At 44.3% G+C, this 140941-nt stretch overlaps 10 protein-coding genes across 29 annotated transcripts in view; 7 read left to right on the plus strand and 3 right to left on the minus strand.

The window, feature by feature from the left end:
* The first annotated feature begins 754 nt into the window (after positions 1 to 754).
* On the plus strand, positions 755 to 7638 carry LOC143526834 (protein FAM3C). 11 transcript variants are annotated; one of them, XM_077021530.1, is made up of 10 exons: positions 755 to 849; positions 962 to 1026; positions 1128 to 1166; positions 1524 to 1566; positions 6099 to 6219; positions 6339 to 6397; positions 6571 to 6621; positions 6766 to 6850; positions 6970 to 7096; positions 7213 to 7638. In XM_077021530.1, exons 2-10 carry the CDS (start codon positions 1015 to 1017, stop codon positions 7339 to 7341), a joined length of 666 nt encoding a protein of 221 aa, XP_076877645.1. In that variant the 5' UTR covers positions 755 to 849; positions 962 to 1014; the 3' UTR covers positions 7342 to 7638. The 11 variants fall into 11 exon arrangements, with proteins under 11 accessions (XP_076877645.1, XP_076877640.1, XP_076877646.1 ...); XM_077021525.1 differs by having other exon boundaries at positions 1462 to 1566; positions 7213 to 7637; XM_077021531.1 differs by having other exon boundaries at positions 756 to 806; positions 936 to 1026.
* Positions 7639 to 7880: 242 nt separating this feature from the next.
* LOC143526835 (E3 ubiquitin-protein ligase Hakai) lies at positions 7881 to 12076 on the plus strand. 2 transcript variants are annotated; one of them, XM_077021534.1, is made up of 6 exons: positions 7881 to 7988; positions 8862 to 9029; positions 9254 to 9354; positions 9468 to 9551; positions 9781 to 9854; positions 10096 to 12076. In XM_077021534.1, the coding sequence occupies exons 1-6, from the start codon at positions 7976 to 7978 to the stop codon at positions 11114 to 11116; spliced, it is 1461 nt and encodes a 486-aa protein (XP_076877649.1). In that variant the 5' UTR covers positions 7881 to 7975; the 3' UTR covers positions 11117 to 12076. The 2 variants fall into 2 exon arrangements, with proteins under 2 accessions (XP_076877649.1, XP_076877650.1); XM_077021535.1 differs by having other exon boundaries at positions 10111 to 12076.
* A 453-nt stretch (positions 12077 to 12529) lies between these two features.
* celsr1b (cadherin EGF LAG seven-pass G-type receptor 1b) lies at positions 12530 to 55853 on the plus strand. Of its 2 annotated transcripts, none has more exons than XM_077021536.1 (35): positions 12530 to 16190; positions 24405 to 25043; positions 26525 to 26747; positions 27637 to 27752; positions 29330 to 29418; positions 34559 to 34716; positions 35742 to 35902; positions 35990 to 36115; positions 37390 to 37556; positions 40351 to 40536; positions 40820 to 40933; positions 41184 to 41358; positions 41655 to 41796; positions 42824 to 42944; positions 43995 to 44178; positions 44594 to 44695; positions 44823 to 44917; positions 45023 to 45235; positions 45438 to 45621; positions 45780 to 45923; positions 47694 to 47910; positions 48235 to 48402; positions 48620 to 48746; positions 48957 to 49157; positions 49348 to 49522; positions 49806 to 49918; positions 50058 to 50137; positions 50490 to 50616; positions 50852 to 50977; positions 51136 to 51272; positions 52747 to 52844; positions 53034 to 53177; positions 53357 to 53569; positions 53920 to 54172; positions 54323 to 55853. In XM_077021536.1, the coding sequence occupies exons 1-35, from the start codon at positions 12686 to 12688 to the stop codon at positions 54345 to 54347; spliced, it is 9048 nt and encodes a 3015-aa protein (XP_076877651.1). In that variant the 5' UTR covers positions 12530 to 12685; the 3' UTR covers positions 54348 to 55853. The 2 variants fall into 2 exon arrangements, with proteins under 2 accessions (XP_076877651.1, XP_076877652.1); XM_077021537.1 differs by having other exon boundaries at positions 40378 to 40536.
* Positions 55854 to 57800: 1947 nt separating this feature from the next.
* On the plus strand, positions 57801 to 80118 carry gramd4b (GRAM domain containing 4b). Of its 4 annotated transcripts, none has more exons than XM_077021538.1 (20): positions 57801 to 58127; positions 62588 to 62795; positions 65025 to 65145; positions 69359 to 69479; positions 69581 to 69639; positions 71043 to 71178; positions 72126 to 72151; positions 72322 to 72413; positions 73176 to 73267; positions 73433 to 73481; positions 73656 to 73727; positions 73831 to 73874; positions 74183 to 74292; positions 74477 to 74631; positions 74935 to 74952; positions 76757 to 76907; positions 77069 to 77162; positions 77268 to 77358; positions 77446 to 77514; positions 77639 to 80118. In XM_077021538.1, the coding sequence occupies exons 1-20, from the start codon at positions 58099 to 58101 to the stop codon at positions 77753 to 77755; spliced, it is 1854 nt and encodes a 617-aa protein (XP_076877653.1). In that variant the 5' UTR covers positions 57801 to 58098; the 3' UTR covers positions 77756 to 80118. The 4 variants fall into 4 exon arrangements, with proteins under 4 accessions (XP_076877653.1, XP_076877654.1, XP_076877655.1 ...); XM_077021540.1 differs by lacking the exon at positions 57801 to 58127 and adding an exon at positions 61444 to 61564; XM_077021539.1 differs by lacking the exon at positions 74935 to 74952 and having other exon boundaries at positions 57802 to 58127.
* Positions 80119 to 90021: 9903 nt separating this feature from the next.
* Positions 90022 to 92796, plus strand: LOC143526839 (shaker-related potassium channel tsha2-like). The gene has a single exon (XM_077021542.1). It carries the CDS (start codon positions 90484 to 90486, stop codon positions 91891 to 91893), a length of 1410 nt encoding a protein of 469 aa, XP_076877657.1. The 5' UTR covers positions 90022 to 90483; the 3' UTR covers positions 91894 to 92796.
* Positions 92797 to 97970: 5174 nt separating this feature from the next.
* On the plus strand, positions 97971 to 105138 carry LOC143526840 (potassium voltage-gated channel subfamily A member 1-like). The gene is made up of 2 exons (XM_077021543.1): positions 97971 to 98599; positions 99059 to 105138. Exon 2 carries the CDS (start codon positions 99261 to 99263, stop codon positions 100737 to 100739), a length of 1479 nt encoding a protein of 492 aa, XP_076877658.1. The 5' UTR covers positions 97971 to 98599; positions 99059 to 99260; the 3' UTR covers positions 100740 to 105138.
* A 7709-nt stretch (positions 105139 to 112847) lies between these two features.
* tmem178ba (transmembrane protein 178Ba) lies at positions 112848 to 116082 on the plus strand. Its single transcript, XM_077021545.1, has 4 exons — positions 112848 to 114165; positions 114775 to 114891; positions 115104 to 115241; positions 115385 to 116082. The coding sequence occupies exons 1-4, from the start codon at positions 113727 to 113729 to the stop codon at positions 115633 to 115635; spliced, it is 945 nt and encodes a 314-aa protein (XP_076877660.1). The 5' UTR covers positions 112848 to 113726; the 3' UTR covers positions 115636 to 116082.
* A 61-nt stretch (positions 116083 to 116143) lies between these two features.
* On the minus strand, positions 116144 to 130527 carry cnot4a (CCR4-NOT transcription complex, subunit 4a). Its single transcript, XM_077021544.1, has 13 exons — positions 130286 to 130527; positions 128374 to 128590; positions 127816 to 128013; positions 122922 to 123008; positions 122702 to 122803; positions 122467 to 122592; positions 122111 to 122235; positions 121730 to 121939; positions 121549 to 121606; positions 121156 to 121411; positions 120248 to 120685; positions 118073 to 118306; positions 116144 to 117643 (listed from the first exon to the last, which is right to left on the minus strand). Exons 2-13 carry the CDS (start codon positions 128545 to 128547, stop codon positions 117324 to 117326), a joined length of 2328 nt encoding a protein of 775 aa, XP_076877659.1. The 5' UTR covers positions 128548 to 128590; positions 130286 to 130527; the 3' UTR covers positions 116144 to 117323.
* Positions 130528 to 130930: 403 nt separating this feature from the next.
* On the minus strand, positions 130931 to 138433 carry LOC143527632 (uncharacterized). Its single transcript, XM_077022941.1, has 18 exons — positions 138297 to 138433; positions 137573 to 137901; positions 136976 to 137150; positions 136752 to 136863; positions 136482 to 136588; positions 136219 to 136345; positions 135902 to 136022; positions 135488 to 135573; positions 135184 to 135326; positions 134928 to 134987; positions 134688 to 134751; positions 134469 to 134563; positions 134151 to 134279; positions 133854 to 133968; positions 133555 to 133692; positions 132265 to 132431; positions 131977 to 132059; positions 130931 to 131833 (listed from the first exon to the last, which is right to left on the minus strand). Exons 2-18 carry the CDS (start codon positions 137746 to 137748, stop codon positions 131635 to 131637), a joined length of 2097 nt encoding a protein of 698 aa, XP_076879056.1. The 5' UTR covers positions 137749 to 137901; positions 138297 to 138433; the 3' UTR covers positions 130931 to 131634.
* A 586-nt stretch (positions 138434 to 139019) lies between these two features.
* Positions 139020 to 140941, minus strand: part of LOC143526844 (interleukin-17 receptor A) — a 4121-nt gene continuing 2199 nt past the window's right edge. For 3 of the 5 annotated variants that reach the window (XM_077021551.1, XM_077021548.1, XM_077021546.1), the window contains 3 exons: positions 140805 to 140874; positions 140558 to 140671; positions 139021 to 140361 (listed from right to left, as the gene is read on the minus strand). In XM_077021551.1, the coding sequence (XP_076877666.1) occupies positions 139472 to 140361; positions 140558 to 140671; positions 140805 to 140874 (1074 nt within the window). In that variant the 3' untranslated portion in view covers positions 139021 to 139471. Of the gene's footprint in view, positions 140362 to 140557; positions 140672 to 140804; positions 140875 to 140941 lie in introns of all 5 variants that reach the window. The other 2 variants (XM_077021550.1, XM_077021549.1) reach the window with 2 other exon arrangements.

Raw genomic sequence — 140941 nt, forward strand, 5'->3', positions numbered from 1 at the left:
ATGCTGGTTATTAACAAATGCATAAAAATGTTAAATCTATCACACAGTGAATACTGAACTGAGGTAACTGAGGTAGATACTTGACTCAAACCATTCAGTCCTAAGGAGAATGTTGAGAAAAGATATTTATGGAACACTGGTGGATTGTGCAGTTCATAGTAACTCATACAGAAACAGATTTTATACCTGAGTCATGTTATATGACTGCTCTGTGCCATCACTTTCCTCTTCAGGTGTGTTTGAACAAATTGATTAAAAGACAAAAAGTGTAATAAAAAAAAACTAAGATCATCATAAATGATAGATAGTGAGAGTTTTGTGTGATTCCCCCTCTACCATTTAATAGTTTGTGTAACAATACTTTTGGGAAACCTACACTGTGGAGAGAAAATTATGTAAGCAATATCATAAATGGGACTTCGGGCTGTATGGTCTGTATCCTCCCCCAATGGTGAAAACTAGTGCTTGCAGTTAGAGGCTCTTATATTGCTAACCCACTGCATTTTATTGGACACAAGACCTTTAGCCATTCTATACAACTTGTAAGGTACCAGCAAGCCTTCACCCACAAGTGCACAAATTCACTGTTGCTGATACTCAGCTATGAGATCCAGCTGAGCTGCATGCTAATGATTGAGAATGCTAACACAGTTTACAGAGCTTCACATATGGAAGAAAGTCCGACATGGTTACACACGGAATGGGCGGGATAAGAATTTGATCATGTTGTCTAACAAGTCGTGTGTGTGTGGGTGGAAGAAACCAGTTTATTTGCAGAGTTTGACCATCAAAAGGAGGACTACAAGGTTTTGCAGATGACATACTTTTAAAGAGTTACCAAAAATTGAAGTAATAACAAAATAGAATTGAGAAATATCTTGTTTGATTCAATTATTTTGATTTTTTTGTGTGTCGTTGGCATCTTTTTTTCTCAGAGTCTGTGGGTAATCTGATTCCACAGAATCAGCCAGGAAGAGGAGAAGAGAAGAGAATCTGAAGAGAAGAACATGATCTATGTACGCACAGGTTGGTTACTCAGATTCACACACTTTTTGTCACTTTATGTTGTGGTATATTTAATTTCATTGGTAAGATTTGCAGATTTATGTTGAAGCTTTTATTTTCAGTGGGGCCCCTTATGGCACATAAGAAACAGAGAAAAAACAGTAAGTTCTCATTAGCCCACATTAACAGGTTGTGTCCTTATGATCCTTCTTTAGGGAACCTATGCCAATAAAGATGTTCCGCATACTAGAAAAAACTATTACTGTATATGTAACTAAACAGTATCAGAGTGTGTAATGTTATGCAATATTCCTGCAATATGTTATGCAAGTATAATTTATTCACATCATTATCATCGTCATTATTATTATTCAGTTGCTATAGTATTAAATATTAATTCTACTACTAGTTACTAATAGTATTGCATGTAATACATATATTCTACTGTTTTCCCAGGAATATTGAAATCATTTGTTATGGTATCTGCCTTCTTATTATTAATAACTCTAATTTTCAAGATCATAAAAATAAATCCAGGATTTGAAGGAGACAATGTAATAGGTGAGTATTAAGAATGTGGCATATATAAATTCATCATCATCTTCTTCTTCTTTCGGCAATTCCCATTTAGGGGTCACCACAGCAGATCAAACTCCTCCATCTGGCCCTGTCCTGAGTGTCCTCCACTAACACACCAGCCACTCTCATAGCCTCTACCACTGCATCCATAAACCTCCTCTTAGCTCTACCTCTCCTCCTCTTGCCTGGAAGTTCCATCCTCAAGACCATCCTACCAATATACCTCTCCTCCCTCCTCTGTACATATCCAAACCATCTCAATCTCGCTTCTCTAACTTTATCTCCAAAATATGCCACATGTGCTGATCCTCTAATAAACTCATTTCTGATCCTATCCTTCCTCGTTACTCCAAATGAGAATCTCAACATCTTCATCTCAGACACCTCCATCTCCCTCACCTGCCTCTTCGTCAGTGCCACTGTCTCCAGTCCATACAACATAGCAGATCTCACTACTGTCCTATAGATCTTTCCTTTCATTCTACCGACACCCTTCTATCACAGATCACCCCATCCAAAAAACCCTGCCTGCACTCTCTTCTTTACCTCTCTTTCATTTCCTCCATTACTCTGTACCCTCAACCCTAAGTAGGTAAACTTGTCAAACTTCACCAAATCAACTCCTTGTAACTGGACCTGTCCACCGTCTGCCCTCTCATTCACACACATGTACTCTGTTTTACTCCTGCTCACTTTCATTCCCCTGCTCTCCAAAGCATATCTCCATCTTTCCAAGCTCACCTCCACCTGCTCCTTACTCTCACTACAGATCACAATGTCATCAGCAAATATCATAGTCCAAGGGGACTCCTGCCTAACCTCGGCCGTCAGTCTGTCCATAACAATTGCGAACAGGAAGGGACTCAGGGCTGATCCCTGATGTAGTCCTAGCCCCAATTTAAACCCGTCTGTCATTCCTACCGCACATCTCACTGCTGTCACATTGTTCTCATACATATCCTGCACCACCCTAACATACTCTTATGCTACTCCTGACTTCCTCATACAATACCACAGCTCCTGTCTCGGTACTCTATCATAAGCTTTCTCTAAGTCAACAAACACACAATGTAACTCCTTCTGTCTTTCCCTATACTTCTTCATTAACACTCTCGAAGCAAACAGAGCATCTGTGGTGCACTTAGCTGGCATGAAACCATACTGCTGCTCACAGATCTCTACCTCTCCTCTAAGCCTAGCTTCCACTACTCTTTCCTGGATTTTCAGGCTGTGACTGATCAACTTTATTCCCCTGTAATTAATACAGCTCTGAATGTCGCGCTTATTCATGAAAATCGGCACCATTATGCTTCATCTCCACTCCTATTAAATAACCCAGTCAAAAACTCCACTGCTGTCTCTCCCAAACATTTCCATGCCTCCACTGGAATATCATCTGGTCCAACTGCCTTACCATACTTCATTCTCCGAATTGCAGCCCTTACTTCCTCCTTGCTCACCTGGGGCACTTCCTGATTCACAACCTCTACCTCTTCTAACCTACTTTCCCTTTCATTATCTTGATTAATCAGTTCCTCAAAATACTCCTTCCACCTTCCCAAGACACTCTCCTCACCAGACAACACATTTCCATCTTTATCCTTTATCATTCTAACCTGCTGCACATCCTGCCCATCACGGTTTCTCTGTCAGGCCAATCTGTACAGATCCTTTTGCCCTTCCTTAGTGGCCAACTTCTCATACAGCTTGCTATATGCCTTCTCTTTAGGTTCTGCCACTGCTCTCTTTGCCTTACGACACATCTCCTTGTACCTCTGTCTACTTTCTTCATCTTGCTGAAAATCCCAATTCTTTTTAGCCAACTGCTTTCCTCTCAACCACTTTCCTTTCTTGAACTTCCTCATTTCACCATCACGGCTCCTTGTCTATCTTCCTCTGTCCTGAGGTCACACCAAGTACCTTCCTAGCCACATCACTCACTGCATTTGAAGTCTCATCCCAGGTATCCAGAACACCACCATCATTACCCATGACCTGCCTCACCTCATCCCTGAATTTTACACCACAGTCCTCATCCTTTAACTTCCACCACTTGATCTTAGGTTCCGCTCTCACTCTCTTCCTCTTCTTCACCTCCAAAACCATCCTGCATATCACCATCCTATGCTGTTTAGCTACACTCTCCCCTGGTAACACCTTGCAATCACTAACCTCTTTCAGGTTTCGTCTCCTACAGAGGATATAGTCGACCTGTGTGCATCTTCTCCCACTCTTATATGTTACCCTGTTCTCTTCCTTTTTCTTAAAGTAAGTGTTAACTACACTTTTAGCAAAATCTACCACCATTTATCCTTCCGTATTCCTTTCTTTAACACCATATCTACCCAACACCTCCTCATCACCACTGTTCTCTCCACCAACATGTCCATTTAAATCTGCTCCAATGACCACTCTCTCTTCTTTAGGAACCTGCAAAACAACTTCATCTAACTCTCTCCAGAATTCTTCTTTCTCCTCCCCATCACAACTTACCTGAGGAGCATAAGCACTGATGACATTCATCATCACCCCATCAATCTCTAACTTTACACAGATCACCCTGTCACTTACTCTCTTTACCTCCACTACACTCTTACTAAACTCATCCTTCAGGATTATCCCTACTCCATTTCTCTTCCTGTCTACACCATGATAGAAGAGTTTGAAGCCACCACCAATGCTCCTGGCCTTGCTCCCCTTCCACTTGTATATCTATCTTACACACAGTATATCTATCTTCCTTCTCTCCATCACATCAGCTAGCTCTCTCCTTCAGAGGTGTATAATCCAGGTTCAGAAAGTAAAGTCCTCACCAGGATTTTGCTCAGGCTTCCTGGATTGTGTTGATTCCACTAATTCTACCTGGATTACACTAATTAGAAAATCTAGCAAGCTTGAGCAAAATCCTGGTGAAGACTTTTACTTTCTGAACCTGGATTATACACCTCTGCTCTCCCTTTACCTGTCAGAGAGCCCACATTCAATGTACCAATTCTAACCTCCACCTTCCTGCTCTGCCACCTCTCATTCAGCTTCAGAACCGTCTTCGCCCCTCTCCTCCTCCTCCTTGTCCCAACAGTAGTCCAATTTCCGCTCTTGCTCTTCCTCTGGCTCTTTCTCTCTTCTCTTGCTCTTCCTCTTCTTCTCGTTTCTTCTTCCTTGCACCGTGAGACAACCTGCACCCGTCAGTATTTCTGTTTCCATTAGGTATTATCATTGTTACTTTAATCTAGTATGGTTATGTTATTGTTTTATATTTTGTTGAATATCGAATAAATCTGGTTAGTGATGTAGCCACAGTCTTCCTTGGTTATTGCTATGGTGGAGAAGATGAGCTCATTATTAATATCAGGTAAAAGTAAACAATGCTAACACCAATTCCCTCTAAAGTATCTATAAAGTATTATCTGCAGCGCATGTTTATGATAAACCTCTAACAAAGCAGGCTATCGTTTATATCAAGGAACTTTATAAAGTTGGTTAGGTATATTCTGTAACATGCACTGAGCTATTTGAGAAGTGAGTTATTTTAGATTCTTACCAACTATAACTTATAGTCTTATTACAGTTTGAAGAAATCCATTCTTATCAAACATTCTTATGTTATGTTTATTCTTCACTACTTCATGTTTTTTAGCACACGACAAAAACAAATATGGAAATACTAAACAAATGACAAATTTAAACCAAATCAGTATTTGATGTGACCACTCTTTGCCTTCAAAATAGCATCAGTTCTTCTACTTGCAAGGAGGCTGTTGCAAACTTCTTGGAGAACAGATCTTCTGTGGATGTAGGCTTGCTCAAATACTTCTGTCTAAATGTTGAGATCAGGGTTTTTTGGGGAGTATATCAACTCTTCCAGGACTTCATCTACCTCTTTACATTGAAGATAGTACTTCACGACATTGACTGTATGTTTGGGGTTATTATCATGCTGCAGAATAAATAAATATTTCTCAGCATTGAGGACATCATTAATCCTGACCAAGTCCCCAACTCCATTTGCTAAAATGTAGCCCATAAACCTGCAAGGAACCTCCATCGTGTTTCAATGTTGCCTGCAGATGTGCATTATTCTCCTGCCCTCCAGCCCTGGTGCAAATAAACCGCGTTTTGCTACAGCCAAATATTTCACATTTTGTCTCATCACTCCAGAGTACATGCAGCCATTTTTCTGCTCCCCAGTTCCCATGTTTTTAGTATAGTAGAGTATAGTATAGTACAGTTTTCCTTGCTTACAAATGAAAGGTATGGCATTTTGGCCACAACTCATCCATGAAGACCACTTCATGATTTGATGTTGATTTGATTTTATCTGCTGCACTTTTCCTTAGCCAGCCATTGCAGCTTGTAATCATTATCACCTGTTTGTTATAATTGGTTAACCATCAGACTATAATCCTACACTATATGCGACATTTCTCTTTGCAGGATTTATTCCTAACAATAGTTTGTACAGAAAAACAGCAAAAAATTTCCTCTGCTCTAAATACTACATTTAATGTCATTAGCTTCCAGTGTCCATGCTCTCTGTGGGCTCCCAGATCCATGCCCTATGGATCATTTGGCCTTTAAGATTTCCAGTGGAGCAACAGACCTAATAGGCCCAAAAATTTGTACTGATGGAAAAATGTAAGTTTTTCTTTTTATAGAAAGAAATAATTTACATTGCATTATTACATTAATATGCTATTTTAAGTAACATTGACATTAATTACATGTCATACTATTTACAATACATTTTCTTTCAGGATAATAGATGGAATGAACAAAAATGGGGGACAAGGAATTAACATTGCTGTTGTTAATGGTAACTAGCGTACATTTAATTTAAGTTTAAAATTCTTAATGTAAACAGATTATAAATATTCTGCATTTTGTGCTGATAAATCTATTCAGTCTGCATTGTCCAGACTGATATACTGAGTAATATACTGCACAACATTCTGGATTTTTAGTTTGTTTGCTCATTCATATTTTTAGGACAAACTGGAGAACTTATCAGTACAGCTACCTTTGACATGTGGAATGGTGGTATATAACTCAGCATCCAGGATGTTTTCATATAAAGTCATATTTCTATCAATTCCATCTAAGTGCATCATTATTACACCTGTTATTTACGTTTTCTTTTCAGTTTAAAAATGCTTCACTGATATGTTTATCCTTATATCATAGAGGTAGAGCCACTAATAGAATTTCTGAAGACAATTAAAGATGGCTCATTTGTGCTAATGGCATCCTCTGACGATCCAGCAACAAGGTCTAGTATAAGAGTCTAAGGCTACAGTATGCCTGTTTGGAGCTGCCTGGGGTGCGTTGTCAATAGAGTACAACTTACTCTCAATGTGCTGCTAATACAACAGAGATGTTTTGTCACAGACTTAATGACGAGGCAAGGACACGGATCGGTGAGCTTGGCAGTTCATACATATCAGTTCTGGGGTTCAGAGATAACTGGGTCTTTGTGGGAGGAAAAGGAATCAAGAGCATGAAGCCTTTGGAACAGGTAAATTAAAGTCATTCCTGCATTGCAGCACATGCCCTTTATGCCATGACATGCTCGATACTTGTGAACAGAAGGTTCAAGAATTTCTAATCCATTGCCTATCATTTTTCTTTCAGCATATAAGGAATGACAAGGCACTTAACAAATATGATAACTGGCCAGAAATGCTCGAAATGCAGGGCTGCATACCCTACAGCAAAGAGCCTGGCCTGGAACTAATTACTAACACTTTTTGGCTGAAGTAGTCCATTCTCTCACGATCAGCAGCAGACTTGTTAAACTTCAACATGGTAGTCTGAGGGATATTAAAAGTACTGATGTAATGTATTTGCCATTTTTAATATTCTGTAGCACAATTTGGTATTTATTTATGCTATATGTTAATTAGAAATATTTGTTGTTATTTTTCTTTACTCTAGAAATATATACTTTTTTAAATAACAAGAAAGTGAAAAGATTTTAAAATCTTATTTTTGCTTGTTAACAACTTCTGTAACAAATTACACAATTTAAATAAATATTTCATCAAGAAATTAAATTATACCTGTTTAATATTAAAACCATTACTAAAGCCATTAAGTCCCCTGTCTTTAATTAATTGTAAGTAAGTATTGGGTTAAATAAAGTCTCGGGAACTTCAGTAATAATCAGATTAAACGAAGCGAAATGAAATTATATGTCTTTAGCATATATCGCATTATCATAAACTCGAGGTAAAAGTAAAAAAAATAATAAACTAAACCAATTTAGGATGTCTGCCTAACACATATGCCTAGAAGGTATGCTTAACATCATGCACAACGCTGGTAGTAAAATGATGACAAATGCCCCGCCCACCTAGGATGAGAGACAGGGACCCAGAATGCAAAGCGTGAAGTCATGGACCAAAATGGTAAGCAACAAGCAAGCTAATAAATCAAGCTGCCTTTAAAAGGTTGTTTGTTTCAAATTGTCCCGATATCCCCGTTTAATTTGCACCTGATGTCTGAAGCATCCAGAATGCTACATTCACTTTGTAGTTTTTGACGCCCAGCAATTTTTATCTTAAGTACCGAATGCTGGCTAGCCAGCTAGCCGTTGTATCTCAGTAGCGACGCGCGCGCCATTCGCGCGTGCAGGTCATCGGGAGGCTATGTAGTTAGCATAGTTAGCACAGCTAACGTTAGCTAACGAGGATGTGTTATTGACGAATACTTCTTAATACCTGCTCAGAAAACACTGTGACACACATGGTTGTCTTGTCAGTTATTTGCAAAGCCCTGAATAATATCTGTTGTTTTTAGTCCAGTGGTTTGCCTGCACCCAGATGGATAACCAGCCAGATATTCTACCTAGTTTGATGGCTAACTAGTTAGCAGTATAGCAACAGATCTGTAAAGGACAAGACACCAGCTGGTTAGCGCAGCTTCTGCCATCGTTCAGTGGCAGTGACATGTTGTAGTTAACCATTATAACAATATTATCTTGTTGATTTCCAAGTGAAATATTACTATTTGGGTTCCAAGTTAATATGTAGGAAACATTATTCAAGTGTTTAACTGTGAGAAGAGCACACACTCGATTTGGGCGTTTCTTATTTTTATTTTTTCATTCTTTGTTAATCAATATTCAGCTCAGGCTTTAACATTTAATGTGCAAAAAAAGCCAGTTAATTCTTCACATGGGGTAATTGTGTTTTTCATTTCCTGTCCTGATCAGAATTATGCAGTTAGCTCTATTAGTGACCCAGAACCGTGTTGCCCGTGTGATGCATGTGTGTGTACAGTGGACAATGATCTTCAGGGAACCGATAGCTCAGGGACTCTTGGAGGTCCTGATGTTCGCCGGAGGATTCCCATCAAGTTACTGTCCAAACAGCCTGTGAGAAGCAAGCCCATTGTCCGGGCGCAGCGACCCACTCCCCGACTGCCCTCCAATGGTCAAAGTGATGAAGGTAGACATTATGTACATACATGAACGTAAAGTAGTACAGAATCATTGCCTGCCTATTATTCTTGAGATACTCCTGTTACTATAGCATGTCCACATGTCTGATCACAAGTTGGTTTCAGTAAGATATTTAATTATCTATAAGCATTTCATTCAGACTTTAGCTTTTTCTGTAAATGTGTCATGAGATTTCAGCATCTAAAGTATTTGGACTTCTGTGACTTCTAGAGCCTTTCATCTGCAAGAAAGAGGAGAGGTTTGAGTGCAAATCTGGAGATGCCTATGGAAGCCAGAGGAGGTTTCCCCATCCTTTATTTTGGGACTACAAGGTACTTGTTGGTCCTGGGAATGCCATGATTATCTTCTTACTGCAACAGCATACTGACCTCTCTGTTCATCATTTAGGCTTTTTTTTGTAACTGAATCATTTCTATTTTCACAGCTGAACTTGGTTGGAGAGAGGGATGAAACTCCGGTTCATTTCTGTGACAAATGCGGCCTGCCCATAAAGATATATGGACGAATGGTAAAAATGTTTTGTTTGTTTCAAGACTGTACTGTGTATTAACACCAGTTGCTGTTTTTTTCTTTAATGATTTGCATTTAGTTTTCTCATCTCATTTATCTTTTAAGTGTAAAAATAACTGGATTTGTATAACTGTACTTTTTTTCTCATATCATTTAAAAATTAATCTTCTCAGCTTCAATGAGTTCTGCTGATTTTAAATATTGGTACCTCTGTTATGTTTAAACAGATTCCCTGCAAGCATGTATTTTGCTACGACTGTGCTGTGCTTTATGAGAAGAAAAGTGACAAGATGTGTCCAGGGTAAGTCTTTTCCTGGAGCTAATTCAAATAACTGCTGTGTTTAAACCAACATGCTGCTATTTATGTATATAGTGAACTATTGTTGCTCTCCTACATCGTTCTTTTATTGTAAAAACAAAAATAGATTTTCATTGTTTTACATTGCTAATTTAATGTGTAGATATTTAGCCATAAAATATTAGTGTTAAGAACTGCATGATTGTGTATCATTTCCACTTCCTGTACTAAATTCTAAGTTCAGTTTCTCCCTGTACAGCTGCACAGACGCGGTCCAGCGCATCGAGCAGTGTCAGCGTGGCTCTCTCTTCATGTGCAGCATCGTGCAGGGCTGCAAGCGCACCTACCTCTCTCAGCGGGACCTGCAGGCCCACATCAACCACCGCCACATGAGGTCGGGGAAGCCCGGAGGCCCGCGGCCCGAGCCTGTCCACCCGGCACCGACTCCCACCCCGAACTCCGACCCACCAGACCGCTTCCGCTTGCCGCCGCCGCCTCACCTGCCCAAGGCCCACTCGCTGATCCCTCCCCCACTGCAGGCTCACGAGCCCTATGGCCAGCCGCCCCCTGCCTCGCCTTCCGCCACTGACCTGGGGCCTTCGTCTCGAGCCCTCCCGCCGGAGACGTTCCGCATAGCCACCGTCACCACGCGCAAGCACAGTAACCTCATCACTGTGCCCATCCAGGATGACTCTGGGAGCAGCGGCCCGTCTCCACGTGAGGCTCTCCCACAGACTCCCCCCGGGCCACCTCCACACCACCACCCCGGGGACTACCCAGGCCAGTCTGTGGTGTCCCATCCTCACCACATCATGCCCCCACCTCAGCAGCAGCATTACGGGCCTCCCCCGCCTCCACCTCCCCCTCTTAGCCACCCCATGCAGCACCCCCCCCAGGCCTCCGCCGCTCCCCACATGGTCTACAACCAAGCGCCTCCAATGTCCACTGCGCCCCCTCCTATCACCCCTCCACCTGGACACATCATTAACCAACTGCCCCCGTTCATGAACCACCCTCTGCCTGGTCCTCTCCCTCAACACGGGGGTCCACCAGTTAGCGGACCACCACCTCATCACTATAACCCTAACTCCATGCCACAGGACCAGGGCACCCTCAGCCCACCCTTTACTCAGCCTGGGGGTTTGAGCCCAGGCATGTGGCCTGCTCCACGAGGCCCTCATCCCCCTCGCATGCAGGGACCTCCACCCCAAGGTCAGATGCCCCACCACCCAGAACAGGCCCGGTATAGACCATACTACCAATAACACTTGGCTTGTGTCCGTTTAAGACAGTTTGAAATGACAATATCACTGATAATTGAACTCGTGTCAGTTCACAGGTTGAGCTGTGTGTATGTGTGCCTGTAATGACATGATTCACATGTTAGTGTTTTGTAAGCTTATTGGGTATTTTGTCTTATAACAGATAAGGAATAAATGTGTAATTCTAAGTTTGAAAGACAAGAAAGAATGGTGCACTGCAGTCATATTTTAGCTTGAATGGTTTTCTTAACACATAACATTTTAAACATTTAAAGAAATATCTTGTACCTATTGACTGCAATAAATGACACTTCCAACAGATAAATGTCCATGTTTACCACTGTGTTGTATTGTTCTTTTTCACCAGTTAAGTCGCCTTTTTGCTCGGTTGTGACACTCATCCGTTTTTTAGCTTCTTTTAATTACCACATGAAGGAGTAAAATGTACTTGTCTAAATTTGTAAGCATTTACTCTTCTTCAGGACCAAAATATTGAGACATTTTAAATAATGGATCTATGATTGATGTGAAGAGTGTGAATGTAGTTGAATATGTTACTATACCCTACCAGATGTTAAATCACATCTTCAGACTGTGTATTAGGCCACATTAACGCTCATTTTAATTACCATGCTGATGAGAGATTTGTTAATTAGCTAGTGAGTTCATTCAGACGTATGAAGGTGTGAAGAATCGATTGGTTTGGCCTGGCTTGAGGAGAGATGTGTTGTGTTCTTACACTGGTGCTGGTTTTCTTTGTCCACAGGGGGGTGCTGCTCGCAATATATTCATTCCACTATCTCGCACACAAACTTCATACGTACATTTTGGACTACAACATTGTAATTAATTTGTATGCTATTTATGCTCTTTATCTGTATGAAATGTATTTATCTGGGAAAGTGAATGGAACTGAGTACTAACACTACCAAAACAATTTGACTACACAATAAAAAGGAATGTTAAAAAAGTATTTTCGTAAAACTTTCTTTTCAAATATACGCTCTTATTTTAGACAACGGTAATGATCTTTCCTTGAAAATAAAGTGGAAAGAAAGGAGTTGTAGAGATGTTGCCCCTTTAAGGCAGGGCCCACTCGTCTACCAGTAGACTAATTAATACAATAAAAACTAACCATATGCTTAGAAACGAATTGTTTTGCATAGACATATATCTCGGTAATGACATTAGAAACCTAATTTGCAAGCAAAAAATACAGGCGTGCTCGCAGACGTGGTAATGTGAATGCTTATGCACTTTTAAAATTTTATTTTACATTTCATATAAACTAACCTGGACAGTAAACGCGCCAGGCTGCGGCTTGCGCTGACTTCATCCTCGCACGCGCGCCGCTCCATGCAAATGACTGAAAGGAGGCGGAGCCATTTTACCCATTAAAACTTATCAGAGCAGGAGTGCGGCTGTGCACCCTCCGGCGTCCAGTTATAAGGACAAGCATGGTGAAACCCATGGACTTTTGGAATACACATGGATTTTAACCGTTCACACATTTAGGCTTTTGCACAGTTTGGATACTTTTGGGCACCGTTTCTGGCTGAGATGTTATGAGCCATGGATTTACTAGTGAAATGGATTTGGTTTGGAATACTTTTTCGCCTACCAATGTATGGATGCCTCGATTTACACTTTTCGGAAACACTTCAGCCTGGAGCAACGCTAGTAAATATTTCTCTTGGACCAGGATGGCACTACAAAGTTGACAGAAGACTTACACCAAAATCAATCAGACACTACATCAAGATTGAGAGAAGTGATGGAGTAGTATATCTCGCTCGTAAAGTGGACTGTTCACGTTTAATGAGACACCCATTACCACTGTCTTTACGAGTTTCATCATCATTATCTGAAAACTTTGTACTGATTCATTTCAATGCGTTCGTACATGGCCAGAACTGCTTTATCAAATACAAAAGAAAGAATCTAAAGCACAAACTAGACGCATTAATTTATCTCCATTCTGGATACGGGGCGTGCCTAACCTCGAGTATGTTACCTATAAGCATATATGAACATTTACCAGTGTTTACACGCGAATCGCAAATGCTCCGATCGACTTGCAAGGAGATCGATCAGAGAGAAGAAGACAAATCAGCCTCACACACTGAACAATGTTTGCCCCGAGATGCACATTTACTCTGCACGGTACCCAGTTCTCGACACGGCGTAATATTTCTGCAAGTTAACTTGCAGTTTAGTCTAAAAGCCAGTCAGGGTTTGTCAGTGAAGAGTGAACGGTGGTTGCGAGACCCGTGGGTTAAACGTAAAAAAAGAAACGTGAATTCACCTCCACAGTTTCAGCTGCCCAATTACCAGGTGTCCGTACCTGAGAACGAGCCGCCGGCCACCCGGGTCATCACGCTCAAAGCCTCCGACCCAGACCACGGTGATGCGGGGAAGGTGGAGTATGACATGGACGCTATTTTTGACAGCAGGTCTAACGATTATTTTCAAATAAATCCTGAGACCGGTGGAATTACAACTCTGCAGGGTTTAGACAGGGAAACTAAAGACACGCACATCTTCAAAGTTATGGCCACTGACAAAGGGACCCCAAAGAGGTCTGCAACAGCGTATCTCACAATCACGGTCAGTGACAGGAATGACCACAGGCCAGTGTTTGAACAAACCGAATATAGAGTTAGTATTCGAGAAAATGTGGAGGAAGGTTTTGAAGTGATGACAATTCGGGCTATTGACGGAGATGCGCCATCAAATGCCAACATGATCTACAGGATTGTGAATGAAGGCGAAGTCAATTCGGGATTCGAAATTGATCCACGGAACGGCTTGGTTAAAATCAGAATTTGCCCAGACAGAGAAGTTCAGTCTCAGTACCAACTGTTAGTGGAGGCTAATGACCAAGGAAAAGAGCCTGGTCCACTAAGTGCTACGGCGACTGTGCACATAACTGTGGAGGATGAGAATGACAACTACCCTCAGTTCAGTGAGAAAAGATATGTCGTCCAGGTTCTTGAGAATATAGCCGTCAACTCAAAAGTAGCTCAGGTGAAGGCCACAGACAAAGATGCCGGCAATAACGCCAAAGTACATTACAGCATCATAAGTGGGAACGTGAAAGGCCAGTTCTACATTCACAGCCCCACAGGTGTCATTGATGTCATCAGCCCTCTGGACTATGAGATGATCAGGGAGTATAATTTGCGTGTTAAAGCGCAAGATGGCGGTAGGCCGCCCCTCATTAACAACACGGGTATGGTCACGGTGCAGGTGGTCGACGTGAACGATAATGCCCCTATGTTTGTCAGCACTCCTTTTCAAGCCTCAGTGCTGGAGAACGTCCCTGTCGGTCACTCAGTGATTCACGTTCAAGCCATTGATGCTGATTCAGGGGACAATGCTCACCTGGAGTACAGCCTGACGGACCTGTCACCCGGCTTTCCCTTTGTCATCAACAACAGCACAGGCTGGATTACAGTCAGCAGAGAGCTGGACAGAGAGACCACAGAGTTTTACACTTTTGGCATCGAGGTGGTGGACCACGGGGTTCCTGTGATGTCTTCCTCAGCAAGTGTGGGCGTGACTGTGTTGGATGTGAATGACAACGCCCCCGCGTTCACACACACAAACTACAACCTAAAGATAAACGAGGACGCGGCCGTGGGAGTCGGCGTGCTCACGGTCACGGCCGTTGATAGGGATGCCCACAGTGTGGTAGCCTATCAGATATCCAGCGGCAACACGCGCAATCGTTTCGCCATCACCAGCCAGAGCGGTGGTGGGCTCATCACTCTAGCCTTACCTCTGGACTACAAACAGGAGCGGCAGTACGTCCTCACGGTGACGGCCTCCGACGGCATGCGCTTTGACACGGCGCAGGTGGTCATCAACGTCACAGACACCAATACCCACCGGCCTGTGTTTCAGAGTGCCAACTACCAGGTGTCGCTGAGCGAAGAAAGGCCTGTAGGGTCAACTGTAGTGGTGATCAGTGCAACGGACGAGGACACCGGCGAGAACGCCCGCATTACTTACATAATGGAGGATAACGTCCCGCAGTTCAGGATCAACCCTGACACGGGTGCCATCACCACTCAGATACAGATCGACTATGAAGACCAAGCCTCTTACACACTGGCCATCATTGCGCGGGACAACGGCGTCCCACAGAAGTCCGATACGACTTATGTGGAGATCATAGTCCTCGACGCCAATGACAATGCACCCCAGTTTGTGAGAGACATCTACCGAGGCACTGTGGTTGAAGACGCACCTGTGTACATGAGCGTACTTCAGGTTGCTGCATCAGACAGAGATTCAGGGTCCAATGGCAGAGTGAGTTATACATTTCAGGGAGGTGATGATGGTGAGGGTGATTTCTTTATTGAGGCTAACTCCGGGATAATCAGAACAGCCAGGAAGCTGGATAGGGAGAATGTGGCCACGTACAATCTCAAGGCTTTTGCGGTGGACAAAGGAGTTCCCCCTCTTAAAGCAGCAGTGGATGTTCAAGTGACTGTGCTAGACATTAATGACAACGCCCCTGTGTTTGAGAAGGATGAATTGTTTATCTACGTGAAGGAGAACAGTGCTGTGGGCTCCACGCTGGCTCGCGTGAGTGCCACAGATCCTGATGAGGGAACCAATGCCCAGATCTTGTACCAGATTGTGGAGGGTAATGTTCCTGAGGTCTTCCAATTGGACATCTTCAGTGGGGATCTGATTGCTCTCACTGACCTGGACTATGAGGCTAAAATGGAGTATGTGATTGTAGTCCAGGCCACGTCTGCCCCGCTGGTCAGTAGGGCCACTGTACACGTTCGCCTTGTGGATGTGAACGACAACCATCCAGTTTTGCAGGATTTTGAGATCATTTTTAACAACTACGTGACTAACAAGTCCAACAGTTTCCCTCTGGACGTCATTGGGAAGGTGCCGGCCCGTGATCCAGATGTGTCCGATAAGCTTGTCTACTCTTTTGTGGAGGGCAACGAACTCCATTTGCTGATTCTGAACCAAGACACAGGAGAGCTGAAGCTTAGCCAAGATCTGGACACCAACAGACCGCTGGAAGCCACCATGCGAGTCACTGTGACAGGTAGGACTCTTAAGCCTTCTGGAGTTGCCATATACAATTTATGAGAGAGTATTACTTTATAAAGTAATAGAGAATTGCTTTAATGTTTTAAATCCAGTATGAATTCAGTTATATATCAATCCTTCTGCTACACATCCTGTTTTTGGCTAAATTCAGGTCAATTTCAGTTGGTTGGTGATGTTTAATGCCAGCTGAGATGAGTCAGTGCTTGTGAGTTTAACCTGCTGTGATTAGCAGAAATAGAAGAAACTTCTTGTTGTTGTATTCACTTTCATTGCTTCCTAGTTGCCTTTTTATGATGTATTTAACCTGTGATTCACAAATTAAGATACCAAAAATAAAATTACTTTTCTTCTGTACATGATTAGATTTATGACTTTAGATGCATACGATCATTTGCAGGAAAATGCAGTTGTGTACAATTTTTGTTGTGCTTAAACATCAGCAAAAGATCAGATAAGCATACGGATGGAATTTATGCCAGAATGTATCTTTTCATCTGTCTGATAAAGGGATATGTGCCAGCCTCTTCATGTCCTTTCTCATTTAATATTTTTTCCAGCATTACCCCCTCTTGTCTTACTCAAAAAAATTATTACCAAGCCCAAGTGAATGTGTCCATGGTAACAATTAGCATGCTTTGGTAGCGTCATTTATTGCAGCTTTTTGGCCTTCCGTGTGCAGATTTATGATTGACTGCAACGTAATTAAACCACAGTGAGAGTTGTGGTCATACTGAGCCTTATTTCAGCATTGACTGACTGAAATAATTTTCGTGTTTCGTGCTTTCACAAACCCCACTTCCACACATACTGTCCCTGGGCTGGTTAGAACTGCTGACTGGAGCTTTAATCACATTCTTGAGTATTTGTTTGAAGCTATGAGGCTGTGTTGACCATATGCCAATGCTGGTAAATGCTGCTCTGTGATGATCAGGAATTGTTTCTGATCATTAGTACAGACAGGTCTCGTGTGTAGGGCCCACTATGGCCACATGGTTCCCATTGTGAGCTGCGGCCTGTGTCTTTGGATCTGTGTGAATGTGTCGTGGACCGGCTGCCACCTTTTATGTGATTTGAGGAAATTGGCCAAAGCATGCGCCACTACTTAGCACAGACAAACATGCCTTTTGCTATTTATGCAGTCCAGTGTTGTGAGGAGAGAGGACACAGACTGAGTAGCTTCCAGTCCTGAGGTTAATATTCTACTCCTGTCACTTACATTTGACCATAAGTGTTCTTAACCAACCACTTACACTAGACCACAAGTGTCCCACACCTAGAACACTTACACTAGACCACGAGTGTCCCACACCTAGAACACTTACACTAGACCACGAGTGTCCCACACCTAGAACACTTACACTAGACCACGAGTGTCCCACACCTAGAACACTTACACTAGACCACGAGTGTCCCACACCTAGAACACAGTTGTGTTGATTGTAATATCATGAACCAATTAGTTTAATATGCACATTTGAACAAATTAAATTTAAGTACTAAATTAATTGTAGCAGTGTCCATTTCTACTGTTAATGGCTTCAGTTAATTTAAAGTCAAGGAGTTTGATTGTGAAGTCATGAACTGAACCTAGCGCGTTAAGGCAGTAACTCTCCTGATAGCTGCACATAGCATTAACACTGCTATATTAAATACTATATTTGAGTACTGTGGCAGCTGCTTGCCTTTTACAGCGAATCAAAAGTGACATTAGAAAAAAGGAGGATGTCTCCTTATCATAAATGGGCACTTGTTTCACATTCTCTCTGAGTATGCGTTTCAGCCCTCGCTGTTCTGACCCGTGAGCTGGCAGAACCAGAGCGGTTCCAGTGCACATGTAGGTCACCTCTCTGTTCCCGGCTGCACGCTACAGCACGGGGCGCCACATCGCTGCGTAGTGTGTACTATAAAATCTAAAGTGTAATAAAGTAAAATGGTTAATATGCAGAGTGGAACGTGTCTTCGGGATGGTGTTTGATGGTTGCTTGGTGATGGTGTCCCTCTTTCTCAAGAACTGAAAACACGCGGTGGACATTGTCATGGTAATCCTCCTGCCCACATCCATGGACGTTCTCGGACCAGTCGGCCGTTGCCATCCGGGCCTTCGTTTTTGTTCGCCTGTAGCTGCGAGGGCCTCGGCTGAAGTGTTCCCATGCAGAGAAAGGGTGCTGAGGAGAGAGAGGTGAGAGAGGGTGGTGCTGGTTCCAGTCAGTGCAGATGGGCCGCTGGTCTGATCTCACACCTAGTGATCTCACACCTGGTGCATCTCTAGAGTGGTGATCCCTAAACCTGTGCAGTGAGCCCAGAAGTCCTTTAACATTAAAGATATTAAGGACTGTGAATGCATTTTCTTAGTTTTAATCTCCGGCACACACACACACACACACACACACACACACACACACACACACACACACACACACACACACACAGTGCACTTAGTGACCCCATGCAAAGAGTGCTTCTGGTAACTTAACTGGTGATGATTTCACTCTCTGTCTCTTCCACTCAGGGCTGTAAACTGCACGTACCAGTAGAGGGGGAGTGACTGCATGAGGCTTATCTTGAATGCTGCATTTTTGGGCTGTATATCTGACTGAACATCTGTGCTTCATTTTTCTGCTGAGGTTTGTGTTTTGTTGGAGATGGCTCACCTTTTACTGTTGCTAGCCTTTTCATTTCTGGTGGCCTATTGATGTATTTATTTTGTGTGGTGGTCAGGTTTTAACTACTCATTTATTTGCTTGCTGATGTAAAGCACGTGTCTTAAGACATGTGTGCATTTATTTTCCTTATCATAGTTTTTTAAAAGTCTAATATTTTACACTGAATTATTTGGTCCTGGTTTGTTGTCTTTTGCTGTCAGTTACTTTAAGGACTGAAAGATCCTGTAGCAGTCAAACCCTTCGTCAGCATCAGGCCAGTTTAACCCCCTGTTGGATGCCAGTAGGTGCCAGACTTCAGTTTAGTAAGCCGTTCCTCCGCTGGGCTGCTGGGTAATGGACCCAGAGCATCCCCCTTGGTTCGCTCTGTGGTTGTCCCTCTGTCATCTGAAGGCAGCTTGACGAGGAGAATTTGAGAAGTTCTGGCTCCTGTTTGGTGTTGGCATGGTGACCGAGTATTGTGAAGCTCTCAGGCATTCTGTGGGGGGGGGTGCGGGGGGGTTTTGAGCACGGGCCTCTTTTGTGAAGAGGGATGAGAAGGGAGGGGGGTTGAGATGGAGGCAAAAGGGGGTTTCTTACACAGGGACGGGGGGAGCCATTGTCCCCATGCAGATTTCTGTCACGGAAGACAAAGCTGTTTGTGTGTTGAGAACTTGAAGGAAGAGGAGGGCTGAATGGCGCGAGTGTTTGTATCTCCTTGCTGTCTGCGTGGGCAGATCTGGAGTTGGGCACTGATCAGGTGACCATCCTCCTTCTACCAGACAGCCTTTACCTATACGTGCACATTTGGTCATAGGATGCATACACACACTGCGTGGAAAACACACCATTTTCCTTCCATGTGTGCGTGTGTGTGTGTGCGTGCGTGCATGCGTGTGTGTAAGATTAGCCCAAGGCTGAACCCATGGTTGCCACCGATCTGTCAGAACTTGGCTTAAATGCCATCTAACCATTGTTCTATGGCTATTCTTAATTTCTTTCATTAAATAAAACGTGTTGCCATTGTGGAGAGGGTCTTTGGAGGGTCTCTTTACGGCCTGCACCACTACACAGGCCAACGGGCTTCTGTTCTCCACATTCCACTTCTAGAACATCAACCTGAAGGAACCAAAGGATGAATACTACATTACTTTAATGCTGAGGGTGTTTTCTGTCATTTTAATTCCACAGAGAAGCACATCAGACACCAGCGCTGCATGTTCAGATGAATGCTAAGAAATGCATTTAGTTTGACCTGATCCTCCAGCCAGTATTAGTTCCCATGCAGTCCACAGACTAAATCTTGAATAAAGTACTAATAGAGCCTCCAACCTAAAGTTTTTCAAGTTTTTACAATTGATACTCAAAACAGTCACCTGGAAAACATGGCAAGGAATTTAATCATTTTTCAGCAATAGGCTAATTGACTAAATCAGCTAAATTAGATCTAGCAATTTCAGAAATTTGTTACAAACATAAATACTGCTTCCTTCCCATTACCGTAGCCTTGGAATGATGGTGGTTTTACAGCAGGACAAGTCCCCCAGAGGACTGATCCTGCTCTAGTTCCTCACAGGACGAGCTGAGGACCACAGTCAGGTCTGCCACTGCTGCCGTTAACAAGATCTATGAGCAGTTCATGAGGTCTGTGTGGAGTGAGGTCCGTGTGGAGTGGTGTGGCCACTGTTATGAGGTGCCTCTGCTGGAGGAGCTCTTGTTTAAAATATTTATTTGAGTGAGTTTGAACATATTCCACAAAAGCCATGTCAAGAAAAAAAATGAAGCTTTAATGCACCTGAAAAATGTATGTGACCCATGTGTGGACACAAGAGAGAGGACCAAGAGAAACATGACTGATGTGAGTCCGCCCAACAGAACTTGGAGAATTAGCTCACATGAGAGAGGACTTCATGGCAGAGTTCTGATATAGCTAACAAGATGATACAGGAGTATTTACAGAAAACTCTTTAAACTGTTTGTACCCATTTATAGACGCTTTGTGCCGAATGGTCAGATCACAGCCAGTATTTGATCAATCCAAAAGTTCCTTTCATCATACGTTTGGCATGCAGTGAGGGAGCTGGTTCTGTCTCCGGTCTCTGCCAATCTAAGCAGGTCCATCCTCTTTTAAACTGACTGAGTTTCCGAGGTTTGTTTTGAGCCCCCCGCGCTGCATTGCTCGCTGACGGCCCCAACTCCTCTAACCTCGCTGTATTGTGAAGGCCAACTGGACCACAGCCACACATGTTTATGTCCACTCTCAACCGTGGTGTCCTGACTGCTGGCACAGGACAGGGACATGTGTCCTGGCATTAGTTAGCTGGTCTTGGCTTGTCATATAACTTCTCATCAGGTCTTGGCATCTGTAGATTTTGTTTCTTGATGGTGTAGATCACTCTTAGGCATTTATCTAAGAGTCAATTAAATATGAATTAGTGTATATACTGAGGTGTGTGTGTGTGTGTGTGTGTGTGTGTGTGTGTGTGTGTGTGTGTGTGTGTGTGTGTGTGTGTGTGTGTGTGTGTGTGTGTGTGTTCACAGCATTTGTCAGTTGTCAGGTTGTCTCATTTCCTTAAGTTCAGTCCATTTTTTTCCTACATGAATATATAGATGTTCACCCACCAATGAGTCCCAGTTGCCCAGGGAAACGCAGGCGTGTTTTGAAGCACTGTTGGTCATGTCTATTTACAGGCTACTGTTTTGATTCTCGCTTTGTCCTTTTTGCGGTTCTGCGTCGTCTTGGGAGCCAGTGCTGAAAGATTCTGTTCTGTGTGACTGACTGACACCCACTGGGAATGCACAGAATAGCCCACTGAGTCAGCCCGCTGTATATGTTGTGATGATGTGATGAGTGTGTTTCACAGTGGCCGGAGTGAGTGTGTTCTGTGTGCTCCTGATGAGGTGTGCCGTGTGTGTGCACCAGTGTGATGAAGATCAGAGGTGTGTGACTGAGCAGTGTGAAAGGAGGAAAGGAACAACCATGGAGATGAAGTTCCAATATAAGCAGATCTTTCACTTCCAGATCGAAATCCATCCTTGGGTAGTTTGGGATATCGCTGTCGTCGTACGAGTCCCATAGGACTTTGATGTTCTAAAGGCACTTGAAGCTGACATCAGAGTGAAAGGACAGTCTCACAGCTGTGTAGAGGGGGGGGAGTCATCATGTTCATGTAGTGCTAATGCACTTCTACAGTCTTTCTCCTCTGGGTATTTAATGTATTATACAGTTAGCAGACATATGTCTGCCAAGTTACTCAGTGTTGTGTTATGTCTGACTGGATTTCTGTTCACTTTCACTGATGGGGGGGGGGGGGGGGGGGGGGTGTTACCACTTGATGTACAGCAAAATGACTACAGAATTTATAAGGCAGAGGGGTGGACTGTAATGTGCAGCTCATTACTCAGAAAACGTGCTGCATCAAAGCTACTGTGCACTTACTTTACCACTAAAGTAGTGCAGGACTACTTTAGCTGATGCAACTGTATATCATTTACTGTGCACCACTAAAGTAGTGCAGGACTACTTTAGCTGATGCAACTGTATATCATTTACTGTAAGTTGGAAGGAAATGTGTGGTTCATGGCATTTCAAACGCCTTTTAAGTGTCATTTCTAATTGTTTTAAATCAACATTCATATAGTGTGATAGGTTTTTGAGGTTTCTGTAGAAAAAATAACTTCAACAAAAAGTTAAAAATGTTTCAACTTTGATTCATATTTGCAGTTTTCAGGATCTTTTAGGTTTGGTTTTAGATTTGGTATATTGTGGTTGAGCTTTTTTGTCTTACTACTTACTTACTACTTACTTTTGTCTTTTTTTGTGTGTGTGTGTGTGTGTGTGTGTGTGTGTGTGTGTGTGTGTGTGTGTGTGTGTGTGTGTGTGTGTGTGTGTGTGAAAAGCACACCTGCGTTATGTCTGTGCCTGCATGTCTGAGCTGACGCTATGTAAAGACAGCCTAACAGAGTGGAAACGAGTCTCCACATTGTCCTGCAATTATAACTCACTCCATTGAGATGATAGAGGGGCCCTTTACACAGGGATGAACTGAAGGCTTGAGAATACACTAAAGCTGAACAATGCCTGAACCAGAACAGACAATAGAGAGCAGCCATCATGGTGTGGTAAGCAGATGTAGCATACAGCGTCTTACACTCTCCTGTCTTGCCAGGCACACTCAAGAGGTGCTTAAGGCCTGCTGTCCAGTAGCTCAGAGAAAGCTGTTTTTTGTCTTTTTTCATTCTCGGCTAGGAGCAACTTTAAGCAGATTTAATAATGCATCCGTTAATGCATCTGAAACCTGTTGTGATGGCTGCATCGCTGGGAGTGCAGATGATTACAGCAGATGCATTTCAGTAAATGCCGAATCCAAACTCAACAAGAATGCTGTGCACGTCTTCCCGTGTCTGTTATGTCATCATGTGATTTTTTTTTTTTTTTTGTTAAATATATTTATTTATGTTAAATACATTTATTTAACAAATAATCAAATAAATAAATAATATATATATTTTTAATGAATAAAACATTTTTTGTTAAATATATACATTTTACTATTTATTTATTTGATTTAAGAATGAATTTAAAATTTTTCTTTTTAACAATGAATCATACTTGAACTAAAAAGTCTAGCATTGCTTATTAAAGCCTCAAAAACGTGACAGTGTTATGTAAATAAGAGTAAGTAAAGGGGCCTCTAGGGTTTTAGTTCAGTGTTGGTGCTGCTGGTATTTGTGTGAGGTATTCCTTTAACGCTCGATGAACAACACGCCATGCATAGAGAGGGCACTCCTCTTTGTGCTCATGTGCTCTTTGAAGGCCTTTGTGTGAGAACTTTAGTGGATATTCCACGCTTGCAAGAAAGCAGGAGGTAGGAGGAGAGACATCAATGCTGCCAGTTTACCAGATATATGGACAAATGTGTCAAATGCTACTGATGCTCTGCTACGTATTCTGCACAGGCGTTCCAGTCTGCGGACACTGTATTTAAAACACTCGCAGTCTTACACTGGTGGCTCACTGGTTGCTTTGTTAGATACACCTGTCTTAAAGGTGCACAGGTTCAGAGGGTTAGCGTTACTCATTGGCCACGCTCACCTGCAGTGATCTGCTCTCTGATTAGGTTCTGTTCACATGACCGCTGTGATGTGGGTAATGGCCCATGGCATTGCATGGTTGTAGGTGCAGGTTGTGTATTTGAAATCTTTTTTTATCCTACTGGTGATTATGAATACTGCAGGTCTGTGCTGGTGTCGTGCATGAGAATATCCAGTGGTGCTGGAGTTTTTAAATGTGTCCGTGTCACTGCTGGGTTCAGAGTTCAGAGTTCAGAGGTCATCCTCTGATGGTCATTCATAAAGAGCTTTAGGATGGCTCATAAATAGTGCATGGCAGCACATCAGCAACTCTATCCTCTCTTTGTTTTGAGTATCTCTGTGTTAAATGGGTGAGGAGTGTCCCTGCATGTAATAATTTAGATTATAACAACACAGATTATGTGTTGGAAGGCAGTGTGTCCTGTTTCTCTCGGGATGTCCTGGATGACCCGCGTGACTCTTTGCTGTGTCCTCAGACGGTCTCCACCAGGTCTCTGCGCTCTGCACGCTGCGTGCCACCATCATCACGGACGAGATGCTGAGCAACAGCGTGACGGTCCGTCTGGAGAACGTGTCCCAGAAGAGCTTCCTCTCTCCGCTGCTGGGCCTGTTCGTCCAGGGCGTGGCCAGCGTGCTCTCCACCAGCCGCGAAGGCGTCTTCGTCTTCAACGTGCAGAACGACACCGACGTGCCGGGCGGCGTGCTCAACGTGACCTTCTCCGCCCTGCTGCCTGGGGGCGCGCCCGGCCGCTTCTTCCCCACGGAGGAGCTCCAGGAGCAGCTGTACCTGAAACGCACCCTGCTGACGCTCGTCACCGCCCAGCGCGTGCTGCCCTTCGACGACAACGTCTGCCTGCGCGAGCCCTGCCAGAACTACATGAAGTGCGTGGCGGCGCTCCGCTTCGACAGCTCGGCGCCCTTCGTGGCCTCCGACGCCGTGCTGTTCCGGCCCATCCGGCCCGTCAACGGGCTGCGATGCCGCTGCCCGACGGGCTTCACGGGAGACTACTGCGAGACGGAGATCGACCTGTGCTACTCTGCGCCGTGCAGAAACAACGGGAGGTGCCACAGTCGCGAGGGAGGGTACACCTGCGAGTGTCCGCAGGGTTTTACAGGTGAGGGTGTGTGGGGGTTTGTGGGAGATTGTGGGGATTTGTGGGGGTTCATTGCTTTCCCTTTTCCTTCCAGGACTTCTTATCTGACCTGTCATGTTTTCTCCTGTGGAGCGTGCAGGTGTATACGAGTCTAACATTCCAGCTGGGTGGAGGATTATTACAGGCTTACATTGGCAGTAGCTGATCGTTTAACAAATTGTTTGTAACTCCTCGGCTCGTCTTTATTAGGTCTGATACTACAGGAATGTGAACCTTGTGGGCCTTTGAAATGTAATGTTAACACAGAACTGCTTGACATGAGGAACGGGCAGGTGTACCATCAACATATCGTTCCTTCTCTGGATCCTTCACCCACATTGACAGCTTCTTTCTCCATGGATTCAGATTTCTATCCTACTGTAAAGAACAGTGAATCCGTGCCTCACTCGAGCCCTCCGGTAGTCAGTGGTCATAACCAGAGGTGCTGACAGTCGCCTCTGTAGTTCATGCGTTGGCTTTCTCTCATTACGTTGTAATATATCCCTGTAATTCCTCTGGAAGGAGGGATTACCTCGCAGGCATTTGGCTCATTACACCCCTGGAAGCTGCCGTGTGCTGTCCCAAAACGCACAGCGGCTCGGGGGGCCGAGACCTCGTCAGCATAATGGCAGGGAAACAATAGGCAGCAGCTGAGCTGGTGCTGCGTGTGAAATGCAGGATCACGAGTCCTGTGAGTGTGCACTAGTGCACCCAGCGTTTACCCCCAGACCCGGCCCAACCTCAGCCCGCATCTTACTGGGGTTTAAGATGGAGACTCCTGTTATTTACTATTATGGCACCCAATATCTCTATCTGGAAATGCGCATGCTACACACACATTTGTACGTTCTTGGGAAGCGAGCGAATTGGATTCAGTTGTGGTGCGTCACAGCACTTGCTAATCCTGAACGTAGATATTCTGTCATCCGGCGCCATCTCCAGATTGATCAGGTGTGCCTCTAAGGCAGAACTATACACTGATGTCAGGCAGCATGCAGTCAACAAACCCTAAAGGAATCCACATGGATGCACTGACCTGGGGGAGAACAAAAAGCCTTCCGCCGTGTCCTCTCCGCCGGCAGCGTCCCCCATTAGCAAGCTGTCATCACTTCTTCAGACGTCCCTGCTTCCAGAATGGAGCTGTGGAGGCCTGGCAGGTGTTCTACAGACCACCACTGGCCTCCCTTTGTCCCAGTGCCTTTGGGCTGTGGGCACTGATGGGATGAATCAGCAAAGGTCGCTGAGCGACGTGTCCTAGGTGTCATGTCTGTACGTGCCAAGGGAGGAACGATGTAGAATTGTCTTCAGTAGAAAGCTGGTCGACTCTCATTGGTTTGGTTTTCTTACAAAAGCACTTTTATTACAAAACAGTTTGTTTTCAGTTCTTTATTTTCAGGGCATTTATGCAAGGGTGTCGTATAAACAAAATGATTACCTGATGATATCCTGCCTCTTGCGTCCAGGGGAGCACTGCGAGGTGAACTCTCGCACGGGCCGGTGCGTGCCTGGCGTGTGCAGGAACGGTGGCCGCTGCGTGGACCTGCTGGTGGGGGGGTTCGTGTGCCAGTGTCCAGAGGGGGCGCTAGAGAAGCCCTACTGCCAGATGACCACACGCAGCTTCCCTGGCAAGGCCTTCGTCACCTTCAGGGGCCTGAGGCAGAGGTTCCACTTCACCATGTCCTTCATGTGAGTACCATAGGCCTGTCGTCTGGGATTTTCCTCGCGGGTCTGTCCATCCGGCGAGATGTTGTCCTTTACACCCACCCCCACAAAAAAAGTAACTTGATACACTGGATCATTTGCTATGAGGGACAATGAGCACCTGGGAAATATTGTCATATAAAAAAAAAACCTGATTGCTGTTATCAGAGACCCGTCAGCAAATAGTTTTGCTTTGCAGGATTTTTTAAAACATAACATCCTCCAACGTCTCTTTAAACATGACCTCAAAAGACTTTTAACAAATCAAGTATGCAAGATTACAGCAATTAGCCAAACGATTCCGACAGTGCCAACAATTCCTTCACCTTCACACACGGCGTGTGGAATTTACAGTCGCGATGTCGACGATGAAAACAAAGGCACGCAAAACTTTGCACGTTCCCATCGCACATCTCCACGGCAATCTGCAAACAGGAAGTAGCGCAGTGGGGATCTTTTGTTCCTGCTTCCCGTGCCTGTGCCCTGGTGCCATGTGCTACCTGACACGCTCCCTCTCTCCCTCCCGCGTGTCCCAATGCTGCCTTCACTGCCCCGACACACGCACTCCCACACCTGCCACTCACTTTCCCCCGGGTGCTTCACCATCTCCTGCCTCGGCCTTGCTGTGATTGGTGGGCTTTGTTCTGCACACGTTAAACGATGCGGTCATCATCCCGCAGGCCCGTCCTATTTATCCATAAATCACGCAGAATCCTGTCGTTGGTGGCCCTGGACCTTTGTTTTGCTTTTTCTCTCTCTTCCATCAGTAAAAGTGTTTTTAGAATTACAGTATGTGTAGTGTGGTGAAATATTTGATCAGCATTAGCTTTATTAATGAAAATGATGTCAATATTTAATTTCTTTCTTGTTTTAGGTTTGCCACCAGAGAGAGGAATGCACTGTTACTCTATAATGGCAGGTTTAATGAAAGGCACGACTTTATTGCTGTGGAGATTGTGGAGGAGCAGATCCAACTCACGTTCTCTGCTGGTGAGGGATTAAAGTGTGTGTGTGTGTGTGTGTGTGTGTGTGTGTGTGTGTGTGTGTGTGTGTGTGTGTGTGTGTGTGTGTGTGTGTGTGTGTGCGTGCGCGAGAGCGTGTGTGCGCGTGTGCGCGTGTGCGCGTGTGCGTGTGTGTGTGCGTGCGCGTGCGCGAGAGCGTGTGTGTGTGCCATAGGTATCTCTCTGTATCACCACAGTGAAAACTCACTCCAGAGCTGTGTATTTATGAAAGGAAGTACAATTTGAATTGAAAGCTAATTAACATGTAACAATTGAGTTAATCGGTAAACGTGGTGACGACTGGGGCTTTTGTTTACTACAGAAAACATCAGGGGGTAGAGGGGGGGGGGGGGGGGGGGGGGGGGGGGGGGGGGGGGGGGGGGAGAGGAGGAGTCTTTTCCCCTCAGTTCTTTGAGTGACTTGGCTCAACGTGTGTGTGTGTGTGTGTGTGGGGGGGGGGGGCATGCACCAAAGGAAGCAGCTGGTGAGAGCTGTGAAGCGTGTCCTATTCTACCTGTGCCTGTTTTCCTAACCCCGTCCCTCCATCCTCCTGGGCCACCACAGCGCTGTTTCATGTTCAGCTTGTTTCCAAAGGAAATAGAGCAGCAGGATCTGCCACTACACTGACCGTGAGGCCGAGTGACGTCCACATGTCTTTCACTGGTAGTGGTCAGCAGTGGACACTAGTGGACAGCAAAGACATTGAAAGGCATTTCCTCCAAAAACAATATTGCACTGTCTGGGAATGAAGGAATTTCAACAACAATGTAATTCTGGTAAATGATGAACCCAGTAGAATCAGAGGTCAAGCCTCAACACCGCCAATCATTGCACAGGAACAGTAAGTACAACAGAGAAGATCTTCCCAGAGACATTACAGCGTCTGGGTGAAGCCCGAGTTCTCCTCTTGGGAGGTCCACGACTTTCATTATCTCCTCTATAATGATTCCCTTTGTGCATCCACTGAACTGGAAGAGTGCCATCAGGATAGCAGAACTCCTTGTGAGTTCTGTCGTGAGCTGCTGAACTGTTTTATTAGTTTGGCATGCAGTGTGCTGTATCTTGAGATGCATTGTCAGATCAAGTATTCTGATAATGCTTTATTATGCTTAATTTCAGAGATGTGACATGGTATCAGGAAAATAATATGACATTAACGGAACTGAACATACCTAAACTATAGAAATAGAACTATAAATATGGACTAGATAACAGATGATAACTAAATGGGCCGCCCAATGGAGGATGAGTTCCCTATTGAGTCTTGGTCCTCCCGTGTCCCATTTGGGGAGTTTTTCTTTGCCACTTTCACCCCTGGCTTGCTCATTAGGGATCTGGACTCATGCGTTTGTAAAAAGCGCTATATAAATAAAATTGACTTGACTTGACTAAACCTCAACAGTATGCGTCAGATGTATTTAGTCAGATGTATTTAGTCAGATGTAGTCATCGTTAAATATAGTTTCTACCATGTTCTACAGTGTTTCTCAGGCTGCTAGCAGAGCCAGGCTTGTGTTCTGTCCTTCTACAACCACAGCAATGCACGCTGCCTCCTCTTCCCCGCAGGCGAGAGCAAGACCACGGTGGCCCCGTTCCTCGCCGGTGGGGTCAGTGACGGCCAGTGGCACACCGTGCACCTTCACTACTACAACAAGGTAAAGGGCCCCGTCATGACAGCGTTCCTGCCGCTCCACACCAACACTTTTGAAACAGTTTCAGCAATTATCCATTGGGCACAGCGTTTTACTGGCTGGTACTTGCATAATCAGTCATTAACGTCATTAATCTCTCAGCAGAGAAATAATTATTTTTTGTTTGCCATTGGCCTGTAGCATGTGCTATCTTTGAATATGAAAGTTTGCAGCCTTTAATGGGAACCCCTCAGAAGATCCAGCTTGGCTTTCTGTTGCTTTGATCCTGCTCGGTCTTAAGACCCTCCTATAACACATCTAGGACAAGAATGGATTGCACTATGTCAAGAAACCACATGTAATACATAAGGTATCGTGTTTCATAGCTGTAAGCAAGTGGAAAGTCTTGTTACACCAAGGTGTTGTTTTACCTTTTGTGAAGTGTTTTTTTTTTTTTTTTTTTTTTTTTACACATTCCATTCAAACTGTGGAAATTTTACTTTATTATAGTAGTAAATTTTATTTATTGTATTAAATGGCATTTTACGTTATTATAGTTATATTTTCTCATTCAACTCCAGGCTCTTTTATTGTATTATCACAATACAGTTTAAAAGACTGAAGAAGCATCTTTAGCATCTCCGCTAAGGGCTGAGAACCATGTGCAGATGCAGAATGGTTATTTAAGGCTGGCTTTTGTCCAATCAATCCAAGGCTATGAAAGTAAAACTGGCCTATTGAGGGTCCGTCATCTGTCACATATAATCAGAAGCAGAGACCTTTACAGCCAAAGAGCTCTACTGACATATACGGTGCCCAGGGCATACTGCCTGTTTTGGAAGCTTAGTGGTGATTATAGGCAGTTCTGTGTCAGAGGTCAGTGAAGAGGTCAGTAGAGAACCAGCTTTTTCCCAGATTCATTTGTCAATAGAGCAGATAATCAGACATGGAGAAATGCATTTCTGATTAAACCGCCTCTCACTGAAAGTTCTCTCACTGAAGGAATTATGAAAGGAAGTCTCCTGCTGGATGACTTTGTCGTACCGTGGGTTTATATTTTTGAAGTCAGTCTTTTAACTGGACTGGCTAACAGAGGTTCACCTGTGTTCTGGACTCGGGCGACGGGACTATACTGTGTCAGTGCACAAACGTGTTATCGGACTGACGGTGTCAGAGTTATCCTAATCATCCGGTCGGTACTTCCTGCTCTGAGCAGCTGTGATGTGGACAGAGTGCTAACTGGTCATTAGATGCTATGTCGTGTGAAATTGATTTTGATGGATTCGTGCTGGCAGCGTTTCGTTTCACTTGGAATGTCCAACGACAGCCAATAAAAAACAGCAGGCCAGGTGGTTGTGCAGCCCAGGTGGTTGTAATGTACATGCCAAGCTGTAAATGAAAACCCATCCAAAAACAAATGGTTTGATTCTGGCAGTGTTGCCCCGTGTGCGTGTGTGTGTGTTCTAGTGCTTGTAACCCCTCAGTCTTGCGGCCTGCATTTAGACTGAACTCCACCCATGATGGAGACAATGTTGAGCCCCTGCTGAGTTAATCCAGCCTACAATGAGGTGCTTGGCGTGCTTGGAACAGCCATATGGCACTAATGTCTTCTGTCACACCTACACGTATATACACATGCAGCACTGTTGTTCACCAAATGCTCGTGTATCCACTACCATCTCCATGTTTAATTCACCAAACTGTCCATTATGAGAATATAACTGTACCAAGTGGTAAAAATTCGGTGCTGTGGGAATATTTTTTAAAATTCCGATCTGGAAATTCCAGGCTGGGGACATGGGGCTCATATTCTGGCTCTGTTCCCTGCTGTGACCTTTGACCTGCTTATTTTATTCTTTCCCATATTCTGTTATTCTGGGCTGTTACTTTGTCTGTAGTCTCCACTTTCACCTTTGCTAGTATTTTAAGTACAATTTTGAATGTTTGCATTTATGTTTTTCACACACAACCTGGCTCATCCGTCACTGATTAACAAACCAAATTATGGCCATTAAGTTTCGAACTAAAGACTTTCAGCGGTTTCTACTCTACCTCTTGATCATTAGTGTCTTATGATTTGCATTCTGAAGTGTTGATCTGCTTTTGATTTAGTGTTGTGCTTTCACATATTTCATATGACAGTAATGGCTGTTAATAGCATGGAGTGTGTGTGAAGGTTGATTTAGTTGGGGTTCTTCCGGTGTGTGTGTGTGTGTGTGTGTGTGTGTGTGTGTGTGTCAGGACTGCTCTCATTAATGGCTTTCCTTTAGACTGGCGAGGTGGGCCACTCAGGGATACCCCCCTCCCCCCTTGCTGTGCTATCTGGTGATTTTAGTCAGCAAGAAAGATATATAGAGAAAAATGGCTGTTTGCTGCCTCTGGGGACAGATTCAAGAAGTTCCAGACCTATTATTCTTATAAGAGCAGCCGCATGAGGAATGCTTTTAGAGGAACTGTCCTTGAGGAAGAACATCCCAATGTTGTCTAATAAAGACCTCTGTGCCAAAAGAAACAAATATGCCATATCTCATGAACAAAATGCTGCAAGATTTTTGCATGACGGAATATATCCTTTGTGAGATTTATATCTACATGTACCAGCAATGTATGGTTTTTATCAGTTTCAAAGACTCTTTTACTTCCTAAGACGTGATCGATGGCCTTGTCACAGCCCCTACACTTTCTCCATGATCTGGTGTCCTCTGACCAGCTGCTGTGCTTCTGGAAGTTATTTACGCACAACACTTCATACCTTTTCACTTGAGACTTTAGATTTACTTTGGAGAGTCATAGGTATGCACTAAAAACTTGTAGAAGTACTAAGAGTGTTAACAGCCCCCAAACAGAACAGGAGGTCTTCATTAAAGAATGTGAATAGACTGCTTTGCTGCTTGTGTGTGTGTGTGTGTGTGCTGCTGGAAACATCTGCAGTATGTCAAAACTGCCTTTGTGGAGTCAACACAGTTAGTGTATTTGGGGTGATGTCTGTGGTTATACTGGGCAGTTTGCATAATTCATGTGGTGTTTCAGCTAAACCAGCACTTTTCTCAATATGGATTTGATGTTTGTGTTCGGTGCTGTGTGTGCAGAAGCACTTATGCCTTGCAGTGTGGGTGAGTGTGTGTGTTTGAGGTGGGGGTGAGTGTGAGGGGTGGTATGATCATCAGATTCTCGTACATCATTGCCGAGACATATCCTGCTCATGTGCTGAACCGCTGTCCCCGATATATACTCCGATATGACCAACAGCTCCATTCAGCAAGACGAGGAAAGCTGGTCACCTAGAGAGAGCTCCTCTTCTGCATTAAATCATCCATGGGACGGTTTACACCAAGGGGAAGTTATGAGTACTTTCAGGAACCCCACTTGCCTGTCTGAGTGGCCGAGGGCCGAGTCTCCTCTACTCTGCAGGCCGGGGTCTAATTCATACTCGGCAGTATTCATACTGAGCCATATTCATACGCAGCTGTATTTCTACTCAGCCTCACTCTGACTGCCGGTGAGTGTTCTCAGGAGTGCGGCTGGCCGTGTTCTCCGGGAGGGCAGGAAGCTAGAGACCCCTTCCTACTCTAATAAAAATAAAATAAAAACACAGTACAGCCGTCCAACTGTGCAGCTCTCTGCCGAATCATGTGACGTGTCGAGGCGCTCGGCATTGACCTCTGAGCTACTGAGAGGTGTCGCAGTGGAAAAGATGTGGTGATGTGTGGAAGTGTTGCCGTCTCGGTCCACGAGGGAGCTGCAGCAGGTTAGTGGGGATGTGCAGGAGCGTGTGTGCCACTCATCTGGTCTTTGGTGTCGTATTTAGTTTTGGAACCTTTACTGGTTCTTTTGCCCTAGTTTATCGTGTGGTGTGAAGTAGAGACGTGGTGACTGGGGAGTCGTTACTGGTATTGGGGAGTATTACTGGTACTGTATCTTGCTCACAACATTTTGAAGGTTCCAGTCAGAGTTTGTACTGCCATGTTTTTGATGTAGTCCAGCATGGTGTTGCGTTCTTCCTCTGACACGACAGCAGAGGACTAGAACATCGGTATTACGTATTTCTATCTGAACTGCAACAGCAGTGTTCGTTAGAACACAGGCTGTACCCTCGGGCTCTGGCTTGTGCGGTCTGATAGTAGTCAGCTGTTGAGCTGTTTGGGTCTGAGTGTGTGTAGCCTTGTCATGACTGTCAGGTAAAGACATCACCACTGTAGTGAACACTGCCTGTCCTCGCCACGGTTCCTCCAGCTGACTCGGGGCCCGTCCTTCTGGACACTAAGCTCTGGATGAATTGTGGTTCATAACATCGACGGTTATTTAAAAACAGCCCACGTAACTGATGAATTGGTGATCAGTCTGGAGTCCTTTCAGGCCCTCTGAGATGCTGTGAACTGAGCTGCTGGAACGTCTGAATGAATCTGCCCAGCCTGGTTCCTCTTGGCCAACATTACGTCCCCTGGTATTCCATCCAGCACAGTTCAAAGGTCACATGGCATGCATGACGAGAATGGAAAAACAAATAAAAAGTCAATGCAGTGAATAAAGGTTAAAGGAGCACGTGTCCTAAGTTCAGGGTGTGGGAGGGTGTTGCCAGACCGGGGTGTAGGACCTCTACTGCGTTGTGGAAACCACTTGGGTCTCCAGGGAGGTTGGACATGGAGTGATGCTTTTTCTTTCTTTCTCCTCCCTCTCATTCGCAGTCTCTCACTCACACACTCTCTCACTCATTCACTGAATCAGTCTCCCCCCCCCCTCTCTCTCTCTCTCTCTCTCTCTCTCTCTCTCTCTCTCCCTCCCTCCCTCTTTCCCACTTCTGTTTTCTTGTCACCGCTGTTTCTCAGACTTAATCCAGTTAGGTGGTGAATTACAGAGTGCAGGGCTCCATAGAGTGGTAAACTGACACCTCCTGCTGTGTCTGAGAGATTAGACACAAACGCATCTCTCCACGTTATCTCCACGGAAACAACAGCAACAAAAAACAACAATAAACAAAGCTGTTTTCTTACAGAGGGGTCATCTCATGTTCATTTTTCCATGTCTCCTGTGGGGTTTTTTTGGTCAGTATTTTGATCATTTTGATTTCATCTGGTTTTTCAAAAGATGCTGAAAAATACACCGTAGTCACATAAACTCAAAAAACATTGTTGACAATGTCCTTGTGTCCATTATGTCCCCCTAGCCCAACATCGGACAGTTCGGCCTCCCTCATGGGCCTTCAGAAGAGAAGGTGGCTGTGGTCTCCGTAGACGACTGTGACGTTGCCATGGCAGTACGTTTTGGTGGTCAGGTTGGGAACTACACCTGTGCCGCCCAGGGCACCCAGAAGGGCCAGAAGAAGTGAGTGAGAGCCATGGGTCACGTTCCCTGCTGGGTCACGTGGGTCACGTTCCTCCCTGTTGTAACTAACGGCTGTGGGCTTCACACAATGTCTCGTTTCACCCGGAGCTCGTATTGGTCTCACGACTCACATATGCATGAAGATGTAATCCAGGACATCTCTCTTCTTCTTCTCTCTCTCTTCTCATCTCTCTGTGTCTTTCACTCTTTCTGTCTCTCCAATTTGCATTTGGATATACACACTAACTTTTAATTTGCACAAATGTATACAAACACACTCACTATGTTTCCCTGAGCCCAGAGGTCTGATGCTGGGCCCGAACAAGACGAGCGTAATCGGGGCGGGGTGGGGCGGGTTGGGGCGGGTGAGCTCGCTAGGGCACGCTAACTGCAGGCTGGTGTTAAGTAGCTCATCATTACAGGAGATTACAGTGCATTCTCCTGCGCCCTGTTCACCCACGTCCCTCTCTGCCTCTGCTTGAACCTCTAAAAAGCCATGCTGCCTTTGTCAAACAAACCACGTACTCTACAAGCTCCTTTAGCCTGGGATATTTTTTGGTTTTCCTCAACTGGTTCCTCAACTGTTTCTGCTTAAGCTCTTGAGTTCATCTGATGAGGCACGTTCAGAAAGCTGCTCTAATTCCATAGCAGGTAGTTAGCGTGCTAAGTCTAGTTAAGTCTGTTGTACTGCAGCTAATTTAGATTAGCTCATTTTGGCTGTTATGTTGGACCACTGGACAGTGTGCTAGATTTAAATAGTTCCTAATAAAATCTAGAAAAGCGTTAAAAAGAAACAAATAATAAGGTCTCTTTAACCCTTATAATTTTATGAAGAAGATACAACTAAAGTGGCCTGTCAGTATAACCTGTTTGGCCCATACCAATTGAGAAGCTTTATAAATGCCTGCAGGTCTCATCAATGCGCGTTGCAGCCCAGCTACAAGGAGGCTGTAGTCTGAAGGTAATTTGTGAAGATGTAGCTGGAGGCTACATGTGTGTCTCACGTATGTGTGATGTATGTGCAGGTCTCTGGACCTCACTGGGCCTCTGCTCCTGGGTGGTGTCCCGGACCTCCCCGATTTCCCCATACGGAACCGCAACTTCGTGGGCTGCATGCAGAACCTCACCATTGACGGCGCAGCCATCGACATGGCCGCTTCCATCGCCAACAACGGCACCGGCGCAGGTGAGGGGCAGCACACGCCCTGCTGTTTCCACCCTCGGTGACCACCGGGCGGGTCAGTCATGAGCAAACCTGTCTGCCCTCCTCCAGGATGTCCCGCGAAAAGGGATTTCTGCAGCGGGGTTGTGTGTCACAACGGAGGGCTGTGCGTGAACAACTGGAGCACGTACTCCTGTAAATGCCCGCTGGGCTATGGAGGGAAAAACTGTGAACATGGTAGGATAACCCTTGCCTCTCCTCCAAAGGTGCACACACACACACACACACACACACACACACACACACACTTTTTTGGACTGACTTTTTTCTTTTCTTTTCTACATTCTTCACACTAAGCAGATTCTCAGTCTCAGTCAGAGACTCAGTCAGGTTTTACCCTGGACTATTGTTGTGTTAGACTGGCAATGTCTGTTCTGGTTGGCTCCAAAAAAGTGTCTAGAAGTCAGTTTGATTACATATATGATTTATAGCATTGTATTGTATACAGATTTAGCACTAACTCTTTCTTTTCTATTTTTTCCTAGCAGTATCTCAGTTCAAGGTTATTTTTGGATTCTAACCTATTTGTACTGGCTGATACTTTTCAGGCGCTTTTATAGGTTGCTCTGCCAAATTCCATAAATGTAAATTATAGAGTGGTTCTTAAAGGATGGCTGATAGGCTTTAGGATTCCTTATTCATTGCAGGTTCCAGCATATGTTGGTATTTCATAGAAGAAGTCTTGCTCAGGGTTTTAGAAAAGTGTTTGGGGGCAGGTTGGGCTATCGTAGGTGGCTCTGGCTCTGTAGCGATGTGCTGTATGTGGTGGAATGTTCAATTTGAAGTTCACTTTAAGGAAGACGGCGTCAGGGGATTAGCGCTCTCAGAGAGCTTAGTTTGACATATTCCCTGAGGATCCAATCAATGCCTGATGTGGCCTGTTCTTTAAAGTGTGGTGTGGTCTGTTTTATTCAGTGTAAAGTATCTTTACAAACAGCATGCAGAGTGTCTCAGCCTTCAAGCGAAAGTTAACAGTCCAAGCACTCGATAACGTAGCTAGCCATCAGCACAGAGTGAATCTCCACGATCTCCAGCATTACCCAGTTCGCATTGGCAGATCCACGGAGGGGAAGTGTGTGTGTGTGTGTGTGTGTGTGTGTGTGTGTGTGTGTGTGTGTGTGTGTGTGCTGGGAGACGTCTCCACTCCTTCACAACCCTGTTGTTCCAGCCTGTCTGGCCCAGACATGCTGATGTGAAATATTTCACCCCAAGCTAGCAGTGTGTACGAACGTGACTCGGTCCTCGTTAGGAAACACCGTGCAAACGGTCCCGATTATTTCCCATGTTGCAGCATTCCAGAAAAACACGTCACAACATCAAAAGCCTTCTTATCTAGTGCACGTTTAGAACGAGGAAAATGACTTGACGGGTGTGTTTGGGATCAGTGTTATTGAAGTGCAGTGATATTCTTGTAGGTGTGTGCATTGTGTTGGCTGTTTTCCTCTCTGCAGTGATGCCTTCACCGCTGCACTTTGATGGCCATGCGATGGTTTCCTGGAGTGACCCCGACATCACCATAGCGATCCCGTGGTACGTGGGCCTGATGTTCCGTACCCGCAAGACCGGCGGCGTGCTGCTGCAAGCTGGAGCCGGGGAGCAGTCCAGATTCAACCTGCTGGTGAGAGCGCTACACCCACACCAGCGCTACACCCACACTACCCACACCAGCGCTACACCCACACTACACCCACACTACCCACACCAGCGCTACACCCACACTACACCCACACTACCCACACCAGCACTACACCCACACTACCCACACCAGCGCTACACCCACACTACACCCACACTACCCACACCAGCGCTACACCCACACTACACCCACACTACCCACACCAGCGCTACACCCACACTACACCCACACTACCCACACCAGCGCTACACCCACACTACACCCACACCACCCACACCAGCGCTACACCCACACCACCCACACCAGCGCTACACCCACACCACCCACACCAGCGCTACACCCACACCACCCACACCAGTGCTATACCCACACTACCTACACCAGCGCTACACCCACACCACCCACACCAGCGCTACACCCACACCAGCGCTACACCCACACTACACCCACACTACCCACACCAGCGCTACACCCACACTACCCACACCAGCGCTACACCCACACTACCCACACCAGCACTACACCCACACTACCCACACCAGCGCTACACCCACACTACCCACACCAGCGCTACACCCACACTACACCCACACCACCCACACCAGCGCTACACCCACACCACCCACACCAGCGCTACACCCACACCACCCACACCAGCGCTACACCCACACCACCCACACCAGCGCTATACCCACACTACCTACACCAGCGCTACACCCACACCACCCACACCAGCGCTACACCCACACCAGCGCTACACCCACACCAGCGCTACACCCACACCAGCGCTACACCCACACTACCCACACCAGCGCTACACCCACACTACACCCACACTACCCACACCAGCGCTACACCCACACTACACCCACACTACCCACACCAGCACTACACCCACACTACACCCACACTACCCACACCAGCGCTACACCCACACCAGCGCTACACCCACACTACACCCACACTACCCACACCAGCGCTACACCCACACTACCCACACCAGCACTACACCCACACTACCCACACCAGCGCTACACCCACACTACCCACACCAGCGCTACACCCACACTACACCCACACTACCCACACCAGCGCTACACCCACACTACACCCACACCACCCACACCAGCGCTACACCCACACCACCCACACCAGCGCTACACCCACACCACCCACACCAGCGCTACACCCACACCACCCACACCAGCGCTACACCCACACCAGCGCTACACCCACACCAGCGCTACACCCACACTACCTACACCAGCGCTACACCCACACCACCCACACCAGCGCTACACCCACACCAGCGCTACACCCACACCAGCGCTACACCCACACCAGCGCTACACCCACGCTACCCACACCAGCGCTACACCCACACTACACCCACACTACCCACACCAGCGCTACACCCACACTACACCCACACTACCCACACCAGCACTACACCCACACTACACCCACACTACCCACACCAGCGCTACACCCACACTACACCCACACTACACACACCAGCGCTACACCCACACTACACCCACACTACACACACCAGCGCTACACCCACACTACACCCACACCACCCACACCAGCGCTACACCCACACCACCCACACCAGCGCTACACCCACACCACCCACACCAGCGCTACACCCACACTACACCCACACTACCCACACCAGCGCTACACCCACACTACACCCACACTACCCACACCAGCACTACACCCACACTACCCACACCAGCGCTACACCCACACTACACCCACACTACCCACACCAGCGCTACACCCACACTACACCCACACCACCCACACCAGCGCTACACCCACACTACACCCACACTACCCACACCAGCGCTACACCCACACTACACCCACACCACCCACACCAGCGCTACACCCACACCACCCACACCAGCGCTACACCCACACCACCCACACCAGCGCTATACCCACACTACCTACACCAGCGCTACACCCACACCACCCACACCAGCGCTACACCCACACCAGCGCTACACCCACACCAGCGCTACACCCACACCAGCGCTACACCCACACTACCCACACCAGCGCTACACCCACACTACACCCACACTACCCACACCAGCGCTACACCCACACTACACCCACACTACCCACACCAGCACTACACCCACACTACCCACACCAGCGCTACACCCACACTACACCCACACTACCCACACCAGCGCTACACCCACACTACCCACACCAGCGCTACACCCACACTACACCCACACTACACACACCAGCGCTACACCCACACTACACCCACACCACCCACACCAGCGCTACACCCACACCACCCACACCAGCGCTACACCCACACCACCCACACCAGCGCTACACCCACACTACACCCACACTACCCACACCAGCGCTACACCCACACTACACCCACACTACCCACACCAGCGCTACAACCACAGCGCTACACCCACACTGCCCACACCAACACTACACCCACACCGCTACACCCACACCGCCCACACCAACACTACACCCACACCACCCACACCAGCGCTACACCCACACCAACACTATACCCACACCACCCACACCAGCGCTATACCCACACCACCCACACCAGCGCTATACCCACACCACCCACACCAGCGCTACACCCACACCAGCGCTACACCCACACCAGCACTACACAATATAAAAATATTATAATATATTAAAAACTTATATAATAATGTGTTTCAAACAGGTATATAAGGGGGAAAAGTGTAAAAGAATCTATCTGTCACAGGTGAGCAACAGGCACCTGTGTTTCCAGGTGTTCCTTGGGGCACAGCGGGTGGCGCGGCTGGAGTTCCCACAGGTGCGGGTCAACGATGGTGAGTGGCACCACGTCCTGGTGGAGCTGAAGAGCGGTAAAGATGGGAAGGACATCAAGTACATGGCCCTGGTGTCTCTGGACTACGGCGTCTTCCAGGTGGGCGCTAACATCGCCGTCCTCAACGTCCTAGTTTTAAGAAACCTGTCGTATTAATCTGCCTTTTAAACTCAGTTGATATAAGTGTGCAAATGACTGAGAGCCATCGAACGATGTTGGAAACGGAACAGTGTACGAGAACATGTGATCTTTCAGGCTCTTCTCCAAGTGCCACTAGGGTTGCACCTATAGCTGCGTGTGGTGCTCTTCCTGATCTGATGTGTACATGTGGTGCTGCTGGTTCTGTGTTTGGCCCGGGTGCTGGTTCTGCGCGGCGGTGCAGGGGACAGTGGAGATCGGGAATGAGCTTCCAGGCTGCAGGCTGAGGACTCTGTCTGTTGGAGGACTGGCAAAGAAGAACGGCACCGTGCTCAATGGCTTTGATGGCTGCATGCAGGTGAGTGTGTGTGTGTGTTACTAACACACATGCAGGTGCACAAGCACAGCCATTTACTCAAAAGTAGCATAAATTAGTTGATGAAGAACAGGTTCTGTCTTGAATCAAAGTTTAACAGCACTCTCACACACAAGCATTCACACATGTGTAGTTAACACAGATTCCAAGACATGTGTTTTATTTTATAGAAGCATCATTCAGACACATACAAACACACACACCCCCCCCTCACTACGCTGTCGTTGCGTAGGGCGTGCGGATGGGAGAGACCTCCACCAACACGGTCAACGTGAACATGCGTCAGGCCACGAGAGTGCGCGTGAGGGACGGCTGTGACGTGGCCAGCATGTGCGTGTCCAACGTGTGTCCCCCCCACAGCCGCTGCAGGGACAGCTGGTCCTCTCGCTCCTGCGTGTGCGAGCCAGGTGAGGACAGGCTGGGGCTTTACGTCCGGAGCGCCAGATCCAGCAGAAAGTCCTGCGGGCGTTTCCACTTTCCCTAATTTTCTTAATTGGCTACTATTAAACCCTGGGAGGAAGTTGGAAAAATGAAAGAAAAACGCTGAATTCTTGTCAAAGGAGCCTGTCTGTATATCATGTTGCATTCTAAAATAAAAAGCCTGTGTGTGTGGGTGCGGACAGGTGCGGAGGGCGTGGGTGAATGTAGTCATGTGTGAAATGTACTAAAAGCCTCCCTGGTTTTTCCGCCCACTGTGGGTCAGGTTACTTTGGGAGTGGCTGCGTGGACGCGTGTCTGCTCAACCCGTGCGAGCACGCCTCCACTTGCGTGCGCAAGCCCACCACCGAGCACGGCTACACCTGCCAGTGTGCACACGGCCACTACGGACGCTACTGCGAGCACAGGTACGAGCACAGTCACTTCTCCTCGGCAGTGGGTCCTCCGTGCCCTGCTGTGCCTCCACAATCTGTCCAGTGTCTGACAAAATGATACGCCGGTAAACGGCAAGAAACCTGAGCTCGATCACAGTGAATTTGCTTACATGACCCTCAGGCGTTATACATTAAAGAGGTAATTGGTTTGAAATTGCTTTTTCATTTCAGTGTTGCACTGTGGTTATCCATTAAAAACAACAACATTCCAGTATTCTTTCTCATCTGATGGTTAAAAGGGTTGGACCTCAGGTTCTAGATGGTAATAAACATGTGTGTGCCACACTACACTGGTAGCAGAGCAGCTCTGTGAGCCAATTGTACAGTAGAGAGTTTTAGAGAGTAGCCGACGCTCATTACAGTAGGTTTTATGTTTTAGATTAGTCTGTGCTGTGTTTGTGGTTTTGTAATATTTTTTATGGAGTCTTTCAGTACAGCAGGTTTCATCCTGAATTTTTTCTAAACTGGAATTATTAACTGAGCATCATACGACTGAACAAAGTCCAGGATTATCCAGGATTAGCCTCATATTTTAGAGTAGACTTTGTAATACTTTAGGTATTTTTTGAAAGATAAATTTAAGTATGTATTAATAATCTGTTACAAAGTCCACATTAAACTGTAGTACTTCTGTGTTGCACTTTAGTTTATAGCTTTGTTTCATATAGCACATCAATTCCCTTGTACTTACTAATGCTATGGATATATAGTATGGCTTTGATTGCTGGGAAGCTTTTGATGTCTCAGGTAAAGTGCAGGATGCATTTCTGCTGAGCTGAGTGTGGTGTTTAGTCTGGAATTAGGATTCGAGTATGAAAAGACAGCAGCAATCCTGCCTCTCTTTGAAGGATGAGGAACACTTGTCTCCATTTGGGGGGTTAACATATTTGTTTGATGTTGTTTTTTCCAAAGTTATTATGCCTTTTGTGTCTATCTTTCTCTCAACACACTCTCTGTGTCTCTGTCTCTCTCACACACACACACACACACACACACACAGAGGAGACCAGCCATGTGCTCGGGGATGGTGGGGCTACCCAAACTGTGGCCCGTGCAACTGTGACGTCAACAAAGGCTTCAGGAGGGAGTGTAACCAGAGCACCGGTGTGTGCAGCTGCAAGGTACCACCTCACAACACACCAGCACGTCCTCAGGCTGCTGCCTAGTGTCTGCGCTGCAATAAATCAGTCATGGATCCTCACGTGTGCTCAGAAATGAGCTGATGGATTTGGACTGCTTACAGCTGCTGTACACTTGGAACAGTGTCGAATCTCTCGCAAAAGATCTTGTCGCCCTGAATCTAACATGCGTTTACTGTGAATTTAACATGGGTATATTAGGAGACCAGTGATGGCTTAGTTACCTTGAAAAAGTAATACGATTACTGATTATTCCTTTAAGAAGTAACTTAGTTACGTTACATATTAATTGATTTTAAAAGTAATTACGTTAGATTACAAGTTACTTTAGTAGTTACATTCAGCAGCAAAATTAGTTTTTCCAATACTCACTTTATTGGAAGTGTAGTTTTAACAGTAACAATGTATCTCCTGACATTTAAATAATGTATCTCCTGACATTACGTTTGTGTTGCTGCGCGGTATTATTTGTAAATATATTTGTTAACGTAATACAAGCGAACTATTCAGTCAGACAACTATTTGTTGTGAAATGAAATACTATTACAATTTCAAGAATTTTTAAGTAAGCTACGTTAGCCAAAATTCCAGCACTTTTCAAACCTGGAACACAAAGCAACATTAAAATTCGTCAGGTAAATGTTCATTCCCCTGTTTTTTTTACACTACCACATATCGTTACGGAGAACACTGCACAGAATGACGTGAACGCGCTCGCACTCTCACAGGTTCGCGTGCAGCGTGCGGAGTCGAGTGCTACGGTCAGACGCAAAAGTAGAACTGAGCCAAGAAGAAAGCAAAAATATATTTTTACTAAGGAAAAAAAATATAGTAATGCATAGTTACTTGGATAAGTAACTTTAATCTGATTACTAGACTGATTACTAACACGTTACTGACATCACTGTAGGAGACACAGTAAATATGAAAATGTTATTTGACAACTGCTTCAAAGCCACAAGTGCTTTACAAAGTGTCACTATACACACAAGATGCCTTTACCCGTTAATACCTTTTATCTTCCTGTTTCAGGATAATTACTATCGCCCGGCCGAGAGCGACACCTGTTACCCCTGCGAGTGTTTCCATCTTGGAGCTCACTCACGGACCTGTGACCCCCTGACGGGTCAGTGCCCTTGTAAGATGGGCGTGGTTGGACGCCAGTGTAACCGGTGTGACAACCCCTTCGCAGAGGTGACCACCACCGGCTGTGTAGGTAGGTGACCTGTCAAGTCACCAACACTCTGAAGACAGGCCAGGCTAATCTTCATTCTGGTTCACTATGGTTTCTAACACAGCACATCACAAAGAGCAGAGAACCATAGAAGATCATAGTTTGATTTGATTTGTTATGGATCTGTGTTATATTTTAGTTATAGTTCTGCCCAACCCGCTTCACATGACACCAACAGCGAATCCTTTCAGCAGGTGTACTTGTACTAAAAACTTAAAGCTCTGATGTCAGTAATTATATCCAGTTGTGTAATGGTGTCGGCGAACTACTATGAGCAGGTGGGCTTTGTTATTTTTTAGTAAGGTTAGGTGGTTAAGAACTGCCGTTAGTGACACTAAGTGACGTTAGCTCATCTTTGTCTCTCTTTCTCTGCCCTGTATCTCTTCAATTCTCACAGTGGTTTATGAGGGCTGCCCTAAGTCCTTTGAAGCAGGCATCTGGTGGCCTAGGACTACGTTTGGTGGCCCTGCAGCCATGGACTGTCCCAAAGGATCTACTGGTCAGTTTCATACATGCAACACATTTCACGCCACTTTGGGTTTGAGGCTTTGGATGGACCGTCTTTAGACGCCCGTGCAGGGTTTGAGCCTGTTTGTCCTCTCCCCCTGCGTGTTGTGGTGGTGCAGGCACGGCCGTTCGCCACTGCAGCGAGGAGCAGGGCTGGCTGCCCCCCGAGCTCCTCAACTGCACCTCCCTCAGCTTCGCCAGGCTCAGGAAGGAGGTGAGCTGCTCGGCACGCCCTCGCCGTCCCAGTCCGTGCTCCGAGCTCGCCCTCACCCTGTTTTTTTTTTTTTTTTTTTATGTGAACGGTGCATCGGCGGACCAGAACGAGGAGCTCCGCGCTAACTCCTCCAGGCTGGACGGGGGCCAGGCCCGGGAGCTGGTGGCCTGGCTGGGTGCCGTGGCCAGCGAGCCCGCGGGGAGCGTGTACAGCAGCGACGTGCGCACGGCCTACGAGCTGATGAGCAGCATCCTGCAGCACGAGAGCCTGCAGCAGGGCTTCGACCTGGCCGCCACCCACGACTCCAGCTTCAACCAGGTACCGCCCACATGCCGCCCAGGACAAGTTTAGTTTAGTAAATACACACATGGCCGCAGAGGAGCAGAATTAAGGACTTTCTTTAATAATGAAACAAGGACTCGCTATATTGATTTGTCCAGGGACATATCTGGCGTTCATGGCCGCCGTGGGGCTGTGTGGCTAGAGTGTCTGATGACTCTGCGTTTGGTGGGATTTGTAGGACTTGGTGAAGGCGGCCAGCGCGGTGCTGGACCCGGTGAAGGAGCAACACTGGGATCTCATCCAGCGCTCGGGTGGAAACACTGCGGAGCTTCTACGGCATTTCGAGGACTACGCAAACACCTTGGCAAGGAACATGAGGAAGACCTACCTTAAGCCCTTCACCATCATTTCTGACAACATGCGTGAGTGACTTGACCACCTTCAAGACCTCACCACTTGTCCAGTCTTTTCATAACCTTATCTGACCACTCCCTTTTTTGACCTTATACTGGTTTGTCCAAAACAATGACCATATTTTATGTACATTAGATTTAATGCTGTCTTTGCTTTTGTGGGTTAGTTGTTTCTGCAGACATGCTGGACTCATCCACTTCAGAGCTGACCGAGCTCCCTCGCTTTAATGAGATTAAGGAGGTCTATTCCAAAGAGCTGGAGTCCTCTGTGTTCTTCCCAGACTTATTAATGAAGCCACCAGTTAGCAGAGGTAGACACCAAACCCTCTCATTTTTACCCACATTTAGACTTTTAGAGAAAATGAATCTCTTGAGTAATGTTACATGCCTGTAGTATACAGTTGTGATCAAATTTATTCAACCCCCACTGAAATAAAGTGTTTTGGCCAGTTTGACATTGATTTTGATCATTTCAGTCATCTTATTTACAATTATATCAAAGAGGCACTTATAAATTAGACAAACATAACATAATATTTATGATGGAATAACCACAAATGTCTTTACTGTGCTCACATCATTATCAGTTTTATTCAACCCCCTAGTGACATTATTTTTTAGTACTTAGTACAACATCCTTTTCCAGTTATGACAGCTTTCAAGCGTGAAGCATAGCTTGACACAAGTGTCTTGCAGCGACCTATGGGTATCTTAGCCCATTCTTCATGGGCAAAAGCCTCCAGTTCAGTCACATTCTTAGGCTTGCGCACTGCAACTGCCTTCTTTAGGTCCCACCAGAGGTTCTCAATTGGATTTAAGTCTGGTGATTGCGATGGCCACTCTAGAATGTTCCAGCCTTTCATGTTCAACCATGCTCTAGTGGACTTGGATGTGTGCTTCGGATCATTGTCCTGTTGGAAGGTCCAACGTCTCCCAAGCCGCAGGTTTGTGACTGACTCCATCACATTTTCCTCCAAGATCTCCTGGTACTGAAGGGAATTCATGGTACCCTGCACACGTTGAAGCTTTCCTGTACCATTAGAAGCAAAACAGCCCCAAAGCATAATTGACCCCCCGCCATGCTTCACAGTAGGCAAGGTGTTCTTTTGTTCATAAGCCTGGTTCTTCCTTCTCCAAACATAGCGCTGGTCCATTGTCCCAAACAGTTCTAATTTAGTTTCATCTGACCACAGTACACTGTTCCAAAACCTTTGTGGCTTGTCCACATGACTTTTGGCATACTGCAGTCGACTTTTCTTGTTCTTTGGAGTCAGCAAGGGGGTGCGTCTGGGCGTTCTGGCATGGAGGTCTTCGTTATGCAGTGCGCGCCTTATTGTCTGAGCTGAAACTTCAGTGCCCACATCTGACAGGTCTTTTTTCAGTTCCTTAGCAGTCACGCGGGGATTTTTCTCCACATTACGCTTCAGGTAGCGCACAGCAGTCGCGGTCAGGATCTTCTTTCTGCCACGACCAGGTAATGTTTCCACTGTGCCCTTTAACTTGAACTTGCGAATGATGCTTCCGATAGTGTCTCTTGGAATATTTAACAACTTCGCAATCTTTTTATATCCATTGCCATTCTTGTGAAGAGCAATAACCTCTTCTCTTGTCTTCTGGGACCATTCTCTTGCCTTCACCATGCTTGGAAACACACCAGTAGATGTCTAGAAGGAGCTGAGTATCACAGTCCTTTTAAATCTGCCTAATTGGTGCTTATCATGCTTGATTGCTGCTCGTTGACATCCACAGATGTTTTCAATACCTGATGGAAAACACTGGAATGAACCTCTGTTCTTAGGAGTGGTAGTCGTAAAGGGGTTGAATAATTGTGTCAATGAAGAAATCACAAAAAGGCCATTTAATACTTTATGACAAAAAAAATTGATGCTATCTTAGTTGCATTTAGTTCTTTAACAAGTCCTTGTAAGATTTCATTATGAACACAATTACAAATGTGCACTGAATTCCATAAAACCCTTCGCAGCATTGGGGGTTGAATAAATTTGATCACAACTGTATATTCATACACACCAGAAACGCTCATCACAGTACTTAGGAAAACAACTCCCTGATGTTTGCAGACATCATTACTGCGGAGGACCCTTTAAAGAGTGATGCCACGCCTTACCCAGGGGCTGATGGGACATATTCTCCTCCTCTTGTTGGCCCTGCATCATCTGCTAAGAAAAGACGCCACACAGAGCTGGGTGACCCTCCATCTGTTGCCATGGTGATCATCTACAGGTCCCTAGGCCAGCTCCTGCCTGAGACGTATGACCCAGACCGGCGTAGTCTCAGGTGACGGGTTCCTCCGTAGAGCTGCAGACGGCTCCTTCTACAGAATAAAGTCACTGCAATGTTTTTGTTCCACTAAAACTGTTAAGCAAATATTAGCATCTTATGCATATTCTGACACGGTGAAATTCAGCACTGCAAGTTGGCCTGTGTTTCGGATGTTGTTTGCTTAGATATTTATAAATTCATGGAGTTTTGACTGTGTTTGAGCACGGCTGTGTTGACCACTGTGTGGTCAAGCCCTTTGAACGGCGCGGCAGCGTGATCGCACTGCAGGCAAGTGTGGGCCGATGTGAACGTGTCGTGCTGTTTATGTGCCACCAGCAGACTGCCCGCACGGCCGGTCATCAACAGCCCTGTGGTGACCGTGGTGGTCCACAGAGAGCGCGAGGCACCTGCTCTGCTGATGCAAAGCCCCATCACGCTGCTCTTCAGGCTGCTGGAGACGCAGGAGAGGACCAAACCTGTGTGCGTCTACTGGAACCACTCCATCTCGTACGTGGCACACTGCCATATCTCACACTCGCTCTCTCTGTGTTTGTTTTCTTTTTTTTATGCTCTAAGGGCATTAAAAGAGAGGCCTGGATATTTGTTTGTGTGTGTGTGTGTGTGTGTGTGTGTGTGTGTGTGTGTGTGTGTGTGTGTGTGTGTGTGTGTGTGTGTGTGTGTGTGTGTGTACTACATGCTCATGTTGCCCTCTGGACTGGTGCAGGGCGGGTGGCTCGGGCGGATGGTCTGCTAGAGGCTGTGAGCTTGTGTTCAGGAACTCCACCCACATCAGCTGTCAGTGTTACCACATGACCAGCTTCGCCGTTCTGATGGACATCTCCAAACGAGAGGTGCAGGCGGCTTCCATCTCGCACTTCCCAGTTCTCTTGGCTAACACACCTGGCACATGTACTGTTGGTGTACCTTTATACTGTTGTGTACAGTATATTTGACATTGTTCTGACAATTACATTAGTTTTGTAGTGGACAGTTTGTGTGTGGTAGGTAAATCTTGAGATTCTTTTTCTGCATTGGGTTAATGGAAGCCTTGTGTTTGCTAGCATGGGGATGTTCTTCCTCTGAAAGCGGTCACCTACTCCACGGTGTCCACCTCCCTGGTGGCCCTCCTCATCACCTTCCTCCTCCTGGCCATTCTGCGTAAGCTGCGCTCTAACCTACACAGCATCCACAAGAACCTCGTGGCTGCCATCTTCCTTTCCGAGCTCATCTTCCTCGCTGGCATCAATCAGACTGACAATCCGGTGAGCGGCCAATCAGAAGCCATTGAGTAACAAGCGATTCCTTCGATTGGTTGAAGCATAAATGTAAGATGCATGTTGCCTGATGATGTATGTACCACTACTACACAAGATCGAGTGGTTTGGGCTGGTTTGGACTGGTTTGGACTGGTTTGGACCAGGCGCTTATGAAGGTGGAATGTTGTGTCCCCAGTTTGCATGTACAGTGGTGGCCATTCTTCTACACTACTCCTACATGTGTACGTTCACCTGGATGTTTGTGGAGGGACTTCACATTTACCGCATGTTGACTGAGATGCGCAATATCAACCAAGGCCACATGAGGTTCTACTACGCCATTGGCTGGGGCGTTCCTGCCGTCATCACAGGTGAGAGATCCATCAACATCACTGTAGCCACAGAAGCTGATCTGATGTTAATGTGTTGAGCAAACACAATCCACAGATGATTAACACACCAATAATATTTATCTCTCTCTCGTTACGCAACTCCTGGTTCTCTTTATCTATGTCTCTCCCTCTCTGCCCCCCCTCCACTCTCTTTATCTCCTCTCTTCCCCCCCCCCCCCCCCCCCCCGCCCCAATCTCTCTCTCCCTGCTGTTCTCTCTCTCTCTCTCCCTGCTGTCCTCTCTCTCTCTCTGTCTCTCTCAGGCCTGGCTGTTGGGCTGGATCCTCAGGGTTATGGCAACCCAGATTTCTGCTGGCTTTCTGTTCATGACACCCTCATCTGGAGCATCACAGGGCCCATCTCCTTTGTAGTGCTGGTAAGTGTGTGTGTGTGTGTGTGTGTGTGTGTGTGTGTGTGTGTGTGTGTGTGTGTGTGTGTGGTCTTGTTTATCTGTCACTTTTGCCACTGTTTTATTTTTCAGAGTGTGGCTGGTAATTGATGTTCTTGTTTTACAGATAAACATTGTTATATTTATGCTGGCAGCAAAGGCCTCCTGTGTAAGGGGACAGCGAGCACTTGAGAAGTCAGGAGCAATGTAAGTTCTCAGGAGCAAAGCAACATCTCGGGAGCAAAGTCAATTCTGTAAGACTAGAAATGTTAGGTTGAATCCTGGCCTGGTCCACATATGCAATACTCACCTGGGCCGTCTCAGGGTTGTCCTGCACAAATTATACATAGTAAGATCAACTTCATTATGTTCAATCAATCCAAATTGCAGGAATCAAATTTATAATGGAATTATGGTGGAAATTCCTTGATTTATGTCTAAGTAGATTTACTGACCTGGTGCCAATGTCCATGGATGTCCATGACTGTAATGTATTTATTGAAATCTACATAGATATTTTTATTGTTTGTAAAATATGTTTTCATTGCATTCCTTCCAGCTCTGCACTGCGTGTGTCCTTCCTGCTTCTGCTGATCATCAGCGCCACCTGGCTGTTGGGCCTGATGGCTGTCAACAGTGATGTACTTACATTCCACTACCTGTTCGCCATCCTCACCTGCCTGCAGGTTATATGCACCACAACCTCTCTCTCCTTTGATAAAACACTTCACACATACGCAAACCATTCTGACGTGGCACTGGACCTCAAAAGCAATAATGTTAATCTTATTCTGACATGCACATTAATGTTTCTCTAAAGGCTCGATTGGGAATTGCATCCTTGGGTATAGATATAGGCTTATTAGCATAGTGTAAATAAATGTACGGTGTGCTTAAATGGTTATGATCTCATTCCTTCAGGGCATCTGCATCTTCTTCCTCCACTGTGTCCTCAACAAAGACGTGCGGATCGGCCTCCAAAGTGCCTTCGCTGGGTCCAAAGTGCCGGCGGAGGAGTCCAGCACCACCCGCATCACTCTGCTCACTGTGAGTGGGGTTTCCAGCAGCACACACCCGCACTGGGGCACCCTGTTCACATATGGGTCCCAAGTGCTACTGCCGTGACCACCACAAAATCTTTAGTACTGCCAGTACTGTTTCCACAGGTGTTATTGGGACTGAACTCTGATGTGATGTGTGTCCAGCGCTCTCTCAACGGCAACATGTCCGTAGAGGATGGCTGTCTGTACCGCACGCCGTTCGGAGAGTCCACGGTGTCGTTGGAGAACTCTGCCCGATCAGGAAAAAGCCACAGGAGCAGCTGCTTGGCCTACACATTCAGGTAGAAGCTGTTTCCCAGCTGCTTCCCGTCTGTCTCTGCATCCGTCTCTCTGTTCATGGCCGTGGTTGTGTCTGTCTCTCTGTCCATGGCCCTGGTTGTGTCTGTCTCTCTGTCCATGGCCCTGGTTGTCTCTCTGTCCATGGCCGTGGTTGTGTCTCTCTCTCTCTCTCTCTCTCTCTCTCTCTCTCTCTCTCTCTCTCTCTCTCTCTCTCTCTCTCTCTCTCTCTCTCTCTCTCTCTCTCTCTCTCTCTCTCTCTCTCTCTCTCTCTCTCTCTCTCTCTCTCTCTCTCTCTCTCTCTCTCTCTCTCTCTCTCTCTCTCTCTCTCTCTCTCTCTCTCTCTCTCTCTCTCTCTCTCTCTCTGTGTGTGTGCTTCTTTCATCATGTGTTGCCAGTAACTGGATGGGAAAGTGTAATTTTAAAAGCATCCTGAATCTGATTAGAATTGCAGGCCATACTGGAGAATGTAATTTAACATCACTGTTTCAGACAGTCATTTTATTTATATGGAAGTGTAATAAAGTGTCATCTTTATTCCCATGATAGTGTTCCAGGTAAATTCTAGATGAAGGTTTTGTAGATTGTCGTGGGTCTCTCTGTAAGAAAAGTTATGAGCTCTGAGACAGTCAGTCAGTGAAAGCAACACACACACACAGAATGGTTACCAAAATCACTCTAGTTTATTACTCATGCTGCCAGTCCTTGTATACAGTGAGGGCTGGTTGATCATGTGTTACATTTACAGTCAAGGCCCCTTGACCCAAAAGTTGACGTCAAGCTTCCTCATTTGCTCACACGCTATGTTTAAAAATACTCTCTGAGAAAGTAGAGTTTCAGCACATCCTTGTTATTTTCTATAACAAGATCTGAGAATATTTGTGTGTTAAAGCCACACGGGGGCAGCCTCTTGTGCTGGGTGTAGGAGCTAATCTCACTGGTCCTTCCAGCCTCCACTCCTTTCTGTCCACACGAGAAGCCCCTCCCACTCTGGCCTCTGTGACACACCCCTCATTTTCGTGGTGTAATACCATTAAACTCGAGGAGATATGACCATAACTCCAAAAGAATGCGCTGCCACTGAAACGTCTGCAGGCAGCTGTGGTACTGCTAGCTGCCTCGGAACTGCTGGATCAGAAGTTGAGGAGTTCTTCATCTAATTTGAAAATGGAAATAAGTTTTATACCCGTTGTGGCTTAATTGAACTAAAATAACTGGTTTTTGCTTGTTCTTATGATACCATTTCTGAATCAGATTTTTAATAAACATCTTGGCGATTTATGACGCAGTACCACATACAAAACAACAGCAAGAATCTACAAAATCTTAATTCTATCTAAAGGGCGGTACCCGTTGTATTTGTTGTATTGATTTACTGTCTGGTGTGTTTGTCATTGATGTCTACATATTTTTACAGAATTCTAGAACACTTGGATGATGTTTCTGGAATGTTCCACTGATGTTTGTTGTGCTCTTCAGGGAGGATCAGAAGCGTGGTGCGCCACCAAGTGGCAGAAAAGAGCGATGCAACGAGGTTGACTCCTCTTCGTTCTTCAAAAAGAGCAAGAGACGAGAAGGTATGGAAAGACTCATCACCACTTCATGTCTTCATTGGTGTGTTTGACCACCTGTCCACTTGGGCAGACGTGTCCAACACTGTGAAGCCTGTCTGCACGTCTCTCCCTTGGGTCCACATAATGGTGAAAATAGCGTTACCTGTTGACACCATGTGTGTTTATGGGTCTGAATTTGGCTGTGTTGTTCAGACTCTGATTCGGACAGTGAGCTCTCGGTGGATGAGCACAGCAGCTCATATGCGTCCTCGCAATCATCTGACAGTGAGGAAGAGGAGAAGAGGAAGAGGCCAAAGTTCAACAATGAGAGATGTCCCAGCCACAGCACTCCAAAAGGTACTACAGGGTCTCCAGCGTCCATCACTTGTGTGTGTGTTTGTGTGTGTGTGTGTGTGCGCACGCTCTTTTTCAAACGCAGAACCTGCAGATTGACTTTTACATTCCCAAGAGATGCACCTGGTTAATATTCAACACAAATTTATGAGATGTAATTACTGATTTCTGTGCTGTTTCAGTTGATGCTGTGCCCAATCACGTGAAGCCTTACTGGCGGGTGGAGCCCTCCGTGGCCAGTGAGGGCAAGGGTGATGGTGGCCTGGAAAAGCTGAGGGTGGAGGCTAAAGGCAGTGTGGAGCTCCAGGAGCCCAAAAGGCCAGGTGCTAATGGCGAGATCCCCCAGAGTGAAGGACCGCCCAGCCTGCCAGGAAGCAGCCAGATGCCCAGGAGAGGTCAGACACACAGCATCACACCTGTAGCTGTTCATCATTTCAGATATTTAAATATAGTTGGTTAAAATAATATAGCAAAAGGGAGGGTAAGCACGTTTAGAGATCTATTATACCTCCCTGTGGCATTATCCCAGAATAATACATCAGATATATCAGTGGTGATTTAACAATGTACTTGACTGCCATGCTAAAACAGGATTATTTATTGAAAATGATTTAAGAAGTAAAAAAAAATCAAAGATACAAATCTCCTCTTCTTCTTTGTGACTTTTTGTCAACTGAGGGTGTTTCTTCTTTAATCCTTTGTTCTATGTCCTCCCTCATGCTTGGGTTCCCCTCCACTTCTTCAGGTATTTTAAAGAACAAAATCACCCACCCTCCTCCACTGACTGACAAAAACCTGAAGAACCATCTGTCAGAGAAAACGTGTGACTACCCCCACAGCGTCCTGCGTAAGACTCCCCCAGCAGGCTCGAGTGAAGGCAGCGTGGGTAATGGAGTCATTATGGAAGACCCGGCTCTCAGTCTCTGCCCACCTCTGAACGGGGTTACAGCGGAGCTGAGCAGAAGTGGTGTCCATGCAGCTGACCACACAGACTCCGAGTGAGTACAGCCAGCACTTTCATGCTGCTGCCACTTTTGAGCTACGAGTTCACTTTGAATTTGAGTGTTTTACATTTGAAATGTGTCTGAGTATTCAATGTGTGCTGTACTTAACCCGACTGATCCTGTGCTAATCTCCTATCTTTTTAGTGGAAGCAATGAAACCTCAGTCTGAAGGAGCTCTGTGGTTAGACAGCAAGTGTGTGATGTCAGATCTTCAGCCGTTGCGGGCCTAGCTGTTTTTTGGGGAGGATATTCATTCACTGGCTATATAACACTATGCTCCTATGGAGAACGGAAAATAATTGGACCTTCCAGCACTGCAAAGATGGAAGAATACCTAGACCATTAAACGAAGGGGAACTACATTACCCAAAATGCACAGGAACAGGCCGGATGGAGAGATGGATGCCTTACAGTCAGCTTAATGTGGTGGTGTCCTTTCCAGTTACTTTACCCCAGTGGATTTTTTTTAATTGCCGATGGCCTATTCACCATTATTGTTGTATAGCTAACTGGGAGGTGATACACACCCACTCTACCCTTGGAAAACCTTTGCCTCAAAGACCTCATCGGTCTGAAAACAATGACCTGCTAAGTGATATGTACAATAGCTTCTTTGTATTTTAGCTGTTAATAAGACTTTGTAAAAATCAGTTGTAATTAGTCCTTGTAACAAACTACCAATAATGAATGTTTACTTTTGTTCTGTTTTTTTACCAGTGCATTTTAATTGTATTATTTTGATTGCTTATTGTTGTATGTTCATTTGTATAGGTGATTCCAGTGTTCAGAGTTACAGTGTAATGAAGGAGCTTTTCAGTAAAGTATCAGCTAAATTATGCCATGATGTTTTAAAAAGCAGTATGACAAACATTTTCTTATGTGTAATGCCATTTTCATTCTACCTTGCAACCTTTTTATAGTTAAAACCAGACAGTGTTTAACAGCTGAATGTGTAAAAAAATGCCTTAATTTCTCGTCAGCCATGTGCTGATCAGGATTAATGCTCTTGTTCCACATGTGCTGTGTAGTCCTTGGTTTTTGACTCCTTTTTAAATAAGGTTGACCGGGTTCAACCAAACAAAGTGCTTAGTAACGGATCTTCTCCCAATTAATGACTCAGGGACCATTTTATTGGCTTGGTTTTTGGTTTTGTAGATATTTAATATGACTAGACCATAATGATGGTATAAGATCTCAGATCTACAACCTGAGTGTTCTCTTTACTGATTTTGAATGCAAATTCATGCACATGACTTGAATTCAAATGTCTGTGGTAGACATTTGGTAATCAGTAATGGTTGCTGTTATAATAAGTTTTCTATCCAGTTCTAGGCCAAATTCTTTCATTTCCATCCTCATTCTGAACAACATCATGGGAAGATAATCAAATCCAACAGTATTTGTTCTCTTGCTACTCAGTATGAGTTAAAGCTGGGAGAATAATGAACAAACGATTTAAATAGGAAGGGAATGCATGTAATCAGAATCTATGTCCTCTTTAAATGTGAAAATGAGGACTTGGAATTGGAAACCCAGTTTCCCATGTAAATAGTCATACTTCTCACCTCCAGTTGGTTGTGAACAGTTGGACACTGGATATGCGTATAAAGATAATGAATTTGTTGGCACTGAATTAAGAAATCGTGGACTATAAATAAATGGAACTCTTGCTTTATTTTTTATTTTTTATAAACGCTTGTTTCTGTTTTGTTTTTCGTCATATTCCTAATCATGTTGCTTTGGAAATGTGTTGAACTCAATGCGGTTACCGGGTCTTAATCATAGCCTGCACTTAAAGTAACAGGGTTGTTTTTTTTTTATTAATATTTTTAGTTAGTTTATTTGATAACAGACTTCCTCAACTTTGTTGTGATTTTGGTGGTGGAAGCTCGAAGTATCTGTATTTTTAAAAATCAAATAACATAATCGGCCATAATACTTGAGAGGCCAAATGTCGATCTATTAATTAACATTTCAGATTCGCTGTTACAGAACATTCGTACGCCACCTAGCGGCAGCGTTGCCTGTTGTGTTGTACTGCAGCTTTGAACCAGCTGATGGTAAAACGCAAAGGTTTGTCTGGCTGGATTGATAAACATAACTTCTTGTATATGGGTTTTAGTTTAGCTGTTGTGCAACATGCCAATTCACACTGAATCTCAGAATGAATGTTAGTCTGTTGTAAAGATTTCAAAATTACTTTTCATTATCGCATTCCTGCCAGTCAGGTCTCATAACTCGAACCATCATTAAACAATAAAATTGTTTAATGAGTTGTGTCTGAGCCAGAAAACGACATAGACACTTGTCAAGTATAGCCATTGTTTTGTACTGAGTCTAGCATACCACATAACGTCAGCTCTGCACCTCTGAACTACTGACCGCAAACTGACTTCATATAGCTCTGTTCAGCTATATGTCCTTGTTTCTCTCTTTCAAGGGTTACTAGACAAGATAAGTCTCCTTGAAGCTCAGATTTTTGCTGGTTGCACAAACTCTTTAAAATGAATTTCTTCCTGGGTGTAAATATTTTCATCAAAAAAATCAGAAAATTTGTCAAGAAGCTGATGACACTGGTTAGAAAGGCATGTAAAGCTATGGATATTTTCTCTTAACAAATGTTAGTTATTCCCTCTCAGAAATACAATAATTATATAATTATAATATAATTATAATAATTACTAGTAAATATAAAATATCCCAGTAAAAGAGACTGTTGCATATCTTGCTGTTAAACTTTGTAAAGAAGAATATTTTTGTGGCTACATGAACTTTGATCCCATTACATTTTGCACTAAAATGAAATGTAGCACATGGTTGCAAAGGGTTTTTCCCATGGGTGGGGATTGTTATCCAAATCTGAAGTGCATTTGGCTGAACAGCTGGTGTGTCTCGGGCTTTTACCAAAGAATGTTGCCAAAAACATGGATATACTAAAAAATAATGTAGAAATACAGGCCCCATTTTTATTGAAAGACAACAGACAAACTTTGTCATTTTCAATTGCCAGATTACATAATAATTTTAGGGTCAATATCTGACATGAGTTTGTCATAAAAACTACACCCTGTATGATAACATAAATCATAGCACAATATCCAAGCACTTGTTTCTGTAGCACTGATATTGTTAAGACATGTACCAGTAAAAAGGTTCATTAAATTAACTAAGAATACCCTTAAAATTCCGTGAGGATCTCAATGTCTCGATGTTGTATTATGAATAAAACCAAAGAAGTCATTTTAAAGATTATTAAATTACTTTGGAGAGGTTCAGGCTGAACATAGACTATAGCTCTTCAATGTGTAATACAGAAGCGTATACAGAATATAGAAATAATACAGAAATTACAGAGCAGCTTTTTAATGAATGTCCCATTGTATCTGTGTCATAGCACAATGTGATGTAATTCCCATTTTCATAAGAGCCTTTCATAATTATATTGATTGTGTAAGGTTTTCCATAAATAAAAAATCTAAAGATGCTATATTTGTTAATGTAGGAATGTGTATCAGGAATAAAAAAGGCCTGAATCTCTTCAACTCACTTCTGTAAAGCGGCGTCACATTCATTCGGGTCCGTGCGACAACAGCGCATAATGGTTCCTCTTGTCACGGTGGTTCCTTTAAGACCGTCTTGCTGTCATTGACGAAATTTCCTGGTGTGTGAAGCCAGCGTCTCTGAAAATTAACGGCGGATTGAAACAGATCATCATAGGGCGGTATTTGGTTGGCAATCAACCGTATCTTTGGGAAAGATCTTTCGGTGGGAAAATAAAAACTTGCTGGTTTAGCCAGTTGCATTTTATATGCAGTGTATCTGTACGGGCTGGAGGGAGGCAGGTCTTCTGAAGATTCCCTTGCGAACCCATAGCAGGTTGTGAAAAGGAGCAAAACTCGGATATTTGGTTGCTCTTGTTAATGAAACTTTGTTACGAATTACGTGCAAGGTGAGTAGCTAAGAAACTTTGTATTTCTCCAAACTAGATCTTATATCGGGTCTGAAGTGTGCGATACCTATAAAGGTCTATAGTTATACTGTTTGAGCCTCTACAGTAGCTATTTTTTAGACTCTAAAATGCCTAAATCTATACCCATGTTGCATTATGTTTGCATCGTTATCTCCATTGCTTCAGCATACTGTCTCGTCTTTGCGTTGTTTCTCTATTGACAGTACTGTGGTGTCAATTTCAGTTTCACAATAGCTGCAGCCAACGCTATTAGATTAAGGATAGGTTACGTGTGCCATATGAAAAGATTACAATAAGCACATTAGGTTTATTAATAATGAGGAGGACAGATAAAAAAACGGAATGACTGAGCACTTCTCTAGTTTGTCATTTCGAGCTGGACAACTGAAATTCCGTTATCCTGATTCTAAAACAGACTGGCCATCTACACAAAGGGCATTAGGTTGGGTGTACGATGACAGTGCATATGGGGAATACCACTGGGGGTCAAGGCCCCACTTATTACCACACTGTTTCAGTTTTGTCGATTAGATCGTTAACTAATCTGAACTTGAATTGACTTGATGGCAACACCAACTGTAGCCCAGCATTGACAGAACAAAGGCGCGTGCGTTGACGCGCCGCCTTCTTTGCTACGTAAACAGCTTGTTTATGTTTGTGTGTTTATTTGCTACAATAGCATCTGGTCAAGGTTTGATAAGTTGGTCTATTTGCTCCCAAGGACACGCCGCCATCAGTGGATCGGCCACAGTAAACAAAATGATGCTGTATATCGTGTCCAGCCGTTTATTGACATTATTTGTCCACTCCGCTGAGAGCCATTAGGTATGGATCCAGAAACGTGAGTCAAGATGGTTTTACAGAACACCGCCCATTCCCTTCATAAGACACCCGATGAACATTAGTATTGAAAGACGAAACACGCGTCAGTTTAGTACGTAAATATTAATCTGCTCCGTCCTAATTATCGTTATTTAAAATTTTCTTAAAGTATAAAAATCTGAAGAAAATTCTAGTTGTGTAAATGCAGTTTACTGTATGTTGTATATATATATATTCAGAATTATAGTGAAGTAATCAAAGTACATATATGCTAATTCTAACCATAACCGGAAATAATGAATGAACATTGCCACACGCACGTGCGCACGCACGCGCGCGGGCACACTCACACACATACACACATGCACGCACGCACACGCACACACACATACACACACAGAATGAGGAAGGTTAACAACATTGTCCCAGTAGTATTGAGTCACTTGGGAATGTGACTCCTAAGTTGAAGTAGCCTCACCAGATCCCACTAATTACATCTGTCTCAGTCCAGAGTCAGGAAGAAGGTTCTAGACACAGGACTGATACCGTGTCCTCACATTACCAGCTCTTCTGGTAGATATGGCCACCCACTAGAAGAGTGAAATATTTAGTGTTTGATATCACACTTCCACATGATATATACTGTATGTATATATATATATATATATATATATATATATATATATATATATATATATATATATATATATATATATATATATATATATATATATATGGGAACAATCCACTAATCTGATGACTGAATTTGTTAATGAGAGACACAATGTGTAATGTGCTAATGATACAATAGTAGGCTGCGGGTTTTAGCTTTTCAGATTTTCATTTAATACACGATGTAGATCCTTTAAAATCTTCTGTATTAGCGATGGAATCCAAAACCAATGAGTAACTCAGTCATCTCAATTACAAGCGTAATGTTTTGGAGATACTGTGGAACTGTGCTCTTCTGTTAGGTCAAGACACTCATGGGTTACTGAGGGGCATTCATCAATAAACCATGGAAATTTGACACCCTGGTAATTTCCACTATGCAAATGGTTCACTCACCTGAGTAAATGACAGCATGTTTCCATGGTTTCTGCATGAAATACTCACCTTTGCTAAATACAGCTGTAACTGCTGAATTTCATCAAGAGTGGAACTCTTGTGGGTACTCATGGTTTTTCGTTTTTGTGATTCTAAGCTTCAGAGGTTTTGACAGTCATAGTATAGGGTGGAAAGCTCCACCCTGAGGCTTCTGGGATCTGTCTTGTCTAAATGGCACAGAGAAACTGACCTGTTCCTAAGCCTTTGAGCTACATTCATCCACACAAGGATGCCGAACGAGCTCCTATCCATCATGAACAATGCGTCACATCCTCGACATGCTACCACCATTAATTAGAGGAGCTCTTTCAGCTCCAGAGTGATGGGGATGCACTGTGCCAAGGAGTGATGCAAGATCATTCCTACTCACTGCTATTAGCCTCTATAAGAAGTGGCCTTACTTGCTGGGCCTTAAGGTCAGAACTGCGCTGACCACTGGCTGCTGGTCTGAGTGCTTTATAGGGTCAGTACTGTGTAGCAGTGCTCCTTATTTTCCAAACACTATGCACTACAGTACTTTTGAGTTTTTATATAAATATAAAAAACTGCACACTGTGTTTATACTCCAACAATGCCTCAACTGTTATTGTGCACTATATTGAGAAACCCTGCTGCTCATTTATAACCACCACTTTATTGGACATGTTTTCTTGCATTGTTCAAGTGAATTGGAAATTAGTGTCTTTTATTATTTTTAATCTTTTCAGTTTATTGCTGGATATTTAATATACATTGGTCATGTTTACAGATCTATGTTGGCTATCTTTTATTCTGGAAGTCACTTTTATTTAGACAGGTCACAAGCTTCGGAAAAGCACAATCTTCTTTTTAAAGCCCCTTATCTCCTTTGTTTGACTTTAGGGAAGATAAGTTTGTTGGGATTTATACAGGTTGTTTGAAAACTGACATGTTTTGATCACTGAAAAAGCAGAAATTATCTCTTTTTAAATCCCTATGTCAGTTCCATATTGTATGCTGGTAAATCCAGAGATGTGTTTTTGTTGCACAAGTAAAACTCATTAAAGCAGTCAGTTCTGTGGTAATTATGGGCTAGCGTGTTCCATTATTAAGATGTTATTCCCCAAAGTAAACATAGGAAGTCACTAAATATACATGCTTCATTTGGTTATGATATGAAGATTACGATTTAACCAGTATATATTTAATATATATATTGACCTTCACGAAAGCCTGGTCCGTTTTATACTCGCTTTCAACTTTAGCGTTTGTTTTTCTGGCTGTCCTTCTCTGTGTCTTTCCTTCTATCGTTTTCTCCGCTTATCTGTTCCGGAAGCGCGTCTATTACCGAACCCCGGGCTGTGCCCTGTCCCCGCGCTGCCTCCTCGTTCGCGGATTAGAAGAGCTGAACTGCCGTGACGATGTGTGGCGCCGCGGCGAGGACGCACGAGCCGTGGCGGAGCGCTGCTCGCGCGAGGGCACTCCCCTACGCACGTGCCCAGTGCTCCTTTGTCTGCTGAGCCGCCGAGGTGAATATCGCGTCGGCGTGGCCGTGGCATTCTCTGTGGGAGTTCAGCAGTATGCGTGCAGTCACGATTACGCAACCCCGTCTGGGTTATCGCAAGCCGTGCTGGAACGTGATGCACGTGAGGTTTGGATTTGTGCTGCAACATGTCACCAGAGATTGAAAAAATGTAACCTTGGAAAATTCTAGAAAATGTACAAATATCATAACCTCTGAAAGACATATACCAATGTGTAGGTATTGGTACCCGCATATAAATGTACAGCTACTTGGAGGTCTCAAGGCCTGATAACTAATGTACAGTAGTTGCACATTAACAAACTGCTTGGATTGTTCCTACAAAAAAGCAGCAGGTAATTTGGAGTGAATCCTAACTCTCATGTAATCAGCCTTTGGGTACACAGGCCATACTGTTTATCCCATCAGTGAGTGTCCATGGGGTCCCTGTGTGCTCAGGGGCCCAAGGGCCCTGGAGAAACTTGCATTTACATACTCTATAGAACAAGAAGACTCTTCTGTTTCGCCTTCTCTCAGTTGTTCTTTTGTTTTCTCGTGTTCACACAACTTGTCCCAGTAACCGAGTCAGGCCTTTTCAGTTCACAGATCTCAGAACTCTGGGCTGAAGAAATTCTCCCAGGAGAGGCTGGCTGTACACTGTGAATCTTGCCAATGGAAGATGTCTTTGTCACACTCCATTAATGGAGTCTCTTGTTCACCCTGGATTGGGTTTCTGTTTTTATATGTTGTTATTCATTGGTGTGCTTTTATCTGACATATCATTTGTCCAACGGTGGGTTAAAGTATGATAAGAAAACCCACTGAGTAAACATGTTTGCCAAGGGAATTGTATTGCAAGGTCGTTACATTTGCACTGGATACTGAGGCTACATCCAAGCTGTTTGTCTCTTAAGAAAAGCCCTGTTCTGTTAACCCCTTCACTGTTCTAGGCAGCTATACATTCACTCCTCATTCTTCATTCCATTACCATTCCTGCTCATTACCGCTGTGCTCTGTGTTTGCCCTGTAGGGTTGCCGTCCAGCATGCTAGGATAAAGGCACGGGATTGTGTCTTGAAGATGTTAAAGCGGCTGGACAAGATACGGTTCCGCGGGCAGAAGCGTGATGAGTTCCTGGACCTCGCCGAGTCGCCCAACGCCTCGGACAGCGAATGCAACGACGAGCTGCTGACCAAGCCCCGCCCCTCGATCAAAGATGCGGAAGAGCTGCGAGACCCCGTAAGCGTTCTCTCTGGTGGAGCGCCGAGGGCTCAGGTCTTCTGCGTTTAAAAATGCTCATTCAGCACTATAGCTGGCAAACCACGGGTTTGTGCAGTAAGTTCTGACTCAGCGTAATATTGAATTGGCCCTGTAATAATCACATCTTCATGCAAATTGAATGGTAGAATAATATTTTTGTGCTGTCGTTACATCACTGACATAATAGTGCTGTAGCCAAATTTTAATTGGAGTTTGTACATGAGTAAGAGTATCGGTCCTAAAGCAATCTATTTTTAATAAAGAAGTGAATATCTTTATTTTCATAGACGGGTATGGCCGGTTACATGTACCGAAGAAATGGCCACGGGGAGCTTTGCCTTCTGTACTCCTGAGATATTGCAGCAATCATTTCTAGTCATAAGCTTGTTTATTTTCTTTTTCCCCATTGCTGCTCAAGACATGTTGCTTTATTGTTATATTTTCTAGCCTATATAAATAGTTTCATGTTACCTCTTTCTTATATTTTCTGAACACCCTTGAGAGGTGTTAGATCTCATCATGTTATTCTAGTTTCCCTCTTTGTGAAAAGCGTACTTCGCTCCTTTGCCAGTTATTTGAGTTGTTCCAGCAAGTCACCTCAAGGGCACCTGTCAGGGCTGTTTCTGCACTACCACAGGCTTAAAGCCCTTGTACTAATGTCCTGAGAGTCCTGAGGCATCCTGACACAAGTGTATGACAGGACTGTTAGAAGTCTAGTGGGTGTATGCTAGCTTAAAGCCCTTTGAAAGATCTCAGCTGTTATATTTAAAGCTGTTTGTTCAATATATGAGTGAGACTGGGATTTATTGAACATTTTAAAAGACTACATTTGTAATATTTTTAGAAATGCCATCAAAAATATTCTAGATCTGAAGTTCATGCAAGATGAGGGAGTAAATATATGTACTTTTCTCCATGGTAGATTTCCATCCTCAAATTAACCATTTTCAATGGCTAAATTATTAAATGAAGTTCTCCAGAAAAGTAGCTTTGACCATATTAACCGCACTGAAATTATCCATTTAGAGGTCACGTGTGATAGAACTGTAAAGAAAATCCTTTTACAGCAGGGTCACGTTACAAACTTGGTGTTGAACTGCCTGGCTTGGGTCGAACAGCCATGTATTAAATTGCTCTGCTTTAACATTTGTGTGTGTGTGTGTGTGTGTGTGTGTGTGTGTGTGTGTGTGTGTGTGTGTGTGTGTGTGTGTGTGTGTGTGTGTGTGTGTGTGTGTGTGTGTGTGTGTGTGTGTGTGTACTGTATGCTTATATTTCACCTCCCATCACTGCACTGCAGTGTGTGCTCCGCAGTGATGGAGGATTAGTGGACATCACAGGACATCTGTTAAGTCTCAGACACTAAAGATGCACTGTCATAATGCAGCGTTTGTGCTGTAAAAGTAAACCAGACTGCGTTGACTCCACCCACAGCAGCTTTTGAGGTTGCTGAACAGGCTCGGTGACAATATGAGCAGGTCTAATGATCCCCATACGTCTTCTGTTTGCTCCTGAAGCTCTGGGTCTGATCCTGTCTCATAACAGTAAGATGCAGACAGCCAAACGTCTAAGGACTTTTTGCCAAAATGTCCATTTGATGCACTGTTCTGTTAGCATCGCCTCTTCCAGTTGTTGGAGTTAAGACCGGTGAGAGAGAGCACTACTGTTGTTGTTATTACACGGTAAGAAATCTTAAGTTTGCATATGGCATATTTTAAAAGGGTGTGGCATGAAAACTTACATCCACCTTAGGGTTCTTTTGTTTGTTTTCTCCAAACTTGTGAAGAATTGCATGCTTTAAAAATATTTCAAAATGTTGACCTGTTCGGGTCATGCAGGAGATGTTTAAACCAAGGTAGTACCTACAAGAAGGTTATGGAAAGGAAGGTTGTCAGATTTCCGGATAAAATTTGCTAATACTTTCTATAATACTGTAACTATGTCATGCTCAAGCATGTGCTCTTTGCTATTGCCATTAATACTGGACTATTCCGGAAAGCAGAAACTTGGGTTGGAGGTTTGTGGAAAAATATTTGTATCTTGTGTGCTATTTTTGCCAGGCTTCTCCATGTGTTTCTGTAGGTGTGGTGTCCTTCCAGTTTATCTCTTTGAGACGCTCTTCGCAAACAGTAATGAAGCCAAAAAGGATTAGGTGCTCAGTTGGTCTGTTTACTGAAGATGTTTGTTTTGTTTGTATTCTGGTGTGTCCAGGCTCCTGCAGGGTCCATCACCATGGCTGCTGCCATCCAGGACTACCAGAGGACGGAGGCGGACAGGCTCAATGAGGTCAAGGGTCACCTCGAAATCGCCTTATTGGAGAAGCACTTCCTTCGTAAGCTGTTTCAAAGTACATTTTCTGCTGTCACCACTGCAGCAAAGCTGCAGGTTGATCCTTTACTGATCTGTGATCAGTTATGACATCTGGCTGAATAAGGTCACCAGCAGAATATCTCTGTTACCTTCATCCTCTGTCAAAACCTTTATGTATAATAATTTTAGTTATCACCAAAAGAAAATAGAGTGCAAAGTGTAATATAAGCACAGTAATGCCTCTTTAATCTAATATACAGATCTCAGAAATGGCTTTTGTGGAAATACAGAGGGTTGTTCAGTTCATGAGTATTCTTTACTAGTGCCAGAGCTGCAGTGTGTGAGTGTGTGAGTGTGTGAGTGTGTGTGTGAGTGTGTGTGAGTGTGTGTGAGTGTGTGTGAGTGTGTGTGAGTGTGTGTGAGTGTGTGTGTGTGTGTGTGTGTGTGTGTGTGTGTGTGTGAGAGAGAGAGAGAGAGAGAGAGAGAGAATGTGTTTGTGAGAGAGAGAGAGAAAGGGTCAGTGAGATTGAGGGACCAGTAGCCAGTCTTTTCTGAGTGTAGATCATTCTGACCTTGTCAGCTCTAGCGATGGAACATAATCAGTAGTGTCTGAACACTATGCACTTATTTGCTGTGTTGGGTTTATGTTTTGGGTCTTGGACACATTTATCATCATTGAGGCAGTCACCAAAAGCAGGCACCACATTTATCATCATCCTTTCACTGGTTAAATCACATGTTTATGTGATTACTTGATCCACAAATAATCACATAAACATGAACAGAACAGATTTTTTGAGCCATTTCTTAAATGCATAGTAAAAGGTTTTAACATCTTGTACATCACAACAATCTGATTGGTGACATTGATGGCTCATCGACCGCTAAGCTGGTGCACTGGTTCTAATTTTAGGCTGTGTGTGTGTGTGTGTGTGTGTGTGTGTGTGTGTGTGTGTGTGTGTGTGTGTGTGTGTGTGTATGTGTGCTCATGGGCGCAGCTGTACGGTAAGGCTACAAAATCCAGACTAGGATCTTTGTTGCCTGTGAATGTAGGCAAGACATATTAATACACTGTTACACAACACGAGCTTGTGTGTAAGGTGTGTATTGATGAAGTGCCGGGTTCTCCGGTCTTCACTGCGATGCTGTTAGAATAGTCTCGGCGCCCTGCATGTGAACATGTCCCTCTGTTGTCCTGTGTTGATGACACAGGTGTGATGAATTGAAGCACTCTCACGGTCGTTTCAGGGGATTGAATTTAAGGACAGATTTCCAGATTATAGGACTTTGTACATTTTCATCCACAAGCATGATAAAGGTTGTAACTTAAGCCAGGACTAAAGCGCAGGATGAACAGTGCTCACCTGGAGCGCTCAGCTGGCCAAACTGCACTGGTTGCTTATGTGATATAGACACATTTAATTAAACTAGTACATTTAGTTAATAAGTTAATAATCCATTATTAGTTAATTTTCAATTTTTGTTAATAATAAATTATTGTTTTTTAACCAAAATTAGTTCATATTTCTTACTAAGTAATAAGATGATTGAACAGAACCCTTTATGGGCCCTTTCCGTTACGTTCACAACTAATAGTGTAGTTTGCATTGTCTCAACTGCTCTCAGGATTTCATTGGATATGGTTGAGCTGTGGTTGGGTCCTGGTTGGGTTCTGGTTATATATGGTTAGCCTCTGATCTTGTCTCATGTGCGGGTTTTGGGTCACTTGATGGATTCCTCGGAAATTGGTGTGCTCAGTTCTGTAGTAGGACCCCAGTAATTATTATCCAGGCTTAAATTCCAAACATTGTGAGTTAATGACATGAAGTGGTCTCTCTACATGTAATGAAGCTTTATCGGCAAGTGTGGAAGGAAGGACTCGACATTAGCCCTCCTTCGCCCTGTCCTCTCGTTGGAAAAGTCCTCTTTAAACTAAATGGAAAACGTGAGGGGGAACTTTTCCACCCTTTTCAGGGACTGTCCAATCACGTGACCCTGTTTGCATTACCATAATCACCCCTCCTTGTTCCTTTGCCAGTGAAGAGCATGACTGTTCGTGCACACTGTGTCACTCTGCTATAAAGGCTCGTGTAACACCTCGTTTATTCGCCTTTTGGGTCTCCTGCTCGCATCTCCTCTCACGTTGACTGCGGGGCGGTGCTCAGCCGAGAGGGGCTCACCTGAAGCGCCTTGGCTAGCGTGGCATGTGTAGCAGTGACGGTCCGCTGAATCATCAGGGGAGATGGCAGGACAAGTCTTAACTTGACAGCTCAGCCTCGATCAACAAGCCGTGTGTGACGGGCGCTTAACGACAAAAAACGCACCGTTCACGCTTTCGTGCTCTTGTTCCCTGTAACACTAGTTTAGAACTTGTATAGACATCCTTTTATTCACAGTTGGCTATGTAGTCCAGTAACTTTAAACATAGAGCCACCGTTTGACTTGAGGTGTAACGCTGAAATGGATCCCCCTGATTCTTCCCTTGGGTGGTGTTAGGACTGGCCCTGCTCCCTGTCATCCTTGACTTTCTCTGCTTGGCATGTATGCTAACATGGCAACAACAGTCATGGCAGCCGTTGTTTAAAATGGAAGATTTGCATCTCTTGTTTCTGGGGGGTGAGGGGGGGGGTGTCATCTTGGACACATTGCTGACCCTGCTAAATATTTACAAGCTGTAACTGTTTCAAGAGTGCGTCAGTGGTCTTGTCTCGGTGCTGTTGGCACTTGTGTCTGTCATGGGAGCAGCTGCTTGTCCTCAGCTGAAACACAAGCCTCTAAGGTCAAGCGCAAGGCTGGGAAGAAGACACATTACCAGCCAAGATGGCAGACGTAGCCGAATCAATAGGGCAAGTGCATGAATCAAAGCTGATGGAGTTCGATAAGGCTTTCTTTGGTACAAATGGGATTTCAGTTATAGGGAATGCGTGCTTGTTTAAAGGTGTTCCCTGCAGTGGATCTGAGGAACGGGCACTCTAGAATCTGCTGATTCTGAGTGGCAACATTGCTGTGACGTGCAGTCGTGTCCTACTCGAGCATCGAGGAACCTGGAGCTCCTTCGTTGCCTGTGAAGGCTGGTGTCTGCCTGAGCAAAGCCCTTGTCTGGTTCCAGCAGGACATCCATACCAGGAAAAGCTCTCCTGGCACGGGCTCTGGCCGGCTCTAATGGCTGCGTGTTTCCTTGTGAGTAGATGAAGGTGAGATGTTTGATCAGAAGCCAGAAGACTTCTAATGTTATTCAGGGGAGGAGGGACCATGTTTGAGCCCTGAAATGTCTCAGCGCTGCACAGTTCAGCCTACTTCCATGGTCTATAACAAGCCAGATTACATTCTTGAAGGGCGTAGAAAATTGATTGGTGTCAGACAACTCCTTGGCCTGACGTACTCCCTGCCAGAACACTCAGAGTCACAGAGTCTCCGTGTACACTTGAGCAGTGATGGATCTGATGGATCTGTGGGTGTGTAGTGGTCATAACCAATCACAACCCTACACCGGGCAATCTCTCATATGGACAGATAAACACATTAGATGAATTGTTGAACAGCTCTGCCAAATTTTAGCAAGACCACACTGCACTTCATACACATCATGGAAAAGACCAGAAATCTTGGATAACCAGATTTGGTGAGTGTTCTGATTAGGTAATTAATAAAGCGTAGGGGAACGTTAAACTGAGAACTGAGTTGGGAACTGTTTTGCTGGTTTGTTGGTTTGAAGCTCATTAGTTTAGGCGCTGGCCACTGGGGGGTCATCCTGCACTGGACCCGGCTGTCTCTCACCTGACCTCATGGCACACCAGGGCGTCTCCGTCCACAGTGAGGACAGGGTCATTAGCAGAGGCTGAATTAATGATGGTCTCATGGTCCAGGTAACCTTGAAGCAGGTATAGTTTAGAGAAATTTACCTGACTGCAGCTGTGTGTATCATCAAGTTGTCAGTGTGTGAAATCGAGTGGGTCCACTTGGGTTAGCTTTTCTTGAAGGAAACCATCCAATGTGTGCTGGGTATTTTTTTTCATTCAAGGGAGTATAGAGATTCTCACAGGTTGTACTCAAGTTGACATTCAGATGTGCCTTCTTCTGGACAGTGTCGCATGTGTAATGGTCTGTCAAGACGTACACAGTGCGATTTGAGTTGCACTGTTCCCAAAGGGCACCAGGAATGACCTCCTCTTCCCTCCGCTGCTGTCTCACTGTGCTGCGTGTCTCACTGTGCTGCTGTCTCTCTTCGGTCTCAGAGGAGGAGCTTCGGAAACTCCGGGAGGAGGTGAACACGGAGGTGTTGAAGCAGGAGCTGGAGAAGGAGCGCTCCAAAAGAGTCGACCTTGAGCAAAAAATGAATGAAATCCTCAAATCCAGGTAAGAGAAGAGGAATGTGGCTGGTGAAGTAACCTGGGTTATGTGTAGCGATTTGGTCCATACTCGTACCTCTAATGAGTATTCGTCTGTGTTACTCATAGACCAGAGGACTCTCCAACTCTGCCATCCAAAGCACAAGGCCCTTCTGCCAATGGTACAGGTGAGATCCACTGTTATGAAGCTGGTCCAACATAACTCAAAGTTTCCTATTTGAGCCACTGTGATCTTCTAACAGAGAGCCAGATTTCAAGACTGAAGGTTATTTTATTCGGATTCTCACTATGTTGAATTCAAACATATTACAAACATTACTTCACTTACACAAAATATTACACGGTTATTGAGGAGGTCCACCTTGATTGCTAATGTTGATTGCTAGCGGTTGGTCGGTGTTCAGTTCATGCAGTATATATATTTTTAACATTTTCTTGTAGCATAGGCAGACTGGAGGTTTAATTACAGGAGAGTGTCCACGGCTGTGTGTTGGACGTGAGACACAGCGTGGCTCTCTGGGCTGGTGAAGAACTTCATAATGAGCAGTGTGAATGGCTGCTTTCTTTTCTAAAACATGGATGAAACTTTCTCCCTTCATTAGAAATACCTTTGCTTCTTTTATTGGGTGTGCATTTGCAGACTGAAGCCACATCACAGATTGGGATCAGTTTGATCACCAAGCAGCATTTGCATACAGGAGCTTTGCCTTAGTCCGTGTGCATATTTGCATAAAACCAAGAAACAAGCATCACTGGTCTACAGTCACAAGCTCCAATCAGCATTTAGCTGACTCCATTCAGCATAACAGCATTTATGTCAAATAGCGCAATAATTGACGAGCAGTGAAGTAAAGCTAACAGTTTGAAGGTTTCTAAATTGTGGAGGGAGGGAGAGAGTGAGGGAGGGAGGGAGGGCATGAGGGAGGGAGGGAGGGAGAGAGTGAGGGAGGGAGGGCATGAGGGAGGGAGGGAGGGAGGGAGAGAGTGAGGGAGGGCATGAGGGAGGGAGGGAGAGGAGTGGGGGGTGGGGTTGTAGGAGGTATATTCAGCAGCCCAGTAGATGACTGGTTTCAATAGAGATCCGGCACAGGTGTTCTGATGTTTGTCTCATGATGGTTCTGTGGCGTCTTTGACACAGGCTGTCAGGGTGGACACTCTCTTGTAGGTGACCTGCTGTATTCTGGAGGACCACAGGTCCTTGCTGCAATGAAACTATAGGCTGTTTGCATGAGCAACGTATCATCCACATTCCACCATTTTCAATTAAGCACCTGTTGTATGTAGTTACCTCTTACACTAATCACCACACCTCTTTGTCCCAGGAGTAAAGGATGCTTTTTAATGAAAGTGACGCTTCTCTGTAGGGATGTGGCTCCAACGCCTCTAAACTAGGTCCTCAGTAGCTCCGCGCCATTCGCTGCTGGCCAGTTGAAGTCTTTGTAAAGACGGGGTCTTCTCAGTGAGATTGTGATCCATTCGCTTGTCCATTGTCCACACGTGTGAAATGCATAAGGTGTGTTTGCCCTTCACCGGGTCCTGTTCTAATGTCAGTGGCTCTTTATTCAAACAGTAGACAAACAGAAGGAGTCGCTGGGCTCCAAGCTGTGGAAATGGCTGTCCGAGCGCTTCGGAGTATACATAGAAGACTTCCGCTTCCAGCCTGAGGAGAACACAGTGGAGATGGAGGAGCCTCTCAGTGCTAAAAGGTGAAGACCGACTGGGTTCCTCGGGCTCTCGGTGTGTCTGGGCTGCTGTAGTGCTTTCCTTGTCTTGATTTATTTACTTTTTTTTTTTTTACTTTTTTATTTGTTCACCAAATTTAGCATACAAAATTTATTTCACATTGAACACAAGGTCTTGCTTGGAATCCAAAATCATCAAAAACACAAAACGGCAGCGTTAACATGTAGAGTATCTATAGAGCTTCCAGCATTCATGCCTAGTGAGGAGGGGAGTGAATATATGAGGGGAGTGAATATAATTGACCGTGTCTATATAAGGTTCCACAGAGGGGGGGATTTCTCTGGTGCGTGCTTTTGGTGACTGCTTCTTTGCATGCAGCCAAAACAGTCGTCACTATGTAGATTCAGTGTTCGCTAGGTAGGCATCGCCTTTACTCAGACCACAGGGAATAGCACAGCGCTACAGAACACATCAGCATTAAGGCCCAGGATCTGACACATTAAATGTGCTGCATTCTCCCAATAAGGTTGCATCCCTGAACACAATCAAAATGCAGCTGATCTCCGATGAATAACATTAAGACATGTTGACCAGTCACGCCTGGTTGTGTCGAGAACACAGTCACTCCCCCTCAGCTCAGAAGAGCTGGAGATCCTCTGAGGAAACCTGTGGGGGGGGGGGGGGGGGGGGCATCATGGGGATTATTATCCATTACTGTAATGTACACTCTACTGAAATCATTTATAGCATGTAAAACTGCATTCTATATTTAGACTTCTAGTATTCATTCGAGAAATGCAATTGGTTTTTATGTGCCCTGGTGTTAGTGAGATGACTTGAGTTACAGTGTGTCAGTCTGCCCTCTTGTGGTGCTTTTGTCAAACTCTTTTTAGCCCAAAGATGGCTGCTTGTACTCTGGTAAATAATAATTTTGTTCTCTTTTGGTCTTGTTCTCTCTTTTTGGTTTCAGATTAACTGAAAATATGAGACGACTGAGTAAGTTTTCATGCGGCTTACGGGCACAGCCTAAATGTTTAGATAGAAATGAATTGTATATGGCTGGTAGATGGGACGGATTATTCTAATAATATTTTACGATCATAACTGGGAAGACATGATTGAGACTGTTGCTATTTGTATGTGTTGGGCTGTGAATGTGTCCACAGAACGAGGTGCTAAACCTGTCACCAACTTCATGAGAAACCTTTCTGCTTTATCCAGTTGGCACTCTGTCTACACATCAGCTATCGCCTTCATTGTAAGCAACACACACACACATGCACTGGAGTTATGGTCATTTTTATATACATATTTTATAAAGTAAAAGAGAGACGCTTATCAGAGACAAACCTCAAAGTCCCACCTAATCGTCCGATTATTCATCTGTTGCATCAGAACACTGGTGGAGTATTTGATTCACCGTATTGTGACATTTAGACTTGCTGCAATATCAGTGTTGGTTAGTAAAGCACCATAGAGAGGCTGAACTTGTGCTGAAAAGATGTAATCAAACGTGTGATTCCTCCCCCTTTTTCCACTGATCCATACGAATGTATGATCCCCCCCCTCTCTGTTCCACTGATCTATATGAATGTATGATCCCCCCTCTCTGTTCCACTGATCTATATGAATGTATGATCCCGCCTCTCTTTTCCACTGATCTATATGAATGTATGATCCCCCTCTCTCTCTTTTCCACTGATCTATATGAATGTATGATCCCCCTCTCTCTCTTTTCCACTGATCTATATGAATGTATGATCCCCTCTCTCTCTTTTCCACTGATCTATATGAATGTATGATCCCCCCTCTCTGTTCCACTGATCTATATGAATGTATGATCCCCCCTCTCTGTTCCACTGATCTATATGAATGTATGATCCCCCCTCTCTGTTCCACTGATCTATATGAATGTATGATCCCACCTCTCTTTTCCACTGATCTATATGAATGTATGACCCCCCTCTCTGTTCCACTGATCTATATGAATGTATGATCCCCCTCTCTCTCTTTTCCACAGATCTATATGAACGCCGTGTGGCATGGGTGGGCCATCCCACTGTTTCTTTTTTTAGCCATTGTCCGCTTGTCCTTAAATTATCTCATTGCGAGGTGAGTGAATATATCAAACCCATGTCCCATGATTCCTCACTAACAATTCTGGCAGGCCGGTTGTATTTCTTTAGGCTGGATTGGAGTTAATGGAATAAAGTTTCTGGGCAGATTGTACGTGGGCTGATGAGAAGGTTGTGGATGACACACTCCACTGTTTTGCAGAGGCTGGAGGATCCAGTGGACTATCGTTCCTGCAGTGTCTGAGCCGGTGGTAAATATGAACCTACTCCTGGGGCTACTTATAGCTAAAGCACTGCATACTTTCGAGAAAGGCATCATGACTTCAGACACACTCGGGTTTTGATCTTCACGAACTAGTTTGCTGATGCAGAGGTTGAGAACTTCTACACTGTAGTGTGTGAATGCAGCTCTTTTTTTTGTTCAGGAACCTCCAAAAGAAGATCTGACCGTTTCGGAGAAGTTCCAGCTGGTGCTGGACGTGGCTCAGAAAGCACAGGTACACAGTGTGTGTGTGGCTCCGGTAGCTGCTAGCTGGCATGAGGCAGAGCACGAGACAGACAGGCCGATCCCTCTTTCCCACAATCTCCATGTTTTCACAGAATCTCTTCGGAAAGATGTCAGATGTCTTGGAGAAGATCAGAAAGTGAGAGCATTTAAATTTCGTTCTCGGTGACTTGTGTGTTTCAGATGTCACCCGACCTTCGTGTACAGTATGTGAGAAAATGTGTGGATCCACAGTGATGCAAATGATTCATAATGTAATGTCATCCAGCTTTCGTAAAAATACACTGATTAATTATTGTGTGTACAACCCTCTGTGTGTCTGTGTGTGTGTGTGTGTGTGTGCGCACCCTCCCCTCTCTCCTTCTCTCTCTCTCTCTCTCTCTCTCTCTCTCTCTCTCTCTCTCTCTGTGTATGTGTGTGTGTGCATCTGCGTGTATTCTATTGCAGCCTGTTTATGTGGGTGCAACCTGAGGTCACTCAGAAGTTGTATATCGGCCTGTGGATGGCGTTCATTGCTTCCTGCTTGCTACCATACAAACTGCTTGGCTTCTTAATTGGTAAAACATGCAGACATTCACATGACTGAGTGTAGCAGACTAGCAGAGTGCTGTTTTCACTCGACTTTGTCCAGTGTTGGGTTGTTACAGGTGGAATGTTCCATTGTGTCTTTGGTTTACCTGTCAGTTGGACCTGTGTAGGTGTAGGGTATTTACTCCACTGATGTGTTTCTTTAAACTGTAGGGCTCTACGCAGGAATCAAGTTCTTCATTATTGACTTCATCTTCAAGAGCTGTCCCAAGCTCAGGGACAAGTATGACACACCGTACATCATATGGAAGAACCTGCCAACTGATCCACAGCTCAAAGAACGCAGCACTACCAACCTTAACAGACGGGTGTGTGTGTGTGTGTGTGTGTGTGTGTGTGTGTGTGTGGGTGTGGGTGTGTGCAGTATATAGACCAACCAAACATTTTTTTAAGGAAATTTGAATATTTTTATTCCAGAATTTTCTGACAATATTTATAGTAATGTTCTGAGAAATGTTTATTTTTGTCTGAAAAAATATTGGAATCTCCCTGGTTTAGTAAAGCCCATAGGTGTAGTTAGTTAACCCTATTTGATTAAGAGAGATGAAGGCCGTGTGTGTATGTGGTGTAATAGTCTGTCCCACCTGTGCTCTGTTATTTTTCTCTCTCAGCTGTCTGGCTGTGAAAAGGTAGGGATGTGTTTGACAGCAGTGCCTGTGTTTGCCACTACTGGCTGGCTCTGTGTGTGTGTGCGCATGAGTGTGTGTGTGTGTGTGTGTGTGTGTGTGTGTGGGTGGGTGTGTATGTGTGTGGGTGGGTGTGTATGTGTGTTCAGGTAGAGATTCAGACCAGTACTTGCATTTCTGCTGGTAAATGGACCAAAAACTTACATGATAAATGATGCTGGTAAATCACTCTTGTAAATCAGAGTGATTTTCTTAACATGTTGGCTAAAAGATAAAAAAAATTACTGCTGCTGTATGTTCAACTCACCAGTGTTTTTGAGCCATTGCCATCAGATGGTTACTAGATTTGACTGCAGTGTGTTTGCATTTCATGTAGGGATAAGTAGTTTTTGCTATAGTTGGCAGTAGCTGGGGCAAATGCTATGAAATCAGAACAGCCAAGCTGTGCATCTAAACCAGATTCAAACTTCTATTCAAACTTCTTTTCATAAGAAGAAAACAAAAACTAGTTTAGCAGTATAATTGGACGTTGGTATTCAGTTATAGGCTCTTCCTAACATACAGGCATGTACAACACAAATGCAGATTTGGCTTTTCTGGTGTCTGTCATAGTTCACGTGTTCCTGCGAGGAATTGGTGAGTTAAAGCTTATTTCCTGTCTCGTTGGAGTGTGTGGGATAAGGGCTGTAGGGCTGTGCTTTGTTCTGGTATGCTGTGATGAGATCTTCCGAATGAGAATCTATTGCAAGTCCAAATTCATTTTCTAAGCACATGTTGTTTATAGAGTGTAAGCTTGCGTATTTGATATGGGGACTTGCTGTCTGTCGGTTTACCCTGTTTTTTTAAGGGATATGCCAACATGTCATATACTGCTGTTGGTTTGATGTTTGTAGTTTTGGTGAACCTGCAATGAAAATGTTGGTTCATAAGGAGGAGATGCGTAGCGTAAAACGGCTTTTGTCCTACTCAACATGTATCATCAGCCCAGCTGAAGTGCCCAGATGAGTCAGACATAAATCTCTACTGTTAAAGCGTCACATCAGAACAATGTTAGGACACATTTGGCGCAGTTCTAAATGGCTCTCGGGTACAGTTACATGTGCCTTGGGCTGGTGCCCTGGGGCATTTCTGGACTGCATCTTGAATTGTGGAATCGAGTGGCTAACATCATTAACCGTTTGAAGCACCTGCAGATGCTGCATATGGATGTCTTTCGTTTTTGTTTTTAACACCAGAACATTCTGTGAAGCAACACACAGTGTCACTGCGCCTGTGCTGTTCAGCTTTGCTAATGAAGCGGTGCGCGTTTGACCCCACGGCTTTGCGCTTTGCACGTCTCCACTGCACCTCTCCTGCCTCCTGATGACCCACGGGCCTCTCAACCCCCGACACCGGCGGTCCTGACCAGCCCGAGGGGGTGTGTCGGTCAGCCCCCAATACAGGTGGTCCTGGCAAGCCAGAGGGGGCATGTCTGTCAACCCCCAACACAGGCGGTCCTGGCCAGCCAGAGGGGGCGTGTCTGTCAACCCCCAACACAGGCGATCCTGGCCAGCCAGAGGGGGTGTGTCTCTCAACCCCCCATTTACCCCAGGCTGCTGAGCACCACGCTGGGTTAGACGTGCCCCATGGTGTCATGGCCGCTGTTCGGTTTTGGAAAATACCGTAGCATTTTGGAGAACGCATCGAATGGGCCCTCACCTGTAGATGGCGATGAAGAGACCCCTAAGCCCGCGTCACCGAGGAGGGGCCCTGGACTCCAGGGCGACTCCCTCTGCGTGGCTAACCCCCTCACATCTCCTTCCTGCAGCATATCCAGCCTGTGGTGGCCCGTGGCAACCTGGCAGCCGGGGTACCCTATGGCATCAGGGGCGACGATGACACCGGCCGGCCCTACAGCACCAAGAGGGGCCCCTTCCACGAAGTCTTCAACCTGTCTGAAAATGAGCGCCCCCTGCCAGGTGGGAGGAGGATGCAGTTATTACTGATTGCTGGACCTACAATTTGCCTGTTTTTTTTTCTCCTTGTAACATGGCATTTAAAAGTCTCTCTCTCGCTCTCTCACTCTCTCCCCCTGTCCCCTTCTCTCTCTCTCTCTCTCTCTCTCTCTCTCTGTACCCAGTGTGTGAGAATGGCTGGCGTTGCTGCCTGATCAACAGGGACAGGAAGATGCCCACTGATTACATACGCAACGGCATCCTCTATGTGACGGAACAGTACGTTTGTGCTTCTGGTCTATCTGCTGGCCTCTTACACAAGTTCTTTCCCTGCTCCTTGTCTATTGAAGTTTACAGGAGAAATCTCTCTGTCCTCTCCTGTAGTTACTTATGCTTTGAGAGTTCCAGCTCACGGTCAACTTCCTCTAAAAAGAATAAGGTCATCAAACTCCAAGACATCACAGATATTCAGAAGGTACAGATTTTCTGTCGTGTCAAACTAAAGATTATGTTGTTGCTTTCTGGTTAAGTCATTCTTCTACCTGTACGTTTGCCGCACCAGTACAAGGTGTTGTCCGTGCTGCCCGGATCTGGAATGGGAATTTCGATAGCCACGCCATCCACACAAAAGGTAAGAAACAAGCACTTACATTTTCATCTAGGGCACTTATGCTTATCCACTTTCCTAGTGTCATGCTGTTGGCTTTTCTGGATGCTTTGAGCAAGTGTCTCTGCTTCTTTCTGGGTCTGCCCAGCCTCTGGTGTTTGGTGCCATGATTCACCGAGACGAGGCCTTTGAAGCCATCTTCAGCCAGCACACCAAGATCATCGGCTCCTTCCCCTCCATCACGGACACCAACCCGGAGACGTAGGCGTCACGCCACCGTGGCAACAGGCACGGGGTCCTGCACGCTTTTCCTTTCACCCGCTTCCTGGAATGAAGCCCCTCCCCCTGCTCCTCCCCCTCCAGCAGAGGAGGAGCTGGGGCAGCCAGGAGAAAAGACTGGACTCCGTATCCATTCTCTGTGCTGTGTTTTTAGCACCATGTTTTAGACATGCCCCCTTTTTTGTGTGTGTGCCCACCAGCAGGACGCTGGCGTCTGGCATGCGTCTTGTGTTTGAATTCATGTCCTTTTGTAACCGGAGCTGGCTCTCCTGCCTGTCCTGTGGGGACACTCGTATTTGTGTGTGATTCGTGTCACTTTTAAATCGGTTCCTAGTCCCCCTGTCTACTGTCTTGGTTTTTTTAATTGTATCACGTCTGGCCTCGTGCAGGGAGATGTGGGGGGGGGGGGGGCACTCAGGAAATCCCACAGGCCAACGCTTGTCCTAACGGCATGAAACCACTAGCGCCAGAGTGCTGGAAAGTGTAAAACATACATCCTTTTCCACTCACATTTAACTCTCTGAACACACTCAAAGATCAGATCATTTGAACACACATACCCGGTTTGCTGTGCTCTCCGGGTGGTCGGCGGGCTGCTTATGGGTAGCTGTGCTGACTGGACGGTGAACTCCTAACGTGACCTCACACAGTAAGCACAACAGCACCACAAAGTCTTACATGTCAACCTGAGGTGCAGGAGGGTTGAAGACATTCATGGTTGAGTCAGGCCCGTCTTCTCAACTTGCCTGCGTTCTCAACTTTCACAAGTACGTACAGTCACGCGTGTCCCACAACCCATTTCATGCGTCCTCTTAGTCTGGACCTGTGAGGCAGCCATAGCTGTGTTTTGTTCACTAGCTGGGCTCAGCCAACCTCCCAACAGACACATGAGGTGAAACGATGTGTTTTACCTGAATCTGTAGGTCATGAAATGGTCATTTCCCTGCGGTTTCTACAATTTCTCTGTATGTGGCCTCTCCAGATTTGCAGTGCGTATTGTTTTTAAGAGTGCTTTTAGTTTTTTGTATGTTTTGAGCCGTAGTCTCCAGTGCAGTACTTCTGTTGTGCAGTGTTCTGGCACTGGCTGTACGCCACGCACTTTACTCTGCCTTCCACATCCCCTTTGAGTCTCCGGGGTGCACCACTGGGAGAGACTTATATTTTATTTTTTGTAGATCTTTTCTTATTGGTGCAATTGTTGTCAGCACAAAAAGCGGCTTTATATTAAAAGTCCTTTGTCAGCACATATAGGTTCGAAAGCTAACCCTTTCTTTCACTGAGATTTCTGGTAGAGTCTCAAAGATGAAAACGTTTCCCATCCTCTGTGCAGCGAGGCGCTTGCTGGATCAGTCAGGACCAAGTCAGGATGCTCCTCAAAGCTGAGCTGATCACCTGTGTGAATAGAGGGGTTTTGCTTTTGCATCTGCCTCACTGTGTTGGTGCTCATCGGGTGCAGGTTAAGGATGGCTGATCTGATTGGTCAGGCTCTCTCCGTTGCTTTTCACTTACTCACATATTTAGTCCTCTCACCTCTTCACATCTGGGTGCTGAAACTAACTTGAAATATTGTAGAGTACTGATTGACTATACTATAAAAGCATCCAATTAGTGTGACACTGAGGCACAGCACGAAGAGAACACTGATAATGTACCTGGATACACAGCTGGTGGTGTGAGTAATTTAGATATTTCACATAGAATCACAGTCATAATGAAGCCTCATTGGAAAGCCAGACAGTGCTTTCAAGAAAAATGTTTCTTGAAATGTTTCTCCGAATGTTTGAATAATTATTTGCCAAACATGTGTGTGTTAGTTTTTGTGCTGTAATCCTTACCTTGTTATTTGTGTTCACAGCATTTTTAGTCAGATTCCACCGTCTTGGGCTAGTTTGACCCCCAGAACAAACTGCGGACATGAAAACTGGCCTGCCATTTTGTGATAAATGGCAGTGTTTTCCTATTTTGCTTATACATATGCAAGGTGTTCATTTTTTTTATCAGAGCCACAATTATGGATAGCATATGTAAATGAAAATTAATCATTAACTTGTCGCATTCTGTATTGAATGTGTGAAAGTGATATACTGAATGTGATCATTTATGTTAAATAATTCTTCTCTGTCTGATCCCTTTAACCCTCTTCTGTTGTTATTCAATGTGGAGAGAAGTCATCATCTCAGAATAGTGCAGCAGGCTGTAGTGATGCCCTGTGATGCCTACGAGAGGATTTGTCACAAACATCAATTAAAATGTTCATGTTAAACAAACCTCTGAGCAATTTCTGAAGAAGTTGTCTAACATAATTGTGTTGAACCTTTTTTGTATTAAAAATTATTTAATATCAGCCTACCATTTCGTTCTCGATCTATTATTTACACTTCTGATACTGTTTCTCTCTTGATCCCCTGACCTCACTGATACATCACACTCTTACAGTCCGAATCAGGGCAGCTGGCCCTGCGTGGGTCCAGACGGCAGCCCTGAAAGATGCTAGTGTGCATCGGGGATCTCGTTGGTCTGGAAGGGAAGAAGAAGAAGAAAGGTACAGTGCCCTCCATAATTGTTGGCACCCCAGTTAAAATGTGTTAAAAGCCTAAAAAAAAAAAATAATTATTGCAGAAGCATAATCTCACTCTGAAAACATTTAGAAAAAAGCATCCTTCAACTCAAGTGGGAAAAAAAATTAAGAAAAAATCCTGACTAAGAAATAATTATTTCCCATAACATGACCTGTGCCACAATTATTGGCACCCTTAACAATGTATTGGAAATAAATGTATTTGAGCCATTTGTCATTTCTACTGTAGGTTATAAATTGCATCGAAGTATCTAGGAACCTTTAATTAGTAATCCATCACTTCCCATTTCTCTGGGGTATAAATATGGCGTTACACAGAAGCCTATTTTGAACAGAATCTGGTGGCCTCTGCCCGAAAGCTGAAGATGGGTCGTCACTGCATTATTAGCAAGATAATGACCCTAAACATGTGGCCAAATCTACTCAAAAATGGTTCAGAAGGCACAATATCAATCTTCTCTCATGGTCATCTCAGTCCCCAGACCTCAACCCAATAGAAAACCTGTGGGGTGATCTGAACAGGAGAGTGCATAGGAGAATTTAGAGAGGTTGTGCAAAGAGGAATAGTTCCAATAATTGTGGAACAGGTCATTTTATAGGAAATCATGAGTTGAAGTGAAGTTGCTGTTTTCTAAATTTATTTTCAGTGAGATTATGCTTCTGCAATAAAAAGTAATTTATTTTAAGACTTTTAACACATTTTAACTAGGGGTGCCAATTATTATGGTGAGCACTGTAAATCTTTAAGTATCTGCCCTGCCACCTGCTCAGTGTGACTGTAGCTCTCTTCTCTTCGCACCATTCAACAAGCGATTGCTTTTGAACTTAGTAACACTAGAGAGCGCCGTTGTGATTCCGATTTGCACTCTGGCCTTGAAATGGCCTGCACTGGTAGATTTCTTCTTCTGAATCCATACCGGAAAACAAGCCATGCTGTCCCTCTGATAAGAAGGGCAGGTGGACTTGGAATATGAATATTCCTGCCTTATTAATGCAGAGTCAACATTATTCTAGTTAAGCAGGATATCGCAAAAAAATCCCAAAACATTTATAATAAAAAATGTCTAAAGTGAATTTGTGTATAGAGATGTTTTTTCTGTTTCTGGATACATATTCCTATGTTTAATGCGCAATCCTGAAGTAAAGACTGAATGAACCGCTGGGTGTTTCCCAGTCTGTGTCTCCAACCACCCAGTCGCTGTGCACTGGATATTTATAGAGCCTGTGGTCCCCAGCAGCCCAGAGAGTGCAGATACAGTTACAGCTGTGTGCTGGTCTCTCCTTAAGCACACGTGCAAAGACCAGTGGTGAGCAGCCAGTGTTACTCAGCTGCATTACTTAACCAACAAGAGTACAATATACTTGTGCAGTGTACTTGCTTGAGAATTTTTCAAATCCTTTTACTCTGGCACTCTTAATCAGGATGTTTATAGGACAATTTTCACTCCCACTTTAGCGAGAATGTCATAGTAGTAGTAATCATTTAAGTTGAGTATAGTTTTACATGTAACCGAGGATCAGAACACCAAGGTTCCTGCCTTCAGCCACTCCCTGATCCACATTGCACCGGATCCCTGCTGCTGCCAATACCACAGGTGGTGGGCTCATGGGAGGGTGGACCCATGTAGCTCATATGGGTTGAGCCTGGCCCAGGCCCCATGAGTAAAGACCCGGCCACCAGGCGCTCGCCAAGGAGCCCATCCCCCAGGCCTGGCTCCAGGGCGAGGCCCCGGTAACCCTGATCCAGGCGAGGGTATCTGGGTCCTGCTGTCTTGCTGTCCCGTATGGGTGTTTATGGATTATTTTGTCTAGGACCAATTTGCATTGGTTTTAAATAAATTAATACATTTATTCTAGCGCATTTATTTACTCATTACGCTATTACACACAAGAACAAAATCTAGATGTGTGCAAATGTGGTGATTTTAAATGACAGACCCAATTCAGTAATATCTTAGAATATTGCTTAAAATAACTTTCATGCTTGAAACAGCTATTCCACTTAAAACTTCATGCATATGCCTTCAGCACAGATTAGAATTTGAGTCAGAATAGCCCCCTATTCATGTCACAGATTTCCAAGAACACAACACTGCTTTGCTTTGTTTGCTTCAGCAATCAATGTATTATTATTTTTTTAAACATCTGGTTGGCCAAAAAATATGTATTGGATATATGTTGCTGTGTGGGGAATACCAGCGTTCTCCTTGGGATGCTAAACATTGCTGCGAAAACTAAGCTTAAAATGAACTGCTTAACTTAATATCTCATAGACCTTCGAACTTTGGCCCTGGACAGCATGTTCACGTTGACCTGGGAATTCTCGGAAGTCTCCCTACAGACTTGCTACTATTAGAAACAAGTCACAAAATCTACTAGAAAAGGGCAACATCTAACCAAGGAGTGTAATTCTAATCCTGAGAGAAGCGGAGATTAAAGCAACTGGACAATATTTCGGAGAAGCCCACCCTTCCGGATCTCTGAGCTTACATTTCTTCCCCTTGCTCCATGCTTTGGTTACCTATCAGCAGAAACATGGCCTTCAACTCAAATGACAGCTTGCTAAAACCGGTAGCAATCAGATCCCAGGAACTGGCGCAGTGCCTTGCTTCTGTATCGGCTTTCTCTGGATGAAGCTTTGATCTGCAGTACCTTTTAGGTGAGGACGTCTGTCGCCCCTTAACGCAAAGTCTCATGCTGTGGAGCTGCTGAGTCTAACCAGCAGGTGTTTCTGAGGTTTGCTCAACAGACAAAAAAACATTTCAACAAGTGTAATTTGGTAATCCAGCATTTAAGCGTGGCATCTCCTCTAATACGCACGGTTCTCATGCACACCTCCCTTGTCGTCAAGAGACGGGCCAACAGCAGCTCAGCATGTGCCATTCAGAAAGGAAATCTGCATCTCTCAACATGTTACCACATATCAAGTGATCCCACCAAGCTGGGCCATTCAGTCAGTACATGATCATGTGGCTAAGTCACTAAGGACTGATCCTGTATACAACAGTATGACTGGCAAATGGACTGGATGATTGAAGCCTTCAGTAGAGCTGCTGACTGCTAGTACTTAGACCTGCTTAAAAATCATTCATGGTTTAATTATGGATGGAGGTCTATGCATCGTGCACAAATGCAACTTTTATGCAACCCCTATCATAAAACACACTTTTCTGTCCCACCGATAAAGATCACCTCAACTTTCCTTGCCCCCACATGTACACACAGATCATGAATGTGACACAAGCCTGTGTCTCTAAGGTCATGAATCAAATCGAGAATAAGGGACAAAAACTAATTCAGGATGCATTTAGACAAAACAAGTCTCCGCTCCAGTTTAAAAACACACAGGACCACAAGGTAAACATCAAAGATTAGTGAATACGGTGAAACCACGTCATCTGAAGATCCTGAGACAAATCTAAGTGGCGGCAGGTTACCACACTTGAAGCTGCAACTGAATAACCAAGTGGAGTGTTGCACACACCCTGTGAGCTCATCTGCCCCTGGACGCTGCTGTCACCACACTGTGGAAGCTCCATTCTGCTGCGGTGAGTGTGAAGGGCACGGCAGTGTCCTGTTTCTACATGGGTGTCCTTCTCCCACGTGGCTGTAACTGCTGCAAGCCATTAAGATGTTAGGATCTTATTGCGCCCGGCGTCTCTGGCATTCCGTCTCTGACAAGATAGCGTTTCCTGTTAGCCCATCCAGCAAGGATCCAGTCGTTTCTGTGTTTCTTTAACTTGCTTTTAAAAAGCAGGTCTGGTTTAACTTTCCTTCCTCCACTTCTACACTCTGGTAAATGAAATTATGCTGTTAGCATATTGAGCTAAGTGTGGAAAATAAGGGGAAAGAAGCTAAACTGGTTGCCCTGTCAACGGGAGTAGCTCAGAGAATGTATGAACCAAAGGTCCTACCTACCAAAGGTCCCTATATATCTACCAACACTAACTTATTTTATGGCACTTAAAACGGTAGCATCAGTTTACAGCTAACTATAATTAAAAAGGGGCAAGTTTGTTTATTTCAAATTGTGAAGTTACTTTGAGACTCCGCAAACATGAATCCAATAAAGGCCAATCCAATAAACCCAATAAAATCCAACAAAGGCTATGCACTGGTTTTATCAAACAATATTCTTATGAAAATCATTGTATTTTGCAAAAATGACCTGTGTTTGTATACGTTACACAGAAATAATAATCAATCTTAGTTAAAACAGTGTTGGTGTTTTACTCTGGATCCATATGGTGTCGTGTGATGACAAGCGGAGCTGATAATGTTTTGACCCCCTGGCCAGATCTAGACCGTCTATCACGGATGGCAGTGCACTCAAAATTATTGGCAGGAGGCACATATATCCTTACACTGTTGCCTAATGTTGACACATAAAAACAGCATCTAGAGTATCTACAGTATTTGCAGTAGGTTCTCACGTCCATGTCATTTGTAGCTTTGCACCCTTCTGTTGAGTAAATAGAAGCATTCAAACAGTTCTGCAAGCTGGCAAGATCCACCTGATGAAAAGGTAATTAATTAGACTGCTAATTAAACGTGTAGAGCGTTATAACAATTAGCTGCTTTAGTCATCGCTTTCGGTCGTGACATGCTCCAGTGGAAATGGGCAGAGAGGAAGGTCTTTTACCAACTATTTGTCAAATGTTGCCACAGCATCATAAAAATAACAAATCATTATTTATTTTTGAGCAGATGCTGAATGTCTAGTATAGCTTTAAAAATACAGACTTGGGGTAATGCAGAGATAGAACCACAGTTGCTGGTATTTTCCAACTTGTGTTTTTGTGTTTAAGATCTCTGGGCTCTCAAACCAGTGGAAATGTGGATCCATTCTTAAACAATCTGCTAGTTCATTGGAACCAGGTCCAGCACAAGCACTTGGACATTATTAGTGGGAGAATACCATTAGAGCTCCATCCCAATTCCCAAAGTGTTTATGGAACAAACAATAAACAACTATATGCTAAAACACATCCTGCCTATGTCAGTTTTTCTATTAGCAATATTTATGTACTCTCAAAGTGCACACATTAACCAGCATATGATATATTACAACAGGTACAACAGGTTTTGATTTGACAAGAGTGACAGGTTACGTGTAAGCTGCATGATCAAGTGCTAAAATAAATGAAAAAAGAAAAACTTTGGCTAGTAGATGAAATTTGGCATAGAAAACCAGTTAACATACCTGAGCGCATTACCAGGGGAGGCCAGGTGACATAAATGTAGGTTTCAAGTCAGGGCTGCTGTGGAGATGTTTTTATAGTTGTTAATGTGCATCTTCTCAACCATCCACCAGACCATGCTACCCCCCTCCCCTCCCCCCATGCCCCAAACACCAATCACCAGCAAGGCAGACAACCACACACTAATGCAGCATGACGTGTAGCCTCAGTTATAGCTATTAAGAAATAGCACGTCTCAACAAATCCTTCCAGTGTCACTGTTGTTTCCCTCTACTGTGCTGCACTTGAAGAGCTAACTGCTAGCTCGCATGTACAGAAGACGAGATTAGATTAGCATTGTAGCAGCATTAAGGGTTGCAGCAGCTGTTTAGTAAACAGCACGGTAATACAAATGGTATTTTAGTGTTTTACGTAGAAACACACCCCTGGCGTGTGGTCCTATAGCTCACCTGGTGTAGCTGGTAGAACATGGTGCTAATAACACAAAGGTCATGGCCTTGATACCCAGGGTACACATGTACTGTCATACTGTGAAATATGTAGGCCTACTGTACATTACTCTGTGTCAAAGTGTCTGCTAAATGTTGTAAATCTAAGTGAGTTATGGCAGTATGTTCACTGAGCTCTTTTCATGTTTTGGATTTTTTTTTATTTTCACTTCATTGGCCAAAGTCTCACCCCCTCCAGTCACCTGACTTGGGTTAATAACTCTCTCCTGTCTGTCCATATCTGACATTTTTATTTAATTATACAGTTCCTTGATTTCCACTTACAATGTTTATGTGGCTTTAGGTTTCAAAAGCATCATTCATTTTTGCACAACCAACCTATCTTCATCCCCAAGAATAGGGTTTCTGTTATTCTGGCTTTCTTACACAGAATGTTAGCTAAAATGATCTAGCATTAGCTAACATTACCTAGATAGTTAGCTAACGGCGCATTTCCACTAGGGCCTGCTTGGCGCGGTACGGTTCGATACGGGTCGGTTTGTGAGTGTTTCCATTAGTACCAGGCCCCTGTGAGCCGGCCCCTTTGGGTACTTTTTTCGTACCGACTCGCTCGAGGTTCTAACCGTTCCGAAGCGGTACAGTTCTGTGACGTGGAGGAACAGCATGACACTGATTGGCCAGGGAGTGTCGTCACAGGTTGCGTCAGGAGAGCGACTCCTCCGCTATGCTATGGACTCCTCAGCCATTTTGTAAACCCAAGGAGCGAAGTCTGTTCCCTGGTCAAACGCCGAGGTACAAACCTTTCTGTTAATAATCAGCGATCAAAAAATCCAGGGCGAACTGGACGGGGCCACTAGAAATGTAAAGGTTTTTAGCGAGGTTTCCGCACTAATGGCCACTCATGGCTACCAGCGGTCCGTTCAGCAGTGCCGGTCGGTCCAAGCTAAAAAAGCTTAACGCGATTACCGGGCGGTGAAGGACCATAACGGACGCAGCGGAGCAAACCGCAAAGACTGGAAATGGTTCCAGCAAGTGGATGTCATATACGGTCACCGGCCAGCCAGTAACGGAAGAGAAAACGTGCTGGACACGACGATGTCGATGCTGGAGGCCACGGAGAATGGTGAGTGTATTGTGATTTCACAGTTTTACTACTAGGCTCGTAAAAGATGTAATATGAACGTAATATGAATGCATCTATTGTAAACGCAGGAATTTAGAGCTGTGTTTGTAGTTAATGTTACCACCACAGTCACTACTGTACAATAGCTAGCTCTTAGCCTTGCTAGTTGCTAGTTAGCTGTAGCCATAGCAGCGATGACGTGCTACACATTTTGTGCAGTTACGCTATATTGTTGTTGCTTTCACGGGAATGCTTGTGTTTAATATTTGTTATTTTTTACGTTCAAGATTCCCCTTCCACTTACGAGGCGAGCGGAGTTGGCGGAAAATGTTTCCTTCAACCGGGCTTTCCTCGGGGTGCTTGGCGAACTTGTGAACACCATGCGAGACAGACGCCAGTAAAAGCACACAAAATGTTGCTTGTAGTACTATAAATATTTATTTCATATAAAGCTATACGTATATATTTGCTTTTTGCACTTTTTTAAACTATAACTATAATTTACATATGTTGTACTTTAAATATCTATATTTCATAATAAAGTTTGATTTCATTTGATTGTATGACTGATGCTTTTTATGCAGGGTGTATTCAGCCTGTTTGAGTAATACCAAATTATTATCAATAATTAGAGCAACCACATACAATAATGAAGATAAAGATAAATAAGATACAATAATGCTATTTGTTAAGGGGTGTTGTGCCGGTGTTGTGGTCGCATACAAATGCCGGTGTTGTGGTCGCATACAAATGATGTCACGACACTACAACCCGTGCGCCAACAGCGACTCCACCCAAATTGGGGTGGTTCACCATTGTAATGGAAACACAACGCGACCTTACCGTTCCGTTGCGAAGCGACCCGTATCGAACCGTACCGCGCCAAGCAGGCCCTAGTGGAAATGCGCCATTATATTCAGCTGAGTAACCAGATCTAGCTAGTGTGGGCTATACAGTCTGTTGGATTCCTCTTCAGAAATTCACAGGGCCCTTCCAATCATTGCTATTATGTTATAATAAATAATCTGTCACCAACAAAAAAATTCCAAAATGTACCTAAGTTTTATATTTTGAAAGTTAACAGTAGTATATAGCATCCAGAATGCGACAAACACAAACCATATTACAAGGTTACATAAACATATGAAGGTTCCACCCTCTTATGAAAGATTCAGACCACAAAGATAGCTCTGGTCGCATACTGGATTATTGGCAGAAGTAGCATGTCATCTGGGTATCTTTTGTGTACTGGAGACACATTTATTTTGGTCGTATACTACATATGGCATACTGTTTTGGAGCTCAATCAGTACGCGAGTAGGCAGGCAGTGAGTCTGGATCTAGCCGACAGCCTTTGAATTAAACATACATTTATAGCTGAGCTAAATTACATCAAATTAGCAAACATTATTATATTATATTGGTATATTCTCATTACATGCAATATTATTGAATACAGTGTCAAATGAAAAGATGGACTGTTAATTAAAAATAAGACTTGGCTGGCAAATCTGGAGCAGCATTGAGCCCAATTTTTAAATGATTCTGCAGTAAAATGCCTGTTCCAAACACTTATATGTGGTGTCACTTCAACCCCATAAAGAAATATGAGCCATTTTGATTTGGTAAAGAGCAACCGTTCTCCCACTTGTCTCCAAAGAATTAGCATTTGCATGCGTGCACCATCTCTTGAGTAGACCATTGTGGAGGGAATTAAGTGTGCCAGGTTCAACTGATGAATAGACATGAATATGCAATACAGTCAATTAGTGGTATATAGCTATAATGTCAAAGATAGCACCAAACCAAGTGTAATTCCTGAATTGTAGTTAAGGGGCAAAATACATTTACATTTTGACGGTTATTTTATACACTCTGCATTGCCCAATAAATGTCGAACAGAAGCAAAAGTACAAACCTCATCACACTGCTAACATTTTGAGTACTGTGCAGGGCTAAGATAAACGAGCTTAGCTCTGTTCTGATTGGCTGCCCGGCTGTAGGCTAAACAGGTATGTAAATGACCCTATTCTCCTGACATCATAATGGTTTCCAAACCTGTCTTGGATGGGATGGAGGGGGAATGGAGTATTTGACATACATGAACAATATTTACACAGCATATTATTTATAAATTATTTACTTCAAAAATAAATGCAGTTGTCTAAAATGTTTTAATCAACTACAACTCAAGTTTGTTCGCATGTTTTGAGACTACAAAGACTAGAGGTCACATTTCCGCGTGACCATTGTCCATATAGCTGTACCATGAGTGGCCATTATTTCATTGGAACAGTGAAGCTACAATGCCTTTGTGTACCAGTGGCTCTTATATAGCTTACATTTGATATGTGTATATCCATTTTATATTCCATAGGTTACCAGAACTCTTCTGTGTTTCTTGTTCTCTGGTAAAATTATAATTGATGGTTTTATTCAATAAAATGAAATGATTCAAAATATCAATTCCACTGTTGTTACTGCAGGCCATAGACCCAGGAACCGACAGAAATGAATACATTATTTTGGCTTCTTCGAAATTTGAAATGTGTCCTCACATGGCACAAAAGCCTGTTGCTGGTTTTATGAGCTAAATAAAACCTAAATCTAGGTTTTAATAGCTAAATACGCCTACTTGTGTGCGCGAGTAAAATGTTGACAACGACTTACTGTGAATAATTCATCCACTGTATTAGATGTTATTAACAAATATAGCTTGAACTATCAGCATTGTTTGGACATATGCATGTTCGTCCGCTGCAGGAAACAAAAAACATTTTCTCAGCAGATTGTTGAAAATCTTTGTTAGCTTTCAGGTCACAAACCTATTTTCTAACTGAACTTCAAGTTTTCTTTGTAAAATAAAAAAAAATCAAAACATTATTTGTTGCCACGTGTAAACTATTAGACGCTTCTCACTGGTTAAGAAAATAAAGAAATAAATACAATTATTTAAAACAGAAACAAAGTTAACTTCTGCAAAGAACACGTGGCATTGCCCTGGCACCGTGGGTTCTAACGTTTTCATTGAAGCCCACGTGAAACGCACCGGTCAGACAGGCCGTCAAGATGCCAATCAAATGCAGGGTGGGCTTTGCTGTTTAAAGAGATATGGATGACCTCAACGTTTCAACTACCCGGTGGGCACATTGTCTGGATAAGCCATCTACACAAGTCCTGCGACATTTTAACACTTCGACACTTTCTCCCTAGGGTCTACGTCTACCTGAACCTGTGTATTAATAATCAGACAACTTTAAGTTTAATACACGAACCGCCAGGCTGGATTTAACCGATCCTAGGAGCTGGTGGAGCGGTGGGACACCGTGGAGGAACGACAGGAGACACCCTGGAGGTGGGAAAATGACGGTGGTTCACCGTGAGGACTCGGATGAGTCTGTGGGAATTGCCTTGTTCCAGGAAGGCTGCAGTGTGGACATAGCAGAACAGGAGTGCAGCGAACGGGTCGTTATCAACATCTCGGGCCTGCGCTTCGAGACCCAGATCAAGACCCTCGCGCGCTTCCCGGACACCCTGCTCGGGGACCCGACCAAGAGAATGCGCTTCTTCGACCGCAAGAGAAACGAGTTCTTCTTTGACAGGAACCGAGCAAGTTTTGATGCCATACTTTATTACTACCAGTCTGGTGGGAGACTTTGCAGACCTACGAACGTTCCTGTTGAAATTTTTACGGAGGAAATTAAGTTTTACGAAATCGACGAAAGCGTAATAGACCGTTTCATCGACGACGAGGGTTTATTCAAGGAGGAGGACCGTCCGATGCCCAGCAGTGACTTCCAGCGTCAGGTGTGGCTGCTGTTTGAGTATCCGGAGAGTTCTGGTCCGGCCAAGGCGATCGCTGTTATATCAGTGATTGTAGTAGTAATGTCAATAATACTCTTCTGTTTGGAAACTTTACCAGAATTCAAAGAGGACAGAGATGCACTACACAAAAACCACGCGACCAACGGAACAATTAACGGAGAGAAAACCAACCCGTTTTTAGATCCTTTTTTCTTCGTTGAGACACTTTGCATAACGTGGTTTTGCTTTGAGTTGCTTGTTAGGTTTTGTTCGTGTCCGAGCAAGTCCGCTTTTTTCAAGGATATTATGAACATCATAGACATAGTAGCGATTTTACCATATTTCATAACCCTGTTCTTGGACCTCTCTGAACAGCAAGGGAAAGCGCAACAGGCCACGTCCTTGGCGATACTCAGAGTTATTCGCTTGGTACGTGTATTCCGGATTTTCAAACTTTCAAGGCACTCCAAAGGTCTCCAAATCTTGGGCCAGACCCTCAATGCCAGTTTGAGAGAACTAGGACTACTGATATTCTTTCTTTTAATAGGCATCATTCTCTTCTCTAGCGCGGTTTTCTTTGCTGAATCAGACGACCCGGACTCCGGATTTACGAGCATACCCGCATCTTTTTGGTGGGCTGTGGTAACCATGACTACCGTAGGATATGGAGACATCAGTCCCGTCACTGTTGGTGGCAAAATTGTGGGATCCTTGTGCGCAATTGCTGGTGTTCTGACTATAGCTCTGCCGGTCCCGGTCATCGTGTCAAATTTCAGTTATTTCTATCACAAAGAAAACCGTCAATGTGATCATGCACAGTACACGCACGTTACTTGTGCCCAGCCTTTATCTGAAGAAGAAGTTAAACCCGCTCAAAGTGACTCGTGTACGGTTGATGGGGACAGTCATTCGTTATCGGACAGCAATGTTAAATACGAGGAATGTTCTGGGAAGCTGACAGATGTGTGAGATCCTTAAAAGCACTCAGTTAAATGTGCACATTTTTAAGCATGGCAGTAATAAAGGGTTCGTTAAAATTTTTTATTTATGTGTAGAATTGAGGAATTTACGGAACGGATCAAAATCTAGACCTACACTAAATCCACACTAAATCCACGCTAAATCCACACTAAATCCACACTAAATCGGTGTCATCAGTGTTTTGCTCAACTCAACTCAAGGACCTTTGGCTAAAAGTTTTGTTACTGGAATGAAAATGCAGTAAAGCCGATGTGCTCATGTGACAGAATGAACAACGCGAGAAGTTCAGTCCTCCCTCCAAATAAATAAATGAATGAATAAAACTAAATAATATTGTGCGCAATGCGCACTAATGACTTATTTGGTTTATATGTTTTTGCATTAACGTATAGTAAATAAGCTAAATTTGACTTTCGTCGGTATATTTTATGTATAGTAGGATTACCGATCAGTCTACAGATTTATGTAATTTTTTAATTCCGTTAGCAGTCATAATTTTTCTCGCTAGCATAGAATTCGTCTTAATTCAGAGTCTCTAATTTACATTTACACGTTAAATCTATTTTCTAAGAAAGCATAGTAAGTACAAATATAAATACATACGATAACTACACTACCTCAGGAATCCCATTTGTATTAAGGTTAAGAAATAAAACTGACTTTTTACTCCCATTGTCTGCTTGCCGAATTGCATGTTTTGGATTAGCATATTAATCCGCCCTAATTAGCCAATTTGAATCGTTATACATTTCTACTTTCTGATTTGTGTAAAGAATCATAGGCTCAGCGAGAAGGAAACATTTATCCTTGAGCGCCACCGTGCGGTGCTATATGAGCTGTTTTGAGGCACTATGACCCAAGTCAAAAATATTGTTTGAATGTATGTATTGTGTACGCATATTTTTTATATATATAAATAAATATTGTACTATTTTTATACACGATTTTGTTGATTTAATCACTGTTCAGGTCACCTGGTCTCAGATTCAAAAATGCATTTCTTAATCTACTTTGTAACGCTATTTTCAGGACATATTTACAGTATCCTATTCGGAAAGCTACAAATGTATTGAAATGTTCAAATTAATATGTAAAACTGGGAAAATGCCAACGAGTGGGCATGTTGGTCCCCCAAAAAAGAGGGTTGGTCTAGAAAGTGGGCATGTTGGAATGAACAGCAGTCCTATCACATCGTCTTTTATAATAAGATGAAAACATTTATCCATGCAGCTGAGAATGAATAATACTCTCCTTCCCAAAACGTGAACATATGTCATTAATAATTTACCCTTCGTGAGATCAATGACACAGCCAATAGTACTGATAAATGACCACTACACGTAAACATACTGAGTAAGTCTAGTGACCCAGCAAAGCTCATAGAGGGGAAGTCATAGAGATGCAGAATGTATGGAGGGCAGGGTGCTCCTACATACCATACTGATTAGATGTGTCAGTTAAGAGCTTAAAAGCTCACTCCAGCCACTGGATACTGAGAACCATAATGCCTGCAGTTATGTCACCCAAGAGATCCAAACTAGTACATTCCATATTGCTGGCACAACAATGAACATTTTTCATCTGAATTGCACAGGAATACATATCATATGCCAATTATTGCTGTTGCTCTAAGTCTGTGTGCCCTAGCCTAGTCCTGAGGCACTTGAGCAAGGCACCTTAACCCCAACTGCTCCCTGGGTGGTGGGATTGGGATGCCCACTGCTCTGGGCATGTGTGCACCACAGCCCCCTAATCACTAGTCTGTGTGTGTGTGTTATCACTGCACAGATGGGTAAATGTGGAGGACAAATTTCGAATGGGGTGAAAATCACAATTGACAACTATGGCACATTTACATTTATTTACATTTTTTAAATCCAGAGTTTAGCTTACAGTCTGCATCTCAGTCTAAACCTGAATCTGCAGCCCATTCTACACCACAGTCTACACCCTCAGTCTAAACCCGAATCTACAGCCCATTCTACACCACAGTTTACACCCCCAGTCTACCCCAATCTACACACTAGTCTACACCCTAGTCTACACCCCAATCTACACCCCAGTCTACACCCAATCTACACACCAATCTACACCCCCCTCTACACCCCAATCTACACCACAGTCTACACCTAACAAATACACCAGTCTACCCCCAATCTACACACTAGTCTACACCCCCATCTACACCCCAATCTACACCCCAGTCTACACCCAATCTACACCCCCCTCTACACCCCAATCTACACCACAGTCTACACCTAACAAATACACCAGTCTACCCCCAATCTACACCACAGTCTACACCCCCATCTACACCCCAGTCTACACCTAATCTACACACCAGTCTACACCCCAATCTACATCCCAGTCTACACTTGAATTGGTTAAATAATGCCATCAATAGCAACAGCTTATTATTAAAGTCCAGTGTGTTGACTTAACCCTAAATGGCAATAAAACGCCATGTTTATCTGGGTATTCCTGCAGTGATCAGTGTGCTGTACTGTAGTTGCTTGTTTCATAAATGGCTCAACTAAAATTGGTTCAGGTGAAACGTCCGGTATTTCACCAAAGATTTACAGGGACAATAACAACAATAACAATGATTTGCTAGGTAATGTACATAAAAACAATCACCAGATGTAATTCACATCATAAAACAGACTGACAACATAGAAAAGACCTTTAAGTTATTTAACGCCTGTTTTAAGATACACCGAGACGATAAGCTGAAATAGAGAGGGAAAAAAACTAATGTGGAACGTCATTACTTCTGGAACCTATGACACACTGCCACACGTGCCCCATGTTGCTGTCCATGGTGCTATTTCTCCTATTCTAAAAACAGTTGTCAAACATGGCATATTGTTTTTAATATGCTTTAAATGTATCAACATCTTATGTTTGGGTGAAACTGACATATGCCAGTGCATTAAGTGAAACATAAAATTTTTTAATTGTTGACTTTTAAATTGGGGAAAATTACTAATAAGCATATTGCCATGGAGTCGGCCTAACCGTTAAACTGAACACCGGCATCAACTGAACGGGTTTTCCCAAAAGAACTAAAAAACAGTATGGAAATATTGCGAGGTTAGTTAGTGTTTTGTATCATTACATGCAGGAACTAAATGTAAATCAAGACATAATGGTGTTGTAGCTACCACTACAAAGGAGAATTCGAGACCTAAACGGATAACGCCACTGTTGTTAGCTTGCTTGCTAAGCAGCGGCTACCAACTTTTATAATGTAATTTTATCTGCAGTATAGTTTTATGTAATGTTAACTATTCATCACCTATATTTGGTAAATAAACAGAATGTTGTTATTATAATAAATCTGTCATTCCTGTATTTCTTGTTCTCTGGTAAAATTATAATTGATGGTTTTATTCAATAAAATGAAATGATTTAAAATATCAATTCCACTGTTATTACTGCAGGCCAGAATAATGATAGGAAGTGTAATGAATGCGTTTTTTAATTTAACCTTTAAGAAGGCCAGTCCTTAGGAACAAATTCTTATTTACAGTGGTGGCTGGGTAAGCATCAGAGGCAACGTGTGTTAAAGGAGTTAATTTACAAAACTACACCAATTACACAAATGCATTGGGTTTTTTGCATAGGAGAAATATGGAACCGGACTAACTAGTCTAGATGAATATATAATGTTTATTGAATACTGTTATTGGTAAAGCCATGGTAATCTGCATAGTAATGACACTGCTGTGCTCTGAAGTGGAAAAGCCAAGATAAGGTAGACATAGTGCCTGTTGAGGCTATGGAAAGTGCCACATGTCATTTGTAGGGTAATTTTCACATGAGGTCTAATACGACTGCGGATTGATGGGTTTCAGTTCTTAATTGTACAGGGCTACACAAAATCCCAGACAAATTCCATATATTGATGTTTAGAATTAGGAGTTTGTCCTCTACAGAGGAAAGAAAATGCATTTTGACATTTGTACAGGCCATGTTGTTTTCAGCACCAACGTGTTAAATTCTGTAAAATTAATAAAAATTTGCAAAAGTTTGCTCTCTGTAGAGGATGTTAATTTGTTGTCACTTAGAAAATCTGCTGTTGAAAACTTTGCAAAAGACTGTAAATATTCCACCAACATATGCAGGTGAGTTCATATATACTACATATTACCATACACAGTACAATAGTATAGTGTTTAAGGTGTAAGGGTAAGGTGAGCCAATGGGTAAGTCCACCCATCCCCACCCAACCTTAACCCCACCTGTATCTAGGCAACCATACACAATTTGTTTTTTGAGATTGTTTGCCTTTGTCAGGGTTTTTTTTTTTTTTTTTGCCCAGGTTCCTTAATTTCTGTTTATATCAGATTTGATAAAAACTATATGTGAACAATCATTGTATAAAAAACATCTGAATGAAGTAGCAGTGTAGCTGTGGGTTGCTAGACTGAACCTTTTTGCCAAAATGGGGGCTGTAAAATGTGTCAGTCTTGGGGGTGAGTTGCACCGTCTGAGCACCACAGCTTTTCCATTAAGTCAGATATTCAGATTTTAGATGCAATGAATAACTGACATTATTTTTAATATTTTAGGTTTTTGCATTTGACCAACTGACATGGAACAGCTAATTACAGAAGAAAAACAGACAGGGCCTCCATGTCCCTGGGGAACAACACATCATATTTCCTTACACGGATTGTTGGAAATTGCTATAATTTTCAATGACTGATTGCTGACATAACCAAGTAGGCCTGCTTTTTGTTAAAGAATTAAGTTAAAATGTTATATGCTATTATATCAAACATACAGTTGGGAGTCTACGCTGAAAGTATTGGGGAGGCCACTGATTGACCCGTCTTGCTACAGGCCTATCAGGCCAATTACGGGTGTGTGAGACAGGCAGGCTGCAGGCAGGAGCTATACCTCAAGGGAGAGAGTATACCTGTGTAGCCCCTTGGTTAACAAAGGTATGTAGTATCATGTTTTCTTCTTTGTTGGGGGGTAATTATTAATAAAATCATTTGGGATTATAAGTCTACTTAATAGTAAATGTTTTGTCTGATGGCTCAAATTGCCCTATCAGCAGTCTCGAGGGTTGGGGGGGGGGGGGGGGGGGGGAGACACACCCCTTATTTGGTTATATGAATTAGAAACACTGCTAAGGTTTCAATCGATGTCACACATCCTGAACTTGTTGTATGCACTAGGTTTATTCCTGTCTTATATTCCCTTGGCTATAGGTCGTACTTAAGTAAATAAACGCTCATCTCCCCCCCCCCCCCCCCCCTACATCCTAACCTCCCTCACCACTAGCAACGTCTTTAATCAGTGACGGTCAGCGCTTCTGTGCCTGCCACGGACATTTACCGTGATGTGCGCATGAGGACGCGGATGGTGGAGTGTTGTGCTAGTTAAGTGTACATACCGTATGCTACATGTCAGTAGCTTAAGGCTACATGCAAGTTTAGCCTAAAGATCCGTGTGCGTGCTATGAGTCTAAACGTACATGTGTTGGCTACACGTAGGTTACTGCATTAGTTATACCAGATGTTACACAATGACAAGCCTATGCAGGTGTTACAAAACGGATGTAGATGACATTGGCACATAGCTAAACATACATACACCTTATATAAGATGTGAATTCCATTGTCACCCGACAGCAAATATGTCAAATGGCCTGATGAAATAGGATTGTTAAGAATTTTTTCAGCTAGTTTTATTATGCCGGGCTTCAACAGGCCATGACATAAAACATTGGTAAGACAACCATGTTTTTGGTATAATTGCTGTCGTGCTAGGTAGAGAACAGTTAAAGTGTCTACAATTAGTCCTTAGCGAATCAGACCCTGCACCAGTGTTAGCATACAAGCTCTTCTCTCTCTCTCTCTCTCTCTCTCTCTCTCTCTCTCTCTCTCTCTTTTGCAGCGTGGAAAGCACTTGTGGCAATCTGCGTTAGTAGAGCCGATCTGCATTGCGTCGAACCCCTCCCCCAGCCATCCTGTCGCTCGCGCGCCCCCCGCGCGCTCTGCCTTTCTCCCGCGTGCAACTCAGTGCAACAATATGCTGGCTATTATTAAGAAATTATTCTCTATATCCTTATTGATTTCGCTCCTTAATCCCCGTGCACATCCATTCCCATATCAGCGTGTCCAGATAAAACAGACCTTTCGTCATCGTTTATACTCGTATGAGTGAATTTTTTTTGCTGATGCAGTAATGTCTGGAAATGGCATGGGCTCGCGTGCCCCTTAATGTATCTGCCCCCGAGCTGCAGCAGCACAATTTCTCATACGGTATAAACCATTCACACCGATGTGCCGCCGCACGCGCAGGGGAGGAGGACGTTGCGGCTTCAGGTTTTTTTTTCTTCATCTTTTAGCACTTTTTTTGTTCGCTTTCTATGAATTGAAATCCATTCTGCGGTATCTTCTGCCGCACGTGGAAACATTTTAAACATTTGATTTTTTTAGAGTAATAAAGTAACGGAACACGTTTGCTTTTCAAGCAACAAGATCGGATATGGTCTTTTGTTCCCTAAGACGGGCATGACCAACTTCAGCTTTTAAGGACTATAAGGAAAACGGCTCGTCCGTAATGAGATGCGAAGTGTTAATTAATGCATACAAACCAAAGGCGCTATTACTGACAGCTGATGATACCGCGCGCGGACAAGACGCATTCCACCAGTATTCCTTCTGATCAGCGCGAGGTAAGAACAAGATTAGCATTTGTGACCTTAAGCCGCTTTTAAATATCGGTTATAATACTGGTGGTGGTGTTTATCTTCGTACTTTCTGTAGTTAGTCTGTTTCTTCGTTCCTAAGTTCGTTTCGGTCTTGAACAATGAGAGTGGATTAAGCCTGAAAAGTAATCTGTGACAGTCCCGTTACATTTTCACTGTGAAAACTATAGCACAGTCCTTTGGAATCTAGTAATTTAATGCAATAAATTGCGGCAAATAATACATGTGTAACAAATAAATGATAGATAGATAGATAGATAGATAGATAGATAGATAGATAGATAGATACGTACATACATATACATACATACATACATACATACGTACATGCATACAGATACATAGATAGACAGAGTGAAATTGCTGAGGTGGCAGATATCTCCGCTGTTCGATCCGTTTTTTTCCTCCTCTCTGACTGGGTGACAGAGGCAGCAGTAACGGATGCAGTGGTACAGAGCAATGGAGCCGCAGAGGAGCCACACTGAGGAGAAGTGAGTTCACCCCAAACCGGGGAACTAGCCAGCAGGACAAGGAGACCCAGCTGAGGAGGAATTCAAGCAAGAGGGACTATATGTTTGCACCATCGCACTGACTGCAGTCCTGCAGTGCTTTGACTCGGACTTGCAGGATGACCGTAGTGGCCGGAGATAACATGGACGAGACTTCAGCGGTGCCGGGGCATCCGCAGGACACGTACTCCCCCGACCACGATGACCACGACTGCTGCGAGAGAGTGGTTATCAACATCGCCGGGCTGCGCTTCGAAACCCAACTCAAAACGCTTGCGCAGTTCCCAGAGACTCTGCTGGGGAATCCCAAGAAGAGAATGCGCTACTTCGACCCCTTGAGAAATGAATACTTCTTTGACCGAAACCGCCCCAGCTTTGACGCCATCCTCTACTACTACCAGTCCGGCGGGCGGCTGAGGAGGCCAGCGAACGTCCCATTGGATATGTTCTCCGAAGAGATTAAGTTCTATGAACTTGGGGTGGAGGCAATGGAGAAGTTCCGCGAGGACGAGGGGTTCATCCGCGAAGAAGAGCGGCCCCTTCCTGAAGTGGAGTTCCAGAGACAAATCTGGCTCCTGTTCGAACACCCAGAGAGCTCCGGACCAGCTCGAGGCATCGCTATCGTGTCAGTCATGGTCATTTTGATTTCCATCGTTATTTTCTGTTTGGAGACTTTGCCTGAACTGAAACAGGACAATAAGGGGAAAACACGGATAATAGGCAACAGCACGTTCTACTACAAACCAAGCATCCTCACTGACCCCTTCTTCATTGTAGAGACCCTCTGCATAATCTGGTTCTCCTTTGAACTTATAGTACGGTTCCTTGCATGTCCAAGCAAGGCAGCCTTCTTTAAGAACATGATGAACACTATAGATATAGTAGCTATTATCCCTTATTTCATTACTCTAGGCACAGAGTTGGCGGAGGACGCGGAAGGCAAAGAGGTCAAAGGTGAGCAGGCAACATCACTGGCCATCCTCAGGGTGATTCGTCTGGTCAGGGTGTTTAGGATTTTCAAGCTGTCCCGCCATTCAAAAGGCCTGCAGATTTTAGGGCAGACCCTAAAGGCCAGCATGAGAGAGCTCGGCCTGCTCATCTTCTTCCTCTTCATCGGAGTCATCTTGTTCTCGAGCGCTGTGTACTTCGCAGAGGCCGAGGACACCGAGTCACACTTCAGCAGCATCCCAGACGCCTTCTGGTGGGCTGTGGTCTCCATGACGACAGTGGGCTACGGAGACATGGTGCCGGTGACCATAGGGGGCAAGATTGTTGGGTCGCTGTGTGCCATCGCCGGTGTGCTCACCATCGCCCTGCCCGTGCCTGTCATCGTCTCCAATTTCAACTACTTCTATCACAGGGAGACAGAGGGTGAGGAGCAGGCCCAGCTCTTGAACGTGAGCAACCCCAACATCGCTTCCGATTCCGACTCGAGCCGACGCAGCTCTTCGGTTGCCAGCAAGTCTGAGTACATGGAGATTGACGGAGACATGAACAACAGCATGGACAACTTCCGCGAGGCCAACCTCAGAACTGGCAACTGCACCATAGCCAATCAAAACTGTGTGAACAAAAGCAAGCTGCTCACTGACGTTTAAAGTTTAGTACGGCACCATTGGACTTTGAAGGTTTCCATTACATTGTTGATTGCTTCAGTATTTGAATGGTTCATTTAACTCCCTAGTGCACTCCTGCAATTATTATACACTGCAGATTAAAAGACAGCAAATCAAAATATGATCTTAGAATATGAGACAGATACAGTTATGTATATACACTATACAACTGTGTAATTCAGTTTCAACAGGGCCCTGCATATAAGCTATACATTGGGAAGCAGACCCCTGTAGAACGTATAGGAACATCTGTATTTAATCCGCCAGTTCTCAAGAAGCCTCTGGATGACTCTTCCTAGCCAGCAGTAGTATGATTGTTGAAACATTATGCATGGATTACAGATTACATGGATTACAGATTACATGGATCACAGATTACTTCAGCAAGTTGCACAATACATCCAAGGCAAAAATGCATAAAACGACATCCGTCCCAAGAGGACAAGGTGAGCCGTCATCAGCGTTTGGCCTGCACGTGGTCTTCCTCATGAGACTCCACACCTACTGACCAGCTAAGCACCTTATAGCAACAAGACTGATCTCCTGCTGGCCTGCTGTGAGGGACAAAGTCCCCACCTCATGGACATCTGCAATGCTGCTCCTTTCCAGCAGATGCTGTAACAGATATCACCAAGTGATTCAATGCCGTGCCCTTTAGATGCAACACAGCACAATGAAAGGGAGAAAAAGAGCTTAGCAGCAAGCATGTTTCGATTATGCTCATTTTGACCTTGTGTGAGCATGTGTGAGACATCACTTCTTTCTCTCATTTGTTTCTCCCTCCCTCTCTATTTTCATTCACCGCCTATCAGTCATTACCATGAGAAATGCATTGGTTTGATATGATTTGAAATGCTTCTCATTTCTTCTCATTTAGCTGTATCTAAGGACTGAATGTTTAAATGTAAGGGAAACCATCTTAATGAGAACATAGCATGTTAAAATAACCTGCATTATGGCCTATTCAAACTAAGGTACTGTGTATCCTAGTATATTTAATGCATGACACAGGTATTATACAGCTTGTTGCAATGTAGACACTTCAGAAGGTGTCGCTGTTACTATCAGGGAAACTAGGGACTCTGAATCCTGAGATTTTCTGAAACGTGACAAAAAATATATGCAAGCCCCCAGCACAGGGATGCAAACTTTCTAATGTAAAAGTACTCTAAGAAACAGAGAAAACACAACAAATAATACTATGAAACTGCATATACTCTTAATAAGCACCTGTTAAAAGATAAGTATTACTTCAGTAGTGCAGTGCATGGGCCTTTTCTCAAGAAGAGAACAATGAACAAAATGCAATTCATGCTTCCATATTTGCAGTCAAATTTAGGGCATCATGGATTTCGTCAAGCAGGATGCAAAATAATTACTTTTATTAGTTGCTAGTGCCTTTTGACCCTCTCAACAGTAAGATATGGGATAGTGCCTCGCTTAAATGGATTCCATGGAGTTATGACAGGAGGTGAATTCTGTCACAGCACTTGTGTTGAGAAAGATAAGTAAACTGAGAATGTGTGTAGAAAAACAAGGGTATAATAAAAGTATCCTGACATGACACATGGTTGTCAGGCACAACTTGACTCTCCTGCATTATCATGCACTAAGGCCCTGATATGGCATTATGGATGGGCCACACAGAATGGGGGAAGAGGGGTATCTCTTATACGTTTTCTTTTTTTTCAATCTGCCTTGCATTGTAGTTTTAACTTGTGTTGTGCCATAATGAGTCTACCTCAGCGAGGTCGTCACCTTGGGGAGGAAGTGGGGTTACCATTGGCCAGAGCGTCTCTATGGTGCAGAGCTCCTGTAAGTGTGGGAAGGCTGTGGCCAGTTGTGTGTTATACGTCAATAAGAAAAACTTGATTTCAGAGAACCCCAACAGCTGTCCTTTATGGAAGCGCTGTAAATAAAGACAGCAGTGTGACCATATTCCCTGAATCCCGGTTCCCTTTTAGCTATGCACAATCAAGACATCTGCTTTTACTTGGCATTCTGAATTTCATGTGCGTTATGTTTTTATCGTCATGGCTGTGTTTGTGGGAAAGGTCGGCAGCCTGACCCTCAGATGAGCAGTGAGAACATCTAGGATTACAAGTGAGAATGACTTTATAGAATTTGAAACTGGGAAATGTGTCCAAAAATACATATTCCATGTTTTTTTATTATTATTATTTTTTTAAAGCCTGGTGTCTTTGAAAAAAAGTCTGTGTCTTGGGTGGAAAAAAACCCTGTGTCATGAGTCAGCCTCGGATTGTCTGTCATTGTTGGTGTAAGTTATTGTGACCTATGGAAGGTTATACAGAAACTGATAGCTTTAAGTTGGGCCCAGTTATATTAATTAATGAAACAATTGAAAATGAAACAAGGTTGAAAAAGTGCTTCTAACAGTGGCTCCATTGAAACACACCGTCTTTTGGAGTTTTTATTCCCAGCGGACACTGCAGATGTTTTTATGGAGAGACTGAGTAGTTGAGTCCGTGTTAATATGTCTGATGTAAATGTCATTTTAGATAGAAATAAAAATAAATAGATAAATCAAACGTAGACATAAGTTAGGCTACTACCTACTAGGACAAAGCTACAAAAGAACAGTCATTTATTTCAGTATGTTCAATTGTACATTAGGGAGAACCAGCTAACAGTGGCACATGAACGGTGATGGAGCCATATGGTGCTATGCATATATTTAACATCAACGTATATTATGACAGCAATAGAGATTAGAGATCCATATTTACAGGGACTGAATTTAACAGCAATTGTTATCTATTTACACTGGGTTTCTTAAGAATGCAACATTCAACAAGGGCTCTGGTTATTTTAGTAGTTGTACTTGTTATAAGGCTAAAGGTAGAAAAGTTTATTTTTTCCTTGCAAGTTATGACCATAATGCAAGAAAAAGCACTGTAATGACATATAGCACTTCCTGAGGTCAGGTTTTGTTGTTGTTGTTGTTGTTGTTGTTGTTGTTGTTTTGTCCTGTCTGGGATAGGACAACAAATTGAAAAGCTGCTACTCCATGTTTTTTTGTTTTTTTTTTTTGCCATGTTTCTTATTTAGACATATCAGTCTTGGTTACATTATATAATATCAGTTTTGGTTACATTATATAATATCAGTATATCAGTCTTGGTTAAGGTCTGTTCAGACATTCAGTTGAGTATGTGATTCAAACTGATAGCCACTAAAGATTTTCATTAAGAATCATTCAGATTTTCAATTATTCTGTCATTTCCACCACTGAATTTGATAAGTTTCCTTGCTCGTTTCATTTTGGTTTTTAATAGTCTTTGTGAGTAAACGAACCATTTTTGGTAAGGTTCAAAAAGTTAAAGTAGCACACTGCTTTAGAGATGACCCTAGAGATGACCCTAGAGAGAGACGAGGGACACGCTACCATGTCATTATCAATGCTCTAACAGTAAGATGCTACTATGCCAAAGGAAAGGAGGAGATGGCTCCAGGGAGTGGTTCTTCAGAGAACACTGCAGACATGAGATGTTCCTTCACCTGCACTGCCTCATGTTGCTATGTACGTTTTTATTTTTTCTTCTGTGGCTCAGTAGATAGTTGTGGTTCAGAGAAACCGTGCCCTTGTAAAATCAGCAGACTCCACTGAGTCTATATGACAAGCCATGACAAATATATAGGTAGAACTTAGCTAGTATTATCAATCTTCAAATAGAGTTTAAAAAATGGCATTCGCATATGTTGTTTACATTAATCACACTGTTAACATCATATAAGTGTACCAAACTGAAATCCCATTGTGAAGTTATACTGTAAAGATACATATCTCAACTGATCGCAAAAAAACAACAAAAAAAATCTGCATGGTATGTGAATGCATGAGCTTAGTCTTTCAAAACTGAGGGTCAGCGATGTTCCGGTTGCATCATTTTAAAGCCCTTGCTCCCGTGTGTCTCGGCCACACACTCCTCCATCGCTCCAGTGTCATCTGACTCTTTTCACTTCGGTCTGGGGATTTGTGTTCTGTTTGCATCCAGTCAAATCTCAACCCACAGATCATCATTTCTTTTCCTTTCTTATTTTTTTTTTCCAAGTTGGACTTGCTATGGATGAAGAATATGTAACACTAAGTGTGAGATTACAGTCGGTTCCCGAGGGAATGCGGTATGCTCTGTAAGCATACAAAAGTCACCATCTACCAGGCATCTCAGCAATGTGTTCATGTCAAATTAATGAGTTAGATTGTCATCTTCATTACATGTAAAAACCACTCTGTTAGACTGATGTTTTTATTTATTTATTTTAAATATTTTCACTACAAGGTGTCAGATACTGACAAAGGCATGGTCTGTGATCTATGCAAGGGTGTTTTTGTTTCTTATATGTCATATATGATTTCATTATACATTTAAATCAATAAATTTTTAAGGATCCGTTCTGTGCTTTATCTGTATTATTACTGTTCTTAATGTGTTATTATTGATATAAATGCACCTATCACATATTCCCTACTCAGCCTTTAATGTTCTAGTGTGAAAAGACATCGGAAAGTCAGAACATGATCTGTTGTGACGGCGGCGAGGATGGAGTGAGAGGCATGTGGTTCATGGGGGGTCTTTATTCTCCATAGCAACGTAAAATGTGCAGCAACGAGCAGAAATGAAACACAATGAAAGTGAAATAAAGCAGGTCAGTGTTTGTGTGTGTGTGTGTGTGTGTGTGTGTGTGTGTGTGTGTGTGTGCTGCCATACTGCTGTGCTGCCGTGCTGTGCTGCTGTGTTGCTGTGCTGCCGTACTGCTGTTCCGTGCTGCTGTGTTACTGTGCAGCTGTGTTGCTGTGCTGTGCGGTTGTGTTGCTGTGCTGTCATGCTGCTGTGCTGCTTTGCTGTGCGGCTGTGTTGCTGTGCTGTCATGCTGCTGTGGTGCTGTGCTGTTGTGCTGCTGTGCTGTACTGCTGTGCTGCTGTATTGCTGTGCTGTACTGCTGTGTTGCTGTACTGCTGTGCTGCTGTGTTGCTGTGCACGACGACTAATTATACCTGTTTCCATGCCTCTCTCTCCTTCTTCAGTCTGGTTGGTGGATGTAGGGAGGCTCAGTGGTGCCTGTGCTGCGTTAGCCCATATCTGCACTATTGCACACGCACACACAAACAGCCATGTACAAACACACACCTCTGCATGTTTTCATATGCTTTCAGGGTAATAGCATGTGGCTCTGCATGTTCCACCCATGTGCGAGTGATCCAGTTCTCCCTGTCCGGTTCTCCCTGTCCGGTTCTCCCTGTCCAGTTCTCCCTGTCTGTCCACATCCTCTGCACCATCCTCCAGAACTGCAGATCTCTTCTGCAGTTTGGGCTGGGTCTGGGTGGGCTGTAACTGAGCTGAGTGCAGCGTTTGTGCGTGTGTGTGTGTGTGCGTGTGTGCGTGCATGTGTGTGTGCGTGTGTGTGTGTGAGAGAGAGAGGGAGAGAAAGAAATGACAGTAAGCAGAGGGAAGAATGGATCTTATCTCTTTTCTGGCATCCAGACAGGAGGCACCGTAAGCTGAGGGTGAGCCATCTCCGTAGTTGCTTCTCGTGTCTTTGGATGTGTGCGAGTGACAAAGGCCCCTGGGCACTGGCACAAACACAGCATGAGCTAGCAGGACAGACTGCACCTTCTACTGGCTGCAACGTCTATAGTCATAATGCACCAATGTACTTTTTGGCTAAAAAAAAAGAGATTGGATTGAAAATTTGAAATTAAAGAGCTGCCCATGTCGTTAGAGTGTGGGCGTGTCATCTTTAAACTGGGCAAAGAGCCAGATACTCTGAGAAGAAGAATGTTTTTTTGTAAAATGGCTTAACAGCAATTTGGTCATTTTTTGGTCAAACATCAAGTGTTCAGCAATAAAATATTGATGACTCCCCCACCCCCACATCCCTTCCCCAACCACTCACAAACACACACTCACACACACACACACACACACACACACACACACACACACACACACACACACACACGTGTCAGAGTTAAACAAATTATACTCTAGTAGGAGTATACACTTTTCCCTGAGTCAGGATTTGCCAATTACTAATCAATTTAATACTGATGGGCTCAACCCATCATCTTATACTGTACCGTTCACAATCATACAGTACTAGTCAACTACTGGAAGTTTATGTTGAAATTCAGATAACCAGATATTATAATGCATCTCCCCATCACCAACAGAACTCTGTCCCTCATGTCTTTATGACCTTCTTCCTCTTCACATTATCTTCATAATGCTGCTGTCAGCCATGGTTAATAATTAAGGCCATAGCCATCAGTTCATCCATCTTGTGTGAATGTGTAGTGCTTTTTATCAGACAGGGGCCAGTAACAGTCAGTGTCTCCATATGGATAATGATATATATAAATAAATAAATAAATAAATAAACACACACACACACACACACACACATATATATATACAAGTATTATTAAAGGATTAGAGAATTGTTGACAAATGGTCATCAACATTAGCTTTTTGTAAGTGGGGTGAGAAGACAGTGGCATTTGTATTGGTGTGAAAATAACAAAGAGAACAGTATAACTGTAATGGAGATTTTGTGCTTTCTGCTTTTACTAGATTCACCAAAATGCATCTCTGTCTGGCAAAAGCAAACTACTGACTCATGCAAATGCACAGTCACTATTGACCATCAACTAGACTGCAAAATGATCTACAAAAGTGTCTACAAAAATGATAATGAATAGATAATGAAATGATAATGAATAGATTACCATTACCAATGATCAAATGTAAAATGTTATTCAGAGGGATAAATGCACTACAAAATCCATCCACAATATAACCAAATTATGATCTCCTATTTGCCAGGGCACTTTTGGAATAACGTTCTACAGGAAGAACAAAGAAAAATTATAATTATTCAGCAACAGTATTGCATTTCTAGGTTTGAGCAGGCTACAAGACTTTACTTATTGTACATATGATATCTTCCTTGGCCAATAAAACCACTTCAAATAAGGGGAGAAATGGAAAACATCTGAGAACTGTGGGTTGTGTTGAACTCTTCATGGATGTGAATACTACAATGAAAAGTGACTTTGTCCCAAACCGGATGCTCTGGTCATCTTGACCATCCCAAAAACGACAAAATGGTCTACATGCTTGAGTTTTGGCTTTGGTTTCACCAAAAACATGGGTTGAGGAAGAAAAGGTGCCAGAAAAACCTTTGGTGCACCATACATAGATTCTACAAGTTTCTGGAGGAGATTTATTTTTCAAAATATATTCTCTCAGTGGCGGAGAGAACTATCCAATACAGAGGTCCAGAATATCCCATAGGTGTCCAGGGTTGAGATCTGCAGACTGAGAAGGCCTGAGACTGAGATGTTATATCATTTCCAGACTAATCAAAGCTTTCAGTGTACTGATGTTTTTTGGGTGGTGGTATTGTAAACATGGAAGAGACCAGCTCCAGGCCAGAATTCAGACACGTCATCATTTGATAAATCTGATCAATCAGAGTAATTTTGCATACATACTTTTTTAGGTACTCTTCCTTACACAGTTTAGTTCAACAGCCTCCAACTCTTGTTGTAATGAACAATTTTTTATTTTCTTTCATTTTCAAAATCCACAATACAGAATCAAGGTGAACAAGGCCTTTTGAACAAGTATATTTTATATATACCACTATATTGATTGTTTCATACCATAACCTGTCTGGAAGCCTCTGCACATAATGTTTCATAGTGAAAACATAAGGGTACAGTAACTGCCAGAAGATGTATGTGTGCTTATGGATATGCAGAAAGAGTTTAGAAAATCTACAATTTTTGTGTATCAGATGAAGGTTTTACCAAATGAGCTTTTTCCCTATGGAAACTGAAGAGAAGAGTTTGTTAAATTGCATTTAGTGTATCTTAAGTTGTGACTTAGTGATTGAAAATAACTTTATAACACTTATCTAAAACTCAAATGCTCAAATTCTGAACTCAAATGGTTTAGTCATTTATTTACTTCAGATTTCCCTGTATTACTCCATGTGTTCCCTATATTACTCCAACTGGATACCTCTGACATACTCCTGAAAATAAATGCAGTAAACAAGACTTTCTTATTGCTGTAGGTGGATCACAGATGCACCAGTGTGCAAAAGAGCACTATATATTATACATGCTCCAGTGTTCTTCTAGTAATGTGTTGTATACTTTACTGGTATGAACATTTGATAATGGTGGAATAGGGTAGCATGTTGTACCACAAAGATCCTTCCACAAGCAAACACTGTTTGTGCCTGCACCTCTTCTCTTCTGCCCAGTCTCTCTGTCCATCCATCCGTGCTCCCTTCTCTCCTCCTCTCTTTCATGGTGCTGCACTCTCCTGCGAGCGGCCAGGCCACCTGAGGTGGGTTTGACCTTGCTCCCACTCCAGATATGATCTCACCTTTTAGCCGCTCCCAAAGCCCCGCCCCCATACCCCCCCATACACACGCACGCACACACACACACACACACACACACACACACACACACACACACACACACACACACACACACACACACACTCACTACCCTGCACTGCCGCATCAGCCTGCAGCAGTGAGGTGAAACACACACTTTCAGTCATTGCCCCGCACGCCACCGAGTGGGCTAGTTCACACTGAAGGATCGATGGTACTCAGGTTAAGATATAAGGCTCATCAATCATTGATGCTTGGCATCCGAGAGACCTAGAATGTCTCGGTGTTGATATTGGTGATTTTCCTGTTGGGCATACTATACTAAGAAAATTTGTGATTGTTTATTTAGGAAAAGAGACGTTAACTGTTTTCAGTTAATGCACACAGTTCATGTGAAGAGAGTTGTTTAAAATAGCCTGACTTTGTACTTAGGACATATTGATTGTACAATAAGATAGCAATAAGTGACAAGTGAAAGGTGAATGTAATTGAATGCGTGCTATGAGCAATCATGAGACTGCATCAGAGATATGAGGGTCCATACTTGGAGGATGACAAATGAAATGAATGAGTCTGTGCAGGGAACAGAAACCCCATAGAGCCGCATTGAACTGTGCCAGTGGTTATAACCGTCTCTCTCTCTCTCTCTCTCTCTCTCTCTATCTCTCTCTCTTTTACACTCTCTCTCTCTCTCTCTCTTAAAAGCAATCAAGGACAGGCAGGTGAGAAGACTGCAGCACTCCTCAGACTTCGGCAGTACTCCATGAAACACAGAATTCGGCAGTTTGTGGTGCTTATGTAAATATGTGAACGTGTGAAACAGACAGAGAGAGAGAGAGAGAGAGAGAGAGAGAGAAACAGAAAGAGAGAGAGAGATGAAGAGCTGTAAAAGTTCAGCATCTAGCACATCTGTGCTGTTACATTGAGGAATAATGCCACTATCACTCCAGACAGTGCAATCGTTTTAGCAGAAGCAGCTCAAAGAATCCTGAAAGCAATTTCCTGAGTGTGCTTATAAAATATCAGTAAGTTACACCAAGACAAGACAAGAGTTGGAGCTTTGACACGGTCAACTAGAGCAGCTATGTATGCTGTTCTGATGTATGTCATGCTATAATTGGCATATTAGGTTACATATTACTTTACATATTACATATAACTTACATCTTGAAATCCAACATTAATATTCTGCTGTTCCTTTCAGCTCAAACTGGTTATAATGGGATATTTTTCCAGTTCAAACTGTTTTCATAGTTTTGTTAACAGTTTCTGATCTCAGCTTTGGAGAAATAAGGCTAATGTTCTCAAGCAACCAAAAACATTATTTTGACCATTCGGACAATAAGTGTAGATTAAGCTCTTTGCTAATATATACTGTATTGACAGAATTTCTTGCAACATGCTGTGCCTTGCACAGGTGTGTGGTGCAACATAAGTGTGTGCATATGCAGAAAAATGTACTGCATGCTCCATTAAAAATGCTGGCCTGCGTTTGCACCTCATAACATACTGCTTAGGCTAGCTGATGGTGTCTGTAAGCCACCCCCACCCACAGCCCACTACCCCCTACCCGCCCTGCTGCTGAGTCACTGTCCCTGGCCCGGAATATGTCTGCACTACGAACACTCTCACTTCCTCCAGCAGCGGCACTTCACCACCTGAGGAAAGGTGTTTGTGGATGTGCTCACGGGTAAATACTCTGAAAACATTCTCACTGTTATCTCTGAGTGTTTTACATATGGGGATTTCCTTAGTGCACTTAAAATTGAAAGAAAACAACAAGAATCCGTGTGTGTGGTTCGACCGACTCCGGACTATATTTTGCTACAAGTGTGTTAGCTCTGCAGTGATCTAGAATGTCATATGGAGAACATTGCAGTGATGAGGTCGCCATATGCTTTGCTAGACACTAGTCCAGCAAGATTACACCGGGACAAGAGTGCTACAAATGGTAAGTAGCATGCTGCCACCTGGTGGATGCAAGACTTCCCCTCCTGAGGTGACATCTGTACTTGTCAAGTTGTTGGAGTGAGACAGCAATAAATAAAATGTACTAGGATTGAAACATGTATATCGTCAATGCACAATTAGTCAATCCCAATATATCAATACATCAGTTTATCCACAGTCTAAAATAAAATCCCTCTTTTATAGAAGTCTATGATTGCTATTTCTGCTGAAACACTATCCATTATGAGACTTTGATCCGTTCTGAACTTTGATTTATTATGTCCCAACCAAATTTGCATAATGCCTACATGAAATCATAAAGGTTTCGGTGTCGTACACACGTTTTCCTAAGAAATAGGAGGTCATTCATTTGGCACGTTTCTGGGCATACTAAAAGCTGTAATCAGAATATCGCTTTACTAGTACAGCGTCCTTCACGTTGTCTCTTTAACGATTAGAACTTGATTTTAGCGGCATTTTTAACCAATGGGAATAAAGCGTGTGGATGTGACGTCACAATGAGTATATAACCCGGTAGGCGCGGCTTTTCTCGCGGAGTACACTTCCTAACCCTAGCTCTTATGACCTTTCCTGTCCGGTGTGTTTGCTGTTTTACCTCCAGCTTTCAGCAAGCAACAGGAAATGATCGAGGCGCTGTGGTCCGTTAAAAAAGCTCGGAGAGTACTCTCTTGTGCTCAATGTGTCCGGTTCAAACGTCTCGTGCTGTGGACAGCAAGGCTGCCGCGAAGAGTTCTCCTCTGCTGCACGACGTTTCCGAACCGGGACACTTCAAATTGAGTAGATCAAACTGAGTATGGCTAATCTTTGCTCATCTTCTAATGATTATGCAAAGTAGCCTCTGCTCAAACATGCTTTTCGCAAGTAATAACGTCCTAGGGTCGTTTATAGCTAGCTTGCTAGCTCACCGAAGTATACCCAGGGAGTTCCTAGCTAGCTCGCTGCTCTTCTTTGCGTGATGTCGATTCCAATATCGCATTTCTTTATTTGATCGACTTTACGGTTCCCATAATTTTTTGTGTGTTCATGGATATTTAACTTTCATGCGTGAAAAATGCAGGGGGCATGTTAAACGTTTAGCTTGCTTTTGGTGGTTATCTTGCCTGTAAAGCGTGGAGTATCTGCGCTGAGCCCACGCAGCACTGACCGCCGCGCGCCCTCCTGCAGCAGTGGCGCGTGAACGTCGGCAGGTCCCTCCTCGGAGTGACATAGCTGACGAATTCGTCACCTGTTGCCCCCGTTTTGACGTGTGATGGTGTGGGCAGTTACAGACGAGCGAGTCCCGCTTGGTTTTCCTTAATGAAGCTAGTTTCGGCTCTCCATCGTTTTGGTTTGTAGTCTTGAGAACCTGCACCAGGTGGATACTAATGCTTGCTTAAGCTTATAGCTTAAGTTAAAAATTTTATTTTGCTTCACAATAATATGAACATAAGGCGAGATGAAATGTGAATTAAATATAGGAGCCCAGATTAAATGTGGCTCCTGTATCTTGCCTTGTAGTGCAGGCATAGAGTACAAGATAGCAACTCTGATGATGTATGAATAAGAACAGCTATCAAATGCTAAATAATGTGTAGCTTGTTTTATTTATTTATATATATATATATATATATATATATATATATATATATATATATATATATATATATATAAATAAAATATTGGTAGGCTGTAACAAAAAATGCAGTTCTATACGGTGATCCCTGGTCACTTAAGTACACATGTCTGGAAGCTCATCTCTAGCATGGTTGTGACGGTCGTCATTGTATGCTACTTGGGTGGTGCACCATTCTTGGTGCAGCAGTAACACCGATGTGTCGGTGTGTAAGGGCCCCTGTTGTTGCTGGAGTTGTACCATGCGTCACTGTCACTGCCGGGTTAAGGGCCTCGGTGAGCAGCTGTTCACAGTCCGATCTCTGTTGAACAGGTGGAGGAGCACGTCACTTCTGCAATATCCAACTGTGCAACAATGTTTCTAAAATTAAATGTTTTTACAAGACCGAAAACCTGTTCAATTCGATCTAGCTTTTATTTGTGTTCAATACTGTTTTCAGCTCTCACGGATAGTATTGCACCCAGCTTTGATTTTATGTACCTTACTCCTTTATTTATTAATACACCAATTGTATTTTTTCCTTTTTAATTCAGGGAAAAAATCCCATTTACATTTGTTTTATGTAACTTGCAAAAACCTTCCTGTCGTGATTTATCTCGCCATGTAAAGCTTTAATGGAATGTAAATTCCCATTGTGCGGCACAAAAACCTTCAATTGACTAATAAAATTGTATAAATTATAAAGCTTTTTTCGTCACCTACTTGATTTATTTGAAGCCTATACTGATTGCCATGTGTCGGTGTGCAGTTTAAGGAAGAGCTAAAGGTTGGATGTGATACGTCGAAAACAAGTCGCGCAGCCTGCGATCCCCGTTAATATGGAAGATTAACTTGACGTCTGGGCGAACCTGCGTTTTTGTTTGTGTTTCACGAATGATGCACCATCAAAACAGTTAATTTGCACGAGAGATGTTTTCTGGCTAAAGGATGCAAATGCTTCATTTCAATGCATGGATGTGAGGAGACGCTGTCCGTGCCGAGGTGCTGATGCGGCCTTAGACGCTGCGATGGCGACGGGGAGGTGGCTACTCTACACCGGTCTCTGTCTTTCTCTGGTCGCCTTGTGCTTCCTGACCGTCGCGATCTCATCAGACCATTGGTACGAGACGGACGCTAGGAGATACAAGGAGCGCTGCCGAACTTTCTCGAACCGTCGGAGCGACCCAGGTTTCATTTACATCCCCAACCACAGCCTTCCACTGCGAGCGAGTCGAGCGGCGCCGGACCGATCGGAGGACCGACGCCTGCTCCTTCGGAACCGGCGTCAGCTTTTCGCAATGAGCGCGGCGGATGAGTGCAGCAGACGGTACAATTCGACCAACACGGGGCTGTGGAGTAAATGTTATAGACTCGGATTTGACCAAGACATCGAGGATCTCATTCAAGAAGGTGAAGTGCCTATGCTAGCCACTGCTATTGGTAATAGATTATATAAAACCCACGATCGATGGGGCCACGTCCACGGAATTAAACTCGTGACGGCCGTGGTTAGCCATGACATCCATGAGAATGCTTGTCTCGAGCAGTAATACCATATGAGAAACTGTTAGATTCAAGACCATCACTCTTGGCAGTATTCCAGATCTTGACGAGCGTTCCTTAAATCTGCCATAGATATTTTGGGACTCTGTAATTACTAGCATTTGGTTAGTGTTAGGATTATCTACATTATGTGTAGATAGTATGTCCAAATAGGTATAAATTTAAGTTATAATTTGGGAACAAATAGATTTTTCACATAAGTATGTGTGAAATGTTCTTTGATCTGAATTGCTGTTGAGAGATTTAGACCACAGGCTGAATGAAGGCAGAGGTCATCTGTAGTTTAGTCATACCAATTAGGGGAAAAGACTCTTTTCTTATTGCCAGCTCTGTACAATATTGTGTGTCTCAGTGGGGTATTTTAATTTGACAGGGACGTCCTAGTTGCTCTGTTGTGTCAACTACCAGTATCTGCTATAACAAACTCACTGAAACTTTCCTTTAAACATCATTTAGGGACAATCGAGCGGTGCACCTACATCAAGTATTACTACTCTTCATCGTCGCTGGTGAGGAAGGACTTGTCCCACAATATCACCAGGACCATTCAGCAGGATGACTGGCACATCTTGCGTAAGTCAGACATCCACTTTATACAGAAATTCATCCTCTAGAGAATCCCTTATTTTAGCACTACAACCACTATAGCAGGTTTAGAGTTTTTATATTAGGTATAATACGATTGAAAACAAGGTTGGGATCTGTAATCCAAAAGTGTACGCTGACGAGCGTCCTCAGCTGCTCACGCTCCATCTGTGGTTCCAACCTGAAACTTAATTCCCCAGATTTGCGGCGGATGACGGCTGGCTTCATGGGCATGGCCCTATCCGTCATCCTCTTCGGCTGGACCGTGGGTGTGCTGGGAAGCTGCTGGGAGCAGGGCCTGATGCACTACGTGGCTGGCCTGCTCTTCCTCATGGGAGGTGAGGCAACAGTGATCAGGCCTTATGGAGCCTCTTGGAATCTGCCCAAGCTTTGTCATGTCTTCCAGTTCTTGTTTGTCTTGTCCAGGTGTTCACCATTTTGCCCAGGATGCTCATAAGTCATTTTGTTTGCCGTCTCTTAGGCACCTTCTGTATCATTGCGCTGTGTACCTGCGTGGCTGGCATCAATTTTGAACTGTCCCGGTATCCACGTTACCTGTTCAGCCTGCCGGATGACATAAGCCACGGGTACGGCTGGTCTATGTTCAGTGCCTGGTGTGGGCTGGGTCTGACTCTCATCGCCGGGTTCTTCTGCACGCTGGCACCTTCCATTCAGCCTCCGCCCCGCACCACCAACCCCAAATCCCGCCTGGAGAACGGGACGGTCTGCTAAACGGTGTCTCGGAGAGACGCCGGATGTGAACGAGCGTGTGGGAGATGTTTGACTTCCTGAAGAGCGAACCCTGCAAATGTCAAGATGTGTGTCCACGTGCTTGTGTTTGAAGGCCCACAGCTAATGTCAACAACATGCTTGTAGGCTGGTTGTGGCTCTATATGGACCCCTAACGTGAAAAGCACATTTGTACAGATGCTGTATAAAGGCGTTTATCCTGATGTCATTCTGGCCCGTACTTCATGGCCGTGCTTCATTTTAGTGTGCGGTATCCCCTTTATTCCTTTTAGAAAAGACTGAAAACTGTCATTTGACTTTTTACAAGACTATTATATTCACATCAGTTACATATATATCTGCTGTAAATGATAACTTGTCAATAACATTGTGCTGTTTTAAAAGTGTCCATTAAATCATTAGTTAATAAAACATATTATTTAATAATTGTTCTACGTTATCAATCCTTCAGCTTGAATGAACGTGAGAAAAATGATGATTAAAACGGAGAAACTGAGTATTCAATTTTATTTAGGACTTTGTTGTTCCAGACCTGCAGAAAAGGAGTCAATTCTTTTATTCTTTTTAGCTCTTCACTTTGTATTAAATGTGTTATCTCAGCAGCATGTTAAAACCGAAAGGTTGGACTATATTGACTTTGCCTGAAAGAATGAATGAGTGTGTCTGATAAATACTGTTTAGGATGGGCCACACGGTCGAGGGACAGAGGAAATGATTCAGAGGCCCTGAAATGGCCAGAAATAATTGTTTTACCGTCCCCACTGATGCTCACATTATCAGCAATCTCGTCTACACCTTAAACATAATCACCCTTCTTTGCTGTCTCTATCCTTCCTTGGCTTCTGATACCTGCATCACATTATTAGATGGGTTTGATGAATGTGTTCTGTGGTCTGGATGCTGCTCCCTCACTAGGAGTAGAGAGACTTGAGTGCCACACAGTGGCATCCCGAGCCCCACGTGGATCACCTGCTAGTGAGTCAGGACCCGAGCCCCCGGCCCTCAGTGGGGAAGCGCTCCACCCTCTGATACAGAGGTACAGCAGTCACTCCCCTCCTGCCGCGTGGGGGGGCCCTCGGTACCCCCCATAAGGGCACCAGAGGCCGCTGCACATGCACTGTGGACCTGCACCGCAGACTGTGCTGACTCCTCCGAGACGGCCGGGCCCTTTCGTTAGCCATCTCCCATTTGGAATAGTCACAATCCCCATCACTGAGCAGAACCAGCACATTCACAGTGCTGGGTCAGAACAGGAGCCTAGGATGGACGGGGAGGCGGTGGGTGAGACACTAACACTTCTGTTCTCCTGAACCATTAGGGGCACTGGCGCACCTCAAAGGTTCCCTGTTCCTCAGAACCCCTGCATGTGTGTGCTGGCCATTTCTCTCTCCAGAACCATCTGCGTTAGTTAGGATTTGCTAATCAAGCCAACATAATCACCACCCTCACTTATTCTGCTCTGCGTGCCCTTTCATACCTTACGATAAAAAAAAAAACAAAAAAACAAACAAAACAAAAAAAAAAAAAAACAATGCTGTAAGGAGAGAGGGGTCAGACAAATAAGAGCTTATGTTAAGTTATTAATGATGGGGATATTCTGCATCCTCACGTGTTGTTACAGTTAAGTTAAGAGGGAGGGGAGGGAGGTGGGGGGTGGTGGGGGCGTGTCCCTAGTGGCGGTCCATGCCGGCGCTCTGTAGGAGGTCCGTGGCGGTCTGCGCCGGGGGTCTGAAGGCTGTCTGGAAGCCTGGGGGTGGAGAGTGGAACTGGCTGGGGGTGAGCGTGGGTGGCGGGAGGTATGGGGCCCAGCCGGCTCTGTGCAGCGAGAGGTGGCCCGCAGCGTCCAGCAGGCCCGTGTGCTGTGCCTGGGGCACCGCCCCCGAGCCGCCTGGCCCGTCCGCCTCCGTCAGCGCCTGCAGGGACTTCAGCCAGTGGGGCGGGCTGTCGTCCTGGAGACAGTCCAAACTGTTGCCCGTAGACGCTGGGACACCTTGAGAGGTGCCACGAGACATCAACAAGGGAGTGGGAGGGGGGAATTGGGGGGGGGGGGGGGGGGGGGTTTGAGAAAGGAAGGGTGAGTTGGTAAAGCTGTTCCCATGTGCTAGTTTCATTTCATCTTCTAGATGCTTCCTTAGGGTTGTTGTTTTGTTATTATTGTTGCTGATTTTATGTCAACTCTCTTTACAAAAAAATCATTCGATTGGTTTTAATAGTTTCAAATGTTTAAAAAATCCCAGTACAGTAGAACTCTTTCATAAAGAAGATTATACAATAAGTAAACAACAAATACAGGCCACACAAACGCTGCAAACAATACAAACTAATAATAACAGGGTACTTAGTTCAGCACTAGTCCTCACATGCTTCCTGACAGCTGCCTATAGCGTTTGAGGAAACCATTAAAACCATTAAAGCGTACCAGTGATGATTGCCGGGTCCATCCAGCTGGCCGTGCCGTCCCAGCTCAGACTGTGCGAGACCCCTCCGGACCCTGCCGGCACCCCGATGTGGTTCACGCTGGAAGTGGAGGAGGAGGAGGAGGAGGAGGTAGAGTTGGGGAGGCCTCCAAAGTTGATGTTGATGTTGGGCAGGAGAGCTCTCAGACCGTCCTGCCACTCTTTCACATTTATGCTTTCTGCCGAGCTGCTGCTCTCTGCAGGGGGAGGAAGAGGAAGACGAAGAGTCTCGCATGAGGAGCAGCACTGCAGCAGTGCGGGGAAACCAGAACCCAACCGCAAAGCCCCGAACACACTGGGACACGGTCCAAACGCCTGGAATCTAGAGCAGCGGGATACACTTGTACAGCTGTGTGCAGCCCAGGTGCGCCGTCATAACCCCCCTCCCCCCAACACACACACACATGCGCACACAAATAGTATTTTTGTTACTATTTAAAATGGGTAAAATGTTATTTCATTGCAGAGCTGTGTGTAACACCTTGATACCATCTCTCCTTGTCCACCTTCTGTGCTCCCTCCCTCGCTCGCTCGCTCCCTCCCTCCCTCCCTCCCTCGCTCGCTCGCTCCCTCCCTCCCTCGCTCCCTCCCTCCCTCCCTCCCTCCCTCCCTCCCTCGCTCCCTCCCTCCCTCCCTCCCTCGCTCCCTCCCTCCCTCCCTCCCTCCCTCGCTCCCTCCCTCCCTCCCTCCCTCCCTCGCTCGCTCCCTCCCTCCCTCCCTCGCTCCCTCCCTCCCTCCCTCGCTCCCTCGCTCGCTCCCTCCCTCCCTCCCTCGCTCCCTCCCTCCCTCCCTCGCTCCCTCCCTCCCTCGCTCGCTCGCTCGCTCGCTCCCTCCCTCGCTCGCTCCCTCCCTCCCTCGCTCGCTCCCTCCCTCCCTCGCTCGCTCGCTCCCTCCCTCCCTCCCTCCCTCGCTCGCTCGCTCCCTCCCTCCCTCCCTCGCTCCCTCCCTCCCTCCCTCCCTCCCTCGCTCGCTCCCTCCCTCCCTCCCTCGCTCCCTCCCTCCCTCCCTCCCTCGCTCCCTCGCTCGCTCCCTCCCTCCCTCCCTCGCTCCCTCCCTCCCTCCCTCCCTCCCTCCCTCCCTCACTCCCTCCCTCCCTCCCTCCCTCGCTCCCTCCCTCCCTCCCTCCCTCCCTCCCTCGCTCCCTCCCTCACTCAAGTTCACAGTTCCATAAATTGACAGTTCCCGCTCCAGAACATAGCTAGCTACTTAGTTAGCTAACCAACAAATATAATGATTTGTGTATCTAAGGAACCTAGCGTTAGCTAGATTAGCCATCTTTGATAGCTAAGCTAACATTAAACTACAGCTGGGTCGTACAAGGTTGCAGCGCTGTACATAGCTACTAGTTAATACGTTTATGTTAGCTTAGTTTATGTTTGCAAGTTTAGTCCCAGAATGAAGACAAATACTGAATACATTTTCCAAGAATAAAAAATGCTTGTGTTGTGGAGGAACAAAAGAAACTTTAGTAAACGCGTGGGAAAGCTGAACAGTCTGAGCAGTGTGATTAGCTGCCCTATGAGTCTGGTTAAAATATTTCCATGCTTCATCCAGTGCAGCTGTGGCAGAGAGAGGGTGATGAAAAAGAGGTCTGTCAACGGAGGGAGCAGAAGAGGAAGAGAACACCAGCCTGCAAGCTACAGCTAGGCCCAACCAAAGGCCGAGATGGGCTTTACAAATGACCATCCAAACACATTGTGATTATATCACTCCAACCACTTGCTGAGGTGGTCAGGGACACATTTGACCATATATCTTTTGTAGTGTTCAAGCTAATGCATTCCTTACATGGCAGTAAGGAAATCTGAACGCAGGTGGTCAGCTGGACACCTTGGAGACATATGAGACATAAACGGCAATTTGTTTCGAATGTCCACTTGCAATCTGATCACCCACGATGGATTGCATTTAAACCCGTGTTTAAGTTCAAGTGTAAACATGGTCTCAGAGGTGTAGAAGCAAGACATTCAGAAAAGAAAAACTCAGTTCTGTTATTCTGTGCTTTAAAGACGGGACGTGCTAGGGGTTTTTAAAATTACTATTAGAGAAAATTTAAGTACACCCATCCCCCCCCAAACCAGACAGCTATCACCACAAACTGAGTCATATTCTTTGGGGAAACACTGAAGCGTGTGTACCTGATATGGGTATCCCCCCGAGACCTGTGCTGTGGTGCTGAGGTGGACTGCTTGCGTCTAGGAAGTGGCCGTGTGCCAGGGCCGCGTTGGCCACGTGGCTCACGTGGTGTGTGAGGCTGTTCCGGGCGGGCAAGCCCATCCAGGGGTGGCGTGAGGTGACGTGTGGCGTCAGGCTGAAGGAGCCGAAGAGGCCCCGGTGCAGCGGCTGGGCGCCGCGCAGCTGTCCGTTGGGGATGGAGGCCGGGTGGGGCGGGAAGGTGGGGGAGCGGGGCGGGGCCTCCTGCACGGAGAGCTCCTTCTCGATGAGGTCGGCCAGGGCCTTCCGCGTCACGTCGAAGGGGTCGAAGCCCAGGTCGTCGTCCTGCTGCTGCTGCTTGGCCGAGGAGCCGAAGCCGAAGGCGGCCTGCCAGTCCGTGGAGGAGGCGACGGGGATCGTGTCTGCACAGGAGACAGACATGCTGTGTGTTTCTGTCTGAACGGAGGTTCTGCCAAACGCGTTTGGGCTCAACACGAGCTGGAGGGCGGAAGCGCTGCTCTAGTTCAGCTCAGAACGGACTTTCATTAGCTGATGATCTGAATCACGTACTGCAAAAGGTGGAAAACGCTACGCTATGCACTGCTGTTGCTGGTCTGGGATGATTTCACCGTGAGTCACAGTAGACCCAGCTAATGCTCACATGAGTAGAGTGAGGGGAACCGGAGTTTCCTAGTTTCAGTCCTGTAGAGAGGTTAATGCTTTCCCTGCACTAATGAATGAACTTTAGAACTCTATAAATCATGCAGTGTAATGTCCTTCAGGACCAGGGCAGGTGGAGACAGCTGACAAATCCCCCGAGCTCCAGCCCACCACAAAAACAGCTTTGGCCCTTGTTGATCCCCAATGACCTTGCGCAGGTGAGAGGACGTACCTGAGGCAAAAAGGCTGTGGGGTTCGGGGCTCGTGGGCCACTCTGAGCCGCCCTGCGGGGAGTTTGGGAAAGAGAGCAGTCCGCTGGGGAGGGGGTTGGGGTGCCTGAAGTTACTGTTGTCCGAGAACAAAGACTGTGACTCGGCTGCCGCCCCCTCGAAGGGGGAGCGTGCGGTGAGGTCTGCCATGCTGATGGGCACTGCCAGGCTGGGCTTCGAGAGCCCCGGGGGTGGCGAGGGAGAGTCACTGCTCGGAGCCTGCGAGATGACAAAGACGACGGCATAGATCAAAACATTGTGCACTACACCTGAGCTTAACTGGCAGCGGAACAGGTAAAACACCTCCTTCCTCCACACAGATATAATCTAAATCCTCTTTGAGCTGTAGTTCATACCTGTGGTGTGTTCTCTCCATTTCCTATACTTACAGGTTCTGTTGGTTTTTCAACAGGACTGAAACAATACGAGAAGGAGGTTAAGGGGTTAAGGTAGTCACAAAACTGTCAACTGTACTCACACCAACAAAGAAACCACAGCACTGCGAGACTACTTGCGTTAGTCTGTGAGACCGTGTACCTGGCAGGCTCTAAGGCCGAGGGGAATGCTGGGAGGCCTGGACTCTGGTCCGGGCCGAGCTCGGGGTCTGTTTCATCTGGGGTCATGTGGTCTGAATCTGTCAGGCAGTCTAAAAGTGGTGGGGACTTGCGATGTTCTGTGGGTAAACCGTTAACTAGTTTGCCATAACTCTGTAACAAGGGCCAACCCTCTTTGTTGGTACTGTTCAGTCTGGGGATGGAAAGGATAATAAAACAGAGTTAACAGAGATTAAAAGAACAAAGAAATTATAGAAGCAAAAATAATTATAGCATTCAAATTGGGTGATGTAGTGAGGATGTTGGACAGTTCGGTTGGAGTTAGGGTTCAATGTCCAACACCACTCCCTTAAAAATAACACACCTTTGTGTAGCACTTGATTTGCTTTTTGACTTCTCCCCACTACATGTTGAAGTTTGTAGAAAGTTTGGATTCAATTTGTAAAGATCTTGGAGAAGTTTTTGCTCATATTCCTGGTGTTTCCCGGCCTAAACACACAATATTGAGACACACTGAAATGTTAATAGTATTTTTAAACAAACCCATCCTTCAAAATCTTTGTTTGAAATCCCAAATCTAGATACTGCATTAATTTCAAAACTCTTGACAGATGTGCTTTAAAGAAAAACTGTAAGTTGTAGAGTTGTGGCTCTTTGAATATAGAAGGTGACCCCCCCCCCCCCCCCCCCTCACCATTAAAGTTCAGATTGTGATCTCACCTGCATTTCTTCTTTAGTAAAACTAGCTGCCTCATCTCCCAGTTCATGTAAATACATACAGTCTGGCTTGGGGCACTGCATGCTTTTCAGAAAATAGCTGCAGTATTTCGTTGTGCCTAAAGAAGCCTTTGAACGAAAGCAATAAAAGAACACTTTAAAACAACATAAATTCCTTCACATTTGATCATGATTGAAACCATGCAGATATACCCAAACATTAAGAGATTTCACTTACTTTAAGTGTTCTACCATCCACTACTACATTGTTAACACACTGTATTGCTCTTAAGGCATCTTCTGAGCGGATGTAAGTAACATAGGCACTGGCGCTAGGACCCTGTGTACAACAAATAACAGTATAGCTATTTTATTTGTTTGTTTTCTTGCATTTGTCAATTTATAGTATTTTTATAGCACACAAATGTCACTTGTGTGGTCTGTGCAACCTCTTTTACCTGGGAGCCCGCATATGATGTACTGTTGTTGATGACAACTTTATGAATTTTGCCGAACTTTCCAAAATATTCTGGCCTTTTAAGAACCTGAACAAATGGCAAAAGATGAGGGCAAAACCATCTGTTAGTATCAAAATTTAAATATCTACTAGAAAACAATGCGGAATAAGTTCCATCAAATAATCTTACTAAATGTCTAATTTATGGATAATTTTATTAGTGACAATAGTACATGTGGTCGCCTGTGACTTAATTTCCGAATTGGCTGTGTTTTTCTTCCTGCTCCTCTGAGAAAATTCCAGGGCGACTCACCTACTGGTGTTCTGCCTAACTGCGCTCATCCAGAGCAGATACCAGTCTAGACATTTTGCAGGCCGATGTCACCTCGCGGTGGGGAAAGTAGTTTTGCCCGCTGCTACTAACCAAAATGCGCTGCACGGACACACCAGATACTCCTCCGTAAGGAAAAAGCCCCTCAAGCACTGCCTTAGTCTGGATGGAACATCTTCCATACCATACGGGACAGTGTTGTTCAGAGGACCAAAGACCAGCTTCACGCCAGATCCTGTGGTCTTACTGAAGGAGCGAGTATAAATGTAATCGCAGCTAAGCATTGCTGATACGGCCTTAAAAACCAAACGTTACGTCTCGTAAAACTAGAAATAAATCTTTACATTCAAAACGCGGCAAACATCCAGGTTCACATAAAATGCAATTTATAAAGTCGCTCGTGCTTCAGTAATTTCACGAGTTTCATCACTGACGAGACGTGTGAAATGTTTCATTATAAACGTCCCCATGTAAAACTAATTACATCCGAATAGGGCTAATGTTCCAATTCATCTCTTACTAAACCTTTACTTAAGTTACATCCATATAGGTCACGATATGGAGAAAGAGGTTTCACATAAAAAGAAATAATCGTCTTCTTTGACAAATATGACAACCAAATGTATGCTGGATATACATTCTCAGGTCCTTGGTAAAAAAGAAAAAACAAGCCTTTTGCAAACAAGTCAGTATATCAAACAGGTATACAAACGAAGCAAGCCGTCTACCTGTGGTGGGGGTTTTCCGAGTCGTACAGCGCAAATGTGGTTTATTTTTACATAATTTGTTGCTGTTATCTTGATTAATCCCTTCTTTCATGTTCTATGACATTATTTTACTAAAGAAATGTCCTATGAAAGAATTCATATTAGCAGCAGACCTCCTCTCCGCCACACATCAGCACCACAAAGACATGATGGAGTGGAGGCTCATGCTAAGCGAGCTACTCCGTCACATGGCAACCCAAATGTCTTGCTTGGTGCTACGTTAACATTTCCCACCGAAGGGAACGTGGACACTCATGTTCTCAGGACCTCCAGGAATAGAAAACAAGTGAGATTTGAACCTAAATCCCCAAGGCAGGAATAAGTTGTATCAAACTCGGAGAAAGTTCTGGTTCACTGAAGTGAAATTGGTCCAAATAGGTTGGACTCAGCCGAGAATCTAAATTAGACCTTGGGTTGGAGAACAAATAAACCTCATGTAATTTTATTGTTTCAAACCAGCAATCCAATTAAAAACACATGAGAAGCACAAAACCGCATCTACTATCTAAATGCGAGGAAATCTTGGAAGAAAAAAAAAATAGCCATCATAATTAAAAATTAATTTGGAGAGCCTGCAAGTCCACACATTTCTATGTGGCAGTAATTATTATGATTGGTGTACACCATACAAGCTTCGACCTAAATATAAATGAATTTTCCATGGATGACAGTCTCCACAACAGTGCTAACTGAACTCTATATCCATGTTGACACTGTCACATGAACACCTATTCATTTTAAGCAGCATTTTAATATTTAAGCAGCTGCTAGTCAGCGTCTTAACAAACCCATTTCAGCATTCCCCAAAGTGGGGTTTTCATAATCACGCACAAAACAGACACACAAGTAACGTTCCCAAATGAAGCCAGTGGATCCACGGCCCCGTATAGTCTCTGAAATTGTAACTAAAGCCCAATTTCCCTGGAGACCATTTCCATTATACAAGAGACCATTTCTGGTGAAGAATTCTGGGCTGGAGCTCACAAAGCTCACGGTGACTGCAGTTACAGGATCAGAGCGCAAACCAACACACACCTGATCTGACCTCTTGGCCCTGCGCCGCCGGGCCGGGCCCTGGTTCTCACGCCATACGCTCCATCCCGACCTCCCCGCCACGCACACGTCCAAAGTCCCAAAATGGTTAGTAGTGAATGCTGGGATTGTAAAATCATCCAGATATGACTCAGCAGCACCACTAGTGTGTGAAACTCTACTTTACGCCTCACAATGATTCTTTACACAAAGCAACACTAAAAAGGTTATTGTTTACTCTTCATGACACAAGCATCTATACAGACGGATGCCTTTCTCCAAAAACTGCCAATGGAAAATATTTTATATTTCCATAAATAAGTGATCACCCATTAACCTAAATGTAACTTACATGTTCATATTTCACACTCTCTCTCTCTCTCTCTCTCTCTCTCTCATTTCTCACATAATGGCCTCCAATTTTGAAGCTGCACGGGGGGGCGGGGCGTTAAAACTGCCCCATATAACATTTGACTACTTTTATAGGGAAGACACACATTTATTGCCATGTTGTTTTGGTAGACAGAAATAAATGTGCCTGAGACAAGGTAGGTGGAGCTACACAGCAGGAAGTATGACATTTCAAACTCGCCGGGGCAACGGGCTACTTTCTCTAATAATAATAATAATAATAATTATTATTATTATTATTAGTGGTGGTGGTGTCCAGTGCACTGCATGTTGAAACAGAAAGCTGTTTTTGCTCAGCTCTGCGATAAATCTACTCGTCCACTTCGGTGGTTCTCCACATGCCACCAGTAGACGTTTCATTTCTGATTTGAGTTGTGTCTTCTCAGGCTGCTTTAATCCCACCTGGGGGGGGGGGGGGGGGTCTGCTTTAGGCGGCGGATGTGTTGGGAGTGGCGGCTCGGTGTGCTCTGTACGAGTGCGTATGCTTCCTCATCTGCAGATGTCTTTTTTAGTGCTGCCATTCTCGCATGCTCACTGCCATTATGAGTGACACTGCACTGTGTTGCTGCCTCCCGCAGGGCTTTTAAAGGGAGATAGCAGAGTCCAGTCGTGGCGTTGTTACGTCGTGCCTACATTACAATGGCTACTTATGGCTTATTTCAGAGCTTGCACTGTGTCCACAAAAACACAGCCCAGTGTCTTAGGTTCTAATGCTATTCATTCATTTGAGATATCTGACCTCTTTACATAAAATAAGAGTCCCTACTCTCAGCTGTGGTACCCTTATTATCAACACTGCATCCTGATAGTCATGATAACATCGTAGTTCTTTTAATGAATGATGCTGTTTGATTCCAATCACAGAAAAATGATCAGTTTACCTGCCAAGATGTTGTTAGTGATTGCTAATTCTAGTCCCCAGACTACACATCAGATGGCACAGTATCATTGACAGACAAAAATGTAGAGTCTCTTTTTGAGCACTCATTGGTTCTAGTTCTTGCGTTGCTGTTTATAACACACATGACAGAACTCAACCAGATTAGTGCACAGAGGCCAAGTGTCCTAGCTCAAAAAAACAAAGAGTTAACAAGCTCTGATACCCTGTCAATAGTAGGTACTGTCATGCTATGTACAAATGACCTTACATTTTTTGTAACCATTATGCACTCCAAAGAACAACACAGCAGTGACAACACAGCAGCAAATACACAAGCTAGCCTACTCCCTGTAAAACAAATTACTTCAGGTAACCAGCATGACTGAATATACATTGCAGTGCAAATCTTCTAAAGCCTCCCAGTTTTTGGCTATGGGAGAGGATTAGAGTGTCCAGAAAGATGTGAGAATATCAGAGTGAGGGTGTCCAGAAAGATGTGAGAATAAAAATCACCTCCCCCTTGTTTGGACAGTAACATGCAAAAGAAATACTGACAGACCAACTGTCAATTAGAGAAGCAGCCTGAGAAGTTTTGTGCCTACCAGCTGTAGTCCATGATCTGAGCAGCTTTCCTGATCTAAGCATGACACCGAGCAGCTCTCCTGATCTAAGCATGGCTGTGAGTGGCTCTTCTGATACAAGTGTGACAGTGAGTGGCTCTTTTGATCCAAGCGTGGCTTTGAGTGGCTCTCCTGATCTAAGCATGACACCGAGCAGCTCTCTGGATCTAAGCATGGCTGTGAGTGGCTCTCCTGATCTAAGCGTGATAGTGAGTGGCTCTCCTGATCCAAGCATGATAGTGAGTGGCTCTCCTGATCCAAGCGTGATAGTGAGTGGCTCTCCTGATCCAAGCGTGATAGTGAGTGGCTCTCCTGATCTAAGCATGGCTGTGAGTGGCTCTCCTGATCCAAGCGTGATAGTGAGTGGCTCTCCTGATCTAAGCATGGCTGTGAGTGGCTCTCCTGATCTAAGCATGGCTGTGAGTGGCTCTCCTGATCTAAGCATGGCTGTGAGTGGCTCTCCTGATCTAAGCATGGCTGTGAGTGGCTCTCCTGATCTAAGCATGGCTGTGAGTGGCTCTCCTGATCCAAGCGTGATAGTGAGTGGCTCTCCTGATCCAAGCATGATAGTGAGTGGCTCTCCTGATCCAAGCGTGATAGTGAGTGGCTCTCCTGATCTAAGCATGGCTGTGAGTGGCTCTCCTGATCCAAGCGTGATAGTGAGTGGCTCTCCTGATCTAAGCATGGCTGTGAGTGGCTCTCCTGATCTAAGCGTGGCTGTGGGTGGCTCTCCTGATCTAAGCGTGGCTGTGAGTGGCTCTCCTGATCTAAATGTAGCAATGAGAGGTTCTCCTGATCCAAACATGGCTGTGAGTGCTTTTACTGATCTAAACGTGGCACTGAATGGCTCTCACCTCAGGGTCGGCAAGTCTCTGTGAGAGTCCCACCACGAACACCAGGTTGCGCTGCACGACTCGCACGCTGGCCAGGTGCTTGCGGTTCTCTGTCACCTTCTGCTTCCTCTCATTCTGCTTCTGCTTCTTCTCACTCTTTATCCTCTGGATCTCCTCCTGCGAGAGGGGCTTGTAGACAGCCGGGTCCTCAGGGTATGGCTGCAGAACGTGTAGCCAACAACTGGTTAGTGAGCACTTCATGCCAGGAAATTCCACACTTACATCTGGACAATCTCCAAACAGCCCCATAAAATAAAATCAAGACAAACTGACTGGCAGTGTGGAAGTCTGAATATAATAAAGAATGTCATATTACAACCATCAAGAGTCTGACTTGGATGACAAGGTAATTTGTCTGTGGAGATGAACAAGGCTCAATTATGTGTTAGAATCAGAGCCTAATTACTAAACTAACTGCAAGATGAAAATGTATGGTGATTTAGATATTGTCACTAAAGGCATAATTCATGGCCAGTGCCAGGTACACTTCCCGTTTGGTGGCATTCTGGGACACCGTACCTTTCGGCACGCCGGGCACAGACCGTTCTCATCCGTGCGAATTCGATGCCAGCAGAAGCGACAGATCTGGTAGCCACAGGTGCACGGGAAGAAGTTGACGTCGTCAATCTCCAGAGGCTCCATGCACAAAGGGCACTCCATGGGATCTTCCTTCAGCTCAGGACTACGGGACATCCTATTGCAGCGGGACAGGAGAGCTCAGACCACAGCGGTTCACCTGAACAACATGCAGAAAGGAGGAGTGGAATAAGGACATTAGCAGAAGGCGAGGTCTTGTTGGGACTGCCGTCTGTTTTAAGAACAAAGGGATCTAGTCTGCTCTGCATTGGGAAGACCAGACAGGAGGGATCTAGTGATCTAGTGAATTGCAAATCTACCACTTCCATCATAATTAGTACCATCATTAAAACAAACTGATTTCCTATAGAAATGTGACAATACTCATTTAAAGATCTAATTTTCACAACAATAAACCTTTTATAAATATGTTACTGTGGTAAACTTAAAAAATACAAAAACAGCACATGATCATAAAGTTCTTTATGGCTGGCTGTGAAACCATGCTGAATAATTCATCAGTAAATCAGGAAACTTTGACAATTAGCCTGGATATTGGCAGAAAACCCATCATGTTACCAGTCACTGGCTCTGAGCTCATAGTGATGTGCCGATGACATTTTTCTGACCTATTACTTCCCACCAAGAACACATTGTGCAAGAAACTAAAGCTCAGTTTGACACGTGTCTTTTGAAGTGGGATAAAAAACACAGCTCCTTTCTCCGGTCATGAAAAAATATGCATGCATAAAATGCCTGAAAAATATTATACTCAGTCAAATCTGATCCCACCAGGTCCCATCAATGGCAGGATTTTCAAAACAACTAAATTCTAATCTCAGAATATATTTTCTTAAAATACTGGAGGAAACAGTCCACTCACAATTCATGGGATGAAATCTACATCCAAACATGTAGACATATTGCAGACACACATCATTACAGGTTCTTAACGTTATTATCTGCAAATAGTTAAGCCCGTTTTGGTATATTAAAGAATCGGTCGAATTCTGGTGAGATATTAGGCAAAATAATGCTTACAATTAGGCTCTTAAACAGTTAGAAATGCACTGCCCATTTAAAAAGACAACTTGGCAGCAATCTTAACAAATCAAAACAATATGAAGAGTGTTCATATGAGCTTTACTGAGGACACATCTGCCGTTGTGCTGCCTTACAGTCCACAGCCTGGTCCTATATGAAAACTAGTCAGACCACAAATAACGCCAACGCGTTTAATGGCAGTTGGGTGGGTTGGAGTAAATATCCGAGTGTAATTATATTTCCCCCGAGACTGATCTCAAACCAAAATGCCGCTAAACTTATGTCACGTTACAGCGTGTTCATAACAAAAGGAAACACGGGCCAGTACGTTTCACCGTTACGAGCCGGCGGGGCGTCAGATGTGCCGAACGCCGGTCAGGTGCTCCCACAGCTGGGGCTGAGCTTGAACGGGCGAGCGGCAGCGAAAATACAGCGGATAAACCAGCCATTCTGAATCCACCGGGCACACACGAACGTTTGGTCTTTGATATTTTAAACTAAACGTTTGACACGAAGACCAAAATCTTCCCGACGCGTATGTGTTTAACCTGCCGAGAGTCTTTCAATATTGCAATACCGCGGCCTACTCCGCCACCAAGCCTGCGCCTCTCCCGCTGAGCGGCCCGGCGGCGGAGTGCAGTCGCCCGGCTGTCAACCTCTGACTTCTCCCCTCGACTCGCAGCGGGCATTGGGGGGTGCAGCGGCGTAAGCGGCGGTCGCGTTCACACGCCTCGCCGCGTCGGGACACACACGTCCCCGCCACGGCCGCACGGACCGGACCGATAACGGACGGTAGTTTATAAATACTCACTTTAGCTGGCTTTCCAATTACAGGGGGTTCCGCTCCACGGATAACCTATTCACGCAAAGTTGGGGCGGTGACGGCGGCCTCCGGAAAAGCTTGGGCTTCTTTATTGACTTAGCCGCCTCTGGTTTGGAGTATCGGTTTGATGTTTTCCTTTTCGGTATAACTATTTCTCCAGACAGCAGATTCTTACCACCATCTTACTGAAATGAGGAGGAGTTCAATACAGTAACCATTCGCCAATCTGAGTTTGCGCGTACAGCACGTAAGTGCATTGTGGGAGATGTAGGCAGGTTTTGCCTACATTCTCATCCAAACAGAGCCTGACTTAATGTGGCCTAATTAATCTTGGACATACAGAAGTTTATGAATATAACGCTAGATTTTTAAAGGCATGCAAAACAACTAGAGACAAAACATTCAAATGATATATTAAGAAAGAATTAAAACAAGCTGAACACAATTATTTATTTGTTTGTTTGTTTTAAAGTAATAATTTTTAAAAATCTATATTTTCAGTATTTGTCACCTCTCATTCTTGAATAAAAGTGTGTGTTACATTAGATAAATTAATAGAATTTATAAAACAAATCCTCCAGCACCAGGAATATGAAATAATATGAAAGTTTTAATTATTAACAGAATGGATGCTCTAAGATGTTAATTGTTAAATGTTAAATGGAACTATTACAATAATTATTCTGTGGAGAAACAGTTAATGAAAACCAATATAGAATTAGCCCTACAAGTTAAAATTATACAAAAATACCCTCTTATGGTATGGAATCTAATACAGGCAAGTCTCCTAAACTTCTATTGTACTGTATGCTCTAGAAAGGATCAATGAAAATGAAAATTAATATAGGTGTAAAATTATGTGTGTCCCAGTGAGTGGTCATCTAGGTCAGGGCCACAGAATCAGATCCGCTTAGTACAACAGCCAAGTGAACCCAGAATCAGTCCAATACTGTAAATACAACTACATGAACCTTGACAGTTGTATTTGCGGAATGAGGTAGGCTTAAAAAGCATAGTTCCCGTGGAGTCTGATTATGGCCACCAGAACTTGGATGTGAATAAATGGCACAGTACTGAAAGCCCTTATAAATCTGCCACATACAGTTGCCCACTTGCACAGAATTGTACCGGGGCTCTCTTATATTGAACATGGCTCTGTTTTTAAAAAGTGTCCTTTGATTAACTCAAGAGCGAGTGTACATCTACTTCCCATCTGCTCACTCTGGTAATTAACTGAGATTGAAACTATTCCAGGGACCAAAGGTTTCTATATGTATCACTCTATCTGGATCCATAATGATCATAACCCAACTGTGGGTTCCACATCATAACCAAGCCTAGGACTCCATCCATATGCAAGTTGGCTTGGCCCATGGCTGCAAATGAGCCCGGTCCGGACGGATGGCGTCCGCAGTCAGACACGGAGCGATGGGGTGGGGGGAGAACAAGGAGAGACGTGCTGCCAGGAGACCCATGTGCACGCAGGTGTCTGTATCCCGTCCCTGCAGGACACCTGCCATCAATCCACCTGCAAGGCTGAGACAGAGACAGAGAGACAGGAAGAGACCAAGCGATGAGAGAGACAGACTGAATCTAGGTAGGTGTGGAGCAGGTCTGTGTACAAGAACAAAATCGAAAGAGAAGAATTCTCCTCCCCTGGAAGGCTCAGAGTGACATACCTGTCTCCCGCTCCAGAGACATTTACTGTGTCTTCAGAACGCACCACGAGTGCGGGGTAGTACATAGCACACAGCCTTCCTTTCTGCTCAAGAACAAACCAGTGTGCTTTTCAGTGAAAAAATAGAAATCAGAAAACAGCATTTCCAGGAATGTGCAGAGTGGACAGGTATTCTAGCACACTGCTTTTGGCAATGCATCACAACCGTTTTGTTGGAAGGGAGATTCAGACCGCAAAAACATTACGAGAAATTAATAGTAAAAAAAAAAAAGTAGTTAATATTGCATACCCGACTGTGTTTTTGAGGTTGCAAAGTGACTGTTCCAGCATCATGCTCTCCACAAACTAACACTCCCAGTGCACCCAGCGTCACTATCACGCAACGCACATGCTCCAGCAGGGGGCGAGAGAGAGCTGCCGCGCTGCCCAGAACGTCCTCGAGAGAGCTTGACAGGACTGAAAAGGTCATATACTGCTTTAACTAAGGACTCGAGAGCATCATCTCGCATCCTAGGCTTAATTTAACCTGCTATGAGTTATACAACAACATAAACCATGAGTATGGCATGCCTCCCATTCTTCCAAATATATGCCTTCATCTTATTTTTCAGCTGTTTACTCTCATAATGTACCACATTCAGAAAGAGTGCTCAAAAACATTAGCAAATCTCAGATTAGCTAGGCTTTTGAAAAGGGGATCATGCACTACAGCTAATGCAGGATATGAGTCATAGCTTCTTTTTGTGTCTGTCTGCCTGAGGGTGAGTCAAATAAAATTGTACACTGCTACATCAGCAACATGAGGCACTCTTCACTGTAAGTTAGCGGTGATCATCTGAGCTTGATTACTCAGTTGTCACGTCTAGCCCCTCCCTCCTCCCTGGTCCCGCCTAGCCCCGCTCCCATTCGTCCATCCGTCTGTCTGTCACGCCCTCGTCGTCAGTCTCACACACCTGACTCTCGTTTCACCGTCTTGTTTTCAGTGTATAAAAACCCCCTAGTGTTTTACCCCCGTGTCGGTCATTCCCTGTACGTGAGTCCCTGGTTGCTTCTCTGTTCTGCTTCCTCCCGTTCGTTCTTGTGTCCTCACTTTTAGTCTAGTTCCCTGTATTTTGTATTGGATTTCCTTTGTATGTTTGGTTATACTGTTGTGCCTTGTGCTCCTGTTCCCTGTTGCCCTGGTTCCATTGCTACTCATGTGTTTATAGTTGTTGTTGTTATGTTCATTTCGTTAGCGTTCCCCAGTTGTTTAGCTGATCCGTATGTTTTAGATTTTTTCTTATGTGTAGTATAGCTCCCTTAGTATACTTACCGTGTTGCTTGTTCACTCTCCTATGTTCCCTGTTTTAGTTCTCGTACCCCTTAATATCTTGTAGTTTCTTCGTTCGTATATTTGTCCCCATTATTCTGTTTCCCCCTCAGTAGTTGTACCCTGTTGTAGCCTTTGTCTTTTGCCCCTAGTAATATAGTTATTCCCTGTGCTGTCTTGTCTGTTTCTGTTGTTTCTATTAAATCCTTCTTTATTGCATTTGCGTCACTCCTGCTATCTCCCGCCCCGTGAAACGTTACATCAGTGTACCTTTTGGCGTAGGAAGGAGAAGAGTCTGGTTCATGGTACACAGCTCTGCCAAGTTGGGTGAGATGTACGTGAGAGTTTTCCAGCTCTCTGACAGAAAGGGCTTGCAGGCCTTATCAGCATCAGTGGGTTCATACCACACTAAGATAAAGACACACACATACACACACACACACACACACACACACCACATATGACGCATGGTTGTGGCTTTAATATGAGCACTCGGTATCTTGTGAGCACTCGGTATCTTGGTAGTTGAGGACCCATTATAGGGCCTGTTTTTAGAGCTGTAGTCATACCTGGGATGGAATGTTTCTTGGCAAGGCTGCATACATAGTCAATGGTGGAAACAGGGATGTTGCCATCGAGAACAACAAGAGACGCTGATGACAATTGCTCCTCGTACTGGGAAACCTGTACAGACTGTTCATTTAGGCCTGTTTTCCCCCTCACACAGAGTAACCTCACTTTAGTGGAACTGCCCATCAGTTAAGCATCTCCCACTGTTGGTTTCATTAATGGTGCAGATTATAATGCTATGAAAAGATCTGCAGTGTGTGTGTGCGCTAGCCCACAATGGCAGAAAGTACACTTACATGTTGCTCGTTGATCTGTGAGTGGATGGCCATGTCTCCAAGACCGAGATTCAGCTCTCCGCCCTCTGTGATCACAGCACAGTATGTGGCAGTTCTCTGACCCTGCAGTCTCCTAACTGCCCGAGTGTCCTAAAGAACACAGAGCATGTGTAAGCTAGGGGTATCGGTGCAGCCGTTGTGAATACGGAAAATATGGCAGTTTTGATGCGTAATACCCCAACCATGGACTCACTAAATGGACAAATTTGAGAGTTTCTAAAGCAATATGGATTCCCCATAATGAATTAAATCCATTTGCAACCACCATACGGTACTTACCATATGCTTACAGTAGTTGAGCACAGCATCACTGTGAGAATCTGTTCCAACTGCTGAGATGAACAGAGGTTTGTGTCCCAGTCTACTCAGACAATCTTAAAGGTTTTTGGCAGTAGAAATGTAAACAGAAAGAGTTATTGTATCAAATAATGGACTCTAGATCTGTTTGGCAATGTTGTGTTGTTCGTGAACACATCAGGCATCAAGGTGGTGAGTTACCTGCGATATTCCTCCCCACTCCCCCAAATGACTGGCACACGCTGCCTGGATTTGTCTGTCCATACTGTCACAAATAGAAACTGTGTTCTATCTGGGGATTATTCCATTCAACACATTGTGCTTATACAACAGCTTATTATGCAGTTATACAGAGATTTATGACAGAATTTGCTGAACTTGTGGTTGATTTAATGGACATAATCAGTGTGGGAGGGACATGCATGAACATGTTAAACATACCGACAATTCCTTTGTTGTCCCTTTAGCAATGAAGTCAACATTTACACCACCGATGACAACCTGCAGGAAACTTTAATCAGACTTTATAAACTCCAAATTCTTAGGCTAGTTTCCCAGATATGCATTTCAGCTGGTCTTGAAATAAATTACAGTATGTCCATTTTAGTCTCATCATAGTCTTAGGGTGAATGTGGTCTTGTACAGCAGTCCTGTGTGAGTGTGTGATTAGTGTGAACGGGCTCTGGATCTTGCTTACAGGTCTGGAGTGTGAGCCTTGCTCCTTCTCCTCGTGGATCTGACTGCCCCCCCGAGATCTGCGCTCGGGTTTGTGCATGCGCTCCGAAAGGGCGCGAGCTATACCACTGCCCACCTTAGCATTGTTATGAACGAGAGCGATGTCTAAGAGGAAGAGGCGATAAGGAAAATCCTTGAAAGCATCAACAATTCTCTCCATGACACCTGCATGTGTGTGCCATCATCACCTATGTGAGGATAACGTGCGGAGGAAAACGTGCACCGTTACTGTTGTGTGACAAATCAGTGCTGACTGTGGTGGATACTGGCTTGGAGTGACTGTCCCTTGGTGAGCTCGCTGACTCTCTGCAGGACGAACGGGGTCACATCTCGTCCTCTGATTCCTTTCTGTCTGTTGACATGCAGAACATGGTTTTGAAACTGGAGAGGCAACATGCACAATGTGCAGCATGTTCACACCAGCAGTGAAACTCTGAGTGACCAGTTTTTCAGAACACAACTGAATTTAAACCTGTTCCAGGAAGAAACAGCCTTTGGTATATAACACCTCCTATAGTGTTTGTAAGCCTTGTATAGAACTCCTCATAGTGTTTGTAAATCATTTAAAGGTATGAATGATCAGACATTTAAGTGGCATCTTAAATATGTAACCATTCAAGTTTTTAATGAGTCTCTTATTAGGAACAAAGTGACTTTTCCTCTCACACTACTTGAATTACCTGGCCTCAGCCACAGCTGCCTGTATTGCACCCTCTATCTGCTGTCCGACAGTAGCAAACTTTTCTGGAATGGGCACAGCCAGCAGGAGCCCACTCTGCAGGCCCAGAGAGTGCATGCCCACTGTGAGCATACAGAGCACAGAGTCCCACACACCAGTCTGGAGGTAAAGGCACTAAAAACATCTGGCATTGACATCTTCACATAACCCACTGATATGATACTGATGCTAATGAACCTCTCAGGAAGAGTTTAATGAAAACCAAATGTGCAGTACAGTGTTATTGTATGACAGGAAATGCGAATGTGTCTTTCACACCAATGAGGTCAGCCGCTTCTTCTGCGTTGAGGACATTGTATGGAGCTTTGAACCCACTTTCTCGGGAGAAGAAAGCTGGGAAGTGCTTGGTGCTCCCATACGTGGCTACACAGACCCCCTGAGTTTCCTGGGAATGCAGAGTTAAATCTCATCACAGAGTTTACCCCATTAAACCTTCTCACTGACGTGGATCCACTATAACTATGTCCCTGCAATTATGCATAGCAGTTTTACCTCACGGTGGATGCTATTCAACTACTGACCAGGAACTCCAGGGTGCGACCGATGTCCAAGATGGACTTCACCCCAGCGGACACGACAGCGATGGGTGTGCGCCCTAGCTCAGAGAGATCTGCGCTCACGTCCAGGGCTGTGAGCAAAAATACTCCATTAATAACTGAAGAAAAAAGCATTTTGAAGTAATACTCAGCATATATTTCTCTGTATGCACCTGTTTAGTATTACAAATATAGATGTATCATTACTTTTTTTTTTTTGTTTAGCAAATTTCAAACTAACTCAGTCTGACTTACAGTTCTCTCCATCTCTGTGTACTCCACCAATCCCTCCGGTCACAAAAACAGGAATCCCAGCTCTGTGGGCTGCAATCATTGTTCCTGAGACAGTAGTGCCTCCAGGCAAACCCTACTGATTCAATTACTCACATATATGACCCATACTTATATAGCTAGGTATTCATAAACCTAGGTGATTTAATGATTTGGCCAATGAAAAGCTCAATGAACTAACTATCCACCTTGCTGATGACATAGGGCAAGTCTCTCCTGGACACCTTGAGGGCTGTTTTACAGCGTGCAAGGAAGTCCAGCTGGTCTTCTGACAAGCCGACATGAACCACGCCTTCCAGGACTGCCACTGTGGCGGGGGTCGCTCCCTCAGTTCTCACCACGGCCTCTACCTCTTTGGCTGTGCTAAATACAGATCACGTGTTCAAATCTGATGTTGCAGCTTGATAGCCTTGTTTTAACAATTTTAACATTTGTTCACGTCATCTCACTTGGTGGGGAGCAGGGGTAGTCAAGGTACCGAACTAATGAAGTCCAGCTCACAGCTAAATTACCACTCTTGGGCCATTGAAGGTCAGTTGCTTGAATTTAATTGTCACAACTGTATGTCGCTTTGGATAAAAGAGTCTGCTAAATGTGGTGCATTTAAATAGGTGTTGCAAAAATAAACAATAGCCTGGTATATCAGTATTTTTTGCAAGAAGTTGTGCTAAAAAGAAAAACAAAGCAATCATGAAAACCTAAGGGACAATAACAATATGTAGCCAAACAACAGGTGCACTGATTAAGCGCGCGAGTTGGCTGTTGGGTGCGCGCGTTCTCGCTACCTCAGGTTGCGCGGGTACGGCATCCCGTGGGTGATGATCGCGCTCTCCAGAGCCACCACGGGCTGGCGCTGCGCGAGCGCCTCGGCCACACAGGGGTGCACTTTAAACAGCCGCTCTGCGCCGGACACACAGCGCATGTCACACCACAGCAGCAAGGCTAAAGCAAGCGCACACATAAATACCGCCAGTGTCCTGTTTTGACTGGAGGACACATGGTGAACTGGGCTGTGAAGGTATTACCACATTTGCTGGGCCTGCAGGAGGATGTTGAAATACAGCGCCACGAGGGGGTCGACAGCTTCCACAGTATATTCATTACGAAGCAATCTCTGCAATGGGAAAGCAAGACAAGATCAATAAACACTTTCAAATCCTGCCACAATGTAGCATATTTTCCACTTAAACAAAGAGGATCTCTCATGCTCCGGGTTCTTAATACAGGCTAAGCGCAAATTAACGACAGTTAAATATGTTTTTTTTAAGTTCCTAGTTTTCTTAAAACAATCATTCTACATTTTTTATCTAGAGGGGACTGGTGCTATTTGTAAGGAAAAAAATAATATGCACTTTGCACTCTGAATCTAATTAATCGGAGCACTTTTAAACTACGTCTTTAACCGTTTGCGCGTGTTTTCTACGATATACAAGAATCAATCTATAAACCAAAAGAAATCACGTAGTTACTTACATAACGTGACTCAAGAGAAATCACGTAGTTACTTACATAACGTGACTCAAGCCTGACCAGATGTCCACGGCCAGCGGAACCAAATGAAAAGCCCAGCAACAACACAAACTACAAACTGCATGAAACGCTAGAATTTTAAGCTATATTCAACGCTGTCCCGCTATCGAAGAAAGAGCTGAACTTTGGCCCGGGTAGTGTGTGTGTGTGTGTGTGTGTGTGTGTGTGTGTGTGTGTGTGTGTGTGTGTGTGTGTTTGCACCCAAGAGCGCATCCTCAATCTCTGACCTCGTTCCAGTGTGGGGGGATTAGCAAACAAGCCCGGGCAGGGGCGTACAATTGGTTCATTACCAATTACAATGTTTCCGACATAATTAAAATGTAAAAACATAATTACAACATAATGTTCTGTATTGTGTTGTAGAATATTGTTTGTTTGTTTCAGTTAGCAAAAAGGGTAAAAGTGGGCCAGCATTTGGCAACCCGTTTAGACCATCACTGAATCAAGACCTAAAATGATCTTTTTCATTTAATCAACATTCATCAACACTCATACTCCGTCAGAACGTAAAGGTCGAGTGGGACATTTTGTTGACTACTAGTTTTTGTTATACAAATAAGTGTTAAAGTCAATTCTACACTACAAGAATTTCCAGCAGTGATTTACCATTAACAATAAAGTTTAGACGTATGACCACGAAACAAAGCCTAACAGTATGAATTCAATACAAACTTCACTGTTACATATTGACTGTCACCTTTAGCATTCTAAAATAGCACGTCCCTAGTCAGCATGTCTACCAGAAAAGTTACTGTGTCAAGCATAAAAAACACTAAGCATTACATCACTAAAAGCCTTTATTTAATGCATTTACTTAAGACAAATCAGAGATGACATAATAAACAGGTAGCACTTGGACGTTTATCATACTCAAAACAGGCTGCTGTTGTTATTCTGTGGATTGAACCTTGGAAAACGTAGCTGGGAACAAAATAGCATTTATTTATAAACATTCACTTTGAAGATTTTATTTAGAAACAATTATTTAGAAGCATTTATTCTGAAGCATTTATTTAGAAACATTTATTTAGAAGCTTTTATTTTGTACTTGTAGTTTTTCTTCAGGTGTTTTTTTAGGTCTCACTAATAAAGAACCACCAACACTTTGATGTTTTCTGTCCTGACACACCTGACAAGAACAAAAACCCACAATTTCATGTTGAAATGACATGTGTAACCATAGACTCCTCTGCCTTGAGGCTTTGGCCTGTTATCTCACTGATAGCTACGTGAGCCACAGTCTCTGTGACCTGCAGCTTGTTCTGAAGGACACAGGTACGGTTGATGTTTGCACCTTCATCCTGTTCAAGTGTGTCATCTTTGATGTCTTCATTTGCATCTGCGATCTCCATTTCAAACCAGTCTGAGTTGGCCAGCTGGTGTGCCCGAAACGCCTCAATGGCGTCCCTCAGCGCCCTTCCAGATGGACAGCTGTGGTAATCCTCCCCTCTGATGCCCTCCACGTGCTTAATTCTCCAGGGCTCATGCTTCTCCTTGTCCAGGAGCCTGAAGAAGATCTCCTCAAAGTGCTTCATCAGCTGGTACTTCACCGCCATCTTGAAGGGAGCAGGAATGTCCCTTTCACCACAGATGTCCTCGAAATAAGCCACAATGTACTTCTGGAAAGATGAAGCGTGGACAAAATGGGGTACGATGAGTCCAAGGGCGGGGGTCAACATGTCGCCCATGGGGGAGCGGGCGTCCTCTCTCGTCACCACCCTGACCCCCCTGCACATGGCCCTCCACTTGGCCTGCACCCCCGGGGAACACAGGAGCAGAACCTTGTCTGAGGGCCTGGTGAGTTCTGTCCTCTGCATGTCCAGCCACTGGACTCTACCTATGGTGCTGATCCGGGACGTGTCCAGCAGGTCCAGAATGGCATGTGTTCCGCACTTGGTCCTTAGAAAGGCACACAACTTTAGCACAACCTCCTTGTACATGGGGTGGTCCAGAGAGTAGATAATGAGAACTTTGCTGGGCTCTTGTGTGTCAATGCATTCTGGCTCATCCTGTCCAGTGACATCGTCTGAAGAGGGTGATACATCTGTGAAAGGTCAAAGGTGCAGGCTGTGGTTACTGCATCACATAATATCCAATTACTGGGTTTTTGAGTCAGTAAAATAAAAATAAGCATAAGCAAACCTCTAAGAATGAACAATCATGAATTGACACAGCATTTATACTGATTGCTCTTCTGTTCTGCCTATGAGTTAAGTGTTGAGTGGTTTGGTAATACTGACCCGCCTTTGAGTTGCTGTTCATTAAAACAGCCATTAAAGCACCCAGGACCAACCCTGCTAGGCTGAGACCTGTCCAAGCCAAGAAACGTCTGTTGCGTTGAGGTGAAGGACAGGCTAAAAGAAACAGCATTTTAACACAGTCAAGTAAGGATGCGGTGGACAAAGGAAACTTGGCATAATGTTTTTTTCAGACGTACACTGATGGTACGACACTTATAGGATATTAACAATGTGGGGAAATACTTACTTGGGCAGAAGCAAACGTTTTGTTGGTACTCCAAACAGTTATTCTTGCATCGTACAAAAAATGGTTTAATCTGTAAAAACACTTTAAATCACTTTTTACAATTAGGATAAACTGGGAAGCATAAGAATGTCAATGTT

The sequence above is a fragment of the Brachyhypopomus gauderio genome, chromosome 11 (genome assembly GCF_052324685.1).
Source record: "Brachyhypopomus gauderio isolate BG-103 chromosome 11, BGAUD_0.2, whole genome shotgun sequence".
In the NCBI taxonomy this organism is placed as follows: domain Eukaryota; kingdom Metazoa; phylum Chordata; class Actinopteri; order Gymnotiformes; family Hypopomidae; genus Brachyhypopomus; species Brachyhypopomus gauderio.

What these genes read in the sequence shown, in the direction of transcription:
- celsr1b (XM_077021536.1), top strand. Translation starts at nt 12,686, where the DNA reads ATGGATTTACTAGTGAAATGGATTTGGTTTGGAATACTTTTTCGCCTA. An exon ending in CATGCGAGTCACTGTGACAG is followed by an intron (nt 16,191 to 24,404) that starts GTAGGACTCTTA and finishes CTGTGTCCTCAG; the next exon opens with ACGGTCTCCACCAGGTCTCT. An exon ending in AGGGAAAAACTGTGAACATG is followed by an intron (nt 36,116 to 37,389) that starts GTAGGATAACCC and finishes TCCTCTCTGCAG; the next exon opens with TGATGCCTTCACCGCTGCAC.
- LOC143526835 (XM_077021534.1), top strand. An exon ending in CAATGGTCAAAGTGATGAAG is followed by an intron (nt 9,030 to 9,253) that starts GTAGACATTATG and finishes TGTGACTTCTAG; the next exon opens with AGCCTTTCATCTGCAAGAAA. An exon ending in CTTTATTTTGGGACTACAAG is followed by an intron (nt 9,355 to 9,467) that starts GTACTTGTTGGT and finishes CTATTTTCACAG; the next exon opens with CTGAACTTGGTTGGAGAGAG.
- LOC143527632 (XM_077022941.1), bottom strand. Translation starts at nt 137,748, where the DNA reads ATGTGTGCGCTTGCTTTAGCCTTGCTGCTGTGGTGTGACATGCGCTGT. An exon ending in ACACAGAGATGGAGAGAACT is followed by an intron (nt 136,589 to 136,751) that starts GTAAGTCAGACT and finishes TTTTGCTCACAG; the next exon opens with CCCTGGACGTGAGCGCAGAT. An exon ending in AAGGCTCACACTCCAGACCT is followed by an intron (nt 134,988 to 135,183) that starts GTAAGCAAGATC and finishes AGTTTCCTGCAG; the next exon opens with GTTGTCATCGGTGGTGTAAA.
- gramd4b (XM_077021538.1), top strand. Translation starts at nt 58,099, where the DNA reads ATGAAACTTTGTTACGAATTACGTGCAAG. An exon ending in ACGTGGCTCAGAAAGCACAG is followed by an intron (nt 73,728 to 73,830) that starts GTACACAGTGTG and finishes ATGTTTTCACAG; the next exon opens with AATCTCTTCGGAAAGATGTC. An exon ending in CCACGCCATCCACACAAAAG is followed by an intron (nt 77,515 to 77,638) that starts GTAAGAAACAAG and finishes GGGTCTGCCCAG; the next exon opens with CCTCTGGTGTTTGGTGCCAT.
- tmem178ba (XM_077021545.1), top strand. Translation starts at nt 113,727, where the DNA reads ATGGATGTGAGGAGACGCTGTCCGTGCCGAGGTGCTGATGCGGCCTTA. An exon ending in CGAGGATCTCATTCAAGAAG is followed by an intron (nt 114,166 to 114,774) that starts GTGAAGTGCCTA and finishes AACATCATTTAG; the next exon opens with GGACAATCGAGCGGTGCACC. An exon ending in CCTGCTCTTCCTCATGGGAG is followed by an intron (nt 115,242 to 115,384) that starts GTGAGGCAACAG and finishes GCCGTCTCTTAG; the next exon opens with GCACCTTCTGTATCATTGCG.
- LOC143526839 (XM_077021542.1), top strand. Translation starts at nt 90,484, where the DNA reads ATGACGGTGGTTCACCGTGAGGACTCGGATGAGTCTGTGGGAATTGCC.
- cnot4a (XM_077021544.1), bottom strand. Translation starts at nt 128,547, where the DNA reads ATGTCCCGTAGTCCTGAGCTGAAGGAAGATCCCATGGAGTGCCCTTTG. An exon ending in ATGGAGAGAACACACCACAG is followed by an intron (nt 121,412 to 121,548) that starts GTATGAACTACA and finishes GTCATCTCGCAG; the next exon opens with GCTCCGAGCAGTGACTCTCC. An exon ending in CGGGGGGATACCCATATCAG is followed by an intron (nt 118,307 to 120,247) that starts GTACACACGCTT and finishes CTCCCCCTGCAG; the next exon opens with AGAGCAGCAGCTCGGCAGAA.
- LOC143526840 (XM_077021543.1), top strand. Translation starts at nt 99,261, where the DNA reads ATGACCGTAGTGGCCGGAGATAACATGGACGAGACTTCAGCGGTGCCG.
- LOC143526834 (XM_077021525.1), top strand. An exon ending in TAAGAAACAGAGAAAAAACA is followed by an intron (nt 1,167 to 1,461) that starts GTAAGTTCTCAT and finishes CTGTTTTCCCAG; the next exon opens with GAATATTGAAATCATTTGTT. An exon ending in TCTGACGATCCAGCAACAAG is followed by an intron (nt 6,851 to 6,969) that starts GTCTAGTATAAG and finishes GTTTTGTCACAG; the next exon opens with ACTTAATGACGAGGCAAGGA.